At 55.9% G+C, this 108,909-nt stretch overlaps 5 protein-coding genes, 1 long non-coding RNA gene and 1 other non-coding gene across 19 annotated transcripts; 3 read left to right on the top strand and 4 right to left on the bottom strand.

Moving 5' to 3' along the window:
* The first annotated feature begins 9,980 nt into the window (after nucleotides 1-9,980).
* On the top strand, nucleotides 9,981-52,578 carry CHKA (choline kinase alpha). Of its 3 annotated transcripts, XM_036220189.1 has the most exons (13): nucleotides 9,993-10,517; nucleotides 24,114-24,225; nucleotides 33,418-33,447; nucleotides 34,492-34,545; nucleotides 38,699-38,812; nucleotides 41,605-41,738; nucleotides 42,143-42,247; nucleotides 43,188-43,246; nucleotides 44,912-44,999; nucleotides 45,873-45,981; nucleotides 48,838-48,944; nucleotides 50,233-50,314; nucleotides 51,438-52,578. In XM_036220189.1, exons 1-13 carry the CDS (start codon nucleotides 10,177-10,179, stop codon nucleotides 51,495-51,497), a joined length of 1,395 nt encoding a protein of 464 aa, XP_036076082.1. In that variant the 5' UTR covers nucleotides 9,993-10,176; the 3' UTR covers nucleotides 51,498-52,578. The 3 variants fall into 3 exon arrangements, with proteins under 3 accessions (XP_015987364.2, XP_036076081.1, XP_036076082.1); XM_016131878.2 differs by lacking the exon at nucleotides 33,418-33,447 and having other exon boundaries at nucleotides 9,981-10,517; XM_036220188.1 differs by lacking the exons at nucleotides 33,418-33,447; nucleotides 34,492-34,545 and having other exon boundaries at nucleotides 9,981-10,517.
* On the bottom strand, nucleotides 36,498-36,616 carry LOC118603566. The gene has a single exon (XR_004951225.1). It is a non-coding gene; the product is annotated as a 5S ribosomal RNA (ribosomal RNA).
* A 1,904-nt stretch (nucleotides 52,579-54,482) lies between the features above and the next one.
* Nucleotides 54,483-63,850, bottom strand: TCIRG1 (T cell immune regulator 1, ATPase H+ transporting V0 subunit a3). 2 transcript variants are annotated; one of them, XM_016131863.2, is made up of 20 exons: nucleotides 63,710-63,850; nucleotides 61,443-61,563; nucleotides 61,013-61,091; nucleotides 59,988-60,208; nucleotides 59,812-59,897; nucleotides 59,454-59,580; nucleotides 59,254-59,336; nucleotides 58,953-59,046; nucleotides 58,560-58,772; nucleotides 57,782-57,926; nucleotides 57,204-57,343; nucleotides 56,974-57,131; nucleotides 56,792-56,882; nucleotides 56,352-56,470; nucleotides 56,055-56,268; nucleotides 55,587-55,712; nucleotides 55,313-55,417; nucleotides 55,112-55,229; nucleotides 54,725-54,902; nucleotides 54,483-54,643 (listed from the first exon to the last, which is right to left on the bottom strand). In XM_016131863.2, the coding sequence occupies exons 2-20, from the start codon at nucleotides 61,557-61,559 to the stop codon at nucleotides 54,565-54,567; spliced, it is 2,493 nt and encodes an 830-aa protein (XP_015987349.2). In that variant the 5' UTR covers nucleotides 61,560-61,563; nucleotides 63,710-63,850; the 3' UTR covers nucleotides 54,483-54,564. The 2 variants fall into 2 exon arrangements, with proteins under 2 accessions (XP_015987349.2, XP_036076080.1); XM_036220187.1 differs by lacking the exons at nucleotides 59,454-59,580; nucleotides 59,812-59,897; nucleotides 59,988-60,208; ... (1 more) ...; nucleotides 61,443-61,563; nucleotides 63,710-63,850 and having other exon boundaries at nucleotides 58,953-59,111; nucleotides 59,254-59,322.
* A 2,311-nt stretch (nucleotides 63,851-66,161) lies between these two features.
* On the bottom strand, nucleotides 66,162-70,279 carry NDUFS8 (NADH:ubiquinone oxidoreductase core subunit S8). Of its 2 annotated transcripts, none has more exons than XM_016131962.2 (7): nucleotides 70,192-70,279; nucleotides 69,041-69,098; nucleotides 68,900-68,950; nucleotides 68,286-68,375; nucleotides 68,020-68,192; nucleotides 66,440-66,568; nucleotides 66,162-66,354 (listed from the first exon to the last, which is right to left on the bottom strand). In XM_016131962.2, exons 2-7 carry the CDS (start codon nucleotides 69,096-69,098, stop codon nucleotides 66,223-66,225), a joined length of 633 nt encoding a protein of 210 aa, XP_015987448.1. In that variant the 5' UTR covers nucleotides 70,192-70,279; the 3' UTR covers nucleotides 66,162-66,222. The 2 variants fall into 2 exon arrangements, with proteins under 2 accessions (XP_015987448.1, XP_015987460.1); XM_016131974.2 differs by lacking the exon at nucleotides 70,192-70,279 and adding an exon at nucleotides 69,784-69,916.
* A 127-nt stretch (nucleotides 70,280-70,406) lies between these two features.
* On the top strand, nucleotides 70,407-74,911 carry LOC118602850. 3 transcript variants are annotated; one of them, XR_004950897.1, is made up of 3 exons: nucleotides 70,407-71,638; nucleotides 72,669-72,797; nucleotides 73,617-74,911. It is a non-coding gene; the product is annotated as an uncharacterized LOC118602850 (long non-coding RNA). The 3 variants fall into 3 exon arrangements; XR_004950896.1 differs by lacking the exon at nucleotides 70,407-71,638 and adding an exon at nucleotides 71,732-71,841; XR_004950898.1 differs by lacking the exons at nucleotides 70,407-71,638; nucleotides 72,669-72,797 and adding an exon at nucleotides 71,736-71,841.
* On the bottom strand, nucleotides 71,634-87,953 carry LOC107503495 (aldehyde dehydrogenase family 3 member B1). Of its 6 annotated transcripts, XM_016131931.2 has the most exons (11): nucleotides 86,671-86,841; nucleotides 86,326-86,469; nucleotides 81,589-81,751; nucleotides 78,253-78,363; nucleotides 77,995-78,115; nucleotides 77,750-77,835; nucleotides 77,560-77,641; nucleotides 76,924-77,310; nucleotides 76,151-76,317; nucleotides 73,802-73,901; nucleotides 71,634-72,324 (listed from the first exon to the last, which is right to left on the bottom strand). In XM_016131931.2, exons 3-11 carry the CDS (start codon nucleotides 81,748-81,750, stop codon nucleotides 72,134-72,136), a joined length of 1,407 nt encoding a protein of 468 aa, XP_015987417.2. In that variant the 5' UTR covers nucleotide 81,751; nucleotides 86,326-86,469; nucleotides 86,671-86,841; the 3' UTR covers nucleotides 71,634-72,133. The 6 variants fall into 6 exon arrangements, 5 of the variants coding, with proteins under 5 accessions (XP_015987417.2, XP_015987413.2, XP_015987377.2 ...); XR_004950895.1 differs by lacking the exon at nucleotides 71,634-72,324 and having other exon boundaries at nucleotides 73,791-73,901; nucleotides 74,003-76,317; XM_016131927.2 differs by lacking the exons at nucleotides 71,634-72,324; nucleotides 73,802-73,901; nucleotides 86,671-86,841 and adding an exon at nucleotides 87,743-87,953 and having other exon boundaries at nucleotides 75,028-76,317.
* A 4,822-nt stretch (nucleotides 87,954-92,775) lies between these two features.
* UNC93B1 (unc-93 homolog B1, TLR signaling regulator) lies at nucleotides 92,776-102,918 on the top strand. Of its 2 annotated transcripts, XM_016131987.2 has the most exons (11): nucleotides 92,776-92,947; nucleotides 93,117-93,258; nucleotides 93,802-93,955; nucleotides 96,271-96,432; nucleotides 96,660-96,792; nucleotides 97,138-97,231; nucleotides 97,845-97,969; nucleotides 98,479-98,661; nucleotides 99,159-99,432; nucleotides 101,217-101,335; nucleotides 102,127-102,918. In XM_016131987.2, exons 1-11 carry the CDS (start codon nucleotides 92,852-92,854, stop codon nucleotides 102,457-102,459), a joined length of 1,815 nt encoding a protein of 604 aa, XP_015987473.2. In that variant the 5' UTR covers nucleotides 92,776-92,851; the 3' UTR covers nucleotides 102,460-102,918. The 2 variants fall into 2 exon arrangements, with proteins under 2 accessions (XP_015987473.2, XP_015987483.2); XM_016131997.2 differs by lacking the exon at nucleotides 93,117-93,258 and having other exon boundaries at nucleotides 92,841-92,947.
* The last annotated feature ends 5,991 nt before the right edge of the window (nucleotides 102,919-108,909 follow it).

The raw sequence follows: 108,909 nt of genomic DNA, 5'->3' as shown, positions 1-108,909 counted from the left end.
TGGTGGCCAGGTTGCCTTCCACGTGGTAGTCCAGGGGCCCAGGTACCTTGGAACTAGTCCTACTACCTTCACTCATTAATCAATTTAAAAAAAAAATGCCAAAACGTAATTACTTTTGCAAAGCCAAGTCAACAAAACCAAAAGTTAATAACAAACCTAATTGCACACTCAGCCTTTCCCAGGAGTGTAATTTTAAAGCAATTGGCCCGAAATTTCTTGATCAACACCAAAGAGGTCATCTGCCTAATTCTTGCCTAACATAATCAATTCTTCTAACTTCCTAGACACCCTGCTTCTGCCTGTAAAAACCTTCTGTTTAATACAACTCATCGGAGCGCACATCTAGCTGCTATAATGGGGCGTGGTCCGATGCGTGAATCTGTCGACCAGGCGTGAAAGAACCAGGAGGCTTCACAAGAATTGAATGACCAAGTTATAGCCAAGGGTCTTAAGCGAATCGCAACTCGGGAACTGCCACCGGGTAATGTGGGGGTGTTCCGAAGAGAAGAGACACTGAGAGTTTTTATGGTGAAAAGCACATTCTTGAGGAGTCGGTCCTGCCTTCTTAGCCTCTGGATGGGTCCGACATGGCAGTCCCCGAGATGTCCGGTGGCCTGGACATCCGCTCCTAAGTTTTTCAGAGGGTTGTCTACAGGGTTTGATGATGAACAGATGTCCAAACCTATAGAAAACTTTCGTAAGGATTTATTTGAGTCAAGTTTTTGAGGCCATGCCCAGAAGCAAGATCTTGACAGACTGAGAAAATGCTCCGGAGAATGGCAGTTTCGCAGCTAATTTTACACATTTAGAATCAAAGGCGAAAAATACAGGAAACACGTTGGTGGCGGATCAAGGAGGCGGGAGAAAGCAAAGCCGGGACCTCTCTGGGTTTGGGTAAAAAGCAGATGGAGAGACAAGCACTTCTTTTACATGGGCGGGAACCGGACTGTTAACATTTAACGCTCACAGCACACAGAGGAGGTGTGTGGTGGGGGGGGGGGGGGGCGGGGCGGATAAGACAGCAGTGAGGACCACCTTGGTCTCAGGCTCCGGGGGGCTCGTGCGCTTGAAACCAGAGGGCGACAGAGTCTGGGGCCTGTGCTGTCTGTGCCCTGAACCCACAGACAGACACAGGCGTCGGGGTATTTACGGTACGTGTTTATTCAGAGCACCTGCGATCCGAGGGGCCGCGGGCCAGCGCCTTCAGAAACTGCCTGGCCGTCTCAGTCTGGCTCAGGATGTTTAGGGGGAAATCCGGGCGTTGTCCCAGGGGCTACGTGACGGCTCCGGGGATCTACTGTGCTTCACGGGGCTGTCCTTCTGGCAGTGTGGTCCTCCGGAGGCGTCAGCGACCCTGGAACAAAGACGGGACGTTCTGGAAAGAATGCTAGACCGGAAGGATTGCGATCAGTGAGCACAGGGGCATTCGTCACAAGTTTTGGGGCCACTTTCTGGGGCAGGGGACGTGCCAAGCTCTGGGTCGAGCCGCGGGGGTGTAGAGCAAGGGAAAGCAAAGCCGGGGACGCTGTGGGGCTCCTACGACCGGAGTCCCAACCGGGCCCTTCTTCACTCTGGTGCCGATTATTGTGCCTTGGACAGGTCTGGGGGGGAAAATATTACTCTGCCCATTCAGAGGTGTGTTATCCTGGATGCCTGAAAACAAGGGACTGAACTCAAGGCGAAGCTCGGCTTCTGCTAAGGAAGCTCTAGACCTGCGTGGGACCGTGCCGTGGCCCGCCCGGTGAGGGATTGACGATCAGCTGTCACCGAGCTCGTCGGCCCGCTGCAGAGCTCCGCCGAGCTCCCCTCGTGTACCTCCAGGCGTGGACGCACAACTGCACAGTTCAGAGGTGGAAGTTCCCCGGCTGGTTAGAGGGAGATCGTCTCCTCGTGGTGCAGCCCACTCTGATTTCCATAGCGACTTCGTTTTGTTTCTTCATACGCCCTCGAATCGCTTAATAAAGCTAATTAGACCGACACATTTACGCAGTCGGTTTTTAACGGATCCCTCTAATGCCCGTCTGAAGCAGGGACCCATATCGTCCCACTTTACGGGCAAAGGACAGAGGCGCGGAGAGAATGATGGCCGCCTGCCCAGCACCAAATAGCAAACAAGTGGTAGCACTGGGGTCAGAACGAGGGGGCCGCGGGGCGCCACCACCGCAGTGCACGCATGCATTCATCTGCGCACCCAGGGAGGGAGAGGGGCTGAGAGGCAGTAGATGGGGACGGCTAAGACGGGAGAGGGCTGGGGGGGGGGCTCAGGGCCTGAGGGAGAGGGGGGGCTCAGGGCCTGAGGGAGAGGGCGGGGGGGGGCTCAGGGCCTGAGGGAGAGGGTGGGGGCGGGGGGGGGCTCAGGGCCTGAGGGAGAGGGCGGGGGGGGGGCCTCAGGGCCTGAGGGAGAGGGTGGGGGCGGGGGGGGGGCTCAGGGCCTGAGGGAGAGGGCGGGGGGGGGCCTCAGGGCCTGAGGGAGAGGGTGGGGGCGGGGGGGGGGGCTCAGGGCCTGAGGGAGAGGGCGGGGGGCTCAGGGCACGGGCTTGGGGGGAGGGCTGCTTCTGCGGGGAATCTGCTGACCCGGCAGTGCCACCGGGATTAGTCCTGCCTCCGGGACTCCGGGAACGGGGACCCCTTGCCCTGCTTCGCCCCGTCTCTGGTCCCTGGCTGCTTCGGCCGTTTCCTTGTTGTTATCCTGTTGTAAACATGAGCTCCCATTGCAGAGGCAGCTTCGCCAAGCCTTGAGCCATTTCTAACAGAGCATTTCGGGGTCGACCCCCACCAAGTGGGTGGTAGGGGATGAACCTGTAGAACACGGAGGCCCCCAAGTGGGTGGTGGTCAAGCCGGGGCGCGGGCTGGAGGCCCTGTTGCCGAGCGAAGTCTGGGCCTGGGCCCTGGGCCCTGGGGCGGCTCTCTGAGCAGGGCCCCGCTGGGCCCCCCTGACATTCCCCTGCCTCTGCCCTCCCCTACCTGCCCCTTGGCCTGCTTGCTGAGAGGGGAGAGGCACAGGAATCCAGTCTGGCCGGATTCCTTCCCTTCCCCCGCAGGACTAGGGGTGGGAGTGGGGGTGGGGGTGTCAGGCCACCGCCCCCAAGGACCTAGAGGGTCTAGAAGGCCACCCGCAAGCTTCTCCATCATTCCCCCCGACACTTCCTGCCACTGGTTCCTCCCCTCTGCCCTGTCAGACGGCTGTCCTGAGAAGCTCTGGGCCTGGCCAAGGTCACGGGGGGGTTGACACTGGGGCCCCACTGACCTGAGTGGCTTCTTCAGGCCAGGGCGGGGGTGGAGAGCTGCCAGGTCGGTCACTGTGTGTGTGTGGGGGGGGGGGGATTAGGGACAGGACTAGAGGCATCCAGGTGAGAAACTGAAAGTGATCCCAGGAGGAGACACCCTCCCAGGAGGCAGGAAAGGACCCCGGGCTGGGAGGACGGGGAGCGGGGTGACCCAGCGGCAGCCACGGCGTCCTGGGTAAGCAGAGACACTGACTCCTGCCCAGGTCTAGGCCTCGGGTTACCCACCTGCAAGGGTCCTTGGGTCCTGCTGGTCATTCTCCACAGAAAGCAGAGCCACCCCAAGGCCACCTGGCACAAGCCCAGCCTGCAGGGCCCAGGTCTGACTGAGGAGAGGAACCCGGACAGGTGCAGCGTCTGAGCCAAGGTTTCCTGACTCATAGCCCAGAAGCCTCATCCCCAAGGTCTGACTGTCATCATAACCGAGACCTTTTAGAAACCACATTTATTATATTACAAAATTGATGTGTAGAGGGCACAAAGCCACAGGATAGCTTTTCGCCAAATTTAGAAAGTGGGTTTGGAAGGTCTGCTTTAAAACATCGGCTATGGGGATACAGAAGAACGCTCCCGGTGGCCCTAGGGGTCACTGCCAGTAGGTGGTCAGCCATTGCCCAGGGTCTAGCCTGGGGCACCGGGAGGGCCTCATGTGACCCTGGGGCCTCAGATTCGGATTTTTTTTGGTGTCATCTTTAAATAAGAACAATCAGACTGTCACGGAGATACACAGTCGGGCTAGAAACGTGTCCCCTGCACCAACCCCCCCCCCCGCTATGAGCATGTGGACACGGAAGTCACCCCCGTTCGGGCCCGTTAGCACACGCGTTAAAAGCTTCCACCGTTCAGTGTGTCTCACACGTGCCCCAGCCGTGGTAGTCCTGGGGAGCTACGTCTTCATCTGTGGAAGTTCCAGGAGCCTGAAGGAGCAGGAAAGGCCCCGAGCCCCGTTAGACCTCTGGGAGGCCCCGCGGCCCGGCCAGAGCTCCCGCAGGCTCTGCTCTCCCGGGGCCTCTCGGGCGAGTTGCTCCTGGCCACACTTACTAACAATAGATGACGGTGGCTCTGTGCCAGCCTCTGAGGATTCAGCTCACAATCAGTAGGAGGACGCAGCTGCCCTTCGTGGGGCCAACTCCGTGCCCAGCCCCTTCCCACAGGTTTCAGTGACTCCCCGCAACAGCTCTGTAGAGCGGGAATGATTATCTCCGTTTGCCTTAAGGGCAGGACTTGTCTGAGTTGTTGACCAAGTGTAAATGAGTCAGGAGGCTTTGCTAAAATTAAAAATGGTAAAGATTTATTCAGAGGTCTTAGGGTTTGCAAAGTGAGAACACAACTAGGCAAATCCCAGAGTGTACTGAAGACGAAAAGCTAACCGTTCCTGTAGTAAAAATCACCTTCTTGAGAGAAGTCAGTCCTGCATTCTTAGCCTCTGGATTGGCCCAAGGTGGTAATCCTCTAGGGCAATGGTCCCTAACTTTTTTGGCACCAGGGACTAGTGCTCCTATGAGAGTGTATTGCCCAATGAACTGAGGCGGTGATGCCGGCTCTGGGGAGCGGCTGCAAATACAGGTGACACTTTGCTCACTCGCCTGCTGCTCACCTCTGGCTGTGCGGCCCGGTTCCTAACAGGCCACAGACTGGTACCTGTCCGCAGCCCAGGGGTTGGGGACCCCTGCTCTAGATGACCGGTGGGCTGGATACTGGATGTCAGGTGGTCTGGAGAGTGAACATTTTTCTCTAAGTTCTTCATAGGGTTATCTATAGGATTTACATAAATCTCCAGGCACTAACACTCAGCTGGAAAATTCAAAGGTTTAAGTTCCCACGCTAGTTAAAGCAAGAATAGAATCTTTCCCTCGTGCCTCAGCCTACTTGATTTTAGTAATTTGGCCGCTTGCCTAGAGTGACTCCATATTATTTCTTTCCTCTTTCCTCAAAGGTCACACAGTGGAGGGAGGCGCAAGTTCCAAAGACAGGTTTTTACCCTTAATGCTCGACTCGGGACCCCGGAAGGTGGCGGAGGGCGTGTGCCATCCACCCACCAGACACGACATGTGGGCCTTCGAGTCACCTTCTATCATTAACCCCTCTGGGTCCTAGGCCTCACCTGAGGTCGAAGGCACTGAGGCTGGGTATACGGCAGGAAGCCATTGAATAACACTACACTTGGCTCAGAAGTCGGGTCTGCTCCGTCTCGAGTTAGCTGACAGTGTTCTGGGGTGGGGCCAAACCTGGGCACTCTGCGAAGGGGCCCAGATCCATGTCACTGCGGGCAGGGCTGTAACCCAATCTTTAGCACGTAGGATTTCAGCCAGTTTGGCCTCTCTGTGCAACCTGGGAGCGGGGCGGAGGGCGGGGAGCTGCTGAGCACAGCCCAGCCAGGGCTCTGCTTCTCCAGACCTCCAGTGAACCCCCACTGTGCCAAGCACCTAGTGCTTCCTGGGTCAAAGGTGCTTTTGGTGCAGAAGGATGAGACTGCCCTGCATGCAGAGGGAGGGGTCCTGGGTGGGGCCCTGGTTCTGCCCTTACTAGCTGCCTGCTTTGCACAAATGTTTCCACCTCCTGGTAAAGTTCAGCCTTCTTACCTGGGAGAGAAAGTGCCAGTTACACTCACTTCCCTGCCGGCTGCGAAAGCTCAAATATGCTGGATACAGGTAAGGGCTGGGCACAGGGCCTGCACCTACCAAGGGCCTGATGAGTGGTCCCTCCATTTGTGGGGAGGCAGGCTCACAAAGCCCTTTCTCAGAATTGGCCTTGCAGCTGGTGGCAGGGCTGGCGCCCATGGGTGTGGGACCCCTCTGTGCCCTGGTGGACACCCCTGGTCTACCCAGTGGCCCTGGGGATCCCGTCAGGCTGGACCAAAGAAACCAGTCTGCAAGAATGCAAGACTGGACAGGGCCTTCCCGCCCACCTCCACCCTATCTAAGGCTCATCACCCATGCCCTCTGTGTCTGCTCTCAAAATTCAGCATCAATCAAAGAGTTTTTGGAAATTTTATGTCCTGGAAGAAAAGATTTTGAATGGAACACCGTACCCCCAGCGCCAGTACCGTCCATAGCACATTTCTCGCCAAGCTTTTTCTACTTGTGCCTAAATGTCAACATTCTGGTGACCAGAACATACATTCCAGTTTGAATTATTTTCTTACGTGACGTTGTCTTCCTAGGCTGAGTTGCTACAAGTATGTGCATTATTCATTACCGAATGCCAGCCGCTGGCAGAGAGGCTGTGCCCCGCAGCGCGCTCATGTAACGATACCACGGGGAGCTTCCTGCTCACTGTGCGCTTTGCACACATCCTCTCAGTCACCCCTCGCCACAGCCCTGTGCCCTGGGGGTTACAATCCCCATTTTACAGTGGAGGAAACTGAGGCTCAGCCCAAAGTCATCCTTTCGGCAAATATTTCTGAGTGTCTACAAACATCGGGGCCTGCTGAGCACTGTGGCAGAGAACAGGATGTTCAAGGTCCCCACTCCCCTAGGGGCTCCAGTCTGGCGGGGAGACCAACAGGGTGAGGGGAGAAGGAGAAGGCGGGGGGGGGGGGGCAGTATTGCTATTCTAGATTGCGGCGGGAGCCAGGCAGGGCTGTTTTCCTCACTCTCCAGTTATGAATGAAAAGGGCGGGGAAAACCACAGAATAGCCCCGACAAGCTCAGTCTGGCGAGTTCAAGGACCAAAAGTAAACACATCGATGGTCCGATCACAAATTCCTAACCTGGCAGGCACGTCCATGCCTACAGCTTCCTTAGCAAAGGTCAGTCTCTACCTCAAGTGAGCCCTGTCCATTGTTCTCAGCATCTAGAATAACCCGCCTTTGCACTGTCAGAGTGATTTTCTTTTTCAGACCCCTCGAAGGCACAACTCTGCTGGCACCAGAGCGCGAGACCACAGAAATCCTCGGTGCTAGTTAAATGTTAACTTTTCCGTACCTGCCCATGTGGAAGTAGCGTCTGTCTCTCTGTTTGCTTTTTACCCAGTCCCAGAGATTTCCCGACTTTGCTTTCTCCAGCCTCCTTAATCTGCCACCGATGGATTTCCTGTAACCCACCTAACGCTTTGATTCTAAATACACAAAATGAGCTGCAAAACTGCGTCTTTCTGGAACATCGTCTCAATCTACTGAGATCTTGCTTCTGGGCATGACCTCAAAAATTTGGTTCAAATAAATTCTTATAAAAGTTTTCTATGGGTTTGGATGTTCTTTCGTCGACAGAACACTATCAAGGCCTTATCGCTGGTACTCGAGAAATGTGTAGAAAATGAATCCTTCCTACCGACTTCAATCCAGCCACCTTTAACTCCTGTCTGATACACCAACACGTGGGCCGAAAATCCTCTACAACCAAGGTCAAGGCTCTGGACAAACATTTAAGTTCTTTCCAGCTTTCTACAATTAGAGATGATGCTGAATGGAGTTTTCTGCATGGGGCTTTTTGCTTCGTTCAGTGACGACTTTTCTTGGGAGACAGTCTTGGGAATGGGGTTGCTACCCTAAGGGTCCTACGCATATTCATTCCTCTAGGAGTCTCCTTTTGGAGAATTAGTACATGTCTGACACTTTTCCTGAGCACCTACTGCATGACTGATGACTCTGGAGAGTTGGTGCTATTATGCTCCATGCAGAGGTAAACAGCAAGAGGCTCTTGACAGCCTGGTAAGCGCCTTCTCCGTCTTTCAAAGCCGTGCTCAAACTCCCCTGGGGAGGCTCCCACACTTCTGTGGGCAGAATTAGTCTTTTTTTTTTTTTTTTTTGTAGAACTATTATTTTAGCATCACTATATACCAAGCTGCCCCAGCCTCTGCCCTGATGGCTTTGCCTCTGCTCTATGGGTTGGCCAGTGAGAGCCACAGTCAAGACTTCGGTTTGCCTGTAAGGGAGGGAAGTTTTGTATACTCATGTTGGCAATGCTCTCCACACAATGGAACCAGGACACCTGCCTCGCCCCTCTCTGAGCCAAGGGACTTCAACCAAGGCACTCAGCCTCTGCTGTACTCAGTCTCACGTGGAAGCAATAGGAAGCAATAACATAAAACTTCGCAGCATCTTTAACGAGGCAGCCTCTCAATCCCAAAAGGAACTATAGTCATAAAGGCGCCTGTGGGCTCTAATAGCCCAACCAGCAGAGGCCAGAAGAAGTTATTTCACAAGCTAGAGGCCCAACCCTTCTAGTGCCTCTTCCTCCTGGCCAGGTTTCCGGCATTCCTGAGATTACCAGGCTGGTGCCAGGAGACAGCGGGACAAAGGGCCTGACATCTGGGCAGGCAGTGGACAGGCCCCACCTCTCTGCAGGCTGGTATTTTTAGACAAAGTCCTTGGCAACCTTATCTAAATAGCCTGACTGGAGACCTTGATTTCTCAGCTTTTCAAACATCCAGTGGGGCTCCCACCTCACCTCGCTCCTAAACCTCCTAAACGCCTGGGCCGCTCCCAGCTCCCTCCAGTGCAATGTCAAAAGCCTCTTTTCATTATAATCCTTTGGTTTGATGAGGCCATTTTTCTTGGAGTAAGGTCAGCCAAGTCTACACTATCTAAAAAGAGAGTTTTGCTTCCTGCAGGCTGTGAAATTTCCTCACAGAAGTCATTTCCTGTGCGTCAGGAGCTGAATTTCCTAAGCAGCCAGGGAACTCTCTCAGCTCATGTCCCCTGAAATAGAATCTATAATTTTTATATTTATCTGTGCCCCTCTTATTTCCAGAAAGGATTGGAGCGGTGGGGTCAAAGAGGCGTGAGGGATACGGGGCGGTGTGTGGCAAATGCGAGCAAGGGCCCTCGTTCCCCTCCCCAAGCAAAGGTGCGTTAGTCACAGTCACGCGGCTGGCTGTCTCCGGTGCGGGGGCGGGCGGGGCGGAGTCCACAAAGCCAGCAGCCCCGTGGCACTCACCTTTGGCCAGTGTTCCTGGTGGCTGCAGGATGCCTGCCCACCCGCAGCGAGCATCTAAGCCCCGCAATCCTCAGCACCACGGACAGGGAAACTGAGGCTGCTGGAGGCCTGAGAGGGCTGGGCCGGGTGTGCGGCCTGGTACCAGGCCCCTCCTCCCTTTCGCGCCCTGGGTTCTGACGCGCCGGCAGGCATTCCCCCGGCTTGGATGGGGCGTGGCCGCGCCTCGCACGGGGCCGAACCTGTACTGGGAAACGTTAAAAAAAAACCCACCAACGGCGTTGCAGACGGAGATACCTCGCCCCAAGATTACGGGGAAAGAGAAACCAGCTTCCAGGCACTGGCTTCCTGCCTGCCAGGCCTTTGCGTCTGACATCGTAGGGGAACAAGGGGTCCAAGAAAGGTGTCGGCCCCAAAGCCAAATCCTCCGTCCCCCGAGGCTCAGGGACCGCCCTCGACGCCCCCTCCGCCCAAACCCTATCTCGGGTCGCCCCAGAGCCTCGCTCGCTCCCCTCCAACTTCACGACCCCGGGAGCCGGCTCGACGCCCCGCCCCCGCTCGGGCCCCGCCCCCGCTCGGGCCCCGCCCCCTGAGGCCGCAGAGGGGGCGGCGCCGCAGCCAATGGGGAGGCGGCGTGGCGAGGCGGCGGTTGTGACGCGCCCAGACGGCGCGCCGTGGCCAATCCGCGGCGTGCGAGGGGGCGGGCTGTGACGTGGGTGGTGCTCCTCGTGCGGCGGGGGTAAAGGAGCGAGCACCGCGGCGCGCACGGCCAGCCGAGCGCCGTCGCCATCCGCACGCCTGTCTCCGCGCCGCTGCCGCTGTCGCCGCCGCCGCCGCCGCCCCGTGCCCTATCGGCGCGCCCCCAACCGCCACGCCCGCCGCCGCCGTTCCCGGCCGGCCAGTCAGCGAGCGGCCTCCGCGCCCGGCTTCGGTGAAGGGGGCGCCTGGCCGAACCCTGAGCCTCGCCCTCTCGCGCGCTGCGGCCGCCCGCGCTTCCTCGGCCGCCCGCCCGGGCATGAAGACCAAGTTCTGCAACGGGGGCGAGACGGAGCCCTCGCCGCTCGGGCTGCTGCTGAGCTGCGGCAGCAGCAGCGCGACGCCGGCGCCCGGCGTGGGGCAGCAGCGCGACGCCGCCAGCGACCTCGAGACCAAGCAGCTGGGAGGCCGGCAGCCCCCGCTCGCGCTGCCGCCGCCGCCGCCGCCGCCGCCGCTGCCGCTGCCCCCGCCGCCGCCGCCGCCGGCCGACGAGCAGCCCGAGTCCCGGACGCGGCGCAGGGCCTATCTGTGGTGCAAGGAGTTCCTGCCCGGCGCCTGGCGGGGCCTTCGCGAGGACCAGTTTCATATCAGTGTCATCAGGTCCGTGGCGGGGCGCGCGGGCGGGCGGGCGGGCGGGGTGGACGCGCGGCCGCGGGCCAGTCAGGTGACGCAGGCCCGGCGGGGGCGCTTCCGCGTTCGGGAGCCCCCTTTCCCGAACTCGTGTGGCACCCAAGCCAAATCCCGCGAAACGGGCCCCGTGACCGCCAAGACCTTCCAAGAGGCAGGCTTTTGAAGGGGGGCGGGGGGAACGCTCGGTTTTATGGGAAAACGCTCGGTTTTATGGGAAAACAGGTCTCTTCTAAGGAGAACAATACCGTTGGATCACAGAGTACATTTTGTACAGAAGCTTAAAATACATCTAGAAAGTCCCTTTGCGGTTTAGGGCCTTAAATGAAGGAGGGACATTATGGCTGGCTTAAAAAAAGAAAAATCACTTAGTAACTTTTCCTTCCAGTTCCTCGAGTTCATCATTTGATTTTTTCATCTCCGAGTTATTTGTTAGTGACGGAGGGGTAGCGTTTGCTCATTCCCTACTCACACTGTTCAGGCATGTAGGTAGGTGTGTTACAGCCAGAGTTAGGTGTGGCTCCAGAAACAACTAACAGTAAAGTGAAAAATTTCTTCCCTTAAGCTTAAATTTTAGTCATGGATTTCAGTCACACACACACACAAAATGTGTGTACATATTCACGCTTAACTGGAAAACAAAGACCATGTGGATGTTTGTTGCCACTCTGTCCTAGTGAGATAACCACTTAGCATTTAGCATGAGTCCTTCTGATTAGACCTTTAAAAATGTGTTGTCTTTTTCTGCTAATTTTCTTTTAAATGGCTGACCAGGTTGAGTACAGTATCTAGAAACTGGCCGGCAGGCTGGCCGGCTGCCAGTGATAATCCCCAAATCCAATTTTAGTCATTTGATTCCTTTTCTGTGCCCAGTCTTTCACCAGAGCCGCAAATGCAGCAAAATTAATTGAGCTTCACTTCCTTTTTGTGCCTCTGGCCCCTCTTACAGATACACTTGTGAGCAGCAAGGGTCAGCGGGCAGGTGGTAGGAAGACAGAGAAAAGAAAACCAAAAGTGTTTAGATAATCCACGAATTGCCTAATAAAACTTTTTTAAAAATAAAACTCTCTTCAAAATTTTAATTCACATGTAGTTAGGCCTGAAAATTCTCAGAAAGAGGAGTGATAGAGATCATCCTAGGTTATGTCTGTAAAATAAAAAATCTAAAGGGGCAGTGACTTGCCAGAGGTCAGAGGCTGTGTACCAGTGTCAGAGCATCAACTCCAAATCTCTGGTACCTGCTTCCTTCTGGCTCTAGTGCTCTGCCTGGAATATTATTCATCACTTAAACGACATATGCCATCAAGCCACGAAAAGATATGAAGGAAACTTAAATGCATATTAAGTGAAAGAAACCAATGTATATGATTCCAACCTGTATGACATTCTAGAAAAGGGAAAACTATGGAGACAGTAAAAGAAAGGATCAGGGGGTTAGGGGAGGGCGGGGTAAATAGGCAGAGGACAGAATTGTTAGGGCAGTGAAGTTATTCTTTATGATACTACAATGGTGGCTATATGTCATTATACATCTATCCAAGCCCATAGGATGTACAACACCAACAGTGAACCCTCAAACTGTGGACTTTGGGTGACAGTGGTATGTAACAAATGAACCCATCTGGTTAGAGGGAGGTTGTGGGCAGGTGGATAGGGTATATGGGAACAATATCAGGATGGACTACAGTTTATTTTTTCATTCACCTACTGAAGGACTTAGTTGCTTCCAAGTTTTGGTGATTATGAATAAAGCCGCTGTAAACATCCACGTGCAGCTTTTTGTGTGGACATAAATTTTCTTCTCCTTTGAGTGAATATGAAAGAGTTATGTGAGTGCTGACTTGTATGGTAAGAGCTTGTTTTGTTTTGTTGGAAACTGCCAAACTGTCTTCCAATGTGGCTGCACCGTTTTGCATTCCCACTGGAGTGTGAGAGTTCCTGTCGCTCCACATTCTTGCCAACATTTGCCATCGTCACTGTTGTGAGTTTTGGCTTTCTGTGAGGTGTCTCGTTTTAATTTGCAATTCCCACATGATGCTGAACATCTGTAAATGTGCTTACTTACCATCTGTATATCTTTTTTGGTAAGATGTGCGTTTAGGTCTTTTGCCCGTTTTTTAATCAGATTGTTCATTTTTTTGTTAAGTTTTAAGAGTTCTTTGTATACTTTGGATAAATGTCCTTTATTAGATGTGCCTTTAGCAAATGTTTTCTTACAGTTTGTGGCTTGTCTTATTCTCTTCAGTGTCTTTTGCAGAACAGAAGTTTTAAATTGTAATGAAATCCAGCTTATCAATTATTTCTTTCATGGACTGTGCCTTTGGTGTTTTATCTAAAAATGTTATCTCCATACCCAAGATCATCTTCTTTTTTTCCTATGTTGTCTTCTAGTGTTAGTAGTTTTGCATTTTACACTTACATCTTGGTCCATTTTGAGTTAATCTTTGTAAAGGTATTAAGGCCTTTGTCTAGATTTCAGTTTTTGTGTACACGAATATTCAGTGTCATTTGTTGAAAGGACTGCTTGTCCTTTCTCCATCAGTTTGCCTTGGCTCTTTGTCATGATCAGTTGACTGTATTCACGTGGGTCTATTTCTGGGCTCTGCATTCTGTTCCATTGATCTATTTGTTCTTCTGCCAATACCACACTGTCCTGATTACTGTAACTTTATAGCAAGTGTTGAAGTCTGGTAGAGCCTGTCTCGGCCTTTGTTCTTCTCCTTCAATATGAGTGGGCTGTTCTGGGTCTTTTGCCTCTCTGTGTCAGCTTTAGAATCAGTTTGTCACCATGCAGGAGATAACTGGCTGGGGTTTCCATTAGGACTGCCTCGATTCTATAGATCAAGTGGGAAAGAACCAACATCTTGACAGTATTGTCTTCCTGTCCATCACAATGGAATGTCTCTGTATTTATTTAGGTCCTTGATATCTTTCGTTCGTTTTATAGTTTTCCTCATGTAGCTTTTGTACATATTTTATTAGATTTATACCTAAGTATTTTACTTTTTTGTTGCTAATGTAAATGGTAGTGTGTTTTTTATTTCAACTTCTACTCCATTGCTGGTATATAGGAAAACGATAACTTTTATGCATTAACCTCGTATTCTCTAATCTTGCTATAATTGCTCGTTAGTTCCAGGAGGTTTGTTGTCGTTGTTTGTTTTCAGTCTAGTCTCTTGGTTTGTCCGCTCTGACACTGATGCCCGTGTTCTCCTTCCTGGTGTTGCCCCGTCCCTACTCACCCAGTGGCGCTCTGGCTGCCAGCCTGGCCTCCTCTACAGCCCCCCATCCTCTGTCGGCTGCCAGGGAACCGTACGCCACCCCTCGGGTAGCCCTTGTCTTTCGCTTTCCACTAGCCTGTTTGCCTCCACGATGAGATCGTAATCACCGTGCCTTTCTTAACTATTTATAGATCTTCCTGTGCCTGGTATACCTCTTGCTGAGTATAGTAGTAGCCCAGGGGTTGATGGTGAAATGCTAAAAAAGTAAGTCCTGGGAAGTCAGCGTGGGCCAGACGGGTGATGGAGCACTTTGTGGAGAAATTGGGAGCACCCCTGAGCTCATAGGTGAAAGGACCTTTCACGTGGGAAGAGTAGGCAGAAGCATGTTCCAAGGATGCTCAGGATAGTGGCTTAAAGTGGGTATTTTAGGAACACTGAGGGACGTTTGGTAATTCTGGACACATTTTCGGTTGTCACGATTTCATGGCGCTATTCGGTGTCTAGTGTGTAGAGAGCAGGGATACTGCTAAGCGTCCTTCATGCGCAGGACAGCCCCTCCTCCTCCCCCAAGCATTCTCAGGCTCTGTATGTCAACAGCGCTGAGGCGGAGCGGCCCCGGAGCAGGGGACTGAAGACTAACCTTTGCTCTCCCATGTACCTGGCATGCTCTGAAGACTGACCTTTGCTTTGTGATTGCTGCTCGTGGTGAGCAGGTGATGTCATCTCACGGAATCTTCACACAGCCCCCACTAGCTGTGTTCCATCACGGTGAGAAAGCAGGCTTGGAGGCACTGGCTTGCCCAGGGCCGTGCTGCTGGCTTTCCTGGAAGCCGGCAGAGGCCTGTTCTTTTACCTCTGCCTCCAGGCCTGAGGTTAAGGCACCTGCCTGCCTATCCCGATTACGACATAATTGAAAGTATTACGGAAGTTTTTTTTTTTCCACCTGAGCTATGATTGTTTCAAGTGCTCTAAATTCAGTAGCTGCTTTGGTATTATGCTGTCTTCTCTTGACCCTATAAGTCCTTTTGACTTAAGGATTATTTTTCTGCTGATAGACTGGTTATGTTGTGAATTTTTTTTACCCCCTCTACTCATTTTGACGTGTTTTTGTTTTGTTTCGTTTTGTTTTGCTTTGACTTTTATATGATACTCTCGAAACTCCTGGGTCCAGGCCCTAAGCCTTAGGGAGACTTAGTCCTGTGTGTGCTGGACTTGATGCCGTCTTAATTGTGGACATTTTCTAGAGCTTTCAGTGGCTTTTTTGCTTTTCAAAATGTGCTTGGTTATGTGCAGACCACGTAACTTCTCATCTTTATTTAGCAGATGAAAACCTTTGTATTAAAGGTTTCCCTGGAGCAGGCAGTGTCTTGGATGTGTCGTTGCCAAGGGCTGGGCGAGGGGGAGGATGGAGAGTTAGTGTTTAATGGGGACAGAGTTTTAGTTTTGCAAGAAAAAAAGAGTTACGGAGGTGGATGGCGTGATAGTTCCACAGCAATGTGAATATGGTTAATGCTGCCAAGCTAGACACTTAAATGGTTACGATGGTAAATTGCATGTTATGTGTATTTTACCACAATTTGAAAATTGGAAAAAAATAGATGTTTGACTTTAGAAATGTCTTATTTCAAGACCTTGGACTCTCCCCTAAGTTGTATCACTATAGCATGGATTTTTCTTAACTTAAAATGCTATAGAATAAGACAAATTAAGTAACCTCTTTAATAAAGACCTGCTAAGTCTACAAATGAAGGTGCCAGCCATTTGGAAAGCTATTTAAATACATGTTGATAAAATTAAAACTGTATTATACAGTAAACGACTACCTAGTAAAGCGATTTTACTCCAAAACTTTACAAATTTTCTGTGGGGTAAATCGTTGGAAACGTCAAAGCCCTCTTTGATGTAAACACGTAAACTAGCTCAGAGGGTCTCTCCTATGCATTCGTCTTGTAACTTCTAGTTCAAATTTGTTCTTCAGCAAAATTACCAACTACTTCTATCACTGCATACCTGAAGCCTCGGATGTGACATTCACAGGTGTCTAGGACCTGTGTGTGTGCGCCAGCTTCCTGATACTGATCGTTAAGGTGGATCACATGATACAGCTGGCATAAATGACATCCGCGAGACTAGTCCACTTTTTCTTGCGGCCGGGAAGGTTTTGATGGCCTCTTCGACTCAGATTTGACTTCCTTTTGCACGTGGGTTATATTTATAATCTGTGTGAACTTTTCAGAGCGACCACAGTTGCAGTCTTCCTAGTCGACCCGGATGTTGGTGATCAGTATAGTGGTTAAGGGGGGAGAGTCGAGGGGAGGATTTGGAAGTGGACTTCGTTTCCTCTGCGTGTGCTGTGGCACTGGGATGGCATCTGGTCCCAGCGGCATCATGGCTGGGGAGGGAGTGCTGAGTTTCAGGGCCGTGCTTTGGTGTCCTGTCGTGAAGGACTGGAAAGTGGGGAGGTGGCAGGCTAGTTTTCACAGCCCCTGTGGCTGCAGTCACCTCCCCTCGCTGCCTCACAAAGCGGTTGGGTTTGTTATCTGCTTCAGTGGGGAGCGCGACCGGCACCTCTGGCCTCCCAGGGGAAGTGCAGTTGTGCCTCTGGCGAGTGGATGGGCCTTCGAAGTCCAGCGTGTTTCTTCATCTCACAGTGGGAAAATGTCTGTTTTCCTTCTCCCTCCTTGAAAAATCTCCAGACTGCTATTAAGTCTGGAAGTTAGTAGTACTTTATGCTCAATGTCAGAGTAACCTGTTTGGTAGTGACCTAGTAGCAAATTAAGAGGAACTTGATTCATTTTGAACCTTGCCTAATTCGGGGATTTTGTGGGTTTGCCCTGGGTGTAGGTAATGTGAGATTTCCCCCAGATGCTTTACTAAGATAGATGACTTCTGTTGGAAAGGATGGTGCCGCGGGCCCTGGAACAATGGGGCTAACATATGGAGAGAGACAGGTGGGGAGGTGGGGGAGGGAAAAATCAAGTTGGCTAAATCTGGAACTTTCTCTGAAGTTGAAGGGTGGAAAAGTCACCAAGGAGCAAATTTGCTATTATTATAAACTGGTATGAGTGAAAAATATTTTGACTTTTTCAAGGGCTAGATCAGGGAATTCAGGTCTGAGGAAGGAAGCCAGGGCATAAAAGTCCCGAAAAGTACCCAGAACATTATCTATTACACGACTAGAGGAAGGAAATTTGCAGTGACATTTTGATTAACTGGAGGCCAATTTACCGAAATTTTCATTCTTTTAAGAGAAAGTAAAAATAAGAAAAACAAGATTATTTCAAGAATAATTTAAGAATAAGAACCATTCCCTGGTATGCCTTGGAAGCAAGTTTTGTCCATTTTGTTTAAAAAAAAATCTTAATAGATAATCTGCAAACTGGTTTAAAAATTCAAACGTTACTAAAGAGTGTGCTGTAAAATAAATCATTCTCCCGCCTCTGACCACCCAGTACCCCTTCCTAGAGGCAGGCACTGTTTCTATGTTCTTACATGTTTTTCCAGAGAGATGCTATGCATGTATTAGTATATATGGGTATATTCATTCCTGCAACAAATATTGAGTACCACTATGTGCCAGGCACTGTGCAAGGGCCGAGGGATAGGTAGCTTCCCCTCCCTCCCTCATCCTTAAAATAGACCACTTTTTTTGCACTAAAAGCAATATAAAACTTAGTAATTGTTTTCTATTGGTATTTGTTGACTGCTTTATTCTCTTAAATAGCTTCATAGTGCAATGTTTTAATTTAATATCATTTTGATCTTTTCAGGACAGTTTAAATACTAGAACTTCTGCTTTCTTAAGGTAATCATTATAATAAAAGATCCTGTCTACTGAGTGCCTGCTGTTGCCAGATACTGTATGGATCACACTCATCTCAGTAAGTTGGGACAGCCAGCCTAGGGGCCCACAGAGGGCGAGTAGCTTACCGGAAGTTAAAGTGCGACTGCGTTGTAACTGCCATCTGATCTCAGGGTCTCTTCTTCCAACTCAGTTCTAACACAGTATGATAGTTCTTTCAGATATTCACTCAGACGTGCATTCGGTTTTGGCTGTAGATTACATTTACCTGTCTCTATTTTTGTGCTAAGCAGCTCTCTATAACAGGACCCATTGTTTGTGAGGTATGTTCAGAAGCAGCCTAAGAATATGACTTCTGGTAGGATTTCCATGTGGCTGTGGGCTTTAGGTAAGTAATAAAGGTGACATAGCTACCCTCAATCTAGTCAGATGCTCCAGTGGGTTAGAAACTTATGCAGAAACATGCTTTCTGTCCCAGGGCTGAGTGATGTTCATATGGCTTGAGAGCAGGGTCACGTGAAGAAAGCTAAGGGTCCCACAGGTGTCTCTGGCCTTTTCAGGGACCATGTTTCAGAGCTGTCTTTCCCTTTGACCATGTATGGATTGTGAATAAAGATGCTTAGGATTCTGTAGGCTGTATGGACAGTATTTGGTCGGGAAATTAATGCCTGAAGTCATGGTTACGGTGTTTTACTACTTTCCCCTGCCCTTTGACCCAGAATTCTCAACTTTAAAGGCTCTCATCAGATTGTGCGTAAAAATTGACATACAGGTACACAAATAGTAGAGAAACAGTATCTCCAGCAGTAGACAGTTGGTTAAATTAAATTATGCTCTGTTTTTAAGATGAAATTTTGTATGTGATTAAAAATCATGTTTTTAATGTTCAATTGATGGAAAATGCTTATACTCTAAGTGGAAAAGGAACATTATAGAGCAACATATTCATTTGATCCCAGTTTGATAAAAAGGAAAAAAGTAGGAAAAAGGAGCTTAGGAAACTGACAGGAAAAGATATATACCACAGTGTTCAAAGTGGTGGTTTGGTGTGAATGATAGAATTTGGGTAACTAATTATTTTTTCTATTATGAGTGTCTTTCAGATCCATGTTACACGATTTTTTGGAACATGGATTCTAAAATCTGAAAATCAAACAAATCAATACGTGTTAGAAGCAGCCTGGTTTAGTTGCTTCAGTAAAACTGATAAAACTTAGTTGAGTTGTTAAAAACGTGCCCAGGCAGGCCACCTAAGTTCCTTGTTGTGTGTGGCGTGTAGGTCGACCCTGGCTCTGGCCAAAGCAGCGCCGTGCCACCCAGGCACAGCCGTGCGGCTCGTGGTCTTTGGCGTGTCAGCCAGGTAGAGTCTGGTTCTTCAGTCTGAAGTTCGTTCTTCGTTGTGATTTCGCATGTGTTTTCAGATCGTCTTGATAGTCTGCGTGCTATCATTTCGTGAGTTGGTGGTTTTTTTCCCCATTTATTCCTAGGTGTAAGTGAATTCTTGATTAGCCGTATATCGAGAAATTGAAAAACCTATTTTCATAGCTGGCCAACGATCTATGAAAGAAGCTGGGGTTAGTGACGCACGCTCAGCCAGGGCAGGGGGCACGCGCTGGACTCCACCATGTCCCCCCTGCCGCGGGCTGCCGCCCTGTGTCGAAGGTCAATGAACTTGTTATTCTCGTTTTATTTGGTATTTTGCTTATGAGAGTATCTCATGCCTCCTAAACTGAATTATGGCGTGCATGTTTATTACATATCTGTTCTGCCAGATGATGAAGTTTGTAGTTTCAAACTTTTTCCAAATCCTTGACAGTTCCTGGGGTTTTACTTGGGGCGATATTCCTTACAAATTACACCGTAAATTGGGCTCCTGGATTTTTGCTATCATTTCTGTGGCATAGCTTCCCGACATAGCTTCTTGTCCCTGTTTGTATTGTTTGGCTCATTGGTAAATGGCTTTTTTCCAAGGTGGTTTCTCACAGTTTAGGTCATCCATGACGGCGACCTTCATTTATTTTGATTGTCACTAAAAAAGTAATCGATGATTTACTTCCTCCCGCTAAAACCTCTTGGGCAACAGATGACACAGGAGATGAAGGATTTGCAGGCCGTGGGCCTGTTTCTGGCCGAGCGTGGCGTCCTCCTCTAGGAGTACCGGCGTACCCTGAATGGCGTTACACAACTTAGAACAGTGGTTCATCTGTTTGCTCCCCCGTTGACTGAGCTTTCCAGAGTATGTGACAGGAAGGAGAACTAGGGCTTTTTAACTAATGCCCGTCCTGTTGCTTGGGAGCCTGAAGCCCTTGTTGGCTGTGACTGGACATGGCAGGGCGACTGTGATAAGCAAACACACAGGCGCTCTAGTCGAGAAGAAATGTCAAGGCTCCTTGGATGCCCGTCTCCACACCTGCCATCTGCTTTGCAGCTCGCTTTGGGAAGACCGGAACCTTGGGTTTCTGTGTCTTTCCGCTCTTCCTGAACTGGGGAGACGGCGGGAGAACAGCCCCTTAGGCTGCGGGGGTTCCCACGTAGTCATGATTGCTTAAGCTTTTGAAAACCTTCTTAAATATGACTTTGGCACACATTTGGGAAACATTTCCATGGAAACACATTCAGGTTTTTTAATTAAGAAAAAATCCTTATATAGGAAAAAAGTCTTTTTTTTTTTTTTTTAAACAGCTTTATTGAGATATAGCTCACCTACCACAGTTTACTCTCTCACAGCGTATCATTCAGTGGTTTTCAGTGTACCCACAGGGATGCGCAGCCATCGCCTCAGTCAGCCTGAGAACATTTTCACCATCCCAAAAGGCAACCCTGGCCCGTCAGCCTCCTACCTGCCCTCGCCCTGATTTCTGTCTCTGTATACTCCTTGTTCTGGGCATTTCCTGTGAATGGAATCGTATGATATGTGGTCTTTTGTGACTGGCTTTTTTCACTTAGCGTAATGTTTTTAAGGATCATCCATGTGACGGCATGTGTCAGTTTGTCATTAATTTTTTCTTAATTCTGGTAAAATATACACAGCATAAAACTTACATTTTAACCATTTGTAAGTGTACAGTTCAGTGGCATTAAGTTTACTCACGTTTTGCCACCATCAGCACCATCAAGAATGTTCCCATCTTCCCAGCCTGAGCCTCTGTGCCCATTAAACACTAACTCGTTCCCCCGCCCTTTGAAATCCACGTGCTCCATCAGGGTCTGTTTTTAGTTTTCTGTGTGTGTTTCCTGGAACGTGATATATCCTTCGATGTGTTGCCTGCCGACACCTTGATTTTAGCCCCATTTAAGACCTGTTTTCAGGCATTTGAACTCCAGAAGTCTGAAACAGCAAACGTGTGTTGTTTTAAGCCATAAGTTCGTCGTACGTTACAGCAGCCATGGGAAACAGATGTTTGTCATTTGCAAGTTTGTATTAGCCCTGACATAAGGCTCTCACGCTCTGATGTGCGGTGCCCACAGCACCTGCTGCGTGTCGAGCGTGGCACGTGACGCTCTCCTGCGGCCTCTGGATCCCATGGCGTCTAAGTGAAAAGTGAGGACCGTGGAGCCACACGCCTGCATGTCAGTCCTGGCCCGGACACCTCCTTGCCAGGTGCCTCAGTTTGGAGGCAATACCAGCATCCACCTGTGGGTCCGTGGGAGGGTGGGGGGAGTTAGTCCTTGTCTAACACTGAGCACAGGGGGTTCGTGGCCCTGAGCACTGACAGTGACTGATGAAGTCCGGCCCTTGATGGAGGAGTGCATTTGAGGGTCAGGGAAGTTTCGCGATGTGCCGAAGATTACACAGCCACTTCGTGGCAGGACTGGGACTGGAATCCCTGGCTCCCTGGCTCTGAAGCCTGTGGCCGTTCTCTTAGCGCGACGCCTTCCCCAGGAAGATGGGACTGCCCCCCAGGGAGCTTAGAGTCCAATTAGGGAGCCAAGACTAACCCACCCGGCCTGTTAGAGAATACGGACATCTCCGGGGGGAGTCTGGACGAGGGAGACTCAGTGTGATAGGAGTGCTGCTGGTTATTGTCATTTTCGGGAAATCTTTATTGAGCACCCATGAGTGTGGATCTGGGACCACCGGGCCTTGAGACCTGAAGCGGGACGCTACCTTGGCCTTCAAAGAGAGTCGGGGAGACGACAGAAGCATCTCGTGGAGGTTGAACTCTGAGCAGTAGGTAGTGCTTAGGTAGAGAAGTTCGCAGGTTGAGGAAACACAGGTAAGTGTAGCTGTGTCAGCACGAGGCGTAGCTGCGTACAACAGAAAACTCCAGAGTTACAGCGGCTCAAATAACACAGAAGTGCGTTTCCTCTGTGTCCATGGCCCAGAAGTCACCGGGCCAGGCCAGTACGGCAGCTCCGTGGGCCCGATGGGGCGCAGGCTTCTTTCAGCTGACTTCTGTGCGGGGCCGAGGGTGCGGCCCTGACTCTCATGATCTGAGACGCTTCTAAAGCTCTGGCCATGTGTGCCAGTCAGGACCCTGGCTAGAGAAGGCACAGCGCTAGGTACTTCTGTATTGGGGATTGGAGGGACAGGGTTTGGGGAACACAGAAGTGATTAAAATAACTGTAGGAAGCAGCCCCACGCCTGGGGCCGGGGGACAAAGGGAAGCTGTCGGGTGATCGGAACCCAGACACTCCGAGGAGGGCCCCGCAGGACTGGACCCAGAATCTGAGGAAAGGACATTGCTTGGCTGTTGCTGACATCGGAGAACTTGAGGGGTGTCCCCGTGGGTGCCCCGAGGCTGGCTCTGGGGTCGCCAGAAGAAGCCGAGGCTGTAGCAGCTGCCGCGCTGGGCTGACCCGCTGCTGCCGCAGCGTGAACAGGAGCAGAGAGCAGGCACAGCCGCCCCCGTCCGTGCCTTCCCGACCCCTCCAGTGCCCGCTGGCAGGAGCAGCCTGGCAGAGAGGCGTACCTGGGGGACCCTGGCATCACAACAGAAAACAGCTGTGGGTTTGGAGCTCAGAGACAGTAGCTTAGCAAACGGCACCGTTGTCTCATTTCCGGACGGCAGGATGGAGGACAGAGGAGGGACGAAGTGCACGGGCCTGTCTTAAGTTGATTTCCCAGAAGTCACGCAAACACGGCCTTTTCCATTTCATTCGCGGGCGCTTGCTCACGTGGGCACGCCTAGGGTGAAGGTGGCCGGTGAGTGTCGTCTCGATGCCGCACGTCGCCCCCTGAATAAGCCTGGCAGGAGAACGCCTGGCTGCCGGGGGAGCGAGGCTGGCAGAGCTGCAGCCGGTGTTGATACAGTGACACTGACCGCCTCCAGACACAAACCGCCCCCTCCCATCTGCCTCCCCACGAACTAAACTTTCTCTTGGTTCGTGTTTTTCGTCAGTGCTTGTCAGTACGTACTTACAGTCCCTGTACAATTTGGCACATGGCGCTGCAAATTAACTTTGTATTTTAGCCTCACTTTTGGGAGCATAGCTTGACTAGACTGGACTGTTCAAGGATGGAACAGGGAAAGAGTCTCGGGGCTCTGGTGACTGGGGTGTGTCATTCTAGAAAGCCGTGGTCCAATTTGCTGGTAACTTTTCTCCAAAAGTTGGGTATATACTGCCATGTGATATTGAAGAGCAGAAATAGACCCAAGACTGGCTGAAGTGTGTGGGTGCAGGCGCTGTCCGGGATTTTGAACCCTACCTTGCAGTTTTATGTCTGCTTTCCTCATCAGAGCAGAAGTTTTTCGAGGGCGGGGACCAGAGCATATCTCAGTTTTGTGTTATCCTAGCTTCCGAGAGTGCTTTGCTTGAGTATTGTTCCTCAAGTTTCATTGACTAGATAGGATTTAGGGACTCGGGTCACTACAGGTGAGTGACTTCACAATTATACAGAATTTTGTATTCCATCATTTAACACCAATCCCTACTTTAACTACCCTTCCTCTGTATTCAATCATTTCCAACCTATGCAGATGATTTGTCCACAAGGCTGTTACTTCCTGTTTGAAGGACCCCCGGAACTTGTTTCTCTGAAGGCTCCAAGAACTAGTTAACGTTGCAGGTTTTTTGAAAAGGCTGTCAGTCAAAATCGGCTGAGAAATTTTTACTAACATGCCATGGAAAGGGTAGGTCTCGGGACTGCACTTCAGGTGGGACGTCCTGGAGGAGGTGTGTAAGTGTTGCCCCAAGACTAACCTGGTGGTTGTGGGCGTGTGGGTAGCGGACATCTGGAACCATAGGAGCAGGTGGGGTCGAAGGGCCGCATCTGGGACTCCCCCGTTCCAGTGCTGGCGGGAGCTCTTCTCGGCCCCTTGTCACTCCCTCGAGGCCAGTGCCGTGAGCAGCCGCACCCATGCAATTAGGAGAACAATCAGTTCCCCCAGTGCTAATCTAGAAGACCAGATTGAGGACTTGCCAGTTTTTAATGTGACTCAGGAAAGTGATCTGAAAACCGTGGCTTTAGCCGTCCGCGTCGCAAGCGTCTGGAGAGAACGAGGACTCAGGAAGAACAGTTCTCGGGGTATGCTGCCTCCTCGCCCCCCTGCGGCTGTCCCAGAGGCGTGACTTAGCTTACTTGTGTTCTCTTATTTCCCACAGAGGTGGCCTCAGTAACATGCTGTTCCAGTGCTCCTTGCCCGACACTCTGGCCACCGTTGGTGACGAGCCGCGGAAAGTGCTCCTGCGGCTGTATGGCGCCATTTTAAAGATGGTGAGTTCCTCGGCTGCTTGGGGACGGGAGGGACCTGTTAACAGTACTTCAGTGATGTTATTAAAGCTACTTAAAAATATTGCTTTTATTTTAATTGGGCTGCACAACTTGGCTTTTTGTTTCTAAATGAATTTGTGTTTTTATCCATTATTAATGAGGAAACTAGTATCAACATTCCCAGTCGTATATCCAGAGAAAGTGTGATGTTGGTTAAATCTTTAACAGTGCTTGATGATGCTTCAGTTTTCCATAATATTGAGATTTTCAGCCCAGACTTAGGTGTAAAATTCTAATGTGGAGAAGGTATTGTTTTTGTAGCATAATCAAAAAGGTTTTACAGGATAGGCCCAGTGGACAAAGTATGATTTCAGAGAAACTGAATTAATTAAATTTCTTCCCTTTGAATTTGTTAGGTTTGTCATCTTTCTAAATTTTCATATTAAGTAATTGAATCTAATTTTCAATTAAAGTACGTTATTTGTTGGATTGTCTTAACCAATTATAGGGTATCCCAAATGTCTGGATTTTTTTTATTTATAACATAAATTTACCATTTTACTGACCACACATACAAATGTTTGGTGGTATATTCCTATGGTTGAATTTTGGTATTATTTAAAACTTCAGAAGGGCCCGTTTTTATGGAGAATAGTTTTCTGATTTAGTTTTTTTAAACACTAGTTTCAGCACAATCTAAAAAGCGCATGTCCATGTTTCTGATCATTCGATTATGTTTAGAAATATTAAAAGTTAAAATCAGCACTGTAGATGTTAATTCATTTAAAAAGTTGTCATACTGTGACTGAACCTTTTCACCGAGTACTTTTCCTTGACCCTGTCAGTCTGTGACAGTGGCTAGGATCTGAGAGAGCTGAGAACAGTCAGCATATTGAAGTCGTGTGCCTTTGCTGAGAAATTCTGAGGCCATCTGCAACTAGGTACATAACAGCTGACTTACCGCGATCTTGACCCTTACTGATAGTACACAAGCCTAAAAGTTCTTGTGTTTACTATGCAGTTTGGCTTCTTTATTTAATCAAGTTGCAGTTTCAGTTTTTGAAATACCCAATTAATGTCCTTTTGGCACTTTTAACGAAATCTCTCTTTAGCCATTTATTTTTTTCAGGACTTTTACATTCTATAACAAGTCCCATTTCTGCTCATTTGTCTTGTGTGCTTTCATTTAAGCAATCCTTTTAAAATACTTTAATAACCAGCTGTGGGAATTACATGTGATAGAAGACTATTGTTTAAAGCTGGTTTATGAGGTTTTCATTTCTATTTATAACTTAAAAGCTTTTGAAACGCGCACTGTGCACTCTTTCGGGTGCTAGACTACGCCAGGTGCAGGCCCTGTGCCGGTCTAGAGCAGCAGTATGGTCATGGAGGTGATGGAAATGCTCCAGGTCTCTGCTATCCAGGACGCCGGTCACCAGCCACGTGCGGCTGTTGAGGGCTTAAGCTGTGGCAAGTGTAGCCAAGGAATGAAATTTTCAATTTTACTTAATTTTAATTAATTTAAGGGAAGTAGTCACATGTAGCTAATAGCAACTGCTTTGGACAGCCCAGCTCTAGACTGTGCTGCGTTCCTGGCTCAGTAACTTAGTAAGAGCCAATGCCAGCACATCCTGTGTCTTAGCAGTTACCTTTTCCCTAGTAAAGATTCACTATCAGTAGTGACAAAATTGTCCTTTTAGAAATTTTAGCAGTCTAGGATTACTGCCTTACAGCACTTAGGCGCAATAGAAATGTCTGCAGATAGAATTTGTTTTAACAATTCTATGTCCCTATTTGTTTTTAAGGGGAGAAAAACAACTATTGGATAACTTAGAAAAATAAACAGCAGACTAATGGAAGCCACTTAAAATGGAATTAACTCTTACCAGAGTAATAGAACAGGGTATGTTTTACGTATAACCTGATTTGTAGGAGGACACTCTGCATTTAGCTTCCTGATTTTATTTTCATCGAGCGAGTTTAGTTTCCATTCCTGAAAGGACCTCCCCTGCTGACTGCAGGAAACCAGGCCTGAAGGCATGCTGGGCCGGGATGGAAGTAACTTACAGCATGGGTCACAAGCAAATGTCAGCAGTCTCAGAATTGGCTTACTAGACGATAAACCCATTTTTGTTGGGAAAAAAACTGGTCCTTTGCTTCACAGGTGGGAATCTCTATTTCCACTATAATTACTTGGTTGAGTCCTTAGTTTAAGTACACTTTTTTTTTTTTAACTGAAATTCTAACTTAGTAAAACTGTGACACCTACAGCCTCAAATTTAAATATTTTTGGTCCCCAGGTTCTTCAGAGTTTATCAGCGGCACTTGTTGCCAGTTAGAATTGTAGACGTTAACGACCATTATAGACTGTTGGTCATTGTGAATACTTTTGACAACACGAAGAGAGAAAAATTCAGGGAGTCTGGAAAACGACCGCAGTCGGAGAGAAGGAACAGAGAGGCAGAGACGGAGGGGCCAGCGAGATGCGAGCCGGGCAGCAGCTGCCGTGGGCTGGAGAAGTCGAGTTGTCACAGCACGTGCCAGGGCTTGCCTATAAATTTTTTACTATAAATTCTTTTTCAGATATTTTCAACTCAGTTTAAAATTTTCGGGTATTTATTTTTTTGTGGGGCGTGAGTGCAGTCATATTGCTAGCTTATCGACCCCAATTCTGGCCTATAGTGGAAGGAGGGATATTTATAGTCCACAGTGACGCTTTGGTTCCCATAACAACAAAAATGTTTCCAGGATTGATAGTAACTTGTCAGGATTTGTGTTAGGAGATGTGGCTGAGCAGAATCGGAGCCCAAATAACAAGTCACGGTACTTTTGTAAATGTATGATGAATTACAGGCAGAATTAAATGTAGTATAACTCAAATGTTATACTTTTTTTTTTTTTTTAACTTGACCTTAGATGAAAGCACACAGACGTCTCTATGCATGTATGTGCACTTATACAAATAACTGTATCCCTTAAATTGGGCACATACATGCAGTTGTAGCATCTTTAAGGTGGCTTAAAATTAAGTTTCCTTGAAAATGTTAATTGATGACTTCACAAAATAGACTTATGTATTTTCTCACAATATTTTGCTGTTTTGCTTAATTATATGATAAACCAGTTTAATTTAGTATATCCCTTCTTTTTCTCGTACTTGTTATAAGCCTTTGAATTTTTACCTCTGTGAAATTTAAATATTAAGTAGAAATATTTCTTCGATTTAAATTTACAGTCATTTACAAGTGACTCTACTTAAAATAATTAGATGTTTCTCAGCGTTATTTCCTTCATCTTGGTGTTGCGAGATGTCTAACTTCCTCTATTTCCGTAGTGGCAATGAATGACTGCTCTTTGGTGCAGTTCACTAAGGGTCAGTAGCAGAAAACCAAGGTCAAACTTTCCAGCTGGACTAAGGCTCACAGTTTCTGTCCCACAAACAGCTCTTATTTCTATATAAGAGGAGCCAAAAGCAGACTTCCTAACTATATCCTGGAGGCCTCATTTAGGATTTGTGCTAATTTTAGGGGGCTAATGAAAAGTCCTCTGTGGGACACGGGAAGAATGGGTTCTTTTGAGAATGTAAACAAGACACGACGTACAGCTTTGAAAAACAGCTTTATAATATTACGTGTAGGAAATTATTAAACTAAATATGTTGGTCTGATCTTCAAACAGTGTCCATTTCAGAGACTAGCTTTACTTTTAATGAATACTAGGTTATTTTCATTTGCCGAGTAGATAATGAAAACCAAATTCGGCTATAAAACCGCCCCTAACTGAAGTAGGATGGTTCTGTAGGAGTTGTGAGAAGGGGCAGCCCTTTAGCTTTTGCCATTGTGTTAGAGATGTCATTGCTAGAAGAGAGCTTGACACGATAAAATTAGCTATAAATGTAACTTGATTTTTTTCCTTTCTGATACTGGGAAGGAACATGAGCTCTGCAACGTCCAGTAGCAGCCTTTTCACAGAAGCAAGTTTGGCTGATTACAAATAACCAGTTTGCTTATTTATCATGAATTGTGGAAGACACAAATGTCAGTACGTATTGTTCATTCAATGTAACCTGTGCCAGTTGGCGAAGTCTCAGAGGACTGCTTTGTCCCTTCCTCTGTCGGAACAGTGACTCTGTGTCGAGCCAATCCCTTCTGTGCATGAATGGAGAGATTTGGCCTCACCGTTTTGAACGGTCTCACAGGCATGGATGTTTATGATACACATCAAAGATCTCTCCAGTGTTGTCTGGGAAAATGTTTTTGTTTTGTTTTCTGAGTAATAGAAGGCTAATATTAGTGCTTGTTTGAGTACTAACCATAATAAAATGAAAGGCACCAAGGCACAACAGAGATATGTGTTAGCGATTCAAAAAATTAAAATTTGGGACATGGTATATTTTTAATGCAGATAACAAAATTTTGTCTTCCGTATTTTCTCTTAACCCCAGTTTAATTAAAAATTAAACTACAATAAAATATGGAACTAGCCCATAGATAGTTAATATCGAACTATTGGCTACTGAGAAATTATCTGCTTACCAGCATTTTCCTCTGGAACTAAGGTCACACTGTGCAGACGGTGTGACCGATGTCTCTCCACAGAGAGCCCTGCCTCGTCCCAAGAGACCGAGAGCGCGTGTCCCTGGTACTGAATCCTGTGGAGTCCATATTTTTTTCTCATTGTATTAGGGTCATCACGAGTTTAAGTCGTTTTGTTGACTCTGCTTTGAAAAACCTCTCTTGTACTTTGAATATGGTATAATTACATCTATTTCTTAGTCAAAACCTCCCTCTCGGAAGTGAAACGTTTTCCTAGCATTGCCTGTAACACGTGGCCTCACCTAGCGTTTCTTCAGTCAGTATCACCGAAGAGAGCGGCCGAGTTACTGTCCGCAGCCCCGCCTTCCATACCTGCTTCGGTGCCTTCTTTTGATAACTAAATAAACCAGAGATTGCCGTTGTCTAATTTGACATATTCATAGTGTCTTTGTCTCGCTGGTCTTAAATGTTTGAGATTCATAGCATGAAGCCAATTCAGATTTTGGCCCTTGGAACGATGCTGTGACCGCAGCCCACCCCTCTTGGGAAGGAATGTCTGTGTTGGGTGGCGTGAAGGGCGTTTGGGGGTAATGTACCACTTTAGCTGTATGTGCATGTGTTCTCTGCTGCAGGCTTGTCCATGCGATCGTGCCTGGAGCACTCTGGTTTCCAGGTGACAGACACGATTCACGGTATAGTATGAGTCCTCTGAAGTCGGAGCATTCTCTACAGCTTTAATTTCTTTCTTTTAGTTCTTGGTTTCAAGAAATGTTTTTTAAAAAGACAGTTGTAATGCTTCTGTTAAGTAGCACCAGCTACAGTTCGTGCCACGCTCAGAGAGGTGCGGCGATTAGGATGTCAGAATGTTATGTATTTAATATATCACTTTACGTTTTGGGGTTTTTGGTTTTTGTTTTTTTCTTTTTGGTCAAGGCAAATCAGATCCCTTCTTCTGTTTCCTCAGTAGAAAATGACAAACATTAATTTTGGAAATTTATGGGCCTCAACTTGAGAATCCCTTTAAAGTGTTAAGCTTTTTCTTCCTTCAGACCACTTTCACCATTAAGGAAACTCTCTGTTGATATTTTAGTCAGAGCTGGAAACATAATTCCTTCCATCCTTCTCGGTTAGCACCCTTCCCCTGTCTTCGCCGGGTCCCTGACACCCGCATGAGGTTCGCCAGCACCGACCCTGTGCGGATGCCTCGCAGGCTGGAGAAGCCACGGCACTCTTCCTGGGGCCCTGTCGCTTCCAGTTCAGCCCTTGGGGAGTTCATGCCTAGGGAGCCTCGTCCTCCCCCCCCACCAGACTCAAACTTCCAGACGGTCCTAGGAGGGTCCTAGGAGGAGCCGTGCTTCCCGGGGCTTCCACGCCCCCCGCCCTCCCGCCGGCTGGTCTGTGGGGTTGCTGGTCTCCCGCTGATGTGCGCTGATGTGTATCGAGGCACTCAGTTTGCAGAGTTCAGAAGCATAAAACTGCTTTAGAGCATCCCTTAAGATAACCGAAGATGCTCCAGAGACTTCCATGAAGTGTTAGAACTCACTCGTCTATTTAAATCCTTAGAATTCTTATGTGCTCATGAAATAATCACATGAGCTATATTTTAAATCATTGCATTGTGATCTCACATTTTAATGTGTTCTGTAAAATAATTTCAGAAAATGCTATAAGCACAAAAGAATAATTACAGAATGTTTTTAAAGAAACCTAGGAGAAGGAAGGTTAAGATCTGTGATAACAGAGAAGACGTCCTGCGGAATTGCGATCGAAAGAGCCACGTGACCACTGTCGTTCTGTAGAGCCAGGATTCCCACGCTTTCCTGTTGTTAACAGGCTGCCCGCAGGCGCCATCCCCCTGCTGAGAGTCTTTTCTCTCCTAGAGAGTTGAGTGTGGTCAGAAACGGAGATGGATCTTAGAAGTCCTCACAGCCACAGGCTGCAAAGTAAAGAAGCCCTTGTCACCCCAGGACCAAATGAGTGTCTCGGGTACTGAACATTCGGTGGAGTGGGACATGCCCGTTATTTATCCTCAGGCAATGCCAAGTCTGGGGGCAAGTGGCCCAGGACTCAACTCATAAGGTTGATCCCAGGTCCCTGGAGAGCGGCATTTTCTTGGACCAGCTTAGGTGACCTAGAAGTTGTCTAGCTAATATTTGGATTATTTCTTAATCACTCATTTCTGGAGTCAAAAGCATTTTTAAAAAACCACAACCAACTCCTCTCTAAAAAACAGAAATCCTGTATTTTCTCATCTTATTTCCTATATAATAGAATTTAGGCTTTTAAGAATTTAGGTTTTAAATTTAAAAGTTCTTGGCCATTCAAAATCCATTTCGGCTTTTAAAATCTTTAACCTTAAAACAAGATATAAACCACACACACCTATTCGTTATCGCCGCCACTTTAGTTCGTTTTATTTCCTGCATCACAGTCCAATGAAGGCACGGAGTATAATGAATACGTGTCGAGTCCCTTGAAAACCAAGCCCAAAGTAGTTTGGAGAATGAGAAGGCTGGAAGGTGGCCGGAGGCAGTACATTTTTAATTATAGTTGGGTGCCGTCTTTTCTTTCTGTTTTATTTTGTACATCTTTCTACCATTCTTAATTCACTTATTTAAAGGGTACAGTTCAGTGGTTTTTAGTATATTCATTGGAGTTGGCTGTCTTCTTAAGCATATTTGATGCATTCTGACTTCTTAGGTCTTTAAATTTCAGTGTTTATTTTTAAAACTTTAGTATCAGGAGTTTCAGATACACACCGCAGTGGACCCAGCATCAATGAAGCCCAAGTGCCCAACGTCCGTCTTCGGCCCCGATCAGTCTCTTTTCGTCTTCACCCCCCTTCATTCTCTGGTTATTCCGAAGCAAATTCCAGACCTCTTATTTCTTCCATGAATGTTTCACTCTGAATCTACATAAGATGATTTATTAAAAAAATGACCACAATAATGTTCATGTTAAAAAAATCTTAAGAATTATTTAACATTAAATAACCAGTGTTCAAATGTCTAATAAATGTAAACAATTTTTTAGTTTTATAACTTATGAAAACCGACTTTTATTAACATGTAAGTTTGCAAAAAATTCAGTCATGTTAAATATTCAGATTAATTTGTAACTCTGAAGTAAAATCCCACACATTCCGAGATATATTTTACTTTCTGTCTTTCTGGACAAAAACGTTCCCTGACCTCTTTTTTTTGAGTCTCTTCTTGGCTCACCTCAGGAGGAGGCCTCTTCTCTCACCTTTTCATGAATATCTTCTTGGTTCGAAACTGCCTGGTCTTACTCTTCTCATTTGCAGGATCGAGGGAACCCGAACATTCTGTACTGAGGAAACAGAACGGGGGGTCATCTGTGGCAGAAGTCCACTTGCCTTCGTAATGGTGCTCTTAGGGTACAATTAATGCATTCATTTGGGGGTGACACAGCAGGGTGGGGAAATTAGTAACAGAATTTATTTTCTCTTAGCATTGCTAATGTGTTAAAAAGGAGAAGGACCTTGGGAACTAAGCCATTTCTAACGTTGGACGGAATAACTTGCCTTTGAGAGCACCATTAGACGAGGAAAAGGGACTTCTATTGGCTCAATAACCCGGTTAACTGTATCTCCCTAAGAAGATACAGTTTGAGTAATAACAGCATAGGCATAACCATAGTCATGTAGAATTTCCTACAGGTCAAATCCCGTTACAGCAAGTTTCAACAGGTTATCCAGATTTCTTGTAAAGCTTGCCCTACAAAGTATCGGTAAATAATATGTCAGATTATAGAACTTTTTTTGTGCTTAGCTTTCCTTTGGGGAAAAAAGCACAAGGATTTAATGTTTTGGGGGCACTTTAGCCCCTTTCAACATTCTGGTTGACACTGTAGCCTGTTACACCACTGTCGGGATCATGCGGGCAAGTTTGCCATAGCTGGTCAGCTGTCACCCTAGGGTGCACCTTTAGCTGACCACCTTGAGCTTCACGGCGTGTGCGTGTGCAGTTATCCATGCCACCCGAAGAGTATAGTACGCACCAGGATTCGCTTGGTGCTTTGAGGGGCGACTAATAAATGCAAGGTTGATGTCCCTGATTCATCAGTGACTTGCCGGCCACTGGAGAGAAGAGACAGTCTGACTCCGAGGTAACAGTGCGGTCAGGAGAGTCTATTTTAGAGTTAAGGGAGGAGGAAGACCTTCATCAAACCCACTCACCCCCACCTCAGAGTTATCACAGCCGTCAGCAACGGTCTGAAAGTACTCCAGTTGTCTTTTATCCTTGTAGTTCCCATTGTAACGGGATTTAACCTGTAACACCTTTCCATCAGAGAGATGCAGATTACACAAATGAAAATATTACATATACCCCATTTGTACTTTCTGTACTTTGTACAAAGTGTACTTAACTGTAAAAGATATTGAGTATGTATAAGTGCAAGTCTTTTTGCAGATAGCTTCATGCACATGGGTATTTCTTTTGTTTGCTTTTATATTGAGTAAGCTAGAACATGTACTATTTATATAAAAGCATTAAAACATCTGTGGAATGTTATTTCTGTGTTTGATGGATGAAAGTGGTTGCTTTAAATTACTAGGTTTTCGAATGGTGCTAGAGTAGCTGGTGTTGCTTAACATGGCATTTTTTTTCCCTGTCCACACTTTCCACCCCTGGTACAGGTATTTTTGATAAAGCTGTGGAATGGAAAGGTATGTTTTTTATGGGATGTTCAAGAATCTTTTACCTTAAAATTTTTTAAAGAGCTTCCTTTACGGGCTTCCTTCTGTGTCTGGCTTAAGCAGACTTTAGTTTAACTGTAACAACATATTTTTAAAGGCAATATTTGCGTGCAACATTTTGACATAATAACTTAAGTTTCTGACTTGCTTTCCCCCATCCCTTGAGTAAAGATAGTGTGAAGGTTTCTAAAGCACATGGGGCGGGGGGTTGCTTTTAAAAACTATGACTGTGCCATGGAGGATGGAGCCAGAGTTGCAGATGGTAGTTAATGATCTAGCCATTGCTATTGCTAGAATCCTGGTTACCAGTAATTTGCAATTTCATTGAGGAAAGTGATACAGAAGTATCCCTTCATATGTTAATGTGTGAAATAAGTTTAGGGACATGATTGAATTTGCCTCGCCTTCCTTTTGGTAGAAGAATTCAAATTGAGCTAGAGACAGGCCACACGAGCAGGGTGGTCTGCGAAAGTGGCTGGTCGCTGGGCTCATCTGTGCAGATACCGCACAGGGCCCTGCACAGGGCTTCCCCCTGTCCCAGCTCTGTGCTGACCAGGCTCGGCACTGGCATGTGTCCACGTGTACCCTCCCTGCTCTTGCCGGAAGAAAGCCTTCCTCGGGTTTGTGTTGACTTTGAACCAAACACCTAGCTAAATGGGTGAGACGCCCCGTGACCCTTTGTCTTTAGACCTGTTTGGAAGAGCGCCCTCTACTGACTTTCCTCAAACAATGAAATTGTGAACTGGTACACCGGAGAGGTCGTGTCACAGCTATTTGGTCTCAACAGCACATCCCTTTTCTTGTAAAGAAATGAAGAGACTCCTCGGGTGTTGGCACTAGTGCTGGGCACTGGTGGTGCATTTTAGACTGCTACTGCCGGCATCAGTGGGCCGAGAAACTCTCATTAAAGATCTGTGATGTCTCGTTAACCCCGGCTGTCCTGGTGGTTGCGAAGTGAGTGTCTGCTTAGTGTTCCCCATCTCACCGGAAGTGTTTGCTTTTTCTCATTCATAGAGGTCCTGTAATAAAGAGGGATCCGAACAAGCTCAGAAAGAAAATGAATTTCAAGTAAGTAACGAATCCCATTCTGCATCTGTGCGAGGTGTAAACGTGGCAGCCGGCCTCGGCCACTGTCGTTGGGCAGGGCCTGGAGGGGCCTGGTCAATCCGTCTGAGAGGAAGGACGCTTGGCGTATCGGAGCCACCTCAGCGAGGCTGAGTGGACAACATATGTTCCCAGTCCCGCGGCAAGTGGAGGTCGTGGACGCTTGTTGTCTTTAGGACAAGCCGCACAGCACTTGGGGTGCCGAGGTGGCAGTTTGGGATGTTTGTGCATGACGTCGTGATGTGGAGGCAAGGTGGGCTTCGCCGCTGCCTCGTGTCCATCCCTGCGCAGTTGTTTCGGCGACAAGTTTCGAGTGTGTCCCCCGCACGCGGTGCCCAGGTGGGAAGGCTCCTTCCGCCACTACAAGATTCCTATTAGAAAACCCCATTCCCCGAAAGAAGAGCTTGGGGTCACGAGCACTGATGTGTCAACCTGTCCCGTGTCTGAGGCTCAGAAGTGGGGCGTCTGGGGCACTCACTCCCAAGCCCCAGAGAGAGAAAAGCTTTTGAGCATGCTCTCCTGGTCCATGCACGCTTGCGTATGAGGAGTGTGTGAGTGTGCGCGCGCGTGCGTGCACACACAGAAAGCATATGTGAAACACGTATCTGCACACATGCAGATACACCGGTTTTACTAATTACTAACTGTACGCTCGTTAGTAAAATAATCAAGACGTAGATATTAAAAAGAAGTAAGATCGTATAAAGGAGTGAAAGAGGTGGCGTGTTTTCGTCATATTTTCGTGGGCTGCTTTGCATGCCCCCGCCCCGGAGAGCCTGGTCTGGAGGATCCGGAACTAGTGCTCCATGGGGCGACACCGTGGCATTGGGTGCGGAGTGATTGGCACTCTGGTTGCCACCATTCTGAGCCCTTTGTGCACAGACCTTTGTACCTCCTGGCGGATGAAACCGTTGGGCCACTAGGACCTTCGTGACGCTGGATCCAGTCTGTCTAAGTCCTCTTTTTGTGGACTTCGCAGCAGCTTCGATGTGACCCGCCCATCCCGAAGTGTCTCCTTCCCTCAGTCTTCGGGGACGCGTAGAGATCTGTCTCCCGCCTCCCACACCTCCTATCTCTAGGCTCCTCACCCATTAAGTGCTAGAGCTCTCCACAGCCTGGCCCAGGGCCCTGTTCCCAGGCCACCCTCATTCCTCAGGCCATCTCATCCAAGCCTTGTCCTTGTATTTCTCCGGCAGGCCACCCAGGCCCCCTGCTTGGAACCCATGCCTGCTGCCACCTGTCTCTCCGGGGGTGCCGACGTTCCGCCCAGGTGCTTGGAGACCTCGTGGTTACGAGGAGACCGCTAGTCACTGAATTCCTCATTCTAAGATTACATGCCGTCCTTCTTAACCGACACATTTTTCTTGCTCGTGACTTAGTGTATTTTTTCTTTCCCTTTTTTCCAGAACCTTCCCCACACATACCACCGCCCCTTTCTCCCTATCGTGAATAGATATCAAGCTGCAGTATCACATTGGCACAAAGGTGCTTCTCGTTCACGTGTCCAGAGCAGTGCTGCAGAGACTGGAACGTTCTTAAGTCTGCCCACGTCGTCGCCTGCATCCCTGGCAGTGGGTCGACCTGGCTCCACAGGGTTCTGACCGTGGCATGTTCAGTCGCGTCCACTCCCAGCGCCCTTTGTGCTGAGTGGACGTGACGCGCAAAAGTACTTACTGAAGTGATGACGCGGGGTTTAACTCTGTTTATAAGACCGGGACCTTCAGGCTTTAAGGAGCAGATTGGCTACACATATGTGTTTTGCGACGTGCCAGCGCTGAGGTCCTTTAGCTCACTCACTCTGCACAGAGGAAAGTTAAAAACAAATTTTTATTTTAGGTGAGGCAACTCTTGGGTGACCTCAGAGATTGCAAGGACCTTGTCAGCTTCCAGTCCCTTATTATTTTATTTCTTTTTCATGCCTACAGCACCTGGTCTTCCTAGGTGGTCTCCCATCCAAGTACTAACCAGGCCCGACCCTGCTTAGCTTCCGAGATCAGACGGGATCAGGCTTGTTCGGGGTGGCATGGCCGTAGAGTAAAAACAAATTTTAATTCCAACAAAATCCCCATACCTAGACAGGAGAAATGCCAATCACATGTTTTGGCGACTGCTGGGGATGGGCCGGGACCTTGAGGTGGGGGTCGTACAGATGGCAAGGAGCCGCTGACGGCAGGCTCCCGGTCCGGTGCTGAGCTGGACCCCTCGCCTCTGCCCCGCGCTGCCCCCGGCACTTGCCTCACCGTCAGTGCGGCCCAGTGTCCAGGTCCGGAGGGTCTGGGGCTCCTCTCCCAGGGGGCATCTCTGACGCTGGACTTCACCATTTGGGGGCAGTAGTCACTACCTCCGCACAGATTTGTTGTCAGGTCCGATAAGTGGGGCAGACGTTTTGCCAGCTCAATAGAGATGTCAGGAATTTGTCGTCATTCTCTAAGGGTTAATGAAACCTGTGTGATGCCAGATCCTGCTTGAAAATCCATCACCTTGATCAGTGCTGTGTCCTGGCTGTCACCGTCTAGTCTGCCCGGGCTGCTCTAACAAACTCCCCGGGGCATAAACCACAGGCAGCGCTGTCTTGCAGCCCTGGAGGGCAGGGTGCCCGCTCGCCACCTTCTTGCGGGCGGCGTCTCACTGGCTTGCGGAAACTGTCTTCTCACTGTGTCCTCGCGTGGCGCTGGGGGGGAGAGAGCACACACTCTGTCATCTCTTCTTATAAGGTCACTGATCCCATTAGGGCTCCACCCTCATGACCGCATCCAAACCCAGTTACCTCCAGGTCCCAGCCTCCAGATGCCATCGCATTGGAGGTTAGGGTTGAACTTAGGAATTTGGAGGCTGGGAGGAGAGACGCAGTTTTGTCCATAGCAGCCATATATACAAAACTGCAAATTAGTAAATAAAGATTGGGCCTCGCCAGGTGATGGTTAGACCATGATTGTGGGGATTATACAAGACGGTGGCTAGGCTAGAATTGTGGGGGATTACCAACAAATCCCCCCCCCCCACGATGTAGGCGTGACGGAGTCACTTTGTACTCTAACGTGGAGCCATCCTTTCTCTCTTTGTTTTCTGTTCACTAACTTTGGTCATCGCCCGTGAGTTTGACCCGCTAAGCCTCTCAGTTCATCCTCCATAATGTGACTGTCATTTAAAGAGCTCCATTCTTTTGAACAGTATCTCCAGCTCGTATTTCCGCAGTGTGTTTCTTTACAAGGGGTGAATTAGAGTCCCCTGAGAGCATGTCCAGAGGACAGCCACCGGCCCCTCCACAGACATGTCCACTCAGGAATGCCATTTTGCCGTTTGAAAAGCCCTCGAAGAGGCTGGGGACATCTCCGGTTACGAAGAACTTCCTCCATTCCTTCACCCGAATAGATGGAAACTTTTAAGCCATAATTTGCTTTTTAAGGGGAGAGGACTAAGGAATGACTTTGAATTGAGAATTTGAATTGAGACCAAAAGATGGATTTTGAAGGCAAAATGATTATAGATACACATTAGTATCAAGGACAGAAGACAGCGCATGTGAGCATCACAGAGGTTTTGGCAAGAAGACAAACCTTAAATGACGCAGGAGAAGATGGGGGGAGAAGGGCGGAAAGTCGAAACCTTGAATGTTGCCCGCTAGGGCGCTCTTTGGGCCAAAACGCCTGGACACCCCCAATCTAAATCAGTAATTCTCAAACTTACTAGACCCACAGACGAGTTCAGTAGGCAGAAGGCCCTCTGGCCATTTGCTTTCACTCAGCACTGTCCACTGAAAAGCAAGTCAGCCTTCACCAGAATGGCTGGTGTTGTCATGGCCTTCGATGAGATGCCAAGGGTGAGATTCATACAAGTCATAAAATTAATAGAAGCAGTAAAGTATTGATAGATATCGTTCTGTTTTTTGGAGTCAGTGACCTAAATCAAACCTGAATTTTCAGTCTCATCAATATAGTGTGATGCTTGCATGGATCCTGCAAATTACAAGATCTGTTCATCTCTGTGTCTTCACATTTAAAACGGGGACAATAATAATAATAAAAATAATGCCTGGTCGTAGAGTTGGTGTGGGATTGGACGAAGCTGGCACGTGCTCAGCAATCAGTAACACATGCTTCGCTGGCGTCTGTTTCAGGGGGCCGAGGCCATGGTCCTGGAGAGCGTTATGTTCGCCATCCTCGCGGAGAGGTCACTTGGGCCAAAGCTGTACGGCATCTTCCCGCAGGGCCGCCTGGAGGAGTTTATCCCGGTAAGATATGTTCGTAGCCGGGCGCCGTGTGTCTCATCCCTCAAGGGGCGGAGACGCTGCGGCCTGTGTTACTAAACCGTATCGGAAATAAAAACCACATTCCTGTTGAATGTACATCGGACCCCTCTGTCTTTCCTAGAGAGTATATTCATCCAAATAAAAAATACGGGAGACTTAACTCCCGTTGTCTGCCGAATCCACCTGCCCTGAAACAGCTTTGTTGCACCTCGTTCCCCCCACCCTCTGGGCCTCCACGGAGAAGTGGCTGCAGGACCCCTGGCCCGGGCGGCTCCGCGCCACATCGCTTGTCTCCGCTGTGGTCGGGGCCGCCACCGCCGCCCTGTGCCTCGTCTCCCATTGTCCCCCGGTTTGGCGTCTCCCCTGTCTCCGTCTGCCCATCCAGTTCCTCTCTGGTTTCAAGGCCTAGTGCAAACCCTCTGTTTCCAAGTCAGGACTGTTGTCCCTTTGTTGCTGCCCTGAGGCATTTTTGATGTCGCTGCAACGTTTTCCAGCCTGCCGTGTGTGCGCCGACCCCGTCCCCCACAGCCGGCCCGGGGCCTCAGCAGCTCCCGTTTCAGTGAATGTGGGTCGGAGCTTGTATGGATGGCGATGCCGAGCCTTGCTGGCCGCCCTCCCGCTCGCAGCCAGGTCTGCTGATGTGCTGCGGGGTCCCCCTCTTAACCTGCATGAGCTCCTTAAGAACTAGGGTCACAAATGGCCCTGTACAGTTGTGCAGGTGGCACTGAGCACAAGGACCCCTGGTTCAAGGGGATGCTCTGCTCACCTGCATCCAGCTGTGGTTCCTCGGTCTAATCCCACAGCCAGGCAGGAGCCGCCCTGTGATCTGCCTCCCCAGCAGTGCCAGGTGTGCCGGCCGCCATCTGGGGTTTGCTTAAACAAGTGGGTGTCACCTCACTATACCAGAATTTACATTTAGTGTCTTCCCTGGCACCTGGCTGTGTTTTAATTTATAATTTTCCCAGTAAAGACAGTAACATCCATCTGACAGTAGAATCAAATGAGAGAATAAAATATTTGAAAGAATTTTGCAAATGTAAAAGACTTCATATGTTTATAAGTGGCAACATGGATGCAGTGCATCTTAACCACATAATATTGATTGATAAAACCGAATTGCGGAAGACTCCGTATAGTATCACGCCATTTTAATACAGCCTGGTAGGAGCAAAGCAATAGCTATTTAATCCAGACATGGGTATAAAGCTGTTTTTAGAAAAGACAGGAGACCAGTGAACACAACTCGGTAGTGGGGCTGTCTCGTGCGGAAAAGGAGCTGGGACCGGGGCTCGTAGGTTGTGGCACCTGTGGAGTGGATGCTCTCCTAGTTCTGAAGTTCCGTGCTCTTGTGTGTATTGTTTGCAGTGATGTTTTAAAGAAAATTCTCGTAAAACATTGGATTGAGCCATAAGAAACTGCCAGTAGTCAACTGGCATTGACCCGCAGAAAGAGCGATTTCACTTGGCTAAGGCTGACGCCGTGTGCCATTTCCAGGCTGACTCTCGACCCCTGGCGGCACGGGGTGAGGAGAGCCCCACCCTTCAGAGGGCACACATGGGAGGTAGTCTCATTTCCCTTCTCGGCAAACGAACCTGGAATCCCGAGATCTGTTCGTCTTTGAGCACGTTAGCTGAAGTTTTCAGGTTGCCGAACAAATTACTGGCATGTTTTAACAGAGCTCTGTGAGAGCTGCCTTAGGAGTCCTCGGTGTCCTGTGGCTAGAAGCCGAGTGCCCTGTCCTTGCCGCGGCGTGGTCATTGTGGATGGTGCCAGAGTGCAGGAGCGCACTCGGCCGCATGCTGTCAGTGAGCCCTGACCACGAGGCGCCTGCCGCTCGTCGCGGCCTCCCCGGCTCGGTGCTGGCCCAGAGCCCTCATTTGCACTGTCGGCTCTACTTTTTGTGTCGTGGTTTGCATTTTACAGACCCTGGAAAACGAGGCGCAGAGGTATAATTAACGTGTCCTTCATCACGTAGCTTGAAATGAGTATGGAAGCCAGGTTTGAGCTGTGGTTTCTTGAACCTGGTGACACTACACTCCTCCTTGACCCCTGCGCTGTACCACTGTGGGTTTTCAGAGGAGTGTTTCTCTGGGTTTCTGCAGGGGAGCAGTTCTGGTGCGAGAGAGAAACAGGTGTCGGTGGACAGTGAGTCCTGGGAATATCTGTGGAAGGCAGCCAGCACGCGTGGCCTCGGGCTGCGTTAGGGAGCTGGGGTGAGGCCCACCTGGTGGGCGCCTCCGTTTCTTTGTTGAGAGCCTGCTCTGTGCAGGCCTAGGTGCCGGGGACACAGCTGTGAATGGTAGGACATGGCTCACCTGAGCTCATGGCACTGCTCCTGATGGGGAACCTGCTCTGAACTCGTCTCACCTGTGAAAGTCAGAGTGGGCTGTCCCAGCTACGAAGGAGCGAGCCGCTGGGCCACTAAGAAGCTGCCTCACACCTGGAGTTTTAGCCTGAGGAAAGGTGCCTACTTCTAGTGTTAGGTTGAGGGAACAGGGCAGACTCCTGGGTCGTGTGTGCAAAGATCTTTGTCTCAATTAAAAGGTTCAAAATGAAATCAACCTTTGGAGGTGGCTCCTCCTCACTGCTGAGTTCCACAGCAGTTGCTGGGTCGCCACGTTCAGGCACAGCGCCCATTTTAAAGGGAATTTTGTGCAGTAGCCAAGACTTAGATGCCCCACAAAACCTGGCGTCTAGTTCTTAGGATGGCGTGAGCTATACTTCCTAGGCTATCTGGGTAAATGCCATTTTCTAACGCCCTTCTTTTATTTCAGAGCCGGCGATTAGACACTGAAGAATTAAGTTTGCCAGATATTTCTGCAGAAATAGCTGAGAAAATGGCCACATTTCATGGTATGAAAATGCCATTCAATAAGGAACCAAAATGGCTTTTTGGAACAATGGAAAAGTAAGTGGTCAAGTCACTGGGCTCTAACGTAGTTTTACATTGGCAGCTCCCAGAGGTGCCAGAGGTGAGCACGGTTTGCCACGTGGTCGGAGGCCTCCCTTGGGTCTGCCGGTGTGCAGGCCGTCAGTTGGTGGCGTTCGCCTCATGCATGAATAAGTCTTTCTTCCGCATGAAAATCCATTCCTGAATCAAGACAGAAGACTTGTTTGCAGAAATGCTACTGAACAGGTGGATGAGCAGGAAATCTGCTTCCCAGAGTGCCCCGGACCCTGTGCCCCCTCCCCTCCCCCGCCACGGAGATGGGGGTTCCCCTGGTATCACGTGCTTGTGTTTAACTAGAGCCCCCAGGACAAATCACGGTGAATCGAGCAATAATGTTTTGTTCTCCTTTTTTTTTTTGCAAGATACCTAAATCAAGTGCTGAGAATTAAGTTTACCGGGGAGACCAGAGCGAAGCAGCTCCACCGATTCCTCGGTTACAATCTGCCCTTGGAGCTGGAGAGCCTGAGGTGGGTGTTTGCTCCCGTTCCCAACTCGCCAAGCACCTGCGTCTAGCAGTTCTCAGTCGCCGAAACAGTTATCGATGGTCATTTATGAAACGTTGCCTCAGGTCTGTCTGGCATTTCCGTGGGTTTTGCAGGGTGAGTTCAAACAGATGAACTTTGTCATCTGGAATTATAGTTTTATACGAGTGCCATCCCTCATCTGGTCATCCACGAAGTTTTCATGGCGGAAGTGAGATTCTAGAAGAATGGTCAGTGACTAGAGCAGTAGGGTTTTTTTTCTGAAACAAAACCAAAACTACAAACCACGGGGCCAGGCTGGGGCATGTCAACAGCGAGGGGGACACGTCCACCCAAACTTAGGGGACATGGAGCCAGGAGGCTTGACACCGGTCTCTGAGGTGACGCTGCCGTGCTGTCCTCGGGGAGCACTCATCCCCTGAGTGGGAGGGTTTACACCTTTCATTACTCAGAAGCCGAGTGTCCCTTGGGCTGGCCCTCATGATTGGTGCTGAGGGAATGGTGACCGAGACGTTCTTCAAGGAGCTTCTGTTTTATCAAGAGAGATGGGAAAACAAGTAATCGAATGAAATAATGTGAAGTGGGGACAGGTGCTGTGAAGGAAACATGACGGCCAAAGGAGACTGACGGGCATCTGCTCTGGCCCCTCCTCTCCGAGGAGGGACATGTGAGGGGTTTCAGGACAGGAAGGCGTGTGCGGAGGTCCTGCAACTGTGCTCGGGGGCCCGTGTGCATTTCCGGTTTTAGCTGCTGTAGGTCTGTCACCGCATGACAGAGTTTTCAGAATTCACGTGACAGACATTACCCAGGGGCTGTGCGTTGGTTCGGAGCTCAAGTGCAGGGCTGGGCTTGCCGAGGGAGCGGGACTGTTTGCATTTAACTTCTTAACAGTTCAGTACGTAATGGCAAAATCTTCCTTTCCCAGATCACTGCTTGAATCCACTCCGTCTCCAGTTGTATTTTGTCATAATGACTGTCAAGAAGGTAAGGTCGCGTCTGTTAGGCGTGCATGTGTGTGCTTAAAAGATTGCCTGCCTGGTGTCCAGGAAGAGAGGATTAGAGGCGTCAAATTACAGCACGGCCAGACAATGAAGTGTTGTGTAACTATTCAGTAGGTCAGTTTTATGCAGAGCAACAGAAAAGTCTCCAGGATGTTAAAAGAAGAAAGCAGGTTTTAAGTAAAACGTAGGATATTTTCCCATTTTGTGTAAAAAATATATTCATAAAAAAAATCAGAATATTCACTAGACTAGGAACTGGGATAAAGGCCTTCAACTCCCTAAGTCACACGTTGGCCCAGTGTTTAACTCCTTTCCGTAAACGCTTTTGGCTTTGTTAGTCTGGAAAAGCGGCGCAAGGACAGGACCACCTCCTCGTGGGCGCCCGGCCCCTGCCCTCTGCCTCGGGCAGCGCCTCGCAGCGCGTCAGAGCCGCCTTCTCTCTGAGCATTGGTTCACGTGCTGCGAGTGACTCCGGGTTCTCCGCGCTGATGAAATCCCGATGCCACATACCCCTTGCTGGAACCGAACGTTGCCCAGCGTGATGTCAGGCTCGGGAGTTTAATCAGGGGTCCCCTTCTCGCCAGGCAGCGCCCGGCTGTGGCGTGGTTTCTCCCCCTGTCCCTGTCCTCTGTCGCAGCTGGCCAGGTCCACCCTCAGAGCCTTTGCCAGGCTCTGTAGTTTGTTTTAATTCTGAGAACAGTCCCTTAGTTTGAGCCAAAGTACTGTTTACATATTACCTGATCGTTGCTGGCCAAGTCCAGTCCAGCAGGGTGTAGACACATCAGCCAGTTTGGTGTGTTGTTACCTCACCAAACAGAGGGTGTGCGGGAGGCCAGCTGGCCGGCGATGGCAGATGCGTGGCGGGGTCGGAGGAAACGGGAGCTGTGCATTTGCTTTGTCCTACTCCTGTGGGCATCTGCCTCTGCCACTTCTGGGGACACACGGTGTATGCCGAAACACCTGGGAACTGGGCCTCCCGCAGAAACCCTGGAGAGGGTCTGGCCAGCAGAGGGGCACAGGCTGGCTCATGGCGCCTCCTGCCAACCCCGTAGGGACAGATAACATAATGTAGAGTGTGGGTCTTGGGACATAGGCCTGACAAGCCAGTGTGGCGGCCAACCCGCTTCTGGTCCGAAATTCGGCCCTAAAGGAAATATGGTCATGGGAATGCTGCCTCTGGCCTCTTCCTTGTGAAAACAGCCAGGTGAGGCAAAGTGGTGGGGCCAGGGGTGTGGTGCCCAGAGCCCTGTGGTAGCCGAGCTCGCCCCAGCACGCTCTTTGGGAGGACAGCAGGGGCCCCGGCCAACCCATCTGAGGGCTGCCGGGGCTTGGGGTAGCCAGAGCTCTATCATTTTCTGCATGCCCTGTGTGAAAAATTGGGGGAGCACTACCCTGGAAATCCGAGGCGAGCCCATCCCCATTCCCCAGGGAGCCCAGGGCCAGTTACTCGGGCCGCTGAGAGCAGAGTGGACCTGGGGCTTCCGCCGAGGGCCAGGCCTCCATCCTGAGACGGGCGGCCGCGCCCTCTCGCCGCAGTCAGGGTTCCCGGACAGGCTCAGAACCGCTCTCGCTCCGCTGTTCGGGACCCGAGCCTTCGATGATAAAACGTGCCTGGAGTAAAAGTCATGTCATCCTCACCTTTTTGCAGGTAATGTCTTGTTGCTGGAAGGGAGAGAGAATAATGAAAAACAGAAACTGATGCTCATCGACTTTGAGTACAGCAGTTATAATTACAGGTAACGTTGTCGAGTAGGCCGTGTGTATGTCAGTGCTGCTTCGTGTTGTGACGCGTGTGTGAACAGTTACAGAAGAAACAGTAGCAGTGCCGTTCTGCGTCGGAAGTGTCTTCTCCCGGAAGCCAACGCTCTTTGTCCCAGTGCCCGCGATGGCCATGCACACCAGCACCGCCTCTTAGCCGGCCGTGTTAGTGGAGGCAGTGGTGCCACGGATCAGAATGCAGGATTTGGTATTATCTTTTGGTTCAGATCATTTCCTTTCATTAAAGTACTGACTGCAACCTCAAGATAATCATGCTAAGTGAAATAAGCCAGACAAAAAGTGGAAAGTCACATCATATCACTTACATGTGGGATATAAACCTAAAAGCAACAAATGAACAGGAAAAACAGAGACTCGTGGATATGAACAGTAGACTAGAGGTTACCAGAGGGGAGAGGGGAGGTAGACGGGGTAAAAGGGTCAGATGTGTGGGACATAAAGAAATCTAACTATGGTAGGTGAACACACAGTGTAAATATATATGTATATGCCTTACTGGTAAAGTGTACACCTGAAACTAATTAGATTCCATTAACCAATGTCACCATAAAAAAATTAATTTTAAAAAAATTTCGATTGCAGGAGAATGCTCTGGAACAATTGCTCTTGAATAGCGGGTCAGGTGACGCTTTGTAACTTCGTCGGCCATGATTATAATAATGGCCCCACTGGCGGTGTCCGCATCGTTGGACACTCGTCATCGGTCTCTTGGGTCCTCAGGAGGTCCGGCTCGTTGCTGGGAGGGTTGCTCATGCCTCGGAGGAGGAGGCAGGTGGAGCCGCGCGACGGATAGTTCGCCTCATTCTCTGCGTCTCTCATCTCTCTTTCAGGGGATTCGACATTGGGAATCATTTCTGCGAATGGATGTATGACTATAACTATGAAAAGTACCCGTTTTTCAGAGCGAACATCCTGAAGTACCCCACCAAGAAGCAGCAGGTAGGAGGCGGGTGTCTGTGTCCTTGCTACGCTGGTCAGCTTTATGCAGTTGGTATTGATCATGTCTTTATTTTTATTTTATTTTATTTTCGACATCTTTATTTTTAAAGATACCCCTTCTAAATTGTGTAATGGTTAGGCAAACACTTGTGCTTTATTTTATTTCATTTTTTTGAACTTTTATAAGTTTATTTGAGCCTGACGACATAGGCCAAGGAGCAAAGTCTCAAACACACCAGAATAACAGTTTCGTAGCTGCTTTTATGCGTTTGAAATTAAGGAAGAATCAACCTTTTTGCTTCAGATGTTTTTTTCTGTTGACTGTAGATTCAAACTTGACATTTGAGTGTAGCTTTTTAAAATCTCTGTGCCCGAGACACCTGTGTGCAGCCAGAGAGGCGCTCAGCCTCCCCGCAGTCCTCCCCGGTTTTCTCTAAAAAGCTCAGTCTCCCTTCCTTCGGGCGCTTCCCGGGATCAGTGACCTCCCTTTGTCTCCCGCGAGCGGAGAGAAGTGATCTGGGCACCGCAGCTTAGCAGCTGTTGGCGCCGTTGGCAGCTCTCTTTAGTCTGAGTTATGGGAGTCCAGTGAGTGTGTGGGCATCGCCTCCCAGGAACCCCCGTGGTCCACGCCTCAGCCTGCGATCAAAGCCACCTCCCTCCGCCGCCCCCCCCCCCCCCCGGGCTGAGGACAAGCAGGGCAGGGGGAGAGTGCGCCAGGCTGGCCTTTCCGCCTTCAGCGACACCCTCCCCTGCCTGCCAGCCAGCACGTCCTGCTGGAGAGTCCCCTGGTCAGAAGCCTCCCCAGCAGTTAGCAAAGACAGGGACGCAGTCCGCTGCCGCTAGCTCCGCACGTGTTTCCTGAGCCCCCTCCAGGTCACAGGGCTGTCAGCAGGTGGCCGCACAGCACCGCAGTGCTCAGATGTAGAGTTGCTGGGGGTGGAGCTGCTCTGCTCTCTTCCGGCCTTATTTTAAGGTCCTAAGGTCCGCTGCGAGGAACCTGAGTTTGTCCAGGGTGTTCCGGGAAGGCTCTTGGCCTCAGGCATGCTGCATGGCAGGGGAGGGGGAAGCAGCCTTCAGGTGTCTGAACTCTTGCCAGCAAAGGGAAGTCAGACGACTGTGAAAACGGGGCAGCTTTGGCGGCGAGGACGATCAGTCCGGTGAGGGGAGATTTCGGGGAGAAGGGGCCCCTCACCACAGCGAGGGGCAGAGCCGCGGGTCGGCGGTGCCACACGGCATGGGAGCGCAAGGGTGCTCTGCTCCCGGGTTGCGGGAGGCCCTAAAGATCCCGCAGAGCTGTGATCTCTACCACATTACCTCAGTAGATGCAGAAAGGTTATCGCACGCATTTCTCCCTTTAACCCATTAATGAGAGGTTTTTACATGTTAAACCGTCCTGAAATGTCTGCAGTAAACTATTTGAACGAGTTGTGTTATTTTGAAATGCTTCAGTGGGTCCAATTATCTTATTCTAGGAGTTGTACGTCCATGCGTATATGTGAAATAGGTCTTTAATGTTCATTACAAAAATTATATCTACTTTTGGAGTGAAGATTATACTAGTCTTATAAAATGAGTTGACTCTCCCTTTTTTATTTTCTCGAACAAATTTATATACGATGAAGGATAGCTGTTCTTTGAAAGTCTGACAAACCTTGCCTGTAACACAGTCTGGACTCAGGGTGTCGATCAGTTCAGTTCAGGTTTTCTATCTACATTTTTCAGTTCCCGCATTTAACACTCCCCAGAAATCAACCCCCCTCGTGTGGTGGTCCAGGCGTGGATTTTCCACACTGACCCGCGGGACCCGCATCTCAGGGCTGCGTCCGTAGCTGAGACCTGCCGCATGCTTCTGTGCTTCAGTTTCCTTGTCTGCAAAAGCCACCGTGTTGTTGTGAGAAGTGAGTTACCACGCAGAGACGAGCCGAGAGTAGTGCCTGCAATGCAGAGTTTGACAGGCTTCGGCAATCCCCTTTTCCATGCCGGGGGTCCTTAGGATGGAAGGCCCCATCGGGAGCCGCCCCGCCCCCACCCCAGCCCCGCCCTGCCTGGGACAGCACTTGAGTTTGAATGATGCCTTTTGGGGGTGGAGCATAGGAAAGCTGATTTGAGAGGAGGATGGAAGAGGCGAATGCCAACCGGGTAACCAATTAACGAGGTTCCTGAAGGGGAGGCTGACTGTTTACATCAGAAAGCACCAGTGGATTGCCGAGTTCTGCTGCCTTTTGGGGGAGTATGAAATAGCCAAGAACTAGGGATTTCATAAATCTCGATTCACATGTAGACTCAGTGTGGAACATGGGACGACCTTAGGTAAATGTAAACCGTCTCCTTCAAACCAAAATTAGTCATCGCCACTTTATGAACACAGTGTGCAAATCACAGCATCTTAGAGCCCTCCCCCCACATTGTCCAGTGCAAGGCCCACTCTGACAGAGCATCGGGACATCCTAGGGCCTCGTGCCTGGCCCGGCGCCAACCGTCCTGGGGAAGCTAAGTTGGATGCAGGCTTACCCTGCTTGATGCTCAGACTGGAAAGCATGGGTGTGGATTAGATTAGAAAATAATGATTCTACTGAAATACTTTCTCCAGAAGTAGCAGTGGTTTCCTACACCGTCTGTCAACAGTACAGCGTCGGGTCCCTCAGAGCTCTGACTGTGACCCTGTGACCCAGCGGTCACTGCCGGATAAGGTGAACCTCCGCCTTCCCCATCCCGGGCACAGCAGTGTGGTGGGCGCTGCCAGGCTTTTCCCAGGCTCCTCTGATGTGACCTAGATGTGTATGATTTGCGACAGCTGTTGACGTCATCTGTTTTTAATTATCACTGATCCTAACACGATTACTTTTTTTTCCTAAGCTCCATTTTATTTCCAACTACTTGGCTGCATTCCCAAATGAATATGAAAACCTCAGTAATGAAGAGAAGTCCGTTATTGAAGAAGAAATGTTGGTTGAAATCAATAGGTAATTTTTTTCCTTTGCCGTTTTGTAAAGATGGCTTGCTGCCTCAGCATAGAACACATTTGAGGTACCTCCTTGCTGTTGACTGTGTTAGGCGCTCCTTTGTTACTGTATCTCAGTAGGATTTATCCTTCGTCACTAACAGAACATTGGGCACTTCCCCATGTGGCTGATATGTTCTGGTCTCTCAGGTGTGTGCAGGTGAGGGGGACGGTCCTCACAGGAGGGCGGCACACCTGGGTGGAGGCCCCACTCAGGTCGTGCGTGAGAGCCAGCTGTGTGAGGCTGTCGCCACCCAGGCCTGTGCACGCTGGTCTCCGATGCTCGCGGTGTGGTGGGCGCCATCTAGTACGTGTCTCCTAGAAAACAGTCCAAAATTGTGCATATTGTTTGAGTCAGTTCTCAAAACGGGGCTGGAAACTTCCAGACCCCACAAAGGCCGACACCGCAGTTTATGCACACCCACTCATCTCTCTAGTCGAGCAGCCGAGTTACTCCGGTCCTTCGGGGTCTCCTGGGCGGGTCTTTGGTGACAATGACCCGAATCACTCGAGCCCCCTTCGTTCTGTCCGTCCACCTGCAGATCCCCCGCGCGCTCTTCAGAAGTGTCCACGTCCCTCCCCCTGAGCCTGCTGCCACCCCGACTGCCCCTCAGCTCCACCTGCACGTAGATGGTCCCTTTCTGGTCCTTGAACGGATAGAAGTAGAGGGGAACGGGGGCGACCCAGGCAGAAAGGGTGGCACCAAGGGACTGCCTGTCGTGGGCCCAGGACTGCAAGAAACACACTGGGTTTGGTGAGGGTATGAGGGCATTCGTCGCAGGGTTAGAATTCGTTTGAAGCCCAGAGGTGTTCATTTGAGGAGAACTTGGATTCACAGTGACAGGCGTGATACAACCAGAGGTGCTGACCTGGGTCACTCTCCTGCACTCGTGGGAGAGGAGGGATGGGGGAGGGCAGGTGTCGCCTGCCTGCTGGGACGGCCAGCTGCTGACCAGCTGCCGCGCCCACACGGAGGGCTGGGCTGGCTCTCGGTGTGGCCTCCGCGTTGCCATCACGGGAGCCCCGTGAACGTGCCGAGTGGGCCGGGCGCCCGCAGGGCCACCTGCCACCGGCCAGGCGGAGAGGGGGCGGCCACGGTGCTCCCGCTGTCCTCGTGGCGTTCGCCTTGGCGGGCAGAGAGGGCACCGCCCGGGCGAGAACGAGGCGGCACGTCCGTCCCGCAGAGGCGACTCCGCCGGGCCCCCGCCTCGCGCCCCCGCCTCACGCGTCCCCTGCTTCTGTCCTCACAGGTTTGCCCTCGCGTCCCATTTCTTCTGGGGACTTTGGTCCATCATACAGGCCAAGATTTCATCCATCGAATTTGGGTACATGGTACGTTTGGGGCAGTTTCTCTCTTCTACTTCCAGGGGAAAGTGCCACAGTGTATGTGGACGCTTGACGGTAAATGACTGTTCCTTACAGAGGGTCACCCGTTCCCCACAAGTACCTGAGCCAGGCGACCTGGCACCAAGGCCGCGGGCTCAGCCCTGGAAGCCGCGGGAGGAAGGCCGCAGAGTTCAGGCCAGCTGCAGCGGCGGAGCACTCTGCCTTCGCAGTGCTCAGCCCCAGGCCCAGCAGGGCCCACCCCTGCCCCAGGGGAGCGCCGCGCGGTCCGGTCCACGGGTTCGCGTTCTGTGGCCACTGCAGAAATCCCGGCATCCGGGGCCCAGAGGCCCCACCCCTGACCTCGGTGCCCCGGAGCGTTTGGTTCACCCGTGACCACCCCTTTGGCCTTCAGTGCCCGACTTTGAGTCAGAATTAGACATCGCATCCGTCTGAGGCAGGTTTGCGCCAAGCCAGGCTGTCTTCTCATGCCGAGCATGAGGACTGTCCTGACGCAGAGGCGCTGCTGTGGCCCTTCCTTTAAGCCCTCTGCGGCCTCGCGAGTGTGGGCAGGGCGTTCCGGGCTAAAGGCACATGGAGTCTGTAGCGCACACCTGGCTTTGAGGGGTGGGACGTGACGGGTTCGCTTCTCCTCAGTCCTATGTGAGGACGATCTCTGCTTCCAGGCAGGTTTGGTAAGGCACAGGTGCGATTAGGCAAAAGAAGGAGGGGAGATTTGGATTTTCAAAGCAAATTTGGAGTCATGGGCCGATGCTCTATGACAAAACAGACTTCTTTGTTCTGTGCTTGCCAGCACCCCGGGAACTTTTGCTTTGAAAGAGGAGCTTTTGTTAGGTCTGCTGGTCAGTGTCCGCCGCACTCAGGGTAAACAAGACGGGGACCCACGGCAGCGCCACGTGGGGAGACAGAAGCCCCATCTGGCTTGGCAGGGCCAGGCCGTCCAGGGTGAGCACGCTGGGGACCTTCACGGTGAAGGCGTGGCGAGCACTGCCGACACCCGGATGAGCGTTCGTAGAGTGGCCGGGCTGCTGGGAGAGGCCGCCGGCCGTGCCGAGCCGGCGGGTCCTGGCTGAGACCCCTGGCTGAGGCCACCCTTCCTCATGTCTCCTAGGACTATGCCCAAGCAAGGTTCGATGCCTATTTCGACCAGAAGAGGAAGCTGGGGGTGTGACTGCGGGAGGACCGCGTGCACCTCACCCCTGCACCGCGTGGGGGCGGCCGAGCCAGCAGCCCCTCTGCGCCCCCACCTCTGCTCCTGCGGCAAGAGGCCGGCCGCCTCGCCGCCGCACCGGCGTGTCTGATCCAAAAGACTGTATTAAAACTGCGTAACATTTCCTGCATATCTCGTTTACGACTTCGCTAGGACTCTGAAATGAGATGGGGAAGCAGAAATAGAGTACACTAGTGCGACATCTCAGATTCCTGTCATCTGGGGGGCATTTCGTATTTGCGGCCTGAAGCTTTCGGTCAGATATGGTGAACGGCAAGAGTCAGCAGTGTTACCGCGGGTACTTTTTTGGTTGGTGTTGATTTTTACAGGATTTTAATCACCCTGCTGGTGAGCACTGTGACCAGGCTCTCTGTGGGTGACTATGTATGTAGCCTGCTCGCTCCCCAGGGCGGCGAGCGACGGGACAGACTGTGACGTGGCTCCTCTGGAAGCTGCTCCTTCGCCCCTCAGTCCATGTGGCCGGTGCTGAGACAGCGGACTGCGCCGGGCGGGTGCGGGCAGCGCCGGGGGACCTGCCGGACGTGTGGTTACGCGGACGAACCTGCCGCCGACTGGACTCGGCCTCCGCCGCGCCCTCCTCCTGGCTGAGTGTGCTCCGTCCACCCGGCTTCAGGCCGGCAGTGAGCCGTGGCCACGGGGCGCTGCCCGCTGGACACACGCCACCCATCCACCCTCCCCAGGGAGAGCAGGCCGCTCTGCTCCCCACGCTGCCTTTTTCCTCCACTACTGCTCAACCTGGAAATGGGGGTCCCCCGGCGTGCCAGCTAGGGGGATGGAAACCCTGGCCTGGGCGCTCGGCCAGCTCGGCCCCCACCCCCCCATGTGCTCCTTCTGGCAGGAAACAGCCCGATGTGGCACGTGGGGGCGTGGCTAGAGTACAGCTGTGAAATCCGTATACATTAAATGTCCTTTGGGATAAATTCTTTTTTGACTCTGAACTCTTATTTGAATTGTTTTTGTACATATATTTCTGCTACCACAGATTGTACTATACAAACAATAAAAAAATAGCCCATCTTCAGCTGTCGCTCGTGGATGCGTCTTGTCTCAGGGCGGGCCCTTTGTCCCCTTTCCTCACCAGCTCCAGCTCTGCTCCCAGTGGAGGGAGCAGAGCAGCGGGATGGGCAGGGGCAGGAGGGAGACTTGCCACTGTCCCCCCTTGGGTGTGGTGTGTCTTGCTACCCAGGCCCTAAGGACAAGGGCAGTGCGCTGACAGTGCGCTCCTGCTGGAGGGCTCGCTCAGAATGACTGTCCCAGCGCCTCCCTGTGCCCGCAAGGTGCGTGCGGCCATGGTCCCCGCCCGCCCTGCCCTCCGCCCCAGCCTTCCCCTTCCTCGGCACCAGGCTTGCTCAGCTTTCCTGCACTGAGATGCTCCAAGTCGGGCCGCCGCAGAGCGGCGCTGTTCCCCAGATCCCGGCCCCGTCCTCCCTGGCCTATCACTTCTGCTCTCTACGCGGCTTTCCCTGGAATTCGGATTTGCTCCGTTGTCTCCTGCGTTAGATCAGGCCTTTCCTCGGTACAGGTGATGAGCCGCCCGTCCTTGTGTCTCCTGGTGACGACCACGCCCCAAGAGCGCCCACTCCGGGGCCTTTGCAGTGCCGGTCCCACGGCAGCCAGACTTCTCAGCCAGGCTGCCAGCCGTCCACGTGTCAGCCAGGGCACGGCCAACCAGCGTCTCCCTGGGATCACACCTGCCTCCCCACGACACACGCCACACGCGCAGCCTCGGGTGTTAGCTCAGGGTCCCTCTGCCGCCACCCCCACCCCCACCCCTGCCCAGCTCCGCTTCCCAGGAAGGCATAGTCTGGGGGCGCAGGCTCAGTCCAGACCCACCCACAGCCCTCCCGAGTCTCATGCACAGCTTCCTCTACTCACCGGGCCCTGCCATCGTTTCTTGGAGCCACGTCTGCCAGGCATGTGGGATTGCCATGCAGCCCCTTGTCCCCCAGCCTGGCATCTGGGGGCCCAGAGCAGGGTGGCCCCAGTCCCAGGGGACAGGCTCCTCCCCGCAGCTGGCCAGGCGAGAGCCGCAGTGACGGGCGGGCCACCCAGCCCGCTGCGCCCGGGGCATCGCTGGCCTCAAAGCAGCCTTCGTTCCCGGTGTGTCCGGCTGGAGGAGCCGCCTTGCAGCTCCGTGGCTGGAGAAAGCGAGGCCTCTGAGCAGCACTGGCTCTGCCTGCCAGCCAGGGGTGGGACCCGGGCCAGAAAGAGCTGCAGGATGCCAGCCCCCTCCCACCAGCCGAAGGACGGCCTCGGGGGAGCAAGGCTGCGGCCCAGGGGGACAGGAAAGGCTGCGGCCTCTGACGGTGGGGACGTGGGGCTTGGGGTCTGGCTCAGCCCTCTCCCTGACCCCCGGGTCTGTCCTGGACAGCCTCTGCCCTCCTCTGCAGGACGGCGGCCTCGGGTGCGTGTGGCACCACAGCTGCCCCTGTGCAGAGTGTTGGGTCAGGCTCCGGCATCCCAGGCGGTCCTCTGCACAAGGGGACAGAAACACTGGCACCGCCCTCCGTGCCCAGGAGACCGCGGACGGGCTCCCACGGCCAGTCTGCGCTCGCTCACGGAGCGGAAGCTCACGCCCCCCGGCCCGGCCTGGGAAGACGCCCGTTCCGAGCCAGTGTGCTGGACACATCCCTCCTTGGTCCTTTACCCCGAGAGTCTGGGGTTCTTACAGATGTGCTCACGGGTTTCCGAGGCCCCCAGATCCTAGACCAGTGCCGCTTGCTCCCACCCGCCACCAGCCTCTGCTGCAAAGGAGGGTGCAAGAGACAGGTATAGACTGGCACGGCGTCCAGGACACCAAGAGGCTCAGGCTGGACTCGCCCACGCCCACGCGCAGGACGCAGGGCCTGCCCCTCCTGGAATCAGCCCCGGCTCTGCCACGCCAGCCTCCCCGGCCCCCGCGTTCCAGACAGGACCAAGCCGCAGTCCCAGGCCGCCTTTTTATTCCTTTTCGGTCTCCGCAAGGTCAGGGCTGGGGGTCGTGGGTGTGGCCGCAGGGGGGGAGGTGCTATTCATCCTCCACGCTGAAGGTGAAGGGGTTCAGCTTGTAGCCTGTGCCCGAGTAGAACTTGTTCTGGAACTCCACCCTGGGGTGAGGAAGGAGAGGGTGAGGGGAAGGCCCTCCACTCTGGCCCCGTGCGGCCCAGGCCAGCCAGCAGGCCGCTCACCAGTGCAGCCGCAGCGCGTGTAAGAAGGCCGAGAGCCCCTCCATCACCAGCAGGATGGCCACGGTCAATACGGCGAAGGCCGCGAAGACGGGGACCAGCACCACGGCCGCCAGGCCTATCTCTCGGCCCAGGCCCAGGCCCTGACTCATCACCATGGCCCACAGGACCTCCGACAGCTCTGCGGGGGGAAGGAGGGCGCGGCTGAGCCCGGGGGCCAGGGGCGCCCACCCAGCCCCGCGGCAGCCTGACGCCAGCAGGGATCCTCCCTCGGTGTCCCCACTTTAGGGAGCGTGATCCTGAGACCCAGAGAAGTGTCCCACCCGGGCCGCCCAGCCAGCAGCTGTGTGCGTGAGGTGGGGGCCAGGACTCAGCCGTCGGGTCACTCACGGGCGTGGGCCAGGCTCAGGGCCCAGAGGCGCAGGTAGGAGGCCGTGTTGGAGATGCAGCCCAGGCAGAACTCGATGGTGTGGATGGCCTGGTGCATGAGCACATCGGAGAGGACAAACTGGGGGGGCGGGGGGTGTGGGCAGCAGTGAGAGGTGAGTCAGGCCTGCGGCCAGCCCCCACTCAGGAAGGCACCACACCCACCTCGGCCTTCTCCGGGTCCCCTGGGCACCCCGCCTTCTCCTCATCAGAGCCCCAGCCAGCCGTGGACGCGTCGGGCGAGTCCAGAAGTCCAGTCTTGGTCTCATCCTGGAGGGGAGTGGGGGGCAAGCAGCATCAGCAGGCCCCGGCCCCCGACGGGGCCACACTGCCACTCGCCGACTGCGCGCCGCCACTCTGGGAGCCCGTGAGGCGGCGAGGGGGTGACCCCGCCCGGCAGCAGCCCGCCCCGCCAGCAGCCCCCCCGGCAGACCCCCACCGGCTGGTGGTGGGCGCGTCTCCTCTGGCAGCGGCGGTGCTGCCAGCGCAGGAACAACGGCGTGCCGAGCAGCAGGATGGGCACCATGGCCAGGGCCAGGACCACCAGTGTGGACTGCACCACCTCCTGCAGGCGAGGGGACTCGAGTCAGGGCGCCCCGGCCAGCCGCACGCCCGGCTTGGGCCCCACGACTCGGGGGGGGTGGGGGGTGGCGGGCCAGGGAGCCTGCCGTCTGCTCCTCCCCCACGGCCCCTCACTAAGCGGGGACATCGCTCCGTAAGGAACCCTCAGAGAGAGAGGGCTGCGGGCTCCCGGCACCCACTGGGCACCGCCCCCGCTGGGAGCCTCACTCCCTGGACCTCCCTGTCTCAGTCACAGGCTCGCATCCCTGTCTCTCAGATGAGGACCCTGCAGTTCTGAGTGGCCCAGCGGCCCCGGGGCCCCCGGTGGCGTGTGAGCCCAGCCCACCTGCCCAGGGAAGAGTGGCCGGTTGGCGGGGCTGCGGGAGAACAGGAACATGTTGATGAAGTGGATGAGGATGCTGGGGGCTGAGGCGGCGCTGGCGGCCGAGACGCGCAGCCACTTGTAGACAACCAGGAAGACCAGGTAGCCGAACAGGCCCAGCAGGAAGACCAGCTCAGGCAGGGTCTCCAGCGGCAGTCGGTGCAGCTGGCCAAAGTGCCTGGGGCAGGACGGGGTTCGGGTCAGCAGACCGCCCTGGCCCCGCCAGGCCCTGCGCCCCCCGGACAGAGCCTGGGCCCTCACACGTGGTTGAAGATTCCCAGGACCACCCCGAAGGCCATGTGGGTGACCCCCAGGATGACGGACATCTTCATCTTGAAGGAGTTGAGGAAGCTCAGGTGGTTGACAGCCAGGCTCCAGACCTGGGTGGCAGGAGGGGCAGGTGTCACGCAGGGGCGTCCCTGCCCACGCCACTCTCACCCGCCTGTCTCCTTCAGGGGCACAGCACAGTGCGTCACCTGCCCTCGCGAGGGGCAGCAGACAGGAGTTAAGAGCACAGACGGCCGGCTCCACAATGACCGAGCACCGCGGTCACTACAACATGCCTCTCGACTTTGTGAAGTGGCCGCAGTGTGAGCCCAGCAAGGAGGCCCCTGTCCTGTCCGGGGCTGATGCCTCCTGCGGCGAAACCAGGCTGACCTCCCGCTTGCCCGCAGCACCCATGGCCAGTGGCCAGGACTCACAGGGTCGATGCCGAAAGGGTAGGGTCCCAGGAAGACGCCAGTGACGTTAGGGTCCAGGGTGAGCAGCGGGTGATTGGCCAGGAACGCGTCACTGTGGCAACGGGAGGCAGGGTGTTCAGGGTGGCAGGCGCCGGAGGCGGCAGGGTGCCAGGGGGGCGGCGGGGCGGGCAGGCAGGCCTTACCTCCAGCCGGACTGGTTGGCCATGGCGGCCACGCTCCAGCCCGAGGGGAAGATGACCGTGGCGCGGCTGAAGCACTCGTTGTAGATGAAGCCGGTGTAGACGGAGAACAGGCCCATGAGCAGGAGCATGTAGCGGCCGCCGAAGAAGGTCTGCCAGATCTGCGGGCGGCGGCCGTGAGGGGCCGTCTGGGCCCCCCCGCACCCCGCCCGCCGGGCCCCCACGCGCCTCACCTCGTTCTGCGCCTTCCTCACGGCAGGCCGGTCCTCGGCCAGCACCATGGCCAGGGCGAAGAGGAACATGAGCAGCCCGTGGCCCACGTCGCCGAACATCACGGCGAAAAGGAAGGGGAAGGTGATGATGGTGTAGGGGGCTGCGGGCACAGGGCCGCGCGGTCAGCCGGAACCCGAGGGGGCCCCGCACCCCGGACGGCACCCGGCTTGAACCGCACGGCCCGCGGCCTGCCGTCTGCGGCCCCCAACCATCGTTCGCCTTCCCCATGCTGTCTGGAGTCTGCACTGTGATTCCCACTTCACAGGTGAGAAAACTGAGACTTGGAGAAGCTAAGAAACTCGTTGAGGTAAGCGAGCTGGACCTTGAACCCGGCCGTTCCTACTGCAGAGCCGCTGACCCTTGTGCACCCCCGAGCCGGCTCCTTCGTGTCAGAAGGGGGTTGCTGGGATGGACACGAAGCCCCCCGCTGGGCCCCCAGGGCATGGCCTGTCGGCTCCGCGTTTGGGACAGGCCCACTGTGGACGCCGCTGTCCCAGGCTCCCGCCAAGGCAGGGCTGTGGGGCTCCACGGTTCTCACCCGGGTTGACCTCCTGGTAGCGGCCCACGCCATAGGCGTCCACGATGCCCTGGAAGCTGGCCGTGAAGCGGGTGGTGCGGACGAGCGTGGGGGGCATGTCTCGGCAGGGGATGCGGTGAACCACGGCGCTCACACCCGCCTCGCTCTGCGGGGACCAGGCGGGCAGAAATGCGAGACTGACGGCGGGGCCTTCGGGGGCACTCGGGCGCCCTCGCCAGGCCCAGATCAAGACGTGGAGCATGGAGGGAGCTCATTGGGCAGGCGCAGGGGCACCTGGGGCAGCCCCGCCCCTCTGTGTAGAAAAGCAGCCCCACCTGCCCCCATGCCGGGGGATCTAGGAGAGCCAGAGATGGGCTGGCCCACAGTCGCTTAGGAAATAGAAGTATGCTACTGCTCACCCAGGTGGCCTGGGAGAGGGAGCGCCCTTGCCCCCTGTGGCACCTACTGAGCGCCGGCAGCCCGTGGTGTGTTCACACCACAGCGGTCCCCGGAGGCACGGTCGTGGCACCGTGTCACAGATGAGCCTGCGGCTCCCCTCCTGTTAGGCCAAGATCCCAGGGCCGGTGCCCGTGGAGCCTGGTTTTCAACCTAGTTTCTCCCTGAACACCCAGTGCAGTCGCCAGGGTGCCACAGCCCGCCCCAGGGCCATCGAGGCGGACTCCAGGGAGGAAGGGGGGCCCTGGCAAAGGCATGGCGCCAGAAATGCAGAGTGCGCTGCGAGGCAGAAACAGGCGGCTGCCTTGTAGCAGGGGAGGGCCGGAGCCGGCGCCAGGCTCACCGAGCTGTCCTGCAGCGCCTGCTGCAGGGTGGGCAAGTCGCGCGTGGCGCACCAGGCCTCCGCGATGAGGCACTTGTGCGTGGCGCTCACGCTGCACTGGTTGAGCGCCAGGTACACAGCCTTCATCTTGCGGATCTGCACCTGCCAGGGCGGCAGCAGCCGCTGCACCCGGCCCAGCACCTGGCTCAGGAAGCGTTCCGTCTCCCCCAGGACCTGAGACCAAAGCAGGTGGTCAGGAGCCGCGGGGCAGGGGCAGAGGGGGCGTTAGGAGGGGAGGGACCGAGGGGCGGGGCGTCAGGAGGGGCGGGACCGAGGGGCGGGGCGTTGGGACGGAGCGTCAGGAGGGGCGGGGCAGGGGCAGGCCGGGTGTCCAGCCAGGACAAGGCCGCCCACCTCCCGCAGCTCGTGGCTCTGCTGCTGCAGCTGCTGCAAGGCTCCGCGACGAGCCTCCTCGTCCTCCGCGAACGGGAACACGTGGCAGTGGAAGCTGGCCGGGAGGACGGATGACATGAGGCGGGGCCCCAGGGTGCCGGGCTGTGCAGAGGCTGAGGGCTGAGTCCAGAGAGGGAGCTCACAGGGCAGCGCAGGGGACTGGGCCGGCTCTGTGGAGGTGACTTCGGGGACAGCTTGGTGGAGGGGACAAGCAGGATCCTGGGCACAAGGGCGGCGGGTGGCTAGTCCCCTGGGGGCTCACCAGTCAGTGATTTTGCGGATCTTCTGCCCGATCTGCTCTCCCCAGTAGGAGATGACGAAGGTCATCCACGGCGCAGGCTCGCCCTGCCAGAACGCGGGTTCAGTTTACCGTGGAGACCTGGTTCTGCCCAGCATCCCTGCCCCCCATCTTCCCACCCCCCCATCCCCCTACCCCCGGCCTGGGGCCGCCCGCTCGCTCACCGTCACAGGGTCCTCTAGCTGCTGCTCCATTTCCCTGAAGCTGGCGATGAGGAAGCCCCGGCAGGCCCTCCAGAGCAGGCGCTCCAGGGCGGCGGCCTTGTGCGGTTCCACGGCACCTGCCACGAAGCTGCGGGGCCAGGCAGGGCAGCTGGGCGCTGCTCCACCCCCCCCCACCTCACCTGGGGCCAGGCCCTGCCCAGGGTGCTCAACCAGGCACACCGCCCTGCCCCCAGGGAGCGGGCGGGAGCCCACCAGGCCTGGCCAGGAGAAACCCCACGAACAAGGAAAACCCCCGCCTCAGGGAGGTGGCAGCCTGTGGAGGGGCACCGGCCTGGCTGTGACGCTGCCCCTCACTTACTTGACCCTCAGGTCCTGGTGCGGTCCCCCGGGGGACTGGAGCAGCGGGGTCCTTTCCGAGGGCCCATCCGTGTAACTGTTTGCCACCTAGGAGTCAAAAGGCACCGTGAGCCCAGGCCCAAGTGGGGCCTGGCACCCCTCCCCTTCCCCGCGCACCCCGCCCAGGCCAGAGCTGACCGGGGGGCCGTGGCCCTGGCCCAACACAGCTGCGTGCAGCTGCAGCTCGTGCAGCTGGGCCCGCAGGGCCTGCTGGTTGCCCCGCACGTCCCGAAGTTCCTGTGCCAGGCGATCCGTCTCCTCCTGGATGCGCAGCAGGTCGCGGGGTGGGGGTGCCGGCAGTAACCCCTCGGGCGGGGCCAGCGCCAGCCCAGCCCGCCGAACCTCCTCCTGCAGGAAGGCTGAGTGCAGAGGGACAGGCATCATAGGAGGCCACTTAGAGGCCACCACCAGCTAATAGCCACTGTTTAGAAGCCCCCAAATGCCACCCCAAACTCCAGTGGCCACCAGCTAACTGATTCACTGAGTCCGACACCCCTGGAAAATCCTCAGGCAGAACCTCCACACCCGCAGGTCTGCTCCGCTCCCTCTGAGCTCAGCCAGACTGATCTCCCTCGCCAGCCCTGTGGCCACTGCCCAGCCCAGAGCCTGGGTCCCACAGTGGCCTTCTCGGCAGGCTAGCTCTGGCATTGCGGGTACCGGGACGAGAGCTTGCACGGAGGCCCACATGGTACCTGCCTGATCGCTTACGAGCTATCAAAACACTATGAGACCATTACACAAGTGAGCTCCATCCCCCTGGCTCTCAGGTTCCTCTGGCGCCCGGGCAGGGCTCCCTCCTGGCCTGCTCTAAGAAGGAGCTAGCTGCTCCTGGGGGCGCCTGACCCTAGATCCTGGCCCCTGCCCACCCCTGTCCATCTGGAGCAGAGAAAGCTCTGTGCATGCCTCCCTCTCGCACGAGTGCAAATTCCTGGGCCCTCATGCAGTATTCAAGGTCCTTCCAAGCCAGCCCTGGCCTAGGCCCTATGCACGGCTCACCCAAAGCCGCCCCGTTCCCAAGAACACCCCACGGATCCCAGCTGCTCTGTTCGGGCCTCCCTTCTCTGCCTTCCACCTGGGTGACTCCGAATCTCCCTTTCAGACCAAGCTGGACCGGCACCTCCTCCAGGAAGCCTGCCTGTGATGCAGGTCCGGGGCTAACTCACTGAAGGTCTTCCCCAGCTCCTCGCAGCGCCGGACATCCACCACAAAGCGTCTCTGGAAGGCACTCACCGAGGCGTTGAGCTGTGGTTGCCGTGTGCAGAGGGGTCACTTTTCTAGGGAGGGACCCAGGAAGGTCTCCACCCCTGGTTCCCACCCCGGCTCTCCTCAGGTTGTAGCCACCTCCCCCCAAAAGGTGCTAAGCACACCACGAATGTCCAGATGCCCAGCTGGAGAGCAGACCCCCATACTCCCTGAGGAGAGCAGGCCCGGGCAGGGTGGCCTTGGCCGTGAGTAAACCTGGCTTTCCTAAGAGCAGAGGATCTATGGCAGAGGCTGCAGGATTCGAGCAGCGCGGGGGCCAGTATGGGGGGAGAGGGTCCACCAGCCAGGACTCCTAAGAACGAGGCCCCTCCCGCACCCAGACCCACTCACGTCTCTGAACTCCACAAGGCCCAGCTCGCCCAGCTGGCTCACACAGGTGTAGGCAGCACCTGTGGGCAAGAAGAGCTGGACCAGCGCCACCTCCTCACTCCGGAACATGGAGCCCATGGCCCTGTGGGGAGGCGGGAGGTGGGGGCTCAGGCAGGGGCGGGCCACAGAGGGTTCCTGGGCAGGTAGGAATTCCGTAAACCTCAGCTCACATAATCCTGGAAGGTCCTGTTACCACCCCCATCTGAGAGATGGGGAAACTGAGGCCCAGGAAGCCTTGATGGGGTTCCGAGGTCACATAGGAAATAAGGAGCCCAGCTAACAGCACAGCCTGACTCAGAGCCCGATTTTAAGCTCTTTCCTCCTGAGACCTCTGCCCCTCACCCCTGCTGGCTCCTGGCGACACGGGCTCTTCTGACACTTGGCCTCTGTGACCTGACCTTGCCCTGGATCCTACTCATCCTTGGGGCCCCACGGCAGGGGGCGCCTCTAGAGGGCCTCAGCCCCGGCTGCCACAGCCCTCGCTAGCCACAAGCCCTTGTCCTACCCCAGGGACCATCTTTGACAACCAACACCCAGGCTGAGGCCGGGCCTGTCCCCACAGGCAGCTGGAGCCCTCCTCCCTCCCTCCCTGGGGCGTCTGTGTGTGCTGAGGACATGGGGGTCTCCACCAGGTCCCCAGGGGCTCCGTGAGGGCACAGAGGCCTGGTAGGGGATACTGATGAACAGGGAACCTTCCTCTGAGGCCTGGCAGCAACCATTGTGGGTAAGGGTGGGACCAGCCTTCCAGATGTCGAAACTATTGAAAGTGAAACTGAGAAACTGAGAAATAGGCCGGAAGGGCCTGGCGGGGCCTGGCGGGGGGAGGGCCAGGGTGGCCTCCAACGGGCCCCCAGCCCACAAGCCAGAGACCCGTGGCTGCTGCTCCCAGGGCCAGCCACTTCCCCTCTGTGGGACCCACTTTCCTTTGCTCTGTAACTGCAGGTAGGCGGAGACAGGCCCAGGTTAGGGCCCCACTGAGAGGTAGTGCTCCCCCTGCTGTCTGGGCTTTGCAAGTCACTTCCTCCCCTGGGGCCTGGTTTACTTAAGTCTAAATAGGGAATGCAGCCCTGTCCCCAGAGGAGAGAGTAGCCTGAGGCTTCTGCCCTGTGCCCTAGACAGGGAAGGGTGGGGTCTATCCCCACAGGGTCAAGAACCAGGGCTGGGAGCTCTGCCCAAGCTGTGATTGGCTGTGTGACCCCGAGGCAGTCTCTTGCCCCCTCTGGGCATCTACTTCCTCTTTGGGTAAACAGGACTTGGCCGCCCCCAGCAGAGACAGGACCTGAGTATGGAGATGACAAAAATAACCACAGCCCCCACGTAATCCGTTCGCCCACACTACATCACTTAAACCTAACGACAATCCTGGAGGGACGAGGTAGCCCAGTTTTACAGATGGGTCAACTGAGACCTGGAGAGGTAAGGTCCAGGGTCAGATACCAACAGGTGGCCAAGTCAGGCAGGAGCCAGGCGTGGGGCTGTAGCTTTGGAAGTCTGAGCGCCCAGGGTGTGTTCAGGGGAAGGCTGTTCTCTGCACGCTGAAAGGGGGCTGGCCACAGGATGCAGAGGGTGCAGCAGCCCTGGGCAGCGGCTGTGGCAAATCCAGCCTGGTGGCCTGACTCACAGGGTCCTTGGGCCTGCCCACTTCGCTGGGTGGGACAAGCTGTGGTGGACACGGGTGTGTAGAGACCTGGCCAGACCCTTCCCCTCACCCACACTCCTCATCTTCTTTGGCCCCAGCTGGAGCCAAAGGGCACCTCAGTCGGTTTAAAGAGCAAATGAAGGTATCTAGTCTTATGGCCTTCAGGGTCCAGCTCACTCCTCCCTTTGTGTCCCTCTCCTCCTGGTCCCTTGGGAGGCTGGAGGCTAAGGCCAACTCCTCCAGGAAGCCACCAGATTTCTCGTTGGAGCCTCTGGTCCACGATGATGAGCCTGGCTGGAGGACAGGGTCGGCCACCTCCTCCTGGCCAGACCGCTGGGATCTGGAGTCGGAATGACCCCGCCCGCTTCTAGCTGCCTCTTCCTCGCTGGGTGGGCCTGTTTCCTCATCTGCAGAATGGGTCCTTCCCAACGAGGAAGACGCAGCAGAGAACAGTTCTGAGCACCGCCAAGCCCCGCCGAGTTGGGCTCTGTAGTTGTTAGCGGCTGTTAACACCCTCTCCTCCTCCTCCTCCTTTCCCTGGCGCCTCCGCGGCCCCCAGCAAGAACTGACGCCCGACGGCGGCACTCACCCTCAGCTCAGCCGCACGCGGCGGCGCCACTGCCACTCGACTCTGCGCCCCTGCTCTGCGATCCCGGCTGCGGCGCCCACGCAACTCACATTCCCCCGCGGGCGGGGCCTGGGGCGGGGCCAGCGAAGCCCCGCCCCTCCCCAGGCCTCCAGCGGGAGTCGTGGGAGCTGCAGGCGGGGAGACCGTGTCTGAGCTGCGACCTCACCTCGCGCTGGCCACGCCTCCTCCCCCGCCGCCCGAAGTCGGGAGACCGACCATTCGGGGCAGTGGGGCGAGGAGGCGTGGAGACGGGAGCAGAGGAGACCAGCGCGCCAGGCGCTCTCGTCTGGCGCCGACAGCAAGCTCAACCAGGAGGGCTAGGGATCGGGGATCTCCACCACCTAGGGGCCTCACTGGGCCCATGGCTGCTGGGACCCCAACACACTCCAGCTCGAGGTCCAACACCAGCACGCTCCCCCACGTCTGGGACCCGCTCCCCTTACTTAAGGCAGCAGTTACACCGGGTCCTTACACCTTTCTGCTTCTGATGACCCAGGTTAGGGCCCTGGGCTCCAGGCCTACGGCTCTGTGTCCTTGGTGGGTGGCTGCCCCTTTCTGGGCCTCTTTCCTCAGTGGCAGGCTGCGGTTGCGTTCCTCCCCTTCCGCCCCGCACCCGGCAGGTGCTGGGCAATGCTCTGTGCTTAGCTGTCACTCCACCTGCTGCGGGGTCGTCCTAACAACCTTGCTTCAGGTTGTCTCTGGGAGGTTCACCATGTCCCAGCACCCCTGAGCTGGGGCTCATGGCTGTCCAGCAGCTGCCTGTACTTTGGACAGGCCAGGGCCATATCTACTGGGGACCGGGGGCCCCTCAGCTCTGGTGATCCTCGAACCCCTCACTTCAAGGGCCTCTGAGGGCTGGGAGAGGGTGAGCAAATGGGGCCCCCGAGCCCAGACTGGAAACTGAGTCACAGCTAAGGTCAGCATCCAAGAACAGTGGGGGGCGTGTTCGGGAACGTCATAGGGCTGTTTTCAGAGGGGACCCTTGACACAACCTGAGGGCGCCAGTGGAGGGTCTCAGGTCAGTCCTGCCCAGGACAGGAGGAACTGGCTCAACTACATTACAAAAGGCCATTAGAGAAAAATGCCTCTGACACATGTCAGTGAAGGAAAGAATCCCGTCAGGAGCTGGGTATAGTCTGACCTGCTTAATGAAAGTGTTCTATTTATCTGTGTACAGATGCAGCTTCCACTGTAACGCTGGTTGTCTGGGAAAAGCAAAATTAGAGGTGACTTGGGACTTCAAAGAGCACTCATTGTGACTAGTTTTTGAGGCGCTCCCACCTCTCAGGACTAGCAGTAGGCTGAAGTCATGGACACTTCGTGGGTCCTGGGCCTCCCTTGAGGCCTCGCACTCATTCCTCGCTATGCCCTGCTCCTTGGGCTGTGGGGGCCCCAAAACCTCGGCCAGTGGTAGGGCCCGGCCTGGCCCAGGTGTCATGATTTGAGAAAAGGGTCCCCTGGCAGTGAGCTGGGAAGGACTGTTTCTTCGCTGCAGACCTTCTCAGAGCCTTGACTACGCTAACTTGCAGCGTCTGTCCACGTGGCGGCATTGGGAGCACGTCCCACACTTACTGGTCCCATGGGACACCCACCCGCTATATCCAAGAAGCAACTTGGGAGATTAGTGTTCTGTAAAAAGCACTTTTGGAAATGATGGAGGGGTATTGTGAGTTCAGGCCTTAGTCTCCCATCAGACACAGGCTGTGTGATCCTGAGCAAGTCGCTTTGCCTCTGAGCCAGTTTCCACGCTGCTGGAATGTGCTCAAATCCTTTCACAGTGCTTAGCACCAAGGTCAAGGGGGCTGTTTTTGGCTATTCCATGGGCACTGGGCCTGTGTGTGGGCCAGAGGGAGCCACACCACTTCACTGGGATCGCAAAGCAGGAAGTCCTGAGCAGAAGCCAAGCCAGTAGCCTGGTCTGGGGAACTTGGGGAGGAAAGGGGATGTGGCTGGGGGTGAAGCAAGGCCAGCTGAGGGGCAGCAGGGCCTGTGTCACTGCCTTGTGACTCTTACCCCCTGCCCTTCAGCAAGGATGATCGGGCCTTTCTGAGTTTCTGTCACTCCATGTACTTCCGCTTGAGGACCAGGGAGGCTCTCTGACATAGGGGTCTTAGTTGTGGGTGGTCCTCAGGAAAGGGCAGGCCCAGGCCCCAGCCTATAAGACACCCAGGTTACAGGAACAGACCTACGCTGACAGCCAGCCTGCTGAGCCCTGAGGAATATGCCTGGGAAGATGTGTGGCCAACAGGGCTGTTGTGGGCCAAAGCCCAGCCCCAGGTCCCACAGATCCCACAGGAAGGCTGAGCCAGCTCAGTTGGGCCCAGTAAGGGACCTGGTCCAGTGGAGGAACCCACAGGCCAAGGGTGGGCTGCAGCCAACCTGGCTCGGACAGCCAAAATCATGACAGAGGCAGTGGGGGAGATCAGAGCTTTTTTATTGGGCAGCAGGGGCTGCGGGCCAGACGGCCAGGGGCGTCACCGGTAGAGGTAGTCGGCCTGGATATTGGCAGCGATCTCGGCCTCCCACTTGTCCCCATTGTTTAGCAGCTTCTCCTTGTTGTACAGTAGCTCCTCGTGCGTCTCCGTGGAGAACTCGAAGTTAGGGCCCTGCAGGTGGCAGCGCAGGCGTGGCCACGTCAGGTCCCTCCAAGGCGCCTCTGCCCTGGCCTCCCCCGCCCTGGGGCCTGCTCACCTCGACGATGGCGTCCACGGGGCAGGCCTCCTGGCAGAAGCCGCAATAGATGCACTTGGTCATGTCGATGTCGTAGCGGGTGGTCCGGCGGCTGCCGTCAGCCCGAGGCTCGGCCTCAATGGTGATGGCCTGGGGAGTGGCGCAGGGCAGTGCCACCTGCCAGCCACGCCAGGCTCCGGGCCCGCGGTCCAGCCCTCACTGCTCATTCCCACCCCTGCGTCTGCACACGCCTGTCCCCTTCTGGGAGGCTCATCCTCTGGGGGCCGACAGGGCCGACCCCGTCACCCGCATTCGGCCCAGACACGCCTTTCCTGACTCCTCCCCCAGCAGGCTGCCTGTCACATCTTTCACGCCACCCTTTTCTTAGCATTTGCCCTGGATGACATTTTTGTTTGTTCGTTAACCCAAGAACACAAGTCCCACGAGGGGAGGGCTGTGGGCTGCGTCGTTTGCGACAGCACCCGGAGCCCTGCGGGGTCGCGGCCTTAGCAGGTTCGCAGCCACTGCTGGATTTATGGAGAACTCTCCCACGTATGTTTAGTTTTCCCAATTGACGGATGAGAAGATGGAGGCTCAGAGAGGTTGAGGGGCTTCCCTAAGCCACACAGTAAATGAGGGGCAGAGCCCAAACTCAAAGGCCAGTTCTGAGCTCTTAGTTCCTGGGCATAGCCTTGTGCCAGCTGGTGGAAGGGGTGGTCTGGGGCCTCCCACAGCCAGGGGGACCCTCACAAAGGGGTGTGGCCAAGGCCTTCACACCTCCCCAGGAGTGTAATGCCCACCGCTCACAGTGGGACCTTCGGCTGGCAGCCGCATCTCTTTTGTCTGTATCCTCATATATAAAAATGCGGACAACAACCTCTACCTCCCAGAGTTGTTGTAAAGATAAGTCATGGCCTTGGCAGAGGGCCCAGTCTGTGGCCGGCACTCGCTACCGGGGAGCCGTCACTGTTGTTGTTGGGGCGTTCCTACGTGCGCCAAGTTGCCGGCTGGACTAAAGACGTCGCGGCCACAGCCTGTGGCCCGGGGGACCTGGGAGCGGTCCAGGAGGTGAGCTAGGACAGGACATGGCTCTGGAGCAGCCACTGGGACAGAGTCGCCGTGTGGACAGAGCAGGCACCGTGCCCGCTGGGGCTCCTGCGGGGCGTGCCGCGGGTCTGTCCGCCGTGGTCTTTCTGTTTGTACACTAACGGGCTCTGCCTGCAGGACCCTCCCGCAGAGCCAAATGCCGGGGTTCAAAGCAACGGCAACCAGGGGCAGCGAGGGCCTTGGTTGCAGTGTGTGGCCTTGGGTGTGGCTCTGAGACAGGGACACGGGCCTGGGTTTCATGCCGCTGTCCAGAAAGACCCCCACGGGCAGGACCCACTCACGTCACGTGGTCTGCTCAGGGCTGGAAGCTTCATCCTGCTGACTCTGAGTCAGCCCAGTGACATGCTTCCCATTCGCGGGCGGGGGAAGTGGCTCAGAGAAGGAAAGGGATTTTCACAAGACCCAGAAAGGGGATGGAGTTCGGGCCCTGGGCCGCCCTGCTTCCCTCTGCCAGTGGCAGGGGCTGGGTGGCGGTCAGGTGGGGTCGGGCTTACCTGGGCGGGGCAGACGGCCTCGCAAAGCTTGCAGGCGATGCAGCGCTCCTCCCCGGACGGGTAACGGCGCAGCGCATGCTCCCCGCGGAAACGCGGGCTCAGCGGGCCCTTCTCAAACGGGTAGTTGATGGTGGCTGGCTCCCGGAACAGGTAGCTCAGGGTCATGCCCAAGCCTGTGAGCAGCACGGGCATGGTGGGTGGGGCCCCTCCTCCCTGGCCACTGGTGCCCACCCCCCAGGGTACCCACCCCCGCCCCCAGGGCCCACCTCGGATGAGCTCCGTCCACAGCAGAGTCTGAGCTGCCCGGTCAGTCACTGACTTCATGTCCATCGAGGGCTCCTGCACATTCACGTACTCTGCCAGGGACGCAGGCTTATAGGATGTGTTGGTGGTGGTGGTGGCGTGTCCCACAGCCTCCCCCGCCCCACCAGGAATCCAGCTGAGGGAAATGAGGCCTGGCCTTCCTGCCTGGGACAACAGCTGGGCCCTCTGGAGGCTTCGGCGTCTGGCCTCGGGCAGTCCTCACCCGCTCCTCCCTGTGCCTGTGAGGCCCTCAGAGGCCAGGAGTAGAGGGGACTGGGAAGGCTTGGGTGATGGGGTCCTGGTGAAGATGCATGGGCACCCAGGGCTCACACTTGGCAGCTCCCTCCCTGACCCACAGAGGGGAGCTCTGAGATCACACTGTGTAGCCACAGGGAGGGCACCTCAGCCCTTGCAATGACAAATTGTGCCATGAATCATATCGATCTCGATCATCCTCATTTCACAGAGTGGAAACTGAAGCTCGGAGGGGGAGCCCCCGGCAAAGCCAGGCCTCCTCCCCTGCCTCCGGCAGGACCATGGTCGGGAAAGCCCGAGACTCCAGGCGCCCTGGACTCACTATAGGTGGCTGCCACTGCGCTGCTGTGCAGGCTCCGGCCACCGGAATGCCCTGCAAGGAGAGAGGTTATGCTGTGTAGCCGCGACCTTGTGTTGGGACACTGTGCTCCCCCTGGCTCAGGAAAGGCTCCCTTGGTCCTACCTGTGCGTGCAGCCTGGACCAGGGCCCGAAGTAGCGTGGGTACAGTCAGGCAGCGCATCTGTCGGCATGAAAAGCACGGGAGGTGCGGTGGGTCCCAGACCCGGCCCCCCAGGACTCTGGCACTGCAGGAGCCCTGACCCTTGACCTCAGTGGCACTGTGTCATCTTGTCCCATTCCCATTAGAGGCACAGATGGCCTTCCTGTTCTTAGGAGTGGGGTCCTGGTGAAGATGCATGGGCCTTCCAACCTGACCCGGCTCCGCTGGGCTAAGATTTAGGAAGTACTGTGGATCCCAGGTTCTATCTATCTCACCTTTTAAGAAATCTTTAAAATCCATCCCTCCTGCTGCCCTTCCCTCCCGTCTCTCCCCTCCCATTCATTCTCCCTAACCCAGCGGCCACCAGCATTTACTGAAAGTTCATGTGCCCGGGGTGACATGTACTGTCATTTTGTCCTTACGAGGGCCCCATGAGAGAGGCACAGATGAGAAGCTGCGGATCAGCCTTGTTGAGTGACTTGCCGAACGCCACACACTAGGGGGTCGGGACCAGGTAATGAAGACAGGCCAGACCCCTCCCTTTACACCCCCAGCCCTCCCCTGCTGGAAACCCTTGATTTAACCCATGAAGCTTAAATAACTCTCATGATCAAATTCCTTTCCCCAGCATCAAGGCTCTTCTGGAACAGTCTCGCAAACTGCCAAGTGACCTTGAGCAAGTGAGTCACCTGGCTTGTTTTCTCACCTGTGAAATGGGGGGTCATGAGAACGTAGGGACTTTGTATATGCCGAGGGTTTACCCCAGAGCCCGGCACTTAGCCCAGAGCTCGAGAATGGCCGACCGTGACCTGTGACTTCTAACTGACCCATTTCTTTTGACCACTGACTTCAACACCAGGCGCCCAACTCAACACCTTCCTCGACCTTCCCCATGACCTCTGACCCCAAGGACGCCGGCGGCGCATGCGCCCGGAGGATGCCGGCTTCCCGGCCCGCCCGCTGCATGCTGAAGGACGCAGGGCCTGCGGATGGATCCTGAGTGGGACGAGATGAGGCCTGGCACAAAGCCAGCAAAGCCAACGGGGACATCACACTCGCCCCCGACGCCGCGCCGCCCAGGCGCGACCTTAACAGCCGCGCTGCGAACACCCACCTTGAAGCGTTGCCGCTCCTTCCCGGTACCCAGCGGCCTGTCCTCCGAGAGGCGGAGCCTACACTCGAGGACGCTGCCATTGAGCTGACTGGCTTCGCCGCCTCCGCGCTGACCCTTTAGGGTGTGGTCTGATAGGCCAGTGGTGCAGCTGAAAGAGGCGGGATCCAGAAAATCTTTACTCCGATTGGCTAGGGAAAGTCAGGGTCTTGAAGTTGTATAGAGCGTCGCCATGTTGGATCAGACAGGCCAATAAGCGAGGACTCCCGAGCAGCTGGAGGCGGGACATCCGGACGTGGTTCAGGAAGCGGCTCCGGGTTAGACCCGGCGCTTTGGGCTGCTGGAGACCCTTGGTTTCCGCGGGGTGTTTGTGATGATGCTGTTGAGAATCGCAGCCGGCAGTAATTCCGCTTGCCTATGCTCAGCTTTCACCCAGAAGGCCGCACTTAATTCTTACAGCACCCCTGGGTGAAGGAATGATTATTCTTGCCTTACCGATGGGAAACTGAGGCACGGACTTGTTTAATAACTTGGTCCAATCCGTAGAGCTGCGAGGTGCTAGATCTGTATGACTCGGGAACCCCATCCCTCAGCGGTCACCAAACCTGTGTTTCCCCTCAGGGAATTGTGTGGCAGAAGGACCCCAGAGGCAGTGGACTCTGAGAAGGCCCTTAAGGCCGCAGGCGTGTGTGAGGGAGTGGGAGGTGGTCAGGGAAGGCTTTGGAGGAGGTGATGGCCAAGCTGAACACGAGTAGAAGTTGAGCAGGTCACGAAGGGCAGAGAGAGCATGTGGGGCTCTCATGTGGAGCATGTGTGCAGGAGACTTCCCAGAAAGGACAGGTCACGTGGGTTAGCAGAGGCCAAGGACGGGCCAAGTGTGTTGGCACAGGGTCGTGGCAGAGCTTTCCAAAGACCAGTCCAGACCTGTGGGCGGCAGGGAGGCACTGAAGAGATTCAGGCTGAGGGCTGGCGCGGTTCCCCAGCTTTGCGAAGATCAGTGGGTGTGCCGAGGAGCAGGGCTGGGCCTGGAGGGAGTGTGGATGATGGACAGCCCTGGGCACAGCGGTTGTTAGTGTTTGGGTTGTGGAAGCGTGCGGTGTTACAGATCATCAGGACTTGCTGAACGGTGGGACTTGGGAGGTGAAAGGGGTGTGTCCAGCAGGAGGCTGGTGAGTTGGCTCCGCCCCTGAGTGGACACCATTTCATGATGTCGGAGCCCAGGGAAGATGAGCAGGACAGGGAAGAGTGAGTCCAGTGTGGGACATGGCCCAGGGCTGGCCACACGGGGGTCAGGAGTGTGTTCAGAGTCCCAGAGAGGCCTGAGCTGAAGGAAAGGGAGATCGGGCTGCAGACATCCCAGCCTGACCTGGAGAGAGGGGTGGGGGGTGGGGGGGGTGGGGAGACAGCCTCGCCCTGCCCAAACCAGGAGACCGGACATCTGGAGCTCAAGGTGAGCAAATCAATTTTTTTAAACGCCAAATTTAATCTCACAGTGTTCTCAGTAGATACAGGTTTTGAGTCATCTCCACTGTGCAGGTGGGGAACAGGATCAGGAGAGGGACGGCTCGGGTCACAGTGGGTCCATGACGTGGCCAGAACCAGATGCCAGCGCCCCTTCTGCTGCACCCTCCACAGGAAGGGGGCAGCTCACAGGTGCCCACATTTGCCCTCCTCTCCCAGGTCACAGGTGGCCGGCATGGGGAGGGAGGGCAGGTTACTGCACCATTTCCCACACTCCGTCACCTGGGCCCATCCTAGTTGGGGGCAGCTGATGGAGGAGGCCGAGGGCCAGAAGAGGGCATCCCCGGGAGGCAGGAGGCAGGCACTGCTCCGGACTGTGGCCTTGGCAGGTCTTTCCCTATATGTGCCCAGCCCACATCTCCACCAGCCACAGGTGACAGTGGAGGACTCAGACATGACCGGGAAGGGACACTTGGAGACGGGCTTAGAGTAGGGTGCAGCTGCAGCCGCGGGTCCCCAGGGCCATCAGCATCATCCTCAGGCTGCGCGGCGTGTAGGGCGGATAGCGGATGGAGTAAATCTTCTCCATCCCAGCGGGGCACAGCAGGCAGGCGCGGCGGTGGGAGAAGGTGTCGAAGGAGAACTTGCCGTGGTAGCTGCCCATCCCGCTGGCACCTGTGCAGTGGCACGGAACATGACAGTCAGGCCCTTCGCCAGCTGAGGTGACATCAGACAGGCCTTGGCTCTGCCAGTCACACACACACACACAGTGTACCCCGGGTGGGCCGCTTCACCCCTCCGAGCCGCAGCCTGCCCATCTGTAAAGAGGGCCGATCAGGAGAGTCTGTGGGTAAAGGGCTCAGCCCTGAGCCTGGCCCCGGCCCCATAATCACCGAGGGTGCCAGGTGCCCTGCCGGGCGTTAGGACAAGCCACGTAGACAGTGGTCAAGAGCGTTGATTCTGGAGCGACTGCCTGAGGTCGAATCCCAGTTCCGAACTATTTGTGTCACCTTGGGCAGGTGACGTCACCTTGGTCTCCTCCTCTGTGACATATGGTGACAGTGGCACCCACCGCCTAGAGTTGTGAGGACTGGACAGGTGTTCCGACCCGCGGACACAGGGCGCTCTGCTGTGAGTCCTGAGTCCAGGTAGGGACACAGTCAAGAACCCATCTGCACTGGGAAGTCCAGGGGGCCACAGGGAGGGCGTCCTGGAGTGAGTGAGGCCTGAGGGATGTGGAGCTGACCACAGAAAGAGGGTGGGTGTGGGCAAGAGGGACCCAGGGTGGGGGACAACTCAGAGAGCCTTGGAGGTAGGTGACCGGTGACATGTTAGGACCTGGGCAGAGCTCAGTGTGGCTGGGGCAGCAGGCAGACAGTGGAGAGAGGACACTGTGGCCAGACCAGGGTGGCTGGCCCCAGAAGCCGAGTCAGTGACCCAGCCTCATTCCTCATGGGCCTGTGAGTCCAGGACATGTCCTTTGGGAGCAGCAAGGTCAGGTTCACGCCCAGACTGCTTCCCCGAGGAGGAGGGGCTTGGAGTGGAGACCGGTGGGCTGCAGGAAGGGGTCCCAGGGTCAGGGCAGCAGCAGTGCCTTGGCGCTCGGCCTGCTGTGTGCTCCTGGGACACCACCACTCTCCGGGACGGGCCAGGCCGGGCCCTGCTGGTCGCTCACTCTCGTCCCGAGTTCGGACAGGTGGAAGGATCTGAGGTCCCCGGCCCTGCCACTTCACTGAAGAGGAAGTGGCTACCCCTGACCACGCCATCCTCGGGAGCCAGGCCTTTGCAGTGGGGGCTGGGGAAGGGGCGTCTGCACGCGCCTGGGGCTTCCTTAGGGCGAGTGGATCTGGAACCACTCCTGTCTGCTGGGGATGACATGCTGAGGGTTGAACTGGGGACATGTGTTAAGGGGTGGCGTGTAGCCGCCTGGGAATGAAGAGAATGGACAGGCCGCTCTGTGTGTGCAGACAGACGGGCAGACTCAAGGACATGGGGGGAGAGCAGCAGCACCCTGGACAGTCATCACAGTGTGTCTGCGCCCGTCCACGTGTGGAAAAGGCTCCTCTCAAGACTGCAGAGGGGAGCAGGGTGGAGGCGTTGGAGCCGTTCAGTCAGGTAAGGTAAGAGAAGGCGGGGCTCTGCCGCTACCTACCCACTCCTCCGAAAGGCAGGCTGTTGAGGGTCACGTGCATGAAGCCGTCGTTCCCACAGAAGCCCCCGCTGCTGGTCCGGGCCAGCACCTGCTCGACCACCTGGGAAGAAGCAGTGATGAGGCTAGGTGGCTGGGCAGCAAGAAGTCAGGTCCCAGGGGCTCTCCCCAGGTCCCAAGGGCTCTGTCCAGCCCCCTCAGCACCTTGGAAGGGTTCCGGTTCACCATGGGAGTTGAAGGGGTTGGGGAGACAGGTGGAGGGCATGGCCTCACAGCAGCCTGCCACCGAGCTCCAGACTCAGGACGTGTTTCCTGAACATCCGCTGCTCTGTGCAGGGTGCTGGGGACAAAGACTCAGGCCCCAGGGGGAGGCGGGTTTGCCTGGGGACACGGAGAGTGCACAGGAGTGCGGGGTAGTCAGGGAGGTGTCCCAGAGGAGGGGTGTGACGCGCCTGCCGAGTCTTGGGGGGGGTGGCGGTGGGGGGAATCATTCAGGCAGATGGAGAAAGCGGGCGCCCCCGGCGGAGCGAAGGGCAGTGGGGAGGCCCAGGGACAGAAATGGGGGGCAGGCTGTGTGATACGGAGCACAGGGAGGTCAGGCTAGACCACATGGGCACGTTGGTATTTTAGACACGTGAACTTGGTCTTCACTTGACTTATCGAACGCCCTTTCCCTTCAATCTATAGATTTACTGAAGGATAAGAGGAAAAAAGATCACTAAATAGTCGTTCACGGAAACTTCACTACATTAAGTTAGAGCGTGTAGCCCTCGGATACCGGCCGGGTTGGGGTTCGTTTGACGGTGGGTAGGGCGAACCGCCAGTTGGTGGGCTCGGAGGTCACCTCGAGGCCAGCAGCAGCGACACAGACAGTAGAGTGGGGAACATCGGGGCGTTGGGAGGCGTGTGGGGCGTGTGTCTTGGGCGTCGCTGTGTCCCGGGATCAGTGCTGGGCAGTGAGAAAAGCTCGAAAGCCTCTCTGCCAGGCGATCCCTATTCCAAAACACCTGTGCTGCGTTTTCTAAAGTGAGCGTAATGCGCATAAACCAGGGCTCCTGGAGGAAAAGCTCATTGCAGGGCTGGGCGGAGAAAATGCAAGATGAGCCTGCAGCATCCTGTGGCTCCAGCAGAGAAGGAAGCGCGAAGGACGGGCGGGTCTCGGGCGCACAACAGCGCCCGGGTTCCGAAGCTGGGAAAACCGAGCGGGGACGCGGGGCCGGGGCGCACGCGTCCGCGCCGACACTGACAAGAGCCAGGTCTCCCTGGCAGGTTGCAGGTGGCATATGCGGACGCCCCCCTTGGAGCAGGTGCAGGTGCGCGGCGCCCTCGCCCACCGAAGCCCAGACTTTGTGGGCGGAGCGAGGAAAGGAGAATTGGTCGCTGCTCGTGGGGACCAGAGGCAGACGCGCCCCGGGCCGAGCGGGTGACGCGTGGGTGTTGCGGACGCCCCAGGGCGCGGGCAGACCGCGGCGCTTCCCTCCGCTGTGTTCCTCCGCGAGGAAAACGACAGGCCGCTGACACGGAGGACTTCCGGCAGGAGACCTGGCCGGTACCCCTGACGCTGAGAGACGGGCGCAGGCTGGGGGAGCCGAGCCCTAGCGGCTAATGCACCGTGGGACCCTGGCATGGATCCCGGGGCAGCGAGGAAAACCGGCACCATCCGAGTCAAATCTGGAGGGCGGTCGCCAGCGACAGGCAACGGCGGTGGCCGCGTTCGGACCAGTGTCAGGGCCCTGAACGGGAGGACTGGGGTAGCGCGTAGGGTCCCAGGGCTACCTCTGCAACATTTCTGGAAATCTAGCTGTTCCGAAATAAAAAGTCTATTTAAAAAACATTGCCCAGCCTGAGAGGGATCTCGTAAGAGCTGGGCGGGAAGGGGAGGTGTGTCCTGCGCCTGGGCCCTTGTGGCTCCCGAGCTGTCCCCAGAGGGGAGGGGAGGGAGATGACCAAGGCTCATTCCCGGCCTGCATGTCCTGCCCACTCCTCCCAGCCATTCCACCCCGCGTGGTGCGTGCCGTCCATGAACCAGGCATTGAAAGGGGACACTGACCACCAGGCCAAGGTGACAAGGAGGACGGGCGGTGGCGCTGACCAAGAGGGGACACCGGACCTTGGAGAAGATCGTGGGGAGCTGAGCACTGAAGGCCCAGGAGAGTGAGGCCTAGCATGGAGGGAGAGGGAGGCCCAGCTGCCCCCAGGAGAAGACAGGGACAGACAGAACGTGCCACCATCCAGACCGCGGTGACTGACCCAGAGGGCCCAGACCTCCGATCCTCCCTCCAGGCCCTTGGTCCACGCTGGCATCTGCCACCACCTCTGCCAGTCCCCGTCCAGCCCTGCGCAGGGCCCCACCTGGCTGCGGTTGGAGAAGGCGTACAGGGCCAGGGGCTTCTCCCGACGGTTGATGACATCGATGGCCTCGTCCAGGCCCCTCACGTTCATGATGGGCAGGATGGGCCCGAAGATCTCCTCCTGCATCACCGGCTCCGCGTCCTGCACGTCCACCAGCACCGTGGGGGCTGCCCGGGCACGGGGGCGGCTCAGCCCAGGGCCGGGGCCTCAGGCGGGGCCCAGGGACCCAGGGCTCCAGGCTCGGGGGGTTCTAGGGAAGAAGCGGCCGGGGACAGGGGCCTGCGGGGCCGAGAGAACCCCCGGCCTTGGTCTTACAGCCAGAGGTGGCTGGACCTCAGACGCCCTGGAGCCCGAAGGCCCAGGTCCCAGGTCTCAGCCTGTTGGAAGCGGTGTCACCGCTGAGCCCATCGGCCCGGGAGCCGGGGCTGCTCTGTAACAACAGCTCCAGGGGAGCTCAGGAGGGGCTGTGGTCACAGCTCGGACCCGGGAACCGTGGGCTCCCAGGGCAGAGGCTGGGGCTCAGCACTCGGGGGCCTGGAACGCTGGGGCCGGCTCGGAGAAGCAGGGCCTGGCCAGAGAGTGGGGTCGCGGGATCACAGGCCTGGACCACGGTGACGTGGGCGTTGGCGCCCGGGCCTCCGGACAGCGGAGCCGTGGACTGAGCTGGGCTCCGCAGGGCCGAGGTTTCGGGTCGGGGCCGGACTCGGGCCCAGCCGTGGCCCGCAGCGGGGCAGGGCCTCGGCCGGGGTGCGCGGTGGGTGCACGGGACTCACCGATGTAGCGCTCGCTCTCGTCGCTCTGGCCCCCGATGGCCACGCGGCCACAGCCCAGCAGGCCCCGGAGCCGCTGGAAATGCTTCTCGTTGATGATCCGGCCCAGGTCTGGGGAGCTCCTGGGGTCTTCGCCGTAGAAACGGGTGATGGCGTTCTGCAGGGCCGGCAGCAGCCGCTCCTGCGTCTCGGGGCTGCACAGGACGTAGTCGGGGGCCACGCAGGTCTGGCCGGCGTTGAAGTAGCGGAAGAAGGCCACGCGGTTGGCCACGGTCTGGGGGTCGCAGTCGTCGTCCACGTAGCAGGGGTTCTTGCCCCCCAGCTCCAGCGTGACGGGCGTCAGGTGCTTGGAGGCAGCGGTCATGACGATCTTGCCGACCCGAGGGCTCCCTGGGGACATGGGGGTTGACTCCCATCGTCAGCTGACCTTGGCCAGGTGGCCCCGGCACCATCTGAGATCTGCCCCCAGCCCTGCCGCCCCGGGTTCCCGCCCTCCCCGCCACCGAGGCCCAGAGGCCCGGCCGGTGGCATTCTGGGGCGCTGCCCACCTCTAGCCACAGCCTCCTCCCCCCACTGCCTTCCTCACCCTGCTCTCGGAGGCCCCTGCTCCCCCAGGACGCTGGCCGGGGCCGCCCTCACCCGTGAAGAAGATGTAGTCGAACTTGTGTTCCAGCAGCCGCCCCGTCTCCTCGGGCCCGCCCAGCACCACGGCGAAGCAGCTCTGCCAGGCAACAGGTGGCTCAGGGGACAGTCAGGGGACAGCTGGACCTCCCCGGAGGGCAGGGGCAGGGCGTGGGACAGGGGGGCTGACGGGGCAGGCCACCCTCACCTGGTCCAGGTACCGGGGCAGCACCTCGGCCAGGACCTTCTCGGTGCTCTGGCTTATTTCCGATGGCTTCAGCACCACGCAGTTCCCTGCAGGGGCAGATGGGGAAGGCGTGGGGGAGGGGGGCACCGCGGCGCCGGCCTCGGGGAGCAGACGCCGGGAAGGCGTGGGAAGCCGCGCACTCCACGATGGGGCTCTGGGGGCTTTCTTTGTGCGGATGAGACATGGGCTGGAGCCCCTCTGCTCACCTGCCGCGAGGGCGCCTACCAGGGGCACCAGGGTCAAGTTCAGGGGGTAGTTCCAGGGGGCGATGATGAGCACCAGGCCGAAGGGCTCCTTGCGGATGAAGGCGGAGTCCAGCTGCGTGGCCTGTGCCGGGCCCACGTGGTGGTGAGGAGTGAGGCGCCGAGACCCCGGCCCCTCAACAGCTCCTCCCATCGGCCAGGCTGCCCAATAACTGCTCCACCCCGGAGCGCACCTGCCCACCCGACCCCATGCTGGCTCACCAGGCTCTTGGAAACGTTCTCGTCCTCCATCCAGGAGTGCAGGTTCCTGAGGGCCCAGTCAATCTCGCCCTGGGCGATGCTGATCTCGGACATCTCTGACTCAGCCACGGACTGCAGGGGAGGCGCGGGGTCAGCAGGTGGCGGGAGCCCTGGGGAGCGCCCGGCCTCCTCCAGGCAAGGCACGCTCTCATTCACGCACCCGTCCACTCTCTCCGCGCCCCGTGAGTGCTGGCAGTGCACGGGGACGCGGCAGTGACCGAAGCGGAGAGCGGCCCAGGCCAGTGAACTCCGTGACCAGAACCCCGACTGCCGCACTAGGACCAGACAGCGCCCGGGTGCAGCGGGGGAGGGGCACCGAGCCTGCCGACGCGTGTGTGGTGCGGCCGGGTGCGCATCAGTGTGAACGAGCGTACGTGTGTGTGCAAATGCGCTGACGTGTGAGTTTGCTCTGTTTTATACAGGATGGTCAGTGCCGGCCTCTGGGATGAGCAGGGACGACAGGGAGGGAGGGAGCCGATTAATAAACGGAGGCGGAACATTCCGGGCCGCGGGCACAGCGTGTGCAAAGGCCCTGAGGCGGGCACGGGCTCGCCGTGTTCCCGATGAGCCGCGAGCAGGAGCGTCAGGTGATGGGGCCAGGCAGTGGGGCGAGGACTGTCGAGCAGGGTAGGGACACGATCTGGCTTAAGTTTTAACAAGACTGTCTGCGTGTCCCGCCGTATGGATGTCAGTCTGCAGGGGACTCCGGGGACAGACGTCCCTTGGTAAAGGCCGCCAGTTCCCACAGCAGGGGCCAGCTATCACTGTTAGGTTTCTAGGCCAGGAGAGAGGAGGACACCAAGGTCAGCGGGGACACTGTCCCTGTCCCTGTCTCCGTGTGCCTGCCCCACCCCCGCCAGCGAGCAGAGAGACACGGGCTGCGGCAGCCGGAGGCCCATGGCCGGGGACACCAGAGCCCGGCTGTCCCAACGCCTGAGACTCGGCCATTACAGCACGAGCTCTCCCCTGCTAGAGGGTTCGAGCGTGAAGCGAAGCCCAGAAACGGGGCGCCCTGCCCAGGGCCGCTCAGCGAGCCAGTGGCAAGGCCAGGACCAGAGCTGAGCCTGGAGGAGAAGGGCGCTGGGAGCCTTCCAGGGGCTGGGCCTGGTCAAGCAAGCCTTGCCTTGCCTTCCCTACCCATGTGTGCACGGCCCTCGCTCCTGGCCCCCCGACCACGACCACGGTGCCCGGTAGGCCGCCTGTGGCCTGAGGGGCGTTTGGGCCTGTGAGAGGCACGGTCTGCATCAGCTGAAGGCCGTGTTCGGAAGAGCAGGCTGTTCTGAGCCAGGGCTGCGTGCCCCGGGATGGCGGCCCTACCTACAAGGCCTGCGGGGTTCAATGAGAGGACTCCTGCAGGACGGGGCAGGGCAGGGCGAGGGCCACCTTGGGAGGGCGGGGCACGTTGCTGGTGAGAGCAGAGGGAGGGACGGGGTTGGATTTTCTGGGCGCTGCTCCCGGAGCCTCGAGGACTCGGGACGGGAGGCGGGAGTGAAACCTGAGCGGAGAGAGCAATGGACCAGATGGACAGTCGGCTCAGGTCTCCCGCGGAAGGGCAGCCGGGCGGCAGCTGGGCGGTGGCAGAGGCTCCCTGGGGTGCCAGTCCCCAAACAGGCCCCGTGAACGGGACACTCCCCACAAGGGGGCAGCTGGCCTCTTGGGAGGGGGAGGGCTCAGGAGAGTGTGGTGGGGTTCCCGGTTTCGTGAATGGGGCAACGGATGATTCCAGAGACAGACGGCTGCAGTTGTGATGAAGAGAAGGTTTGGGGACGCTGAGAAAGGCAGTAGGTGTCACCAGGAGGCCATGTCCACAGGGCAGGTCTTCGCGGCCAGCCTCTGCTGTCCCCACGGAATGGGAGTATCCGTCACCCTTGACTCTAGCTGCCACCAGGCGCTGCTCTCGAATCTGTGACTGCTCCAGGGACAAGGCAGATGCTTGGCCTGGGAACTGGGCGGGTCCAGTGGAGGCTGCCGAGGGACCCCTGACCCGGCCGCTGCCGGAACCTGTCTTGTGACCTGAGCGGAGCAGACGGGGGAAGTAGGGAGGGCAGAGGGGCAGCGTGCGGGGCCGGCCGATCCGCGGGGGTCTGAACGGCAGGACCAGAGCAGCAAGGGGGTCCCCAGGGGTCGATCCAGAGCCCGTGGGTGGGCTCAGGAAGCCCCAGGCCCTTCCTGGACATAGCCAGGGCTCAGGACTAGGACGAGCCCAGCGCCCAGCACGAGCCAACACGGGACTGTTGCTGCGCCTGGGGACAGGAGGTGACCATGGGGCCTGGCCAGCAGCCACCCCCCGCGGGACCTTCCCCGGTGTGAAGGACGAGGTGGCGGAGTCACAGGCCCGGCCTGGCGGCTCCAGGGGCTGAGGGGCCGGCGGGACGCAGGGGTGGTTCTGGGAGCTGTGGCTTTTGCAACCAGCGCAGGCGACATTCTGTCCAGAGAAGACGGAATGCGTGTGACCTGGGCGCGTCCCTCACTTCCCTGGGCCAGCTGTCCTGGGACTGCTCGGCAGGTGGGCCCTGTGTGCCGGGGTCGGGGTGGGAGGCTGCCTTTGAGAAAGTGCGCTTCTTGGGGTCCCGCCGCGGCTGCTGCCAGAATCGGGAGGGGCTGGGCCCCCAGGCCTCCGGGGTTTGGACAGAGGCCGCGATGCCCGCCGCAGAGAGGAGCTGCACCCCCGCAGCCTGTGAGGCCCGGCTCGGTGCCCCTCACCTCCCTGGACCCCGCCTTCGTCCACGCCTGCCTCCCCGCTCCCGCGGCCACGCTGGCCTCGCTGCCCCGCGAGCACCACCGCGCCCCGGCGCCTCCCGCCTCAGCCCCCGCCGTCTGGTCTGCGTGGCCCCTTCTCCCTCCTTCACGTCTCCGCCCACGGGCCACCTCACCAGAAACGTCCCCCACCGCGCGGGAAGCGGCACCCCGGTCCCGGCCCCGGCTCGCCCCTTCTCCGTGGCCCTCGTTACTTCAACATGCTATTGAGCGTTTACTTATTGCCATGTGTGTCTTTCCCCAGAAGGCCAGCCGCCTGGACACGGGGACTTTGTTTTAATCTCTATCAGATCCCCGGAGCCTGGAACAGTACCTGGCACATAGTAGGTGTTCAATAAATAGACAAGTGAATGAAGAAATGAAAGCACGGATGAATGCAGAAGAGCAGGTTTGGCACAGGGGAGGAGGCGGGGTCGGACGGGCTTTTAGTTCCACTTGATGGAGGTGCAGCTGCCCCCAGGCTCCCACCTGCCTCCCTGCCTCCTGCCCTCCCCCACCTGCCGCCCCTCCCCCTCTCCTTCCCCTTCCTGCCCCCCCCACCTTGTGCAGGTCCTGCGCCAGCGCCTGCTGCAGGAGCTCCCTGTGGTCCTGCAGGAAGCAGCCCAGGGCCTTGAGCTGGGCAGCCCGGAACTCGGCTGGTCGCGTCAGCCCAGAGCTGAAGGCCTCCCGCAGCCTCCGCAGTGTGTCCTCGAAGGGGTCCATCCTGCCAGGGGTGGGGGGCGTCATGGGCCAGGGCTCCCCCACCTTCTCAGCGCCCACCCCGCCCTGCCTGCACCCACGTGGGCCCACAGACATCCCCATGGGATTCCCGTGTAACCCCAGAGGGCCTCGGCTGGCCATACACCCACACCCACACCCACTCCACACACACACACACATGCACGTGCACACACACGCACACACACGCAAGCACACACACCCACATGCACGCACACACACACACCCTAAGCCCCCCCGACACACACATACACACATGCACACACACATGCACGTGCACACACACACAGTGGCCCACAGACAGCTCCCCTTGGCCAGTGGGCAGGAGAGCCCTGGACCCCGGGGCAGCCCAGGGCCTGCACAGACTCAGGACAGCTACTGCACAGCCCCTGAGGGTGGGTAGGCAGCCGGTAATCACACAGAAATCAGCCCCACCGCCCGTCCCCTGCTCCTGGAAATGGGGCCGTCCTCACCCCCGCCAGGCCTTAACGGAGTGAGCAGTAGGAGTTTGCTAAGTAGAGGGACAGTCCAGCAATCGCCACCGCGGCCACCACTTTGGGACATTCCAGACACAGAATGCTCTGTTGTTCCCTGCCCCCAGCCTGGCAGCACTGCCCAGGGAGTCCAGGCGGGCTGGCGGTGGCTCAGAGGCCTGGGCGACAGCAGGCGGGAGCCTCCCCTCTCCATGCCCCAGCTTCCCAGCAAGACGGGGAGAGAGCCTCAGCCCCCCAGCAGCCCTGCTGCTCACCCCAGCCTGGGCCGCCCATTGCTGGCGGAGCAGGGGACAGTGGGGGCAAGGGGTGAGGGTCAGTCATGCCTCCATGCTGTCATCAGCCGGGCTGGCAGGCGGGGTGAGGGCCCCAACATTCCCCCGGGCCCCCTCCTGTTTACTTGAAGCTCACCGGAGGAGCGCACTGATGCATTCACTCCTCAGCCTGGTGCCAAGAGCCCATGAGGACCCTCTCCTGCCTCCTCTGACTTTCTTCCCTTCAGGTCTCAGCTTGGCTGATGCCTCCTCCAGGCAGCCCACCCTAATTACTCCCTCACGCGCTCTCACAATGGACCCTTGGCTTTGATCCTCACCACACCGGGTCATAGATAGACACCTGGTTTCATTCTGTCCACTCCCCCTGTCCCCTGCTCCCCCTCCCACGGGACTGGGAGGCAGGCCCCTCTTGGCCTACTTAACTTATCATCAGGGTCTTAGTGCCCAGTCTTCTCATTCATGAGGGCAATAGTGATAGCACCCACCAGCCGACACGGTGTTTATCAAGGACGAGACCACACTGTCCAGTCCTGAGCCCAGGGCGGGGCATTAGTGCCTTCAGGGCTGCCAGCTATTGCTGTTAAGTGGCTACTGTCACCTTGGCCTTTAGTTTTCTGGCAGGCTCCATGGCCCTGAGAGTTGAGCCTGCTGCAGCCAACAGGTTGGCCTGGGCCACCTGTCACTGCTGGAGCTCCAGGCTTCCCTCGGGTGGGCGTGACAGGAGGCCACGGGACCCTACTGGCTCCCTGCCCTGGTAAGGGGAAACCGGGCAGTGGCCTTGGGCACCATGGCTTACCCCCTGCCTCGTGGGAGGAAGGTACACTGGCCCGTGCCGAAACCCTGCAGCAAGACCCCTGCCAGCCTCTAGAATCGCCGTGTGGGCTTGTCCCCCAGCTCCGCCTCATACTGGCCATGTGACCTTGGGCAAGGCACGCAGCCTTTCTCGGCCTCGATTTCCTCATCTGTAAAATGGGGATGACAGAGCACTTGCTGCCACCCTGAGGGTTAAAGGACATAAGGCCACAGAAAGCATTTGCCACTGTCCCCATAATAAGTGCTCAATAAAAGTCAGCTGTGGCTATTTTTACCAAGTGCTCCACAGATACTCGTCCTATTTCCCCGGCACCCCTCCCAGCCCTCTCTCTGTCCCTGCAGACTCCGCCGATGGTCGCCAAGGGCACGGCTCACCCACCCTCTCCTGCCTCCCCACCGCTGTTTGCGCTTTCATTAGAGTCCATGCCGAACCCACAAAAATGCAAGGCATGTCACTTGCATGGCACACCTCTGGGCAAGGCGAGCGGCGGGGGCAGCTCCGTGCAGATGGAGGTCTGGATGGAACCTTCCAGCAGCCTCTCCTGGCACCCCTGAGGCTGGCTCACCCAGGATTGCCCCCTGCTGGTGGGTCACCCTAGACCAAGGCCCGGATGGGGTTCCCGCTGGGGGACCAGGGAGCTGAGCACAACCCAGGTAAGCACAGGAGCCAACACTGCCTTCCCCCTGGGGCCTGGGGGGACCCTGGGCCTGTGACCCACAAATGAGGGGGATCCTTCATCAAAGCGGGTTGGGTGCCCCAAGCCCAGCTCCTCTGGGGCACGTCTGAGATATGTGAGCTCCTAAGGAGGTCGTGACTATGTGACTCAGTTCACCACCACAACGGCCAGGTGAGGCCACTATGATTCTCCTCGCTGAAGGCGATGGGACCAGGGCACAGGATGAGCGGGGGGCTCGCTGAGGCCACCCATCTTCACTCTGGAGAACTGGGATCCAGAGGACCACCCACCCCCACGCCCCACCCTCCTACCGGTGGCTGGGCAGGAGCAGGGCGGCCTGACCCCCGCGGAGAGGAGGTGTCTCCGGGGCAGCCTGAGCTGCAGACCCAGGGCCAGGGGGGCAGTGGCACGTGGCCGGGGTGGGGCTGGGGGGCACCCGGGCACAGGGTGGGAGGCAGGAAGGTGGGCTATTCGTAGCCTCCTCCCCTTGGCCCCCACCCTGCCTCCCTTTCTTGCCTTCCCCAGCGGAGCTGCTGAGGTCCAGAGGCTGGCCGCCCGGGGGGTCTCAGGGTGCGGACCCTCACAGTGGCCTGAGGTGGCCCCAGCTTCAACCACCTGTACTGCTTATCTGTTCCAAGCCCACTGCTTCCAGGTGAGGGGTGGGGTGGGCCAGTTGCTAAGTCACTTGATGGTGACAAGGGACAGACCTGTTTTCCCCGGCCAGGAGGCTACGATCCTGGATATATTCCTCTAATGAAAACCACCAGGCACTGATCGTGCCACGTGGGCGCAGCTAACACCCTGGTGCCCTGAAGGAAGCTGGGGCCCAGAGAAGGGGCGCGGGACCCAAGAGGGAAGCAGATAGGGCGGGCACTCAGGTCTGCTGGCTCCAGGGCGTCGGCGGGGATCACTGACCCCGCGCGCCCGGCCTGCCCTGCCAACGAGCCCTCGGATGGCGCCGGCCCGGCTCGCCCCCAACCCCGACCTCTGCGCATGCGCTCGCTCGTGCTCTCTGCCGCACTTTCTGCGCCTGCACCCGAGGTGTCCTAAAAGCACCCGCCCCGTGTGATGCGTCGGGCGCCCGGGGACCCGGGCTCGAACCCCAGTAATGCTGTGTACTAGCCGGAAGACCCTGGGCAGGTGGCTTGGGCGTCCCTGTGGCTCTCCTTCCCCACTTGTGACACGGGGACAGTACCTGTCCCTCCTCATAGCGCTGCTGGGAGAAAGGGCCAGCGAGGTGGTGCAAAGCCAGCCCGTGAGGGCTCGGTGACGATGGTGACGAGGGCTCTGAGCATCGTCATTCGGACTGAAGGACAGCAGTGCCCAGGGGGCTTTGGCGGGGGACGCTGGGGTGGGAGCGGGAAGAGACCCGGGCCCAGTGTGGACGCCAGGAAGGCGGCCAGGAAGGCGAGGACATCAAACCAAGACCCGGGTGGAGCTGGGGTGCAGAGCTGGCAAAGGTGACAGAGGTGGGCATAGTGGTCTGCGGGCCTGGGGAGCCCATCGGCTGTGAGAAGGTGCAGAAGGTGCTGGTCACGGGGTGCCGGCCACAAAGCTCCCGACACCCTACTGTGTTCTACATGATCCCCCACTCCCTGCAGCCTTAACCCGGACGTCCACGCGGCTACCCCAAGCTCTGGGCGGCTGCCCCCCTCTTCCATGGAGACCGTGGGGGAATGGGGACCTACCGCAGTCCCAGCCCTCGGAGGGGCTGTGCCGCGGGCTCCCCAATGCCAGCAAAGTCCTGATGATCAGCACCTCTGTGAGGCAGGCCCGTCTGACCGGTCCCCCTTCCTGGCCCCCGGCCACGCCCACCCAAGAACACAAACTCCGAGAATCACGCGCTGAGGACCCTCAGCCAAACACCGGGCACAGGGACGTGGTGGTGCCCAGGAAATGCGTGTCCCCTCACCCCAACCCACCCCCACCCACCACCGCAGGGATGGGGTACTGCCGTTCCAGTGGCCCCCCGGGCCCAGAGCTGGGGCCCTGGGCTCCCCTAAAGGATGGCTAACCCCAGTGAGGGGGGGATAGTAGTCCCGCTCCGGCAATACGGCAATACGAGGACACCTGCTGGCCGCCTGGAGTCGGGGACCCCTCCCAGACTTCTCCTCACTTCCTGCTTCAGCTGTCTTAACCAGCAAAGGGAAGTCCCTCCGTCCTTCCCCTTTCTCCCCAGGCAGGCGTAGGACAAAGCCAGTCTGTATGTGGCCGTAAGCGACCCGCCCTGCCTGGACCACTAGCACCCCGAGTCTAGCCCCAGTTGCTCGCAGCTGTCTCCCCAGTGTCCCCAAGAAACCATACCTGAGGTCCTACCAAGCTGCCCTTCCTCTGGGCGTTTCCCGCTCCGCGCTGGCTGCCGGCCTTTATGAAATGTCCAAGGCCCGGCGGGCCCCTGGGGCGGGGCTGCTGGCGCTTGGCCTGGGCTGAGACTCACCACGCCTCCCTCTGTGTGGAGAAGAGACTATTCGGTGACGGTGACGGGGCTGCTGCGGGACCCTCGAACTCGATTTGGCTGGATCAGAGCCGGCCCGGATCCCTTCCCTAAAACCCCCTCAGAGGCGGTCCGATCCGCTCCCCCACCCCCCTCCCCCGCCCTTCCCCAGGGAAGCCTGTAAGGCACTTTCCCATATCTGGGGAAGTTCGCACCTTGGTACCCCCCGTCATCTGAGAATTAGCCACTTTGTCTTGCCTCCGCCCAAGGCACGCTGCTGCTTGTTTGTTCCCTTAATAAACTCTTGATGCAACGATGAGTTGTCAGCCTTTCTTTGGTCTCTCAGCCCCAGGAAGTTTTATGTAATACTCAGGGGCCTCTAGGTCCTCTGCTGGAGCTAGAGAAGGAGCCAGGGCCACACGGCAGACTTCCAAGGGACTCTGAGCCGAGGGGTCCGGCCCAAGGCCCGGCGGGTGGAGACCCAGGCCCAGCTGGAGAAGGAGGAGAGCCCTAGGAAGTATGGCATGAAGTGGGACCCAGTGGCCTGGAAGAGCAAGGCAAGCCCTGCCCCCCACCTCAGCGCCCCACCCCCCGCCCCACCCCGAGCCTCAGTTTTCCACCTGCAGAATGAAGAGGGCAGATCCAGGCATGGCTGGAGTCCAGAGATACACTCCGGGCCCCGCCGCTGCCTGCTCCATCGCCCTGCCCGCCAAGTGTCCGTGTCAATCAACATCGCCTCATCTGGTACCCTGCTCACAGGGACTGTCCTACACCCTGACATTTCACAAGGAGGAGATGGCATTCCAGAGAGGGGACAGGACTTGACCACGCAGGGCGTGAGCGGCAGGCCTGGGACCCACATTGGAAGCCTATGTCCGTTTGTTCCCAGATGTCACCTCCTACCTCCTGGGGAAAAGTGCCGCCCTCTGCCCTCTAGGGCAACCCTCATGATGGTAAGTGTCACCATGGTGGCTCCTGTGTTCCTCAGGTACCTGAGCTCTGCCCGGCCCTGGCTTCCGCCCAAACATACCTATAGGAGCCCGCAGAAAGGGGACCGATTCCCGAGCAGCTGTCGGTGTCAAGCAGGCAGGTGATTAGGTTTCAGGTGTGGAGGCAGGAACATTCTTTGTGCCATTGTCTTGCGCCAGCCGCCTGGGGCCTGCCACCCGTGACCTTATGCTCTGGTGCCTTGAGTCTGCCTGGGATCCTGGACTGGGGCCTCTGAGCCACCCTGGCCCCGGGGAGAAGCTCCTCGCCACCCTCTGCTTCCCCGCTCCCCTTGCCTACCTGAAAGGGCAGGAGAGGTCTCCTGACCCACGACTGCTCTGGTAGCCCCTGGAGACTCCAGCCGCTGGGGACAGGGGTCAGGGGCTGCAGATGTCCTGTCCTCTGCATGGAATGGAGCCCCCAGACGCTGCCTGTCACGTGGCTCAGCATGTGACAGCCCTGCCCTGCTGTCTGGAGCTGAGCCAGGCAGAGGCAGAGGGCTGAGCCAGCACCACATAGGGCTGAGCCGGGCTCGAGCCTGGCAGTCCTCAGCCAGGAACCAGGCTCAGAGAGGGACAGCCACTGGTCTAAGGCCACACAGCAATCAGGGACCCACCTGGGGCGTTACCGGTGGGTGGGAAGGGTGTTACAGAATCCTGAGGGACCCCCTGCAAAGGCTACTTCTGAACTTGCCACGAATTCAGGAACATCGTGGGAGGTCCCCAAAGAGGCCTGACCTCCTGGCACAGGAGTCCTATTCTGGTCTGGCAGTGAAGCCCCCCCAGGATGAGGGGGAGCTGCTCCTGGAGGAGGAATAGGGGCCAGTCCTCTCCCCTCTCTGGGTTGGGTGCCTCTGTTACAGATGTGACAACAGGCTCAGAGGTGCCTGACCAGGCCAGGACCACACAATGTGAGGGACGGGTGGGGATTCGAGCCCAGCCACGCCTGACTTCGGGGCCCTTGTTTAGGATTCAAGCCAGGGTCACCCCCCTCTTCTGGGAGCCTCATGTCCCAGCTGGAAGCAGCAGCCACCTTTTCCTAGATATCTGTTGTGCACTGGGCAGGGTCCCCGGCACATCAGCTTGGGGACCTCGCACAGCCTGTGACGATCACTGTCCCCGCCGTTTTTAATCTAAAAAAAAAAAAAAAAAAAAAATGGTAGAGCTCCAGTTCACCTCAGTGCAGGGAAGTGGCAGAAGTGGGTGTGCAGGGGCTGTTGTAAGAGACGCCCGCGGGGCAGAATGTGCCCAGCAGGACGGACACCTGCTGCTTGGAGCAACGAGGGCATCAGAAGCAGATGTGGACTTGCACACAAGGACACATTGCAGGGAGGGTGCACACGCCTGTCCGATTCTGAGACTTCTTGCTCTAGGGACTAGAAAAGGATACTTTAGAGGACAAGGAAAAGATACTTGAGAAGAAATAGCTGAGAACACGGTGGTGGCCTCGATGCTGAATCTGGGAGTTGGCTGTAGCTCGTATTTACTAACCTGACAGTAACGATTAATAAATTACAAAGCCAGCATTGTAGTGAAACTTAATAAAAAGCCATGGAGACAGGGGTGGGGGGAGCTAGCATCGCCATTCCTCCTCTCCCTTATCCATGTTAGTTAAACATTTCCGGACTCCGACTCTTCTTTCAAACCGTCTCCACAACGGGGGGGCCCCGCGTGCTCCTGTTGGGGACGCAGTGCGAGGTAACATTCTTTTTCTGCTTCTCAATACCCCAGGAGTGTCTGAATTGGGAGCAACATCGATCTCTCCTGTTTGGTTTTTTTGTAAGAAACGACTATTATTTTTATAATGAGAACAAAAACATAAAACCTATTACAGAGAAAATCATTTGAAATCGGTGAGGGGGATGTGGCTGCTCATTTCTGGGGGTGTGACAGTCGGTGTTTACAGTCTGGACCTGCTGGCCTTGCTTGGTTCTCTGCCCTGCAGGCCACACCATTTGTGTTTAGCTGGTCCCTCCACGCCAGCTGGTAGGCGGTCCCAGGGCTAGAGGGTCTCAGGGAGGAAGTGGTGTCATTAGCCTCCGGAGGGTCAGGGGCAACCAGGGAAAAGCTGGGTCTGTGCGGGTTTGGCCTCGCACGGTGGTTGTGGCCGGTGGCCCCCACCGTGCCAGATGGTGGGCTCTCAGGCTGCAGCTTCGAGAGGCGGCACTCTCCTGCAATGCCTACCATGGCTCCCGCTTCATGGCAAGAGGGCCCTTCCCTGACCTTTTCCTCCCGGGGCTGTGCTGGGTTCTCTGGCGGAGGAACCAGGGGACGCGTGGCTACCAGCCAGATGCACTTGGCTGAATTATTTCTTTACTTAGTGGCCTCAAGCAGAAAGGGAAGTGCTCATGTATAGACCGATGCTAGTCTCCACCTAGGCCTGAGAGCCCCACTTCCAATCGGCGTTTGTGGGTCGCGCTCCTGGAAGGGGAAAAGGCTCATTCCTGGTGGCCTCGTTCTCCTGCAGAGCCTGCAGACCCCGGGCCGCCCACCGCCGGCTCCACTGAGCCACTCACTGTGGTCACGCCGCCCCTCTGAGGCAGCCATCTTCCCTCCTCCTGGCTGTGGCTCCTGCCTGCCCGCTGAATCCTACACGACTGCATCCTCTTGGGACATCAAAGTCCCCTGTCCCCCCACCAGACCCATGACCTCCTGATCCTCCACCCCCTCTCCCGAGCCGTGGACACAGACTGGACTTTGTCACACTGCATTCACTCTCTGACCATGGCCTGCCAGCCTCGGCCTTCCAGCAGCCACTGCATCGCCGATCTGCAGCCTCTTCCCTGCCCCTGGACCTCAAGCCCTGCTCTCTCTTCGGCTCCTTCCAGTCTCCCACTTCTAGGCACGGCTGGCACGACTCTACCTGTTTATTTCACCCATACCCGCACCTGGGTGTGGTCCAGAGATAGTTCCACCACCTCGAAGCCTCTGCAAATTCATGCCCCCCATGCCCCCAGCTCGCCACCTTCGCGGCAGCCCCTCTGGGGTAGATATTTGTCATTCATTCTCTTGTCCGTCCATCCAATCACATTTGAACCCCTACTTAAGTGCCTGACACAGTCCTCTACATGAAGGGTTCATGGTGAGCAGATGTCTGGGAGGACAGACAATGAAACTACAGAAACCCAGAAGGGGAATAGTTCATACTATGCTCCAAGATGGCTGGGCTAGCTTACAATCCCACTGACAGTGCACGAGGGTTCCCTTCTCTATGCCCAGGCCAATGCTTGTTATCTCTTGTCTTCTTGATGACAACCGTTCTTACGGGCATGAGGCGATAGCTCATTGTGGTCTTGATTTGCATTTCCTTGATGATTAATGATGTTGGGCACCTTTTCATGTATCCGTTGGCCATTTGGATGTCTTTGGGGGAAAAAAAAAGTCTATTTAGCTCCTCTGCCTTTTGTTTGTTTGTTTGTTTTCGTTTTTAAAATATTTTTTAGGCAAGGCAACCCTTGGTTGACCTCACAGATTATAAGGACCTTGTCAGCTTACAATCCCTTATTTATTTATTTTTTTCACACCTCCAGCACCTGGTCTTCCTAGGTGGTCTCCCATTCAAGTACTAACCAGGCCCGACCCTGCTTAGCTTCTGAGATCAGATCCTCTGCCCATTTTTTAATTAGATGGCTTGCTTTCTTTTCTTGTTATTGAGCTACCTGAGGTATTTGTGCATTTTGCATAGTAACCTCTTATCTGATGCACGTTTGGCAAATATTCTCTCCTAGTCTGTAGGCTGACTTTGCATTCGTATTGTGTCCTTTGCAGTGAAGAAGCTGCTGAGTTTGACCCCACTTGTTGATTTTTCATCTTCTGTTGTTTGTGCTTTTAGTGTCACATCAAAAAAAAAAAAAAAATCACTGCCAGAACTCACGGGAAAATGAATAAAGGAAATCTCATTTAAAATGGAGTTGGGAAGCCCTGAAAGGCAGCGCTCACCATACCCTGCAGACTCCGCCAGGAAGAAGCCTCCATTGCTACCCCAGCCGGAGGAGGGAAGATTTTCTCCGGGCGTAGCACCAGACACGGCCCATGAGAAGCTGCCGTGGCTCAGCCCGTGGAAAGCCACTCTGCTTCGAACTCCCCGTTTCCTCCAATGGCCATTTTGTTTACAGCAGCCCCTCCGAATTCACCCTTTTTCTCTATAAAGTAACATTCCTCTCCTTTGTCCTCCAGACTTACTTACTTAAGGTTTATCCTAGCTTGCATGTCCTGAATTACAATTCCCCTGCCATTCCCGAATAAACCCATTTTGCTGGTAAAAATAACAGGCTTTTTTTTTTTTTTAATTAACTGTATTGGGGTAACATTGTTTAATACAATTATATAATTTTCGGGTGTACATTATAATTTGACATCTGTACAGTCCATTGTGTGTTTACCAAAGTCCAGTTTCCTTCAGCTACTATATATTTGATCCCCTTTACCCACAATAACTGGCTGTTTTAGTTTTAAGATCCACACCAGCGTCAAAGAGCATCTTCACTACGTTTTTTTTCCTAGGAGTTCTATGGCCTCAGGTCTTACATTTAAGCCTTTGACCTATTTTGAGTTGATTTTTATAAGTGGTATGAGATAGAGGTTCCGTTTCATTTGTCTGCTTGTGGTTACCCAGTTTTCTCAACACCGTTTGGTGAAGAGGCTACCCCCGGAACTAAATGCATAGTTTGAAAAACTTCCCGGATGTTTCTAACCAGGGTGCCTGCCAGTGCTATGGAGCGCCAACCTGGGCAAGGTGGGAACTTCATGGGCTCCCCTGCAGGGCCCAGCCTGGCAGGTTCAGGAGGCTCTGAACCCTGCTGCAGGGCGAGGAGAGGGTCGGTCAGCACTCACCACAATCTCGGCCTCCCAGCTGCCCTGCCAGGGCTCCCTTGCAGGTGCCCAAACTGAAGCTGGAGGGTTCCTGGTAGGTGGGCACTCTCTGTGGGCTCTATGGGGGCTCCTTGCTCACCTGCAAAGACACCACAGGAGGCCGAGAGGTGGGGCCAGGGATGACGGTGCTAACGCTAAGGGGAACTTAGGGGCCTAACACTTTTCTAAGGCTGTGCAGTAACTCAGCAATCTAGGGCGATACAGCCCTAGACTGAATGGGCCCAGTAGCCCCGTTTTACAGGTAAGGAAACTGAGGCACAGAGAAATGGAGTTAATTACCGGTCACAAAGCCAGGAAGTGGCAGAACAGGGATTCCAACTTGCATCTCGGGTCCCTGAGGCCCAGTCCTGGCGGCACATGGACACATCCCCTAACACACACACACACACAGGACACGCCCCCGTGGGGCAGACCCTCCTGGCCTAAGGGGCGGGACGGGGCGGGGCGGGGGCAGATCCGGGCCGCTGGGAGGAAGTGCCAGGCCCTGCTGCTGGGACAGCCGGGGCCGCCACCACGAGTCCTCTGGCGAGACAGGGACATGGAGGCGGAGCCGCTGCTCTATCCAGTGGCGGGAGCCGCCGGTCCCCTGGGCGATGAGGACCGACTGGGGGTCCCCGACGGGCCCGAGGCTCCGGTGAGCAGGGACGCGAGTTGGGGCCCGAGGGCCCCTGGGCGGGGATGGGATGCTGCCCCTGGGGCGGGGAGTGCGGGGACGCCCGGGCGGCCGGCAGCGGGAGCGCCGGCGTTGGGGTGCGGGGTCCCTCATCCCCCGGCCCGGTGCGAGCGCCGCGTGTACCCCGCAGCTGGACGAGCTGGTGGGCGCGTACCCCAACTACAACGAGGAGGAAGAGGAGCGCCGCTACTACCGCCGCAAGCGCCTGGGCGTGCTCAAGAACGTGCTGGCGGCCAGCGCGGGCGGCACGCTCACCTACGCCGTCTACCTGGGTACCTGCCCGCCGCGCGCCGCGCCCGGGGGCGCTGACGCCTGACCCCGAGGCTTCCGCGTCCTCGCCCGCCCAGCGCCCTCCCTCCGCAGACCGGGTTAGGGAAAAAGAAACCTTCGGGGCCGGTGGCCTCCCTTCCTCTTTCACTTCCCTGCGGGCTGCCCTCGGGCTGCAGCTGCGGCCCCGCCACGCGGGGGTGGGGCGAGACCGTGCAGCGGCCCCGGGTCCCAGCCGGGTCCCAGCCGGAGCCGTCTCCTGGTGCGGGCAGGGGGCTGCGTGCCTTGGGCAAGTCTGCTGGGGAATGAGGAGCGCCGAGGTCCAATGGGGAGCCGAGTGGAGGGACAGGGGCAGGGGTCCCGGATTCAAGTCGTCGACGCTGCCTTGGCTGGCAGGGCCCTTGTCCCAGCCTGGCTCTCCCCATCCTTCCTCATGGGCATCGGAATCGGGGATCCCTTTGGTAAAAGAGTTCCAGCCTCTGCTTGGTTGCCTCCCCCTCCCCTTCCCCAGCCAGGTGGTCCCCTCCACGCCTGCTTCCTGTCCCCAGGCCTCCTGCAGATGCAGCTGATTCTGCACTATGACGAGACCTACCGCGAGGTGAAGTATGGTAACATGGGACTGCCGGACATCGACAGCAAGATGCTCATCGGCATCAACGTGATGCCCATCGGGGCCCTCCTCTATACACCTGTGCTCATCAGGTGTGATGCTGCTGTCGCCTTGAGGGCCGGGGCTGTCATCTCGACCTTGAAGGGGTCCAGGGGCTGTTGGACCGTGGGTCTCAGGCTGCCCTGGTGGTCTCGGGAGGTGGGAATTGTGAGAGGCCTTGCCTACCTGGATGAGAGAGAGAAAAGGTGAAGCAAGGGTGTGAGGAAGGAATGGAGCTGTGCTGGGGGGCACACTGGGTACTGGGTTTCAAGCAAAGAAAATTTATTTAGGCGCCTTCCTTCGGCTTATCCGTGTGCCCTCCTCCGTGGCCTGGAGCAACGGTGACCTTTTGGAGCCAGATTCTCTGGAAAGATTCTGATCAGCCAGCAAAGCTCAGGCACCCACCCCTGGCTAATCAGCTGTGGCCAGTGTCAGAGGGACATTTCTCACTGAAAGGGCATGGCTGGGCAGGTGCCTCAGGAGGCCTGCTGTAGAGTGAGCCTGGAGGTATCCAGTCCAGCCTCCTGGCTGGTGCAAAAATCGCCCCCAGAAGCACCCTACCCACCAGGGAGTAAGTCTGTGCACAGATGGACCCAGAGACCAGTGGACAGATGAGATGGGTTTAGTTACCCTATATTTAAAAAAAAAAAAATCTTCGACCACATTTGCACAAACAGCATCATAATCATAATGAAAAGAAAGAAAGAAAAGAAGGAAGGAAGGAAGGAAGGAAGGAAGGAAGGAAGGAAGGAAGGAAGGAAGGAAGGAAGGAAGGAAGCCGCCCAAGCCTTTAGTCGGTTCTCCCACAGGCAGGCACGGACAGCATTTATGTCCTTGTCACCAGAGCAGGTGTGTGCCATATTCACTTTTGCTTTCTCTCAGTTCACCGCACACATCTTGGCTCGCTCCGCAGTCTTCACAGCGGAGATTTTGCGATGGTAGCAACTTCTGCAGAGATGCGGGCACCCAACTGGGGCTCGGAGTTGGGCATTGCAGCTCGCTCTTCCTTTTTGCATGTTTACTTCGTAGCTGTTTCCTTCATAAAATTTAAAAAATTCTGGGATAAATCCCCAGCCGTGCCTTTATTAGGTCAGAAGCCTATGAAAGGCTTTATGGCCCTTGAAAACCTGTGACTATTAATAACGACAGCTAACTCATTTCGTTTCCTACGTGCTGGGTGCTTTACGAGTGTTATCCCATTCCCGTTCCTTACTCTGAGGTCGGTGCTCGAATCTTACACGCGGAGACACCGAGAGATTGAGCAGCTTGCCCAAGTCCCACGGGCAGCACGTGGCAGACTGAAGGTTTGAACCCAGGCAGAGTGGCTCCAAACCCCGCTGCGTGCCCCTCGCCCAGACTACCAGGCTGGTTTGCCAAAGGCTGCGTGTGTCATTTTAAAAACCGCAACCTCACCAACAACGACTGCTAGCGTTTTTACTTTTTTCTGTTTTACTCCATCAAAACATACAGTGCATTCAGCGTGACCTGCCCGCCCCCAAATAGATCAGAGGGGGCTGCCTGTTTATTTATTAAGTGGCAAAATAAGGATAATAAAAGGACCAAAGCCCTGGAGTAGGAGAGTAATTGTATCAGAAAACCAGGGTTATTTTTCTTTGAGCCTCCTGGAAATCAAAGGGCATCCAGGAGCGCAAAACATTAAAAAACAACAAGATCTTGGGGGTGGTTTTTAGCCTGACCAGCCTCCATGCCCCGAATGGGCCAGTATCTTGTCACTTCTCAACCACCTTCGAATACGGCATGGCATTTTCCCAGAGCCAGCAAGGCCATTTTCCTAGAGGCCAGTGAGGAGGAACCTTCCGGACTGACCACAGCGACTATGGAAGCAGCGGACACGGAGTAGGGGGCACCAGAGTGCCAGCCTGATCCCTGGCCAGCAGCAGAGCCTCTTCTCTCTGCTCCTAAGTTTTCCTGTGCCAGCTTGGGTCAAGTCCCTTGGACGTGTGGTTGGGCCCTGCAGTCCCAGCACGTAAGCTTGAGTGGAGAAGGGGGCTGGTGAGTCAGCCCAGAACACAAAGGAGGGCTGGATATGCCCCCAAGCCACTGTCTCACGACACCCTCACCCCCACTGTACCTCCTTCCATTCTGGCAGTGGCCGGGAGAGGCTTGTGGTTTGGGCTCTGTGCCCTCATTACAGCTGTGAAGACAGGTGTGTGGACACGCTGCCTCTCCTGAGGCCACTCAGCAAGTTCATGTCTCTGAGACTCCATCCTAGAGCCCTTGACTCCAAGGCCAGGGGTCTCTCCCCAGCTCACACGGCCTCGTGAGCTGGGCATTGCGGCCGCTCTGGTATTGGGCCATGGCAGTCCAAGTAGGCCTGTGATACGAGCATCCCTCCTGTTACCCACAGGTTTTTTGGCACCAAGTGGATGATGTTCCTAGGCGTGGGCATCTACGCCCTCTTTGTCTCCACCAACTACTGGGAGCGCTACTACACACTGGTGCCCTCAGCTGTGGCCCTGGGCATGGCCATCGTCCCTCTTTGGGCGTCCATGGGCAACTACATCACCAGGTGAGCCTGGTGGGCACCAGGGCGGGAGGGAGACTGGAGGCTGGGCCAAACCTCTGCTGCATTGCACATCTGGGCTGTGAGGCCTTCGATCCGCCCCTCTTGCCCTCTGGGCCTCAGTTTCCCCACCCAGGAAATGCAGGGGCTGGTCAGCCCGTAGCTCCGGGTGCAGGAAGCAGAGGTGTCTGGCAGCAGTTGGGCTGGAGAGAGCCTTCTTTCCTGTGGTCCAGGATGGCCCAGAAGTACTACGAGTACACCCATTACAAGGAGAGGGACGAGCAGGGCCCCCAGCAGCGTCCACCGCGGGGCTCCCATGCGCCCTATCTCCTGGTCTTCCAAGCCATCTTCTATAGCTTTTTCCACGTGAGTGTCACACGTGGGGCCCTGGCCGGTGGGTGTTCCAGCCCGAGAACCCAAGCATTGGAGCCCATCCCACGGTTTTGAGTTCTCCGGTCACAGCGCCCTTTTTTGGGCCAACCCCTGCTTGCCCACGCCCGTGACTGAGACGGCATCCCCTCCCTGTCCACAGTGCTGACCAGGAGGAAGTCCTCCTGCACTGGGTACTCTCCCCCTACTACCAAGCTGCCCCCAGAGGTGGGCGGGCTCCTGCCCCTCCAAGGCTGTGCCCAGACCCCTCCCAGGTCATACCTGTGCCCCTCGCCTGGTTCCATGCCCCAAGCCTGGCCCAAGCTGCCCTCCTGCCCACAGCTGAGCTTCGCCTGTGCCCAGCTGCCCATGATCTACTTCCTGAATCACTACCTGTACGACCTGAACCACACGCTGTACCACGTGCAGAGCTGCGGTTAGTCCTCATGGGGGGTGGGGTCCCCAGGTCCTGTTCAACCTCCCCCATTGAGTTATCCAGCAGACACTGGGCTCCCGAGGATAGAGAGGATGCTTTCCCTCACAGGGTTCAGGGCTGAGAGCCTGGTGTCCCATGGCTCTGGTGGATGAGATACAGGGCCCTGTAGGAGTATGTGCTTAGAATCTGAACCACAGGAATGTGGGTGGGGGTGGGGAGGGGATGCATCAGGGAAGGCTGCCTGGAAGAGGTCCCATTCGGGATGAAGCTGCCTGTGGGATCCGTCTCAGGGCCAAGCATACCCTCGGCATTCCGTCAGTGTAAGGGGAATACATGGAGGTGGGAGATGGACTGGCACCTCTTCCCTCCCTGAGCCTGGGGCAGTAGGGCAGGAAGGGGGATGGGGGAAGGTCCTCTTTCCTTTGGGGTACATTCAGCCCTAGTGGTTCTCGCCTCTGAGGCACTCCCCAAAGGAACCCTGCCTTTGTATGCACTGTCCTTGCCGCTCCCTCTAACCTTCCCCTGCCACCTGCCGACCTTGCTGCATTTCTTCGTGGCTGAGTTGACGGTGCCCTGCTCCCTGCCTCACACTGCCCCCGCCGCCCCTTCTCAGGCACTAACAGCCAGGGCATCCTCATTGGCTTCAACAAGACGGTTCTACGGACGCTGCCGCGGAGCAAAAACCTCATTGTGGTGGAGAGTGTGCTCATGGCTGTGGCCTTCCTGGCCATGCTGCTGGTACGGCCCAGAATGGGGGGAGGAGGCGGAGTCAATGAAATCCGGGGACCAAAGCTGGGAGAAAGGGGTGCAGTCTAGGTACATGGCTGGCGGCCTGGGCAGGTGGAGGCCTGGAGGCGTAAGTGTTGAGTCAAAAACCATGGCTGAGTCCTGGGGAGGCCTAGCTGAAGCCTGTGCATTGGCACCGAAATTGGAGGGGAACCAGGCTTAGTCTGGGGTGGAGCTGGAGACAGGGTCCAAGAGGTTTGGCTGGGAGCGGAACACGGGGCCAAGGGTCAGAAGGTGTGGCTCAAACCCGGGGGCGGTACTGGAGGCAGAACTAAGGCGCTGTGGGCATGGCTAGGGCGTGGCCTTGGCCTGGAGGCGGAGCTGGGAGGCGAGGCCAAGGTCTGTGGGTGTGTCTAGGGCCAGGGGCGGGGCTGAGAGGCGGGGCTGAGGCCGGGGGCGGGGCCGGGGGCCAGACTGTCAAGGGCTTGGCTGCCCCGCCGGCTCACCGCGCGCGTCCGCAGGTGCTGGGCCTGTGCGGCGCCGCGTACCGGCCCACGGAGGAGATCGACCTGCGCAGCGTGGGCTGGGGCAACATCTTCCAGCTGCCCTTCAAGCACGTGCGCGACTTCCGCTTGCGGCACCTCGTGCCCTTCTTCATCTACAGCGGCTTCGAGGTGCTCTTTGCCTGCACTGGTCTCGCCCTGGTAAGTACAGCCTGCGTGGCGTGGGGTGAAGAAAATGCAGGAGGTCCAGTTCGATTTGAATTTTAGATACAACGAATAAGTTTTCAATATATCTATAAGTACGTACAAGTATGTCTCAATTATTCCCTCTTTCTTCTCTTCCTTTAATTCCTTTGTCCCTACCTTGGACAAATTATTTTAACCTCTCCGAGCCTCAGTTTCCTCATCTGTGAAGTGAGTCTAGTGGCCACGCTCACTCTTGGGGTGTTATACAGTTGAGCTGGGATAGCACCCATAATGTATTTGGTTCCATGCAGGGTGCAGCCTTGGTGTCTGGGGACAATGTCCAAGCATTTTCTCATTTCCCGTCCTTCCCCCTGCCCCCGGACAAGCACCTCGGAGGAAGGTGGCCCCAGGGTGGCCCACAGAGGGCACGGTGTAGCCTAAAGCGAGACCTCATGTCGGGAGAACCAGAACGTGGGCCATGTCACCTCACATGCTCGCCTCTGTCCCCCCAGGGCTATGGCGTGTGCTCCGTGGGTCTGGAACGCCTGGCCCACCTCCTCGTGGCCTACAGCCTGGGCGCTGCGGCCGCCTCGGTCCTGGGCCTGCTGGGGCTGTGGCTGCCACGCCAGGCGCCCCTGGTGTTCGGGGCCGGACTGCACCTGCTGCTCACTCTCGGCTTGTTTTTCTGGGCCCCCGCCCCTCGGGTCCTGCAGCACATCTGGATACTCTACCTGGCAGCCGTCCTCTGGGGCGTGGGCAGTGCCCTCAACAAGACTGGGCTCAGCAGTGAGTACAGCCGTGGGTGCTGGGATGGCTGGGCAGGGGTGCTCTGGTCCACCTTGGGGCATTTGGGGGCAGCATAGACATCCCAGGGACAGGCAAGGGGTCCCATGGACACAGGGAGGTCTGTCGTAGGGTCCTGTGGACATGGTAGATGTAGGCGGGGATCCCTGCAGATACTCCAGGGGTGGAAGGAAGTCCCGTGGCCATTATAGGGACAAATGGGGAAGGCCATGGACACCCTGGGGGCAGGTATGGGAATTGTATGCCATGGGCCTCATGTGGGCACCCATGGGTGGGCACGGCACCCTGTGGACCCTGGGGGTTCAGTGTGATGTCTGGCGGTCCCATGGAGTAGGTATGGGGCTCTGTGGATACCCCGGAAGGATAGTGTAGAAAAACATTATACCTTGTTTTCATACCTGGGGACAGGGCCCATTTGGCCTAGTTTTCATGACACTGGGAGCTGATTCTGGGTCTGTGCCCTAGGGAGCATGGGAAGCAGCACGTGACCCTGTCCTACCCAGGGTGTGGGTGCAGATACGGACTTTTTATAGAGAGGAGCTGGGAACAGACATGAAGCCCCAACTCATCTGCGGCGTAGCAGAGTCCAGGCCCCAGGTCTGGGATGCTGGGGTGGGGGCCCTAGGGAACGAGGCCCTGTTTGCAGAAAGGAGGGGGTGGGTCAGAGGTCAGCTGTGTGATGTTCTTTGCCCACAGCTGGGCATGCCAGTGAGATGCAGTGGATGCTCAAAGATGCAGCCATTTGGGTCCTCCACACTGGCATCTGTTCTGATGAGCCGGTGTGTTAACAGTTTTGAACACCACCTTGGGGGTGTGGTGTGGTGGAGGTCATGCCTGTGACAGGCAGGACAGGGGCTGGCTCTGGTGACCCCTGCACCCACCATCAGAGAGAGCCAGGCATCTGTATCAGTTGGGATGGAGACCCACATATACTGGACAACATTCTTGTGGCTGTTTTGCTTAGGGGCAGCCAGCTCTGGGCAGCACCCAGCCTGGGTGCCTTGGACCTGGTCCTGGCATCCCCTTCTGCCCAGCTCCGTTTCCTGTCTCTTCCTTGTGGACCTTGGGGCTCCGTGTCCCTTCGCAGCAGCCCTGTGCGATACAGGCACACTGCAGGGCCTCAGGAAGGAGCGTTCATATGCTGAGTGGCAGGCGAGGGTATGATTTGCCAGGTGCTGTGTGGGCTTTGTCACACTAAAACCTCACAACAGAACAGTGAGGCCCCGGGGAGCTAACTTACCCCAAGTCACCCATAGAGCCAACACGTGAATCCACATCTCTGCAGCAACTCTCCACTTTACAGTCCTGAGAGTAGAAGCTGAGCCTCCCTACTCCCTGTCCGATGCCCGTTCTGCCCACCGCAGGGAGGATTTGGGGGGACATAAGTCCAAACTCCCAACTTCAGGTTTGATTCATAGAAGGCTGTTGCTGCAGCAGGTCACCTCCTGGGCCCTAGGCGAGGTGTAGGCTTGGCGGGAGCCCTGGGGTCTTAGGGAGGACAGGATGTGACTGCACATAACGCTTTCCACTTTCGAGGCCACACATGTCCCAGAGTGAGGTGCATCCGCATCGTCTCACCTGCTCCTTCCTCCACTCAGCACTCCGGGCAGTGCGATAAGCCGAGTCTCCACTACAAGGCAGACCAGGACCGCTTTCTCCTGCTCCCGAGGCACAGAGCCCACCTAGGGGGGTCACAGTTGGAGATCAGGCACACCGGGCCCTGGTTGACACCTCTCCCCTTCCTGCCCTGTCCTGCCTGCCCACAGCACTGCTGGGAATCCTGTATGAGGACAAAGAGAGGCAAGACTTTATCTTCACCATCTACCACTGGTGGCAGGCTGTGGCCATCTTTGCCGTGTACCTGGGCTGGAGCCTGCCCATGAAGGTGAGGCTGACCGGGGTGGGAAGAGGGCTTCTGGGGCATTAAGTAACCCCCACCACCCCACATCCAGGCAACAGATACCTTCTGAGTGCCCACTCTGGCCTCACAGCCCCTGAAGGGCACCGTTCCTCAAGGGCTGGGCCCTGGGCCGAGCCCACCGTCCGGCCCCACATCCAGCCTTTGCTCACTGCCTGGCCTCTTGCAGGCAGGTTTGCCAGTGTCTGAAGGGGTTCACAGTTTGCTCTTTGCCTGTGGGTGTGTCCCAGCCACTTCGATGTTGGGGTCTGAGAGGGATGCCCAGGCTCTGTCCTGCTTCGTGGCCTGCAGAGAGCCGGGGTCCTCTGCTCAGCTTCCACCCAACTGATGGGTCAGTTTAGCAGGTCCTGACCCACATTTTTAAAAATGAAATAGAATGGAAAACAGCAGAGAGTATGCATGAGAATATGTGTGTAGGTACTGAGTTACTTTCTCATTGTGGGTTACAGTCACAAACATCCGGGAAGCATTACTTATGGTCCCTGGTGCAAAGGACAGAGTAACCTAAGCCCAAATAAAGGGGAGCCACCAGGCCTGCTGTGTCCGGCAGGTATCAACATCTTCACACCTGCCCCTGAGGGGCAGAGGTGGGATTTGAGCCTGGCCTGACGGAGTGTGGTACAGGAGGTCCCGGAGGAGAGGACCCAGAGGGGCCATTCCGGGTGGCGGTGGGACTGTCTGGGCCAGGCGAGGGGCTGGGCAGGGGAGGCTGGGGGCGGCGGCTGGCGGGTCCCCAGCATCCCTCCCTGTGCGCCCAGGCTAAGCTGGCGGTGCTGCTGCTGACGCTGGTGGTGGCCACGATCTCGTACCTGACCATGGAGCAGAAGCTGCGGCGCGGCGTGGTCCCGCGCCAGCCTCGCATCCCGCGGCCCCAGCACAAGGTGCGCGGCTACCGCTACCTGGAGGAGGACAACTCGGACGAGAGCGACGCGGAGGGCGAGCGAGGCGACGGCGGCGGCTGGGGGGAGGGTGCGGAGGAGGAGGCGCCGCCCGCGGGGCCTCGGCCTGGCCCCGAGCCAGCCGGCCTCTGCCGTCGGCCCTGCCCTTACGAGCAGGCGCAGGGAGTCGACGGGCCCGAGGAGCAGCAGTAAGGGGCTTGGCCTGCTCGCTGGCCTCGGTTTACCCCATCTCAGGGCGGAGGGGGCCGGGGGAGAACTTCCGCTGATCCCTGCGCCGTCTTCCGGAAGGACCCTCTATCCTCTCCTCCAAGTTTGGGAAATGACCCTCCCAGAGCCCAGGGCCACCTAGAGCTTGGGGTCCGCTCCTCACGCCCGCCCCTGCCGGGCCTGGGGTTAGTGAGAGCACAGCCGAACCCACTCCCAGAGAACCCCCTCCCCGGGCCCGCTGCCCCCCAGCTAGCGCCCCAGCCCTGGAGCAGGAACCAGATCCTCTTGCTGCACCCCTCCCGCCCGCGGTCCTGCCCCAGCTCTCAGCTGCGGGCCTGGGCCGAGTGTGTCGCGGCTTTGCACGTCCTATTCCCAAGGCCCACCAGGAGGCACGACTTTTTATAAAAAAAAAATGAACAATAAAGAGATTTTGTATTGTGGTGATTTGGAAGTCTCAGGCCCTGAAGGTCAGGAGAGGGCCCGCGGTCGCGTCTGGCTGACTCAGCCTCGGGGCACTGTCGCCAGGGGCCCCGACCTAACCCTGGTGGGATGGGCCCCTAAAGCCCCGCCCGCCAGGCGGTTCTCCCTCCCGAAAGCCCCGCCCCTCCCTGAACGCACCAGCTTTTGCCAGTCTCGACCCAACCGCACAAGAGAAAGGAGCGCCTGGGGTGGACTGTAGGGACCACAGCGGAGACTGACGAGCTGCCAGCCCCTTGTGGGTTCAGAGGATAGGACAGATCCCATAGGCCTGGCTCCAGCCGCCCCTGGCCCGTAGTCTGCAAAGCATCCCCAGCCTCCTTGCCCGCCCTCCATCCTTTTTCTATCTATTGAGGTATTTCTGCCCACAGCACCCCAGGGGACTTCTCGAGGTGTGGGACCCACTTCTGCATCCCGTCAGGGTCATCCTGTGCCCAGTATGGGCCAGGGAAATGGTTGTCCCAATGCAGGTATACCTACCCTCTCCCGGCTTCATGCTCAGTGCCCACGAGAGAAGCAGAGCCCCTAGCCTGGCGCGTTCCTTCCACGACCCTGCCCCTATGGGGAAGGGGACCGAGACCCCACTGCGAAGGCTTTGAACACCTGGATGAGGGCAATCGAGGGGGCCACAGGAGGGTCATGGAGCCCCCAACTGCACCCCAACAGTTCCTCTTCTGGGGCCAGCCCACTCCTCACCCTCCACACCCCCTCCACCCCTGGCTGAAGGCCAGACCCTTGTCCACACCCACTCCAGCCTGCGGTCTCCCGGGTTCTCCCTTAACGGGTGACTCCCCCTCCTTCAGCCCCAACAGCCTTCTCTTGAGTTGTGTTCTAGGAGCCTCTAGGGGGCGCTGAAGCCCAGCTATGTGACCTCGGGGGAGGGATCTACCAGTCTGAGCCACAAGGTCCCCTTCGTAAAGTCTACCTCAGTTAAAGAAAGGGCGTGAGTGAAACCCCTGGGCACCGCCGTTCCGAAGTCCCAGGCCCTGCAGGAAACTTGCAAGGCGCAGAGGATATTTTAAATTTCCTACATTTTAGGGGGAAGCAGCGTGATACTGTACATTTCTGAGCAAATTCCAAGGTCCAGGTGGTTCACAGTTTCAACATTAGATCGCTCCACATTTATTTTTGTGTCTTTGAGAAGCCCGATTTCCTGTAGTTCTGAGGCTACAAAGTGAAAACCATCATAGAACAGAAAATGAGGCTGGGGGCGTCCAGCCCAATTTTGAAGATTGAGAAGCCGACCAGGGCACACAGCTGATCAGTAAGTACTGGTGTTTATTAAAGAATGAAAAGTAACGTTTTTTTTTTTTATTTCTATTGGTGTGATTTGTTTCCTAAATGATTACTAAATTATTAGAACATATGTATTAAGTTATTTGGACCTACGGCAATTCATAAATAGAACGGTTGGGTATTTCTTTTAGCTTAGGAACATCATGAAAAAAGAGACACCAAGGGTGCCGGGAGCCAGGAAATTTTGGGAACTCAGAGTAAGCTGCCAGTGGACATCAGCTATTAAGGTTATGGGCCTACGGTGAGTCCCTTGCCGGTCCCCGCGGTCCCCCCTTGCCTAGACGACCGGCTGTGTTCTTTCCGGGCCCAGTTCGACAGAAAATAATAAAAGCGATAGTCTGCGATGCCTATGAAGGGATCCGCTTTCCCCATCCTTCTGCTGCAAACCTACATGAGCCCGTTACTAAATGGTCTTTCGCAGATTCCGGGGGTCCTGCAGTCATGGGGGCAGTGAGAGCCACAGTGATAGTGAGAGCTACAGGTCACCTCTCCCCAGCCTGCCCACCAGGTTGCCTATATACTCAGGCAGGTGCAGAGCCCAAAGCTGTCAGCCTCAAAGGCGAACTTTCTCCGTGAAACGCAGGCCCAGAAAGGATCATCCGATATGAACTGTAGGTGGGCAAAGCACTGTTCCTGCCCTTCCCGTCAGTGTCTGGCATGGGAAGGAAAGTTCTCTGGCGGCAGGTGTGGCAATATCCTCCTGGCAGGATTCTCGCTCGCCTCCAGTTTGGGTTGGGCAGCCAGACGCAGAAAGCCTCTCTGAGTCCAAGACATGGTTATTTGAAAGAGTAGGTTTCTGGGAATGTGGAGCAGGGGCGGAGAGGCGGTGGGGACAGCTCTGCCTTCCGTCACAGCTCCAAGCCATTTCTAACATCTGTCTTGATGCCGGACAAAGAACAGGGTTGAGCAGGTGCAAGGGCGGCCCAGGCATGCGGAGCAGCCACCTGAGGCGGAGAGCATGGCTTCTGATCGTGTTTCGCCATCCCCGTCAGAGGACTTCGCGTGCCCCCTTCCCTGCTCCCGGCATACGGACAAGACCCACAGACTTGACGCCCTCTCTGGCTCTCCTCACTTTCTCACCCTGACGGAGCTGGCTGCCCCCCGCAGAGGCCCACTTGGCAGGGAACTGAGGGTGGCCTCGCGCACAGCCTGCGCGACCTCTCGGCCCAACGACCCGAGAAAAGCTGAATTCCGCCAGCAACCAGATCCCCCGAAGCCAACGCTCTGATCGCAGCCTTAGACAATGGAAGCACGGAGGCACCAAGGGACTTGGCATAAAATGGATTCGTCACGTAGTAAACAGCAAAAGGATGCCCCAAGGAGAAAGGCACTGGTCGGGGCTCGAATGGAACAAGAGTGAATAGGAAGCCCGCTTCTGGGTCTTTATCATAGTTAAGGGGCGGAGCCGAAGTGGGGTGCAGCCAAAGTGGGGTTCATGGGCAAGCTGGAGGTTGCCTGGTTTGATATTTCTGCTGACGCCAAGAGACTGACACACGCTACCAAATGAATAAATCTGGAAAACATTATGCCAAGTGAAAGAAGCCAGACACGAAAGGCTACATAATTATGTACTTCCGTGTATATGAAATATCCCAATAGGCAAATCCACGGAGACAGAAAGTAGATCCGTGGTTGCCAGCGGCTGGTGGGGGGGGCGGGGGGAGAGGGGAGGGGAAGAGAAGTGACAGCTAATGGGTGCGAGATTTCTTTTTGGGGCGATAAAAACATCCTAAAATTAGAAAGTAGTGATGGTTGCACAAGTCTATAAATAGACTAAAAGCCACCGAATTCTACATATTACAAGGATGAATTTTAGGGTATATGCAATATATCAAAAGAGTCGGTATTGAAAGAAAGATATGAGTCTGGTCTACCATTTAATGACAATCGAACATTTTGGGATAAATGGAGGGCTGTGGGGTGGGAGAAATACCTTCAATTAAAGTTCTGAGAAGGTCAGCAGAGGAGGCAGTAATTCGAGAAGGTAGGGCCTCTTCAGCCCATGGTAAACCTAACAATTTGATGAAGGGCATGGGCTGAAGTTTTAGTTAAGAATATATATATTTTTGGAGGTATTTTGGGTATAAGAGCAAAAGGGGGAGGAGTAGCCAAGACTTAAAGTTCTGTTCTTGGAGAGACTCGAGGAGGGGTATGATTTTTTTTTTTTTAGGGGGATCTAAAGAGAGGAGAGGGGAGCCTAGAAGGGGGAGGTGACATGGGAGTCACCCCTGGAATTAAGTTCATCCTTTGTCATTGGCCTGGCCATTCAGAGTGCTGTCACCATCAGGAATGAGCCAGGCATCTAGGCAGAGGTCACCAGGATGCTCCAATGAGCAGTTTCATTGGAATTCAAAATATAATAATGTTGAGCCAGATGTACAACTTTTAGGTAGAGAGTCACATTAGTCGGGGGCGGGGGTGGCAGGAAGGTGGATGAATGCGAGAGATCATAGCCAACCGCACTACCTGGGGCAGTTAGATCTGACTGTGGGTATAAGGAGCCCAGGGGCACCGGTGTTTTATTTCGCTATCATTTCCAGTATTTTAGAACATCTCCACCTGCTGATAAAATTAACATCTAGAGAAGCAAGAAGGTTAGAGGCTTCATATGGGTATAATCTGTCATTGCAGAGACCTTTAATTATAAAGTGTGACGCCTTTTAATTTATTTTTTAATTAAATTTCTTGGAATAACACTGGTTAATAACATATCCAAATATTAGGCATACAACTTGACTACATCATCTGTATGCTCTATTGTGGGCTCACCACCCGAGTCCCGTCTCCTTCTGTCCTATGTACTTGACCCCTTTTTACCTTTGCCGTCCACCCCCCCTTCCCTTCTGGTTATGGCCATTTTGTTATCTGTAGGACTCCCGTTCGAATTTAAAAGGTGTCCATTTGAAGGATTTCAATAGATCACTTATTGTTGGAATTCAGTGATCATCTTAGATCCTGGGACCCCTGCAGAACATCGAATCAGTCAGATGGTGCTGGATGGAAATAGGGCCGCTAGGTGTCCCGCTGAGTATTTCAGACTGAAGTGGGATCCCGCAATGGGTGGCTGAGTTCTCGACCCAAGCCGCACTCACGGTGTAGCCGGAAGGCTGAGCGGAGGCGGCTCTGTCAGTGGCACAGGTGTAAACACCTGCAGCTGGAAGGCCTCGACTTAAAATGCAGCAACAAAAAACGAACGGCCAGATCCGAAAATGGGGCAAAGGACTTGAATAGACTTGTCTTTAAAGAAGATATACAAAGGACCAAAAAGCACACGAAAAGATGCTCAATATCACTCATCCTTAGGGAAATGCAAATCGAAACTACAGGGCGATAGCACCTCACACCTATTAGGATGGCTGTTATTAAAACAGCAACGACAACAACAACACAGAAAATAACAAATGTTGGCAAGGATGTGGAGAAATTGGAACCCCGGTGCACCGTCGGTGGGGGTGTAAAATGGTGCAGCCACCGTGGAAACCAGTATAGTGGTTTCTCAAGAAAGTGACACTGGAATTACCATGCGATCCAGTAAGTCCCCTCTGGGGATGCACCCCAAAAGACTTGAAAGCAGGTCTCGAAGAGATAGCCGTGCACCACGTTCACAGCAGCGTCGTTCACAGCAGTTAAAAAGCAGAAATGATCCCAGCGCCATAGACCCAAGGATGGATAAGCGAAACGTGGTCTGTCCACGCTATGGACTAGTAGTCAGCCTTCGAAAGGAGGGAGATTCCGACGTATGCTGCAGCTTGGATGACCTGGGAGGACTTGATGCTAAGCGAGGTCCGTCAGTCCCAAAGGGACAAATGCTGTATGATCTCACTTATACGCGGTCCCTAGAGGAGAAAGTAAATGACCAAAAGTAAAGGGGTGGCTGCCAAGGTCGGTGGGGGGCGGGGAATGGAGACAGAGTCGAACTTCCACAAGAGGCTAAGAGTTACGGAGTAGATGTTGCGCAGCATCATACAGGTACTTAATGCCGCTGAACTGTTGGCTTAAAAGTGGTTAAGGCGGTACAATTGTGTTTGATATAGTCATTTTATGCTTATGCGTTTTATCATAATTTTGAAAATGGGGGGGGGGGTTGGAGAGCCTGTTTTTTAATATTCCAGGCAGGAAAAAAGAGGCTATAATTAGGAACAGTTGCATTTTGAGCACTGTGAGGAAAAAGTTGCGATCTAGGGACAAAGACAAGATCGCAACTGTTTTGCGAGTTTCGGCCTCCTGCAAGCTTAGGGCTGCCGTCCCTCCGTCTGCTCAGCTGGAGCCGGAGATGGCAAAGGGCTTGTCTCAGAAGGCTCCATGGGTGTACCTTTCAGCTAATGGACCGAACCTCAGTGACGTTCACAGGATTTCCACCACGTCTTTGAGAAAATTCTCCAGCTGGGACTGAAAAGGCACAGACAATACGAGACAGAGAGGCCTTCGGACCCCCAAAATGCTACCGGCAGGAAGCAGGCTGAGGAAACCACTCGGTGGCAAACACTGTCACCCTTTATTGAAATGGGAAGGATGACTCAGAGGACCGAGGCCCAGAGAGCAGACCCAAGAGCCCCGGAGACTTTGGAACTTGATCAAAGAATTGCCGACATTGTTCCTGGCTGGATTTCAGAATCGCTTTGGACCAGCCCAGTGCCATCGCGCCCCTGTCTCTCTGTCTTC

This window comes from Rousettus aegyptiacus, unplaced genomic scaffold, assembly GCF_014176215.1.
Source record: "Rousettus aegyptiacus isolate mRouAeg1 unplaced genomic scaffold, mRouAeg1.p scaffold_m13_p_5, whole genome shotgun sequence".
In the NCBI taxonomy this organism is placed as follows: domain Eukaryota; kingdom Metazoa; phylum Chordata; class Mammalia; order Chiroptera; family Pteropodidae; genus Rousettus; species Rousettus aegyptiacus.
This window is presented reverse-complemented; position numbering and strand designations above follow the sequence as displayed.

Bases quoted from the DNA above. Each gene is read 5' to 3' on its own strand.
- CHKA (XM_036220189.1), top strand. From the start codon at position 10,177: ATGAAGACCAAGTTCTGCAACGGGGGCGAGACGGAGCCCTCGCCGCTC. The intron at 41,739-42,142 runs GTAAGTGGTCAA...TTTTTTTGCAAG, and splicing joins CTTTTTGGAACAATGGAAAA to ATACCTAAATCAAGTGCTGA. The intron at 45,982-48,837 runs GTAGGAGGCGGG...TTTTTTCCTAAG, and splicing joins ACCCCACCAAGAAGCAGCAG to CTCCATTTTATTTCCAACTA.
- TCIRG1 (XM_016131863.2), bottom strand. From the start codon at position 61,559: ATGGGCTCCATGTTCCGGAGTGAGGAGGTGGCGCTGGTCCAGCTCTTC. The intron at 60,209-61,012 runs GTGAGTTAGCCC...CTCTGCACTCAG, and splicing joins GGAGCTGGGGAAGACCTTCA to CCTTCCTGCAGGAGGAGGTT. The intron at 56,471-56,791 runs GTGAGTCCTGGC...CCTGCCACCCAG, and splicing joins ACCCTTTCGGCATCGACCCT to GTCTGGAGCCTGGCTGTCAA.
- NDUFS8 (XM_016131962.2), bottom strand. From the start codon at position 69,098: ATGCGCTGCCTGACTGTACCCACGCTACTTCGGGCCCTGGTCCAGGCT. The intron at 68,951-69,040 runs GTAGGACCAAGG...CTCTCCTTGCAG, and splicing joins GGTCCAGGCTGCACGCACAG to GGCATTCCGGTGGCCGGAGC. The intron at 68,193-68,285 runs GTGGGCCCTGGG...TGCTGCTCACAG, and splicing joins GTGGACGGAGCTCATCCGAG to GCTTGGGCATGACCCTGAGC.
- LOC107503495 (XM_016131927.2), bottom strand. From the start codon at position 81,750: ATGGACCCCTTCGAGGACACACTGCGGAGGCTGCGGGAGGCCTTCAGC. The intron at 77,836-77,994 runs GTGAGCAGAGGG...CTGCCCCTGCAG, and splicing joins GGTAGGCGCCCTCGCGGCAG to GGAACTGCGTGGTGCTGAAG. The intron at 77,311-77,559 runs GTGAGGGCGGCC...CCATGTCCCCAG, and splicing joins CGACTACATCTTCTTCACGG to GGAGCCCTCGGGTCGGCAAG.
- UNC93B1 (XM_016131987.2), top strand. From the start codon at position 92,852: ATGGAGGCGGAGCCGCTGCTCTATCCAGTGGCGGGAGCCGCCGGTCCC. The intron at 97,232-97,844 runs GTTAGTCCTCAT...GCCCCTTCTCAG, and splicing joins GTACCACGTGCAGAGCTGCG to GCACTAACAGCCAGGGCATC. The intron at 98,662-99,158 runs GTAAGTACAGCC...CTGTCCCCCCAG, and splicing joins CCTGCACTGGTCTCGCCCTG to GGCTATGGCGTGTGCTCCGT.